This window comes from Plecotus auritus (assembly GCF_963455305.1).
Source record: "Plecotus auritus genome assembly, chromosome: 3".
Lineage (NCBI taxonomy): Eukaryota > Metazoa > Chordata > Mammalia > Chiroptera > Vespertilionidae > Plecotus > Plecotus auritus.
Genome location: NC_137772.1, coordinates 192,982,043 through 193,126,221, shown reverse-complemented (window position 1 = coordinate 193,126,221; position 144,179 = coordinate 192,982,043). Strand labels below are relative to the sequence as shown.

The window sequence follows — 144,179 nt, the reverse complement described above, 5'->3', positions numbered from 1 at the left end:
TGAAGATGAGAATGTAGAAGGGACATGGGTGAAGCTACATTGCTAACAGACAATCCAGCGTCCCCATGTTGATTTCCCATGTTTCAATGCTTTCTGACTCTGCTCACTCACCCACCATGTTCTCTCCTGCTCCTGGCACTACCTGCCAGGCTGGTAAGAGTCCAGAATTTGCCATAGCCAAATGTTGGTACGTTGCTGACCATGAATATGAATGCCACAGAAATCTGGCAAGAATATATGTGAAAAGCAAGAAATACCATACTAACTTTATAAGGGCTTACTACATGATTTCTGTGAAGGTGACCTGATTTCTCTCAGGGCTCCTGGCACATAGTAATTTCCTCACCTAACTGATATTAAATTCTTTTTATCTTCTCAGACAAAGAGAAGTCCATTTTGAGAAAATTTCATAGCAACACTGACTTAGGCCACTTGAAATACATAAGTCAATGGTTCCTTGACCATGTGTAATTGGTACTAACTTAACTCACTCCTCTATGCCCTTCCCACCCTGCCCCAGCATTATGCAAATACACATCCAAACAGTAATGTTGAGAAATGAGAAAGACGTTATTATACCATAAGATTTTTATAGGTAAGTCCAGATCCTCATCTTCCTTGAGGCCGTGTTCTAAAATAGAATTAAATTGACATCACATCCCTTTTGGAAGAAGGCTGATGCACTTACTGATATAGAGTACTATATAGAGAAATATCCAGGAACTCGCAAATCCATGTTAGAGTTCTACTTAGATCCGTGGTCGGCAAACTGCAGCTCGTGAGCCACATGCGGCTCTTTGGCTCCTTGAGTGTGGCTTTTCCACAAAATACCTCGGCCTGGGCGAGTCTATTTTGAAGAAGTGGCGTTAGAAGAAGTTTAAGTTTAAAAAATTTGGCTCTCAAAAGAAATTTCAATCGTTGTACTGTTGATATTTGGCTCTGTTGACTAAGGAGTTTGCCGACCACTGACTTAATTAGTTGGCAATTAAGTCCTCCTGGGAAATAAAAAAAATCCCCCATAAATCAGAGTATAGACAAAAAAATAAAACCATAAGAAATGATAAACCAAGCCATGTCCATATTAGAAAGAAATTCAAATATACTAAGGAACCTAAAGGCACAAAGTGTCTATATAAAAAACTTCCAAGATATGTTTCTTTCTAAATTTTTTCACAAAATATTTTAGAAATAGAAGACATTTCTAGAGACATGCACACACATGAGCCTGGGCACTGAAACCACCAAAACAAATTTTAATGTCATATGAGATTTTTTTTCAAATTGCTACATCTAATTAAAAACATTTAATTTTTAAAATGACTTAAATAATCCTATATAATAAAAGCCTAATATGCAAATCGACCAAACAGCAGAACGACCGGTTGCTATGATGTGCACTGACCACCAGGGGGCAGACACTCAACGCAGGAGCTGCCCCCAGCCCGCAGGCCCCAGGCCAACCAAGGCGGGTGCCCCCCCGATCGTCCCACCAGTCACCCCACAGATCAGCCCTGATCGCCGCCAGGCCTAGGGACCCTACCCATGCATGAATTTCGTGCACTGGGCCCCTAGTACATAATAATACAACAAGGAAAGCACACTATCTTAAAAACCAGCTAGTGAGAAAAGGATTCAGAGGGTATAATTCTTATTTGTGAGCAACAGAAAGTATATGTTAATTTTTAAATGTTTAACCTTTGGAACAAGAAGAATGGCAGCATTCTTCAATCAAACTCAAAAAATGCTGCTCCTTTGCCTTTAATCATTGCTTGCTACAAAAAAGATTAGTGATGACATTTCTTTGGTTAAGTTGTCCTTGTTTCATTATTAAACTACCTCCAGAAATTAATCAATGCTTCTGGTTTATACTTAAAATATTTCTAAAATTCCCTCATGAACCAATTAAGTCATTTTTAAAAATTAAGGCAAAATTAAGAGAATTTAAAGAAAGAGATAATACATTGATAAGTCTTGGACTTGTTCAATATCTGGTTTGCAAAAGTGAATCAAGAAAATAGTATAGGCCTTAGAAGATGCAATGAGAGAAGAACGCTAAAGAGAAAATATTTTAATTTCCATAAGTTGACCCCTATATTTCTCAACTACTCTCAACCATCCTCTCAACCCATTAGAGAAAATACTTTCTTTTTGAAATATTTATCCACAAAACCTGTGATTAATGGACATTAGCAAACATTCTGTTCAAGAACTTACTCTAGCCTGGCTGGTGTGGTTCAGTGGTTGAGTGTCGACCTATGAATCAGGAAGTCCTGGTCAGGGCACATGCCTGGGTTGTGGGCTTGATCCCCAGTGTGAGGTGTGCAGAAGGCAGTTGATCAATGATTCTCTCTCATCATTGATGTTTCTATTTCTCTATCCCTCTCCTTTTCTTCCTGAAACCAATAAAAATATATATTTTTTAAAAAAATAACTTACTCTCTTATTTTCCATGGAAGTAAACAGTAATTAGGTTAACACATAAACTAAGAAAAAAATAACACTTTCTCTTCCAAATTTATCAAAAATCTTTCTTTTCTCACACTTGGCCCTCCCTCTTTACTGCTATTATTTCATTCTCCTCTGCCTACTCTATTATCCATTTATTCTTTCACACCACCTATTCCTGTTGTATGTGATACCTTCTTGTGCTTCTTGGTTTACTGCTGACAATTTCATGGGGAACATCTGTTGCTCAGATGTTCAATTCCTTCCCATCTTAATCACTTCTCATTCAACCAAAGAATGAAGGGAGTTAGATGAGATTACTCATCTAAATGAAATTACAAAATTACATCGATAAAACTAGATTGTCTGAACTTTTCTGTATTTACCAAAGGATGAAAAAAAAATCTAAAATGATAATATGCTAATTAGAGCGGACGTCATTCCAGACATCCTTCCTGATGAAGCCAGGGCCAGAGGGAAGCCAGCTGGGGTCCCCAGTGCCTGCTGGCGGCCGGAGGAGGAAAGCCTGGGTCCTGGGTGCTGGAGGGAAGCCACTTCCAGCAGCCAGGGGAAGGAAGGCCTACTCTAGCACAAATTTTCATGCATTGGGCCTCTAGTGCATCTATATTTAACTAGAAAGTTCCTATATCCAACCTACAAAACTACCATCATATCAGTTTATCTTCAGTTCCCTATCAGGGTTGCAAAGTCAACATTGATACATATAGGAAATAGGCTAAACAAATCTTCCAATATTCTGAGGAAGTGAGGAATCTCTAGGAAGTTATAAATCCAGCTATACTTCTAAACTATAGCTGTAAATTTACATGGTCTAAGAAGCATTCCCAAATTAATCCTACCCATTTTTTAAAAATGTATTTTTTTACTGATTTCAGAAAGAAAGGGAGAGATAGAAACAATCAATGATGAGCGAGAATCATTGATCCGCTGACTCTTGCATGCCCCACCTCCCCTCCCCCCGACCTCCTACCCGCTGGGGACTGAGCCTGCAAGCCAGGCATATGCCCCAACCAGGAACAGAACTGAAATTGAACCAGAATCGAACCGGTGGCCTCCTGGTTCCTGGGTTGAAGATCAATTGCTGCGCCACACCCAGCTGGGCAATCCTCCCAGTCTTAACAAGCTCAGGTATTATGTGACTTCCCCTACCAATCTTCCCCATATAAAATCCTAAGTTTCTTTAGAAAATGACTCATTTTCTGTTTACTAGGCTGTAAGAATTCTCAGGCACTTGCTGTCAATGAATAAAATTTAAAGATAGAAAAGGGGGCACTGAGGGAAGTCACTGATGAGGATGAGTGAGAACAGACAGCAGGAGTAATATTCCTTTGTATTAAGTAGAAACAAATCAGAACTCACAGCTAATTTAAGACAGGAAGAAGAGGCCTACATGGCTTTTTGAAAGTGAAAAAGTAATTGTGTCTCCCTCAAAAAAAAAAACAAAACCTATGCAAAGTCTGATGTAAAGAAAAATCCAGAGTGTTTCTGGCAGCCAAAATCAATGAGGACCTCTCTAATCACTGGAGACAAGTTTAAAACGTTAAGTGAAATGAGTAAGAGTTGAAAAGTGCATTTTATCAGGAAATGTATGTTCAAGCTACTCAAGCAATGAAAATTAGATTATTTTAGAAAAGCCAAAATAAGGAGAAGATAAAAGTGAAAGTAATGGGTTGCCTGGAAAGGCTGCAGAATAAAACATTAATTTAAACTCTATGGAAGAAGGTACAGAAACTATAATCTAAAAATATTCATCATCTTCTGCACATTTTAAAGAATGCAGATTTCTCTACTACAGTACTGATTTTTATGAGAGCACATTTCGCTCTCTTAAGAGAACAAAATTACTCTTTTACCTTTAAAAAGCCCAAAATATCAAGCTGTGAGGTAAGCTATAGTATTAGTAAATATAGTACTTTTTAGTACCGTGTTAAAAGTTCAAGCATTTAGGAGCGTAACATCCAAAACCAAACCAAACTAATCTGGTAAGAATGACAATGCTACAAACACCTAGGAATCCACAGGTAAGACTGCCATACAGCTGTAACAAGTAAAGGAGAAATGAGAACAAGGGGTTCAACCCAAAGCCATGAGAGGGTCAATATTAAACACAGAGAGGAAAATTGATCCATATTGTTAGAACTATAAATGACACTATACTAGGTTCTATCTATCTATCCATCCATCTATCTCTATATCTCTGTATCTATCTATCTATCTATCTATCCATCTATACATTATGATCCAGGTATTTGCTTAGTTAATAAGTAATACTAAAGAAGGTGTGTGTGTATGTGTAGGGAAGGCACTCAGATTAAATGCCCTATATAAGAGTATCTAAGAGAAAACTATAGAATGATTCCCCTAACTTTCAACTTCCAAAGGTAAGAGATTTACTTCAAAGAAGCTTATTTTTCTTAGCATAACTAATGCTGATATTATCATTTGGCAATTTATCAAAAGCGTTTTTGCCTTAATATAGTCGTAAATTCCACCTTTTTCATCTCTCAGAGTAAAGTTTCATGTCCATTTACTCATAAGAAAAAAAGATCTGTTATATAATTAAAAAGAAAATAACTGACTTTAAGCTTCAATGGGTTTCAAGGCAAAGTAAGCTAAGATTTACCAAAATAGCTTTAACCTTTGTGCCAGGAAAAATTTAAATCTGGGAAAAACTAAACCAACTGGGACATTGCAAGTTGAAAAGAATAGTTGGGAAGATAGAAATTATCATATTTAAAGTGATATTAGATGTCAATAGTTTTCTGGGTATTCTTCTCAACTAACAACCAGTTGATTAATAGAATGTGGAATCTGAAGAGGACCTGGAGATTATTTGTTAAGACCCCCACCTCCTTTTTTTTTTCCAAGAGGAGAATTTGGGACAATTCTCTGGGAGAGGGGGAGGACCACTGCAATGTAAGACACAATATTTTCAATAAGAACAAATGAGAAGTAATCCAGAATATATGGGTAAGGCTGCTGAAAGAAGCAATACTAACCAGGAGAAAAACTAAATTCAGTGGCTTGTGTTACTTTCATATGATTTAATGACTTAATGTCCTATTTAGTGTATTAAAAATATTCCACAAGCGTTCAGAGCTACCACCATGGGGAGAGTGTGAATGGTACCCATCATAAATACCTGATCTGTAAAGCATACATTTAAAAACACAATTTATCATTTTAAGAGTAAGAATAGAAATTTATGTATTTACTAGAGGCCTGTTGCATGATATTCGTGCAAGAATAGGCCTTCCTTCCCCTGGCTTCACTCCCGGTTGCCAGGGAGCCTGCAAGTCCTTGCTCCCAGCTTCCCAAGAGCCTGCAAGTCCTCACTCCCAGCCAGAGCACTGTTCCTGTAGTCCCTCCACTGCCCCCCTCCTCCCTCTCATAGCAGGTGTCCTGCCCCTCCCAGCAGCTCCTTGACTGTATATACAAATTAACCCTCCATCTTTATCAGGTTAATTTGCATACTCACTCCTGATTGGCTGTGGGCATAGCGGAAGTACGGGCAATTTACATGTTTGTCTATTATTAGGTAAGATACTCAGTAAAAATTCCCTGCAGGAGCTTATTCTCATATTTGAATTCAAAGAACTTCTAAAATTTTGGTTTAACATACCAGTTCCGGGAACACCACAAGCATGCTCATGCTGGCAATTTTCTATCATAAGTGATTAAGGAGAGAGGAGCCTGGTTAACAAAAGCCCTTTAGAAGAAAAACAAAACATACGTTATTTCAATTCTTTGAAGCTGAAAGAGAGCAGTTTTTATCTAAAACTTCTAAGCAATGTGAATATCTTCAACAGGTGAAAAGGCATTCCCCAACTGTTCCTAGATGGAAATGCACTCATCAGTTGTAAGAATTAGAAAGTTGGACAATAAGGAAATTCCCAAGATACAGCTGTTTATGGGAACAAAGTGTTTTACAAACAGGGTATGAAATGCCTCTGCTAAAGTGGAGTTGAAAGGAAGTTGCCTAATACATACAGGCCACCACTGTGTGGAGCAATAATGACTCATTCATTTTTCTTGCTGCAAATACATCTGTGGCATTTAAATTCAACGAAGCCAAATCCTCAGTAGAGCCTGTTGTTCTGTTTTAGATCTGGATAGTTCATTTTGGGAGTGAGACTGCCCATGATGTATGATTAATAATCTCTTGTTGGGAATGTGTCTTGTAGAGCTGGTGACCCTCTCATCAAAAGGCGTTTTGTTTGCTGTCTCGAAAGGCTTAGGTCTTGGGCAAAATAATGGCCTGCTGTGGCTTACTGAAATGTCTCTTCTGGAAATTTTGAGCAGACATGGAGAGTGTGGTGATGGTGATAACCCTAAAGTGAAAAATTATGATAGGAGGTTTCCTAATAACCAGCTTGTCACAGACTTGAAGCTTCAGGCCATGAAGCATTGAGGCACTCAATTCATTTCTTTCTCCTTCTATAACCACAACACCTGGACCACTCCTAACAAAACTAAGGAAGAAAGTTCTCTGAGAACATTTAAGTCTCATTCCATATTGAAATTTCCCCAAAGGCCTTGACCACCAATGTGGGTTCCCAGCCAGGGTGTGATCTATGAGCCCGCGTCGCTGCTGCTCCGTCTCCCACGGCCTTGTAAATCTTAACGACCTCTGTAAACGGCCTCCGCCTTCACTCTCATCGTTTTAAATTGAAATTGTTATGAAGATCATTGAAGATTCACAGGCTACATGTAAGCGATAATGCAGGGGCCCCCACACATGGCGAGCTCCCAAGGGGACGGAGGAAGGCTCACCTGGCACGTGTAGCTTCGGGAACAGCTGGTTGGCCACGTTTCACCTAGGATGCCATGGACAGCCACGACAGAAGCTTCCAGAAGTTGGACGTGGTTTCATAGAGTTCCCGTCCAGCCGACCTACGGGAGCTGCTGAAGGAATGGGCGCTGAACAGAGGTCCTTGGAGCCCAAGCAGCGCACAGGCATCTGCTCGTGCACTTCCCACTTCTGCCCGCGCACTTGCTTCGGGGCCGTGGGGAAAAGGCAGGAACCTGAAACACCACCTGCGCCCACGGAGTTGCCTCCGGGGCGCCAGGCAGCTGTTGGGGGAGGACACAGACCCCAGGTGTTAGGGCTGATCATCACTGGACACCCCCGCTCCTGGGAACTGACCTCAGGCCACTTCACAATGGACAGTCCCTCCCGCTTAGACCATAGTCCACTTGCTAAGACCATTATCCTTCCCCTCCTGCCCGGGATCCGGACCCACCTGGAGAATGCTCCGCCCAGAGAAAGCCGCCATTTGGGGGCTCAGGCCGCCTGGTCTCCAGATGGCCTAATACAGTGGTCAGCAAACTGCAGCTTGCCAGCGCGGTTTGCCGCTCTGTTGACTAATGAGTTTGCCGACCACTGACCTAGACTCTGGATTCCAATAATTACATGCTGTTGTTGTTCCTTGTGATTAAGCCCATATCGGATAGACCCAAATATATTTATAATCCCTTACCACTTTGACCTCCTGCGTTCCTCCTTCGGGGACCCTAACTGCGGAAATCCCACCCCACCCCCCACCCCCCACCCCCCACCATGGCGACCGGAAGCAAGGCCCCCCCCCCCCCCAGGCCCCACAGCCACCTGGCCACAGCCGCGCCCTTTGGGACTTAGCTGCGACGGGAATATTCTATTTCATCCTTACCACAAAAACAAACAAACAAACAAAAAAACTCTGTGTGACCCTTGAAGGAAAAGGAAAAGCTCCCCAAGCGCTTGAAGGCCCAGAGGCTGGTGATAGGGAGGGTGCACCGCAGCCTGCGAGCCCACAGACGGGGCGGCCGGCCGGGCAGGGCCACAGCCAGAGCAGCAGAGCTGAGCGCTGTTCAGAGTTCTTTTCATGCCTAATCTCAATTAATGCTCATGTTAAGTCCTATTCTTACCCCCACTTTGCAGTTGAGAGAGGCTAAATGACTTGGCAATGGCAAAGCCAGGCCAGTTCGCTTACCTGCCCGCCACACGTGTCTCGTTCTTTCAGAGCACCTCTCAGTACACAACCACAGCCTTACAGAGCTGCACTGTGTGCCGAGGGGAGTGCGGCTGGGAACACACTTTTAAAATAGCTACAAAAGTCATGGTCTCGCCCTGACCGGTTTGGCTCAGTGGTTAGAGCGTTGGCCTGCGGACTCAAGGGTCCCAGGTTCGATTCCGGTCAGGGGCATGTACTTTGGTTGCGGGCACATCCCCGGTAGGGAGTGTGCAGGAGGCAGCTGATCAATGTTTCTCATTGATGTTTCTGACTCTCTGTCCCTCTCCCTTCCTCTCTGTAAAAAAAAAAAAAAAAAAAAAAAGTCATGGTCTCTTCTAGGGGGTTTTTAGGGCAGTGATAAAGTCTAATAAAGTCTATTAATTAAAAAAAAAAATTAAGTCAATGACTCTTTCAGATGGACCCAACTAACAAAGTAACTGAAAATACTTTTCTCTTTAGAAATTTCCAAAATGTGGTCACTGAGCATTTGTACTTCACCAGCTGCCTCACATTATCTGAAGTGGCAGGAAAATGGTGACAAAAACTCAGGCACTTACCCGGTGCTCTGGGGACATATGTGGCTTTTTCCCCTTCCACGCCGACCACCTCCGCAGCTGAGCAGGGTGAGGGCAAACAGAGGAAAGTGTCTGTAATTCCCATCCAGGCCTGGGCCCTGTGGAATTTGAACATAAGCTTGCTGCCTTGTCACTTGAACATTAAATCTTACATGTGAAGATACTCTTCAAGGCAGAGGACTTCAACACGGTATCCCAAAATCTCTTTTCCATACTTTTTGGCAGCTCTAAAAGAAAATTTTGCTACTGCTTTCAAAAATATTGTTTTCCAGTTCTTGCAGAAATTTGCAACGGGAATATTATGTTTCATCTTTACCACAAGCAGAAATACTTCTAATGGAATAATGTTAGACAGGAATATCGTGGAAAATATGATCTTCGCTTTCATATCGTATAAGAATTTCATCCTGCATCTAAAGAGCCTTGCACACCAAGGGCAATCAGGAAAATGGCCCATTGCGGAACTTGCCCCTTTGACAAACATGCTATGCTCCCAGACAAACTGTACCGCCACACATTATCACACAAAACCAGACAGACAAACAAATCTTAACAGCTATGTGGAGGAAGACATCTGAACACGCCTCACCCTTCTCCGCCCCAAATCACAATCCAATATTAACTCATAATCTTTTTCATCGGCTTTGGTAATTGTACCCTTTGAAGACAATCTATGAATATGCATATGGCCTTTAGGCACTTTAATTGCCATCTCATCCAATTAATGGATAATTAAAAAGGCTCTGTCTGAGTATCTTTTCCCCTTTCCTTTTATCGCCAAAGAGTGAGCAGTGTCTGTGAGGAGGAAGAGCAGGAAGCAGTCCACATCAGTGACTTGTCAGGTGTATCAAAGGCAAATACAGCCAACTTCCTTCCTTCTCCAAATCCTTAGGTTTGGTGATTGCTATTCCCCAAGGTGTAGTGTGTTCAAAGAGTTATTTTCATGTAGAGTCTCATGGGCAGATCATTTTTAGAGCAAACAGGAAGCAAATCAAACTTATGACTAAATTAGAGGCCTGGTGCATGAATTCGTGCACAGGTGGGGTCCCTCAGACTGGCCAGTGATCGGGGCCAATTGGGGCTGGCCAGGGGGAGGGACCACGGAGGGTTGGCTGTCCATGGGAGGTTGGCTGTGGGAGTGCACTGACCACCAGGGGGCAGCTCCTGCATTGAGCATCTGCCCCCTGGTGGTCAGTGCATGTCATAGCAACCGGTCAACTGGTCATTCAGTTAACTGGACATAACGGTCGCTTAGGCTTTTATATATATAGATTGGTAGTGAGATCCATTTATAGATAGTGTAACCAGCTTTTTACACACTCATCAATGGGAGGAAATGGTATATCTAAGCTCAAGAAGTAGAACTTGATAGAATAATCAAATAAATATATTTCATGTGGTTTTTTATAACAATCAAGATGGGCTATGTTATGAATTAGCATATCATAATGAAATAACCCTCAAATCTCAATAACTCCATCCAGTGTTATTTCTCATTCATGCAACATGTCCAAAATGGGTCAGCAGGGGTCGCTGCTTAATTTAGTCTCTCAGGGACCCAGGATGACAGAGGCCTCATGCTAACTCATGATTCCATGATCACTGCAGCAGGAAAAAAGGAAGTTTGCAGTGAGCACCACCGATTAAATGTTTCCACATGGAAGTGACACAGGTCACTTCCAGTCACAGCTTACTGGCTGGAGCAAGTCACTGGCTAAGCTTAACTTCAAAGGGTCAGGAAATTGCATTCTTAACCAGGCCTCCACAAGAGGAAAACCAGAATATTTGGGAATAGCTCTAATTATTACCATGCTGCCTATTCCCTGTGATTGACCCAGAGGAGATTAATGATTCAGTGCAGTTCGGTGAAGTTTGAGAATTTAGCATTGAGTGTTTCAACTAGATGTGAGTGACCCCAAAAGTCTCTAATAATGTCAAGTGGGAGGTAGGTAGTTAGTTTTGTGGTTCTCTACCTGTTTTCACATTTGCTGCAATTTAAGGAAGTGATAAAAACTGTATCTCTTTAAAGCATACTTAGTTGCCCCTTATAAAAACTTTTTATTGTTTTATCTACTAAAAAAAGTCTTTGTCTCCCTCTGAAGGGTTTGTTTTTTTCCCCTTATAAATAATTAGAATCTGTTGAATTGTAGAGAACCAGGTTATAAACTTTGAAATAGCCCTGATTAACATATTTTCTTAGTGCTTTTAACCTCATTTTCTCCTTTGTAATTAATTTTAAAATAATGATATATACTCATTCTCTTTGTGGAAGAGATGGAGAATAAATAAAGAATATGAATTGGGAAAAAAAATCTGTCACTGTTAAAAAAAACAATAGTTTTCCTGGTTATGATATACTATGGTAATGCAAGATGTTACCACTGCAGGAAATGGGTGAGGGATATAAAGGATTCCTGTGAATTATTTCTTACAAGTGCATGTGAACCTATAATTATCTCAAAGGAAAAAAAAAATAAAATAAAATAAAAAATAAAAATTAATCTACAATTAAAAAAACAACAACTACAACAGACCCCAAAGATGGTTGACTGCTAGTACTAGTGCTTCAAGTCTTTTAAAAAGACTTGAAAATGACCAGATTCTCTTTCAAACCAATAATTTAATGAAGAAATGCCCAATTTACCAAGCAATAGAAATCATATGGCACAGACTTGCAACCACAGTCAATGAGTTAGTAAAAATAAAATATGGCAAAAAAATGAATACATAAAGTGCATGCTCTTTCATTCCCTCCCTTCCTTTCTCCATGTCTCCCTTCCTTCCTTCCTCTCTTCCTTCCCTTTCCTTCCTTTCTTCCTTCCTTTCTTCCTTCCTTCCTTCCTTCCTTCCTTTCTTTCTCCCTGTTTCCCTTTTTCTTTCTTTTTTTCCTTTTTTATTTTCTTTTAAAAGATACAATTAAGTCCCTCCTGTTGCTAAGGCCTATGGTAAGTAATTGATAAATAACCCTGAAAAAGTGTCTGCCCACCTAGTGCTTATATTTTAATGGAAGAGACCATAATTCTGCAATTGTGATGCCTGCTTTGAAGAAAACAGAGTGCTAAGATGAGAATAATGGGGGTGAAGAGCCACTCTAGATAAAGTGTATATCTGAGGAGACAAAGGAGAAGAAATGTGCTGTAAAGGGCAGGATGGGAGTATTCCCAGCAGAAGGAACAGCATGTGCAAAAGGTCTTGGAAGAAGGTGGATCTGCAGTATTTGAGAACCTAGAAGTTGGCCAGTATGGCTGACAAGTGGTAAACAAGGACAAGTCAAGAGGTGATATTGAAAACATTGTGGGCAGAACACCAGTCTAATAATTCCAAATGTGTTACAGGTAACTGTCAGGTAGGAATGACATAATTACTGATGTTTGTTTTAAATTAAACAAATTCATTATTAAACTAATGGAACCTAAAGTTGTTCTTCTTTGTCTCTCTGCTGTATAAATCATTATTATTCCCCATATTCTTCCATATTCAATTTCTAATGAGAAAGCTAATGAACAGGGAAGCTAAGCAAATGCAAAATGGTAAAGTCAGAATCATAACTGTTGCTAAATCCCTGCATATGCAAATAAAGTACCAGTGACAGGGAAAATCGATTTGATGATATACGTAAGATAAAATATAATTATATTGTGATTCTCAGGGCCAGCTATTACCACTGGGAAGGATACTCCACTCCCTACATCTTTTCTATTTGTCAAAAGTTCTGTGAAAGACTTATGCAATCTATTTTATTATTAGAGATTAGGCTTGAATTACAGTATCCCTTGCAGGGTTAATACTATGACATAAATTTATATTAAAGATTAAATGACTATTCTGAAGAGTGTTTATCTCCTAAAGGTGGAAAGGCAATTGCAATAGATGAGAGGATAGCCAGAGGATTAAAATTTATGGTAATACCTGGTTAAAGTTGTGAGGTGGATACATGGATGGTGAAGGTATTAATGTTGATAATATTTTGGATTTTATATATATTTCTTAATAGTTTATTCTTTTTAAGTAGAGTATTACTCTCAGATTCTCTCCTGAATAGTTTGTAAGCAAATTATCTACGTATATCATATCCTACTTATATCAACAAATTGATTTTCCCTGTCACTGGTGCTTTATTTTTATATGTAGGGCTTTAGCAACAGTTCTAATTCTGACTTTTCCATTTTGTATTTGCTTAGCTTCCCTGTTCATTAGCTTTCTCATTGGAAATTGAATATGGAAGAATATGGAAATAATAATGATATAAACAGGACAATTAAGGAGAGGGGTGGGATGGAAAGAATCATGGAAAAGACTGAGTACAGTAAGGACAGGTTCTCAGAGGTGAGGAAGACTAGAATGAGAAGGGACCTTTGGGGTCAAGTGATTGAATCCCTGTTTTCAGAGGAATCCATCTGTTCAAGGTTATATAGTCAGGGGCAGAGCTGGTGGAAGAGGTAGGGGTCAGAGTCTCAAGTCCAGCACTCCTGACTTCAGTCTGTTGCTCATTATTGCACTAAAGCTTTCTTGAGCTTCCTTTGTGTTTTGGCACTGGAGACACCAAATTTCATTTAAGTGATAAAAGGAACATCTAGGGGTAGAAGTAGACCTCAAAATGACATTTGTTGGCAAGCTGGAGAAAGTATCTTCAACAAGGATGATGAAGGGTAGTAAGGACAACCACCATGGCTGAAAAGAAAATGGCACTGAAGAAATCACTGTAGTTGGTTAATCAGAAAGAGTAAAGTGATGCCACAAATGAGCATCACATGAGGAAGTATAAAAGAATGCCACTTAAAGGGACTGTGTCCTCGCCATTGACCAGAATGTTGCTGAAGCTCATTGTCCAGGCCCGAAATCTGAAGAGTGAGAGTAGCATAGAGCTTTAAGAAGCTGAAAAGAATAGGAACAAAACTTAAAGGAAAAAAAAAAAGAGAGAGAGACATAGAAAGGAGAATTGGAATTTCAGCTAGGGAAGTGAGAATTATTGATAACATTCTATCATATTACATTGGGCAAAATTAGATTTTTCTTCTGTTTGTAGATGTCTGTCCATAGATAGAATACAAAAATATTTGTGATAACAAAAAGCTTTTAGACTTTAGAGAAAAACATTTTCTAACACTTTAAACATTAGAATGATCTCCTAAAAGGGCCAGGTGCTTCGCCTATTCTGGTGATAGTTGAAAAGGAAAAAATTCCTATATCTCTGCTGGTTTAGAGGCAATCCAGACCAATGTAAGAATTGCTTCCGGTCTACAATACAACAAGAACCACGTTTCTGGTGGAAGCTAAATCCAACTGACTTGACTCTCCAATTCCTAATTTCAGGTTCTAGAAAACTTACTACATCAGAGCTGGAGAAGGATAACTCCTTGGAATCACTGGGGCCCATCACCACACCTGAAGTACCTCCTGAGAATACTCAAGTACCACAGATTGTCAGCCAACCAAGTGTCATTGGCACAAAACTTACTTTAATGTAAAAGGAAGCACTTATCTAAGTTCATATTCCAAGAAACTGATAACAGCTGCAACTTGGCAGGGAATCTTGTTTATCTTTTTTATTGTATGTATATGCCCAGGGGCTCTCTAACAGTTCTAAATATAAAGAATAAATAGTGTGCAGGAATTCAGTAATTAAGAGTCTCCTGTTGTTTCCTGTGTGGCAATGTTCACAGAGACCACCATGATGGTGGTCTTATACAAGGCAGAGACAGAAAGGAAGTGCCAGGAGAAACCTCGGAAGAAATTAGCAATTTAGGAGGCAAATTTCATAATCAAACTTGCATATGTTAGGTTTTGAGCAAACTCAAGCCTACTAGTATCTTGAGTTCCACAATGTAAAGTCACTTCAACTTTGCAACAAATGGCTTCATTTATAAAATTGAACCTGCCTTTCAAAGCACTTGTTTCTAACCTCACCAAAGCTTCTTGGTACTACCTCCATTTTATGTGGCTCTGTTCAGGTGAGAAGTGTTTAGAGCGGCGCTTTCACATTTGAAAGTGCAGATGAGTTACCTTGTTAAAATGTGGATTTCTGATTCAGTGGTTGAGCATCAACCTATGAACCAGGAGGTCATGGTTCGATTCCCGGTCAGGGCACATGCCCGGGTTGTGGGCTCGATCCCCAGTAGGGGGCGTGCAGGAGGCAGCAGATCAATGATCCTCTCTCATTATTGATGTTTCTATATCTCTCTGCTTCTCCCTTCCTCTCTGAAATCAATAAAAATATATTTTTTAAATATATACTCTCTGAAAATAACTAGGCAACAGGAAGCTAGGGTGATTTTCATTGTCAAATGGTTATGCCTCAAGAGCAAGCTGGCAGACAAAAGCAGTGCCAAGCAAGCCTCCAGCCTGTGGAGGAGGTAGAAATCAGCCCAAATCACCATGTCCAAGAGGGTATGGCAAACAGGTCTAATCAAGGCCATTTCAAAAAGGAAGAGTTGCAGTCTGGTTGAAAGGGTCCAGAAATAACCATAATGAACAAGAGGCAATGATTTGTTCCAAAGGTGTCAATCTAAGTTGAAACTGGCTCCATCTATGTATGGGTGACCAGAGACAAAATCCAGGCTTGAGGTGTCTGGTCCCCCATCAAAAGGACTGAGACAGTGAGCAGGGTAAGTACTAAATTGAAGAATTGTACCCGGGCAGAAATCCAGTAAATTAGGATGGATGGACACACAGGTTGAGGGTTGGGGAGAAAGCTCAGTGGGGTCCCAACAGCTCATCCAAGAGACACTAGATGCTGGGATTAGGACAGCAAAGCTAATTTCATGCCCCTGAACCTCAGCTGTTAATGCACTATCAGAGCTGTTTCCAATTAACTCATGAATTCAGTGAGATTGAGCCTGAAGAAGAGAATTATTCAACATTTGGAATTAAGTGGTACTTTGAGAAAGAAAGGTATGGAGCTGCCAAATATTGTGTACCTACTAGATGCTAGGCACGCTGCTGGGTGCTTAATGATACTGTACTTCTTATACATGATTAAAGTAGGTTTCTCTGGGAAAACAGAATGAATAAAATGCAATCCTTTGAAGAGTTACTAGTGTGGGAGAGTCAGCCATTGACATAATTACAAGTTCTCACAGTCACCTAGATGAAAGGGGAAGTATAAAAGCAAAACTGTCTGTGGCCATCGTCTGCTTGACTGAATACAAGTCATTCAAATCAATGATTAGCAAGAAGAGTAACTGTTGAACAGTATTGGGTGGAGGATTATTGCCATTAAAGAAAATTTGCATTAAACTGCGGGAAACACCCTTGCAGGAAATGCAAGCATTAACCTCGTGATCATGACAAAAGCAAGCCCAAGAAAAATACTCTTTCTTCTCAGAGGAAGTATGAAATTACCTTCTTCTCTCCAGAGAACAACTAAACTGGTGAGCACCTATTTTGGATGATCTCTGTCCCCATCATCTCATTTGGCTTCTTATTACCTTTTATATTCCCTTGTCAAATCTCATTGGAGAAGCAGGCCAATTTATTATCTTTATTTAGGAGTTAAAAATATATATATATACCTTGCAAAATATAACTTTAATATATGGGGGAGATAAATAAAAGTCCAAATGATTGCAAAGATGATTCCTAAATTGAGCATGATAATAAGTATGGATTTGAACCTAGTTGTCAGGCAGTGTGAAGTCAGTCCTACATTTAGTAAATCTATGAAACTGAATTTTATCAGGATGGCTGCTTACCTGACTAAATTACCCACCCCTCAAGTACACCAAAAAGGGAGTTCTTTCCACCTACTGTGGTCACATAGTATTTTCAAGGCATGCTTCAGGCCACAAACACTAGGCTAATGATATTTTATGGAGTGTAGTGGCCCAACACTCAGAAATATTTTTCTCACCAATGCCTGAAATTTCACTGGTGATGTCTGCATTCATTTAGTTAGTGTGGGTTGTACAACTTTACCAGTCCTGGAATTCTTATTTTCTCTTAAGTACTATGTTTATAATTAGAGCAAATTATTGCTGGTACCTTATATGATTAACCATTTTCTGAACACTAGGTGTGCCTCAAGTTAAATATTTGATTCAAAAGGGAACAAGATTGCACATGATTTTCTTTCTTAGGAAGCCATAAGTAAGAATATTGTTGTATTAGGCTTCTATAAAGAAACAGGACCAATATATATAGAACTCATATATGTTACATAATATGTTATATATTTTATGTATATAATGTAGACCTTCCTTATATATCATAGACAGTGTGGCAAAAGTAGGTTTACAGTTGTGAGTATGTGAGAGTTTATTCTTGAATTTTTATTTATAATTATATTATTTTCCAGGTGAACAACTGTAAATCTTTTGCTCCAACCTGTATGACAAAGACCTTTGAAGAGCATAATCATGGGTTTCAATATAATAATTAATTAATTTAAATTATCTATACATATAAAAGCCTAATATGCAAAGTGTCCCCTTGGGAGTTTGACCAACCAGGAGTTCGATTGCTCACTATGACATGTGCTGACCACCAGGGAGCAGTGCAGAACGAAAGGAGGCCCCAGCCAGCAGCAGGTAGCCGGCAGCCGGCAGCCACTAGGGACCCTACCCATGCACAAATTTTGTGCACTGGGCCTCTAGTATTAATATAACGTATATATATCCAACAGACAGAAAAAACTGGTTCATGGAATTATGGGAGCTGGCAAATCCATAATTCACAAGGCAGGTTGACAGGCTGGAAATTAGATAAGATGTTTTAGTCTTGAGTCTGAAATCTACACCACAAGCCAAGAAGGCTGGTGACTCAGGCAAGGTTTCTATGTTACAATCTTAAGTCTGAATTCCTCCTTCTTTGGGAAGTCTGTTTGTCTTAAGGCCCTCAACTGATTGAATGAGGCCCACCCTCATTATGGAGCGCAATCTGATTCACTCAAATTCTATCAATTTAATTAATCATATCTGAAAAAATAGCTTCCAGTCCTGGCCTGATGGCTCAGTTGGTTGCAGTGCCATTCTGTACAACAAAAGGTTTTGGGTTCAATTCCGGTCACAGCACACACCTATGTTGTGCATTCCATCCCTGGGCTGGGCACTTATGGGAGGCAACTGATCAATGTTTCTCTCTCTCTCTCTCTCTCTTAAAATCAATTAAAACACACACACATATCCTTGGATGAGGATTTTAAAAAAATACCTTCTGCACAGCAACATCTAGGCTAGTGTTTGGTTGAAAACTGGGCACCATGGCCTAATCATAAAATTAACCATTACAGTTATATTCATGTGGTATATGAAACTTAACTCATATTTGTAAAAACTAAAAACATCTAATTACTTCTTAATAATTTTATCAATCATCGTTTAATCTAGGCCTGGCTTTTACACCTGGGCTTGAGCTTCAGTAGATCACACATTTCTAGTTCTCCCTCCTCCCTACCTCCCCCATACCTCCCCCACCCCACCCAAGCACTTTGGGGAAGCTAGATTATTCCACTTGTCCTGTGGCAAATATTTGTGCTCTGGATGTAGGAACATTCACCATCTCCACCTGGCACAGAGGAAGGGGCTGATCACCACAGCATCTATTTGTGATATTTGTGAAGTACCTATTTGCCCTGACTTTGGGTTCATTCACTTATCCTATATAATAAAAGCCTACTATGCAAATCGACCGAACGGCGGGAATGACTGGTCGGCGGGGGGCAAGGCTGGCGAGCGGGTGGTGCCAGGCCAGCCAAGGCAGGTGCCAATGGGAAGAGGGAGGGGACGGCAATCAGGGGGCAGTGGAGACCAGTGGTGGCAGAAGGGCAATTGGGGGGCAGGGCTGAGTGGCCATCCCTGCCCCCCGATCACCCCTCCAGTGGCTTCCCGCAGAGGGAGACCACCAGTGGCTGCGGCAGGGCGATGGGGGATGGGGCCAGAGCTGCCCCCTGGTGGTCAGTGCGTTCCCACTTGGGGAGCGCCAGTCATTCACAAGCTGGGCTAACAGCTGGTGAGCACAGTGACAGTGGCGGGAGCCTCTCCCACCTCCACAGCAGCACTAGTGCATGATTTTTGTGCACCAGGCCTCTAGTTTTGAATAAAATTCCATCAGTTTACACTTTACACATAAACTGTTATAATTTTCTTTATAATATTAACTCATTAATCTTTATCACCCATGAGATTGGTACTATTATGATCTCCAGTACAAGTAATTAATTCAAGATCACAGTGTCAATTGATGGTTCTTAACCATTCTCTTAATTATTAGACAACCTGCATGGCATCAGCTTAGCAGAAAAAAAATTTAAAGGTTAAAAATTCACCCTTGCCCCCAGCCTCCCCCTCCCCACTTTTTTGCTTGTTGGTAAACCAATGTAGAAGAGACACATTCTACCATGAAGGAGACTGCTGTCTCATCTGATAAATCAGAGAAGCTCCAGTGAACATATGTCATCACCCTCAGGAATGACAAGTCTATCTTTGTCACTCTTGTGGGATTTGGGAGTTGACACTGTAAGAAACTTGACTAACAACCTTTTCCTGGGCCTTCCAAACTCTGCATGCAACTTCTTGACAAAGATCTTCATAAAGGCCAATATTTTCAGTTTGACAGGGTTTGGAGAAGGTCTTTGAGCACTTTTACACTTTTACATCATTGATAGTAACTCCTTGAAAAACATTAGGCTTTGCTGCACTTGCAATTACTGAGCCAAATCATTAAAAAAAATGAATATGAAATATGTGACCCTCAAATATACTGCTCTTGGCTTTATTCTCTCAAAGATATATGCATATGAGGGCAATTTACACATACATGGTTTGAATAAAAGGGCACATAATTGATGTTCACTAAGTTTAGATCAAATACCTTTTACTTTATAGTGTCTTTTATTCTAAAGTTGGCTAGTTTTTTCAACGAAGTAGATTAATTATAACAGTGAATGGGAAGAAGTGATCTATTCCCCTATTCTGTGCAAAATTACAAAGACAAAACTAAACTTTACTAAATTCAGATTCACACCTAAAAGAAAGGACAGGCCTAGCTGGTTTGGCTCAATAGATACAGCATCGGCCTATGGACTGAAGGGTCCCAGGTTCCATTTCAGTCAAGGGCACAATCCCCGGTAGGGGTCATGCAGTAGGCAGCTGATCAGTGATTCTCTCTCATCATTGATGTTTCTATCTCTCTCTCCCTCTTCCTTCCTCCTTGAAATCAATAAAAAATACATAAAAAAGGGACAATCTCCAATGCACATTGTATTTCTTATCCAAATGTTTGAAAATATGAGACACATTAATACTCTGCCCTGTTGTATGGTTTCAAGTCTTCCTGGTGTACTTAATTCTTTTCATTCCCTCAATGTCATTTTGGTTTTAAAAACACCACACTACATTTACATCCCATCACCAAAAACCTTGGAACAGCATGAAAATGATAAGTAAGCATTATTATTTCATGTATGTAACACTGCCAATTTCAAGGGACTACACAAACAAGATTCCTTTAGGTTGTTTTATTTATGACAGAAGCAATGCATAATTAAAGATCTGAAGAGGAACCTGCAAACAATGAAGAATGTGTCTGTTGCCAGCAAAATACAATTATTCCAGGTCCTTTAGACATTACAAAGTTCTTTCACACCAGATGGTTCCTATGCAACAAAGCCATTTTGTAAGGTTTAATTGTGCTTCTACAAAACCTTCAAAGAATGAGGTTGTTTCCTTTACCCACTACATTTTCCACAATCCCGTCATTACACTTTTAGTGAGCTTAAGTCCTTTTAATATAACCTATAAACAATTTTTCATGAAAGCCAACTCTTATTTACAAAGTGTTTATTTCTTTTTACTTGTTTTTTTCTTAAAGAGAATTTCAAGAATCACTACACTAGAGAAATTTGAGACTAGCAATGGCTATGGTTTTACATTACAATCAAATTTAGATGTGAGAACATGTTCTAAAAATTCCATAGTTAAGCTGAGATTCTCCTCCTCTATCTTTAAATTCTGATTTTAAAACTACTTCCTCAAACAACTTATTTTCTCTCAGCCTCCGTAACAAATAAGCACAAATTCTTCAGAACAGAGGGTTGAGCTCCATGTATTAGCTAGTTGAGTGCACTGCAGGGTCATTCACTCTCATAGATCAACATGGAAATAATTTATAGATGCAAATAGAGTAGTCCGCTTATTTTTAAGATAATCCAAAATCTACTTGCAGCCATACTCTTAAGAGAATCCCTGCACTCTAAAAACTCATCAATGAAGGAGAAATTGAAGCAGGTATCTAAATTCCTTTCTTAACCCTGAGAATGACTTTCATGACTACATGAAGTTAGCTTAAGGAAACTGCATGTTGTTGCACATTTTAGTTAAAAACTAAATGATAAGCAATTAATTTCTAAATCGGTAATATTCACCAAGGAAAAGGAATAGTGGTAAATACTATTTCTAAGGAGGAAAAATAGTCAGTCACAATCTACTCCTGTCACTTACTTTTTTTTTCAGCCTCAAGAAGTTTCACAGATCTTTGAATAAAATGATTGAAGAATGACACAACAGATCTTGTAGAATAGCCTATCTAATAAAGAGGGAATATGCTAATTGACTGCCATGCCTTCAAAGATGACGGCGCCCACAGCCACAAGATGGTAATGCCCAGTCCCCTCAGCTCTGCCAGGGTGGCAGGCGTGGGGTGGCTCCACATGCCTGCCTCTGGAGTCCCCCAGTCCCCTCAGCCCCCCAGCAGTCCAGGGCCGCCTGAGGCTCAGGTAACCAGGGCCAGCTGAGGCTTGTGCTGCCGGCAGTGGCAGCAGCAGAGGTGTGATGGGGCATCGCCTTCCCCTGACCGCTGGGTCTCCTCCCGCCCCTGAGGGCTCCTGGACTGGGAAAGGGGGCAGGCCAGGCTGAGGCCTCCCCCACCCCCCGCATCCAGTGCATGAATTTTCATGCACCGGGCCTCTAGTGCAATTATAAAATGAATTGTTATTCAAATAGGTAATCTAAAGTGGTTTCCATGTAACAGAACTCTCATCTTATTACCTGATGGCAATGGCCTAATTCTAATATCTGTAATATCTTATGAACTGCCACTATATTTGGTTACTTCCCAATTGGCACTATTTATATTTGTCACCTGTTGAAAGCTGAAGATCCCTATGGCTGGCAGAATAAGAAAAAAAGCTCCTTTGGAGAATGCAGAAGCAAGCCTGGTTCTTTTTTTCTCCTATCATTCTTTTCTTTCTCTACCTCCAGTTGTTCTTCCTCTGACATTTCTCTAGATAAATGTTTCTCCATCATTCAATAATGGGTAATGAAGAACCTAGCCATTGTGATAGTGGATATGCAGGGAAATCTGTCAATGAAACTACTTTTTAATTTATTCCCATACCACAACTAAGAGTTTTTTCTTACCATCCCAACAGCAGATTCCATAAGTCAAACTCTAGTTTTAGGCCCTACTAACTGGATCTACACTGTGGTGAAAAATATACTTTCAGACAGAATAAGATTACTTAAAACTTCAATACTTGTACCCAACAGATTTTAAAGACCACTTCATTTTCTAAGATTAAATTATATGCCTTTATCATTCATTAAATCAAATGTTTACATATATCTGATCCCAAGAAATTATTTAACTACAAACATTACTATTTCCTGTTGCTATGTTTCTTTACCAACCGCCACCTCCCCACCTCAAAAAAAAAAATATGAGAAGTCTCTTAATGTATGCTGAAGATGAAAAATAAATCACTTTCTTCTAACTTTGTAGATTTAAAAGAGCTTTTTGGCAAGGATAAAAATGAATCTCTTCGCAATAGTTTAAGTGCCCTTTCTTTTAAACCTCAAACTGTGAAAAATCATTATTAAAGTTAGTTTCCCACCTGCTTTTTTCTGAGTAGCTGAACCCACTATTTTCAAGCTAACTTTCTAAACACTTTGATTCATAATAGACATTTTAAAAAAATCACTGCAAGAACATTTTATTTGAGTATTATCTGACTTTAAGATCAGCAAAGATGCTGTAATTTGAAGTATTCCCTTGTTAGATGTACCATGACAACTCAACAGTGCTCCAAAAGAATGCAGTTAACAAGTGGACTAGAGGTTGGCAGTAAGTAGTAAACCAGGAGGAGGTAATCCACATCTCACAGGCAGTGGCTGAATGACCCCTAACTACCAACTAGACTGAGTAGTTCTGACTAGAGGAAAGAGAGGAATGGAGAAAACGATAATTATCCTTTAAAAATGAGATGAAAATATTTGTGATTTCTTGTTAACAGATGTGCTCTGGCTTTTGACCCCTTGTTATCTAGCTGCATTAAATGCTACATTTATACCTAAATTTTTGTTAAGTAGTGTATAAATAGCATGAGAGTAATATATGTATATATACCATTTATTTTCTAAAAGTAACTTTCTAATCCCTATTGCAAGGTTTGTTAGATGTACATTTGTGAGAACTCAATCAACATTTATCAAATTAACTGATCAGATTAGCTGTAATCTCCATGATCCTTGTCAATGAATAGGTTATTATTATTGGAAAGCTGGTACCCTTTGTCTCCTTTTTGGGGAAGATATCTGGAAAAGAAATAGCTGAACAAATTCTACTAGCAAAGCAAATTACTTGCCAGCAGTACTATATGTAACTTAGTTTTTTTGCAAATCCACATTATAAGGAAGAATTTTTTGATCATATTTAGAATTAGGACATGAAATAAGGGATCCTTAAACTGTTCCTCTAACCCCTAAGCCTTTCACTTTAAGACATCCAATGAATATTTACAGCCCTAATATTTTCAATATCAGTCATTAAAAGTGAACAAATGCTATCATTTTCTGTTTAAAACACATTTTCCCCAATCATAAGGATAAACTGAACATATATTTTTAAAAAGAAACTTTTTTAAGAAATAAAGAATGGAGTGATTGCACAGAGTGGGAAAATAAATAAGCTTATTTGGCAGCTGATTTCACAGCACAAAGCCTTAAAGCAGAATCCAAACTGCAGCTTCAATAAAGGGTTCCTACAATTCTTTTGACTAAGATACTTATCAATTGCCTTCAAGTGCCCCAAACTGGTCTGATTTGAGAAAAGCAAGACTCCTTGCTTAGATACAACTATATCAAGCAACACAGCTGATATGGTGAAGAACTTTAACCAGGGTGTATAATGTAGGCTGCCCGTATCTTCAAGGCGTGCTGACATGACATGTCATATAGTTGATGTTATACTGCACTTTCTTGCTGCTACCTCTGACCTTTTCGTTTTCTTACAAAAATAAAACCTATAAATATATATATATAAAACCCTAATATGCAAATAGACAGGATGGCAGAACAAGCAAACAACCGGTCACTATGATGTGCGCTGACAACCAGGGGGTGTGCATGGAACATGGTAGGCGTTGGCTGCAGCAGGATGGCGGAACAGGCGAGCAGGGGTGCCAGACCAAGGCAGGACACTGGTCACTGTCATCGGGGTGAGCCTTTGGTGGTTACTGAAAATTCTTTGCTCCAGCATGCTGCAGTCCCACCCGGCGCTCACACCTGCTGCCGGGGCCTGGCACCAGTGCCGTCAGCAGGTGTGAGCTGCGGCTGCCAGCCCTGATCACTCCTGAGGGCTTCTCCATCTCCCCCTGCTTCTGAGGGGCGATTGGAGCAACAGCCATCGCTCACACCCGCTGCTGGTGCTGGCCCCAATGGCTCTGCGCTATCAGCGGGTGCAAGTGGTGGTGGCAGGAACAGGGCTGCTGGCAGAGAGGGGACAGGGGGCCTCAGCAGGAGGAGCCGGGCGGGGACGTGGAGGATGGGCTGAGACCTGCCCCAGTGTTCACCGCAGCCTTGCGGCCCACAGTTCCTTTCAAGATGCACGAATTCATGCACTGGGCCCCTAGTAAAAAATAAAAAAACCTTTAGAGAAAAGAATAAAGGCAGTTTACCAGGGAGGAAAAACTTGATTCTTTAACAAATCTTCTTGGTCACTTTGCTTTTTGGAAGTGACCAAGAAACTTTGTTAGAGAATCATGTTTTTCCTTTGTGCTTTTGAAAGCAAAGGGTAAAGCAGGTATTATTAATTTATCCATTCTGGCCACCTGCATGGTCCCTGATGTGGACTCTTGCTTTGGTGGACCACGAGTTAATCCCTAATGAATCACTATAACTTAGGACATTTCTAATAGCAACTATTTTTAGGAAACGCTCATGTTGTGTCTATGTTGGAATGCTTCCTTTTAAAATCTTGGTTTCTACTGATGTGCTTTGGAAAAAGCTTACAAACTTGGTCTGAAATGAAAAAAGAACCTGAGAAAATGTGGGAGGAAGAGAACATGCAAAATAAGTTAATCATTATCATTTCAAGTGCCACCAGTTCTGTTTATATTCATGTTCATGTGGATTGCTGAATCTCATTTGATCAACCAATTAAACATTAAATAGTTGCAGCCAATTATGCAAATATGAGCAACAATATTAATTTGTTGATCTTTTTGAGCAACTAGCCTTACATGTTCCTATGCTAGACTATCTTACGCCTTAAATGATCAATTAGTGTTACAATAACTAAGTCTTAAAGAATGGATAATTACCTAGTTCTAATGTGCCACTCTTGTTGTATTAATCCACTGCAATTAAATAAAATAGTACACAAGGAAAAAGGATGTGCAGATGTTCCCTTTAAATCTATTTCACAAATTAGCATCAAGGTCAATTTCTCGTCTTATTACTTAAAGAGGAATGGCAGATTGTGTTTTCCGTTATATGAGACCTTCAGTTTCTTTAAATATATATTCTCAAACATCACGAGTCTGATGGGAAGGACTTAAAATGCTCTTAAATTTTGAGAAATCATACAGACGTAATGTCAAAACATTGTTCTCTAGCTTTTGTAATGGACATGTCTTGCCATACTAAATTTAGGGATGCAAAGTATAAAAAGCATTTATAGCAAACATTTTCCATTTCTCTTAGGAATGTGAGTCTGGTCATTTATGTGCTCCTTGACAGGTTAAAATTACTGGGAAGTCTTTTCTAGAATACTGTATTAAAAATGAGGTCCCAGGCTAAATCCTTAGAGTGCTACGTGAGGAAGGAGTGTAGAGGACAGAGAAAACTCCTGAGGGCTTAAAAGAACACCCTCCCAAGACTTCAGATCAACAATTAAAAGCCCCCTAAAAGATATTTTTACCATTCTTTTTCATCTTATACTTCCCTAATTTTCATTTTACTATTCCTATCTAAAAAGACCCCATGGCCAAAAGTCTTGGGAAAGAATCAAAGCCCCATTTGCTATGTGCTGCTAAATGCCTTAAGGAAAAATTTTCAGTGCATCAAACTTTTAGAATGTTATTTTTCCTTGCTTTGAAAAGAGAATAAAATATGATCAGCAAGATGAAAAGTTATTAGTACCGAAGGAAATCAAAATAGAATGTCTGAGAGCTGACCTTCCAAGGGTAAATGTTTGCTATTTTACTTTTACTTTCCTAACCAGGATACAATTTTAACTCAGATCTCCTAAACAAGGAAAATATCATCTATAATTGCTCTCCCTGTGCCCTAACCACGTGCTCATCCAATCTGCATTCAACCAAAAAGATCAACTGTAAGACCAAATGTATAAAAACCAGAGCATACCTCTCTTTGCTTCCCACTAAAAACAAACAAACAAACAAACAAAAAAACTCATTATGATGATTTATTTTTTATTTAACACATAACATTTGTCATTTCCATTTGGCAGGAATGATATCATGACTTCTCTGTGGAGTTATACTTTCAATTCCAAGACAGTCTTTACACATGAAGTAATTCCTCCAAGGAACTGTGCCTCTGAGTATCTCTAACAACTTAGCAGTCCATGGAAAACAATTGGCAATAAGAGGTAAATATACACAATGTCAGGATCAATCACCATTCTAATAAAGAGGTTTCATAATATAGAAACAAAGAAGGTTCACTTCTATAGAAGGTAATATTCACTTATTCATTATTTACTGAGTACCTACTGTTTGCCAGGCATTGGGGATACAACAATCTCTAAGGCACAAGGTCCTCAGTGTTGTTGTGGAGCCTAACAAGCAGCCAATTACAATACAGTGTGGAAAGGGCAGTGGTGGAAATGTGCACGGATCTTGCTGATGCACAAAGAGGGCTTAGAGCAGACTGCGACGTCAGGAAGAAGGGAGACATTGACTTAAGATGGACTTGGGGGCCTGCAGAAAAAATGAGACATGAGGAAATCCAGTTTTTCAAAGTTTTTGATTAAAAAAACAAAACAAAACACATTCTGAGGATGAAAACACGTCAGAGTAAGTGTGACCTATAAAATGTACTCAGACCAGCTTTTAAACACACACAAAAAAATTCATTTGGTTGAGGAGAATATAACCTATGCTAAAGAATAAACGAACATTATTGTATCTGAGTGACATACGAAGGGAGACACTAAATTATTGAGGGAATGCTATGCTATATGGCTTCCTAAGGGAAGGTCAGATAAGCTTCTACTACCAAGTTTACAAAACGCCATTGGATGGTTGCAATTCATTTTCTCTGGCATAAGGAAACAATCACCCTGCTAACACTGATAATATATACTACGTTATGCACAACTAAAAACAGTTAGCCAAAGAATCTACCATAATTCAAAAACAACAGTCTGTCCCATTAGCACACAGAAAATATCCTGTGTTTTCTATTCAGGATAGGATGATTGTCCAGTCGCTCTCTTCTCTTCCATACTGCAACAAAAACAAGAAAAGATGTTTGTTTATAAGCTAACAATGCTGGAATAGTTTATAAATAAACTCAAAATAAACAACATTGTACGAAAGGTTCACTTCTGTTTTGAACATAAAAAATATATTCACATGAAAAGTAAGATTAGACAGCCCTAGATGGTTTGGCTCAGTGGATAGAGCATTGGCCTGTGAATGGAAGGGTCCCAGGTTCAATTCTGGTCGAGGGCACAGGCCTGGGTTGCGGGATCGATCCCTAGTAGGGAGCATGCAGGAGGCAGCCAATCAGTGACTCTCTCATCATTGATGTTTCTATCTCTCTCTCCCTCTCCCTTCCTCTCTGAAATCAATAAAAATATATTAAAAAAATAAGATTAGACAGAAACAACCAAATTATCTGGAAAGAATCACAAATCTTATAATTGTTGTTGAACTCAAATTTACAGTTGATGTAGGTCCCTTATATGCTTACGTGCATGCCGTTTCATTACCATTCTGTATTTAGCTTCTGCTCTCCAAATGGCATAACTGGGTTTAACTATGTCATCTTTACTCGGAAGAAGTATATTCCCCAGATCAGTAGCATCGGTGTCACCTGGCAACATGTTAGAAATGCAAAATCTCAAGCACCACCTCAGTCTTCCTGAATCAGAAACTGGGCAGGTGTGTCCCAGCAGCCTGTGTTTCAGCAAGCACTTGGAGTGATTCTGATGGAAGCTATGGTTTGAGAATGACTGCTCTAGCATCCCCCTTCTCAAGAGCCTTTTATGTTCATGGACAAAAATATTACATTGAGAAGCCCAGTGGGTCTGAACAATGCCTTTGTTTTCTAAATGAAAGTTGTTTGTGTTATGTTAGTATCCCAATTTTTCTTATCCCTTCGAAAATCATGGACCTGCATCATAATCACAATTAGATTATCTGCATCAGCAAGTTAGCTTTCACAGACCTAAATTTTCATATTTGAAACGGAATTAAATGAAACATTAAGATACTCCAGATGTCAGAAACAGGAATCCAATCCCATATTCATGTGTTCATTCATTTGTTCAACAAACATGTGTTTAAATGAGTGTTCACCCTTTGAGCAAGTACTGCATGCCAGTACCCCTGTGCCAAGAGCCTTACAGGCTTACTACCTCAGTTATTCATTCCCACAGTAACCCCAGATAGTAGGTGCTATTGTCAATCCCATTTTATGAATGAGAAAACTGTATATCAGGGAGATTAAATAACTTTCTTGAGGGTGTGGTTAGTAAATGGTAGAGTCCAGACTCCAGCCAAGGTCTCTCTCACACCAAAGACCAGGTTATTGACCACCATCTGGATTTCCCTGCACATGTTCACATAGTCATGTGTGGAGACAGACCTGGAACAGACCCTCCCTACCCAAGTAGCATGCCATGAAGTCTGCCACTAGGATTTGCCTACATCAGAGGATGCCCCCTTTTCACATGAATTGGCTCTAATCCTATTATCACTCAGCTGAAATTAATACAAAACATCTGAAGATTCTGAATTGGACAGAACCTTAATAATCTTCTTATTTGGATGAACCCAATAAGTGGGGCTCTGGTTTTTACTTCTTCACTTCAGAATAATTCCACTTTGATTGGTATTGTGTACTGGGATTCCAGAAAAGATTCCTTTTGCAGAAAGTACTGCTGCTTAAAAATCAACTGTGAACTCATAAGCCAAGCTTCTCATTGTATATATGAGGACACTGAGGCTCTAGGAGACTTGTAATCGCAAGCTCAGTTCTCCTATGTCACATTGTCCATGTGCTGTGTTCAAGACCTCAGTGAGCAGAAACTACCGAATTGGAAAAATGACTGGGAGCCAAGAAAGGGCCTACCTGCAACCTTCTGGTTTACACGAAAAGGAGAGTGAAGGAAGCCCAGTGACTATACTGACCTGCTTAAACCACATCAGAAATGGATACCTAAAGAGTGTGGCCTCCACTATTGACTCTTGATTCATGGTGAATGCTGGATAAAACATTCCCAGATTCTGCCTGATTTATGTATGGTGTCAACATGATGTAAGGTAAGAGCAAAATATATGTTTTATTTTTCTTATTTGCAATCCCATTAATATATTAGACACCTTTCCCATTAATAACACTTGGATGTCAGCATATTGACATTTTAGCAGATCTGTAGAACTGTGATTCATGACCACTATAATTTCATCTTCAATCTCATCAGTTAAAGTAAATTTGCGTTCAATTAGTTGTCTTAGTTTTAGAACCAGTGGACAATCAATTTTGGTTACAATAATAGTCATAGGCCATATTGCTCTGTAAACCTACATAATATGTATTAAGTTTTACCCCTCTCATCCTGCAATTTATGCTCTTATATAAAATCATAGCATTCTGAGATGTATCCCAGAGATAGGATAATATGGGTAATTCATAACATCTAGACTTAGGCAGTTAGCAATCAAACTTTTCATGTGCGTGATGGATAATTCAATTTAAATTTGCAAGAAAAAAATAATTCAAAGTAGAGATGGCAGATTTTAGCAGAGATAACAAATTACATGTTTTCCCCAAGAGTAGGTGTCCCGAGGAAGAGGGGAAAGAGAACACGTGCCTGCCTGGGTTAGGCTGTCCTGATACCATTGTCAGTGTCATTACAAACCACAGCAGCAGGCCCACCCCTTCAGCATGGGGCAGGCCTTCTGTAAGTCACATTTACTGGATTTTGTTCATTGGAATCAAAGATGGGGCTTTGGGATGGTACTTTGAGACAATGTGGAAAACTATCTGTGTGATATGCAGAATTTTCATCTTTCACGAATGCCAGTTAGAACCCTCAACCAAAACATGACTAATGTCAAGTTCATTACTTCATAATTAATGTATGATGGCAAATAATTTTACAGGGCCCTTGCTAAAATTTATTTATATTCAGCAGAAAAATTCTTAATTCTTAGCAACATAAAAGGATAACCTGTATACCATGTACTTACTTTCTACAATGCCATAAAAATATAATAAGTGCTGCCTACCAGGTAATAATCTGTCATTCTTCTTCAAATCCTACTCAATGGCCTTGCAAAGTTCTGTAATGCCATAGCATGCGGAGAAGTGTGCATTATGAAACAAGGAGAGGCTGAGAAGCTGGTCACAGGGCTGCATCATTAAAGCAACCTGGAAATGTTCACTTAGAATGAACACACTCTGAAGGACAGCTCAGGACATCTGCAGGGAAAAGGGGTGGAGCTCTACCTTCTTACTGAAAACTGAACCGCATCAAGCTGTTCCACTGAAAACAAGAAAAATTCCATAACCACAAAGGGTCTTTCTGTAGCTTCTAGTGAGAAAATATATTTAATTCTGTCAAGCTTTTCCTTTTAATTTTTTAAACAGACTATCTTTTTTTATTAATCCTCACCTGAGGCTATGTTTGTTTTGTTGTTGATTTTTAGAAAGAGGGGAAGGGAGAGAGAGAGAAAGAGAGAAACTTTGATATGAGAGAGAAACATCAATCAGTTGCCTCCCAAAACCCAGGTATGTTGTGCCCTGACTGATAATCAAACCCACAACCTGTTGATGTACGGGACAATGCTCCAATCACCTGAGCCACCTGGTCAGGGCTAAACAGACCATCTTGAAGTTAATTTATCTATTTTTCAAATTCAATTTATCGGGGTGACATAGGTTTCAAGTGCACATTTCTATGTTACATCATCTGTACATTACATTGTGTTTTTCTGAACTACTTAGGACATCCACCTCTTGGTCTTTGCACTCACTACTTCCTACCTCCGGAAACCTCAGAAGCAGCACTGCTAGTTACTCAGGCATGCTACCACCCCTCATAGTTAAGACCTGAGTTCCAGCTTCTAGCTAATTCCAACACTAGTCTTGATATGTATGTCATTTTGCAAAATTCTAAACCAGATTCTCTGAAATTTTTTTGAAGAATAATTTGACATTATTCAAGACCTCTCTCACCTCCTCTCAGGATGTGTTAATATACAAAAGCAACCTGTTTTTGCTCTTTGGTATGTGCTTGGTCTATTCCTCACCATTTATCTCTTGATTCATTTAATCAGGAAACATTCTTACTATGGCCCAAACTTTGTGCTGATGACTGGAGTTACAAAAAGAGAATTAATCCCTACATTCAAACAAGCCCAGCTCATAATTTAAAGGCCATAATGTGATAATCATAGGTAATATGGAAGCTGGAGAAAGAAGCAGCATTGAAGTGGGTGAATGTATGTTTGTACTGAAGGAAAGAGACATTGTTCAGGAGAGATTTCAAAGCTTCCTAAAGAACATGTGTCTTAAGGACAACCAATACCTTACCAAGTGGGCACATTGGAGAAGGTAAGAGGCAGGAGGAAGCAGCAGACAGCAGAGCATATTGGAAAACAGAGAAGACCCCAAATGGTCAGAGCAGGTGAATAGGATGGTGAGTAACTGGAGTAGCCAAGAGTAATGGGAGGGAAAGGGATCATGGGCAACATGGAGAATGTTGACCAAGTTTAAGTTTGGTTAAGTGTGAACACAGAAGTGTTTTTCTTTGTTGTTTAAAAAGAGAAAAATAGAAAACAAGAAAAAAGAAAATGCCATTTGAAATGTTCCCCTCTAAAGAGGTATTGGTAGTGTGAGCTAAGACCCAGGAAACTCTCTGAATGATTAGCCAAATGGGATGAATATTTAGCTTCAGAGATTCTTACTCATATAAAAAAGTACACAGGTTAAACGACAATCAGATCTGTAGTTAAGAAGGAATTCCCACCCCACTCCACCTCCAATTGACTTGGAAAGAATCTGAAGGGGTTTTTTTGGCTGGTGCTACTCTCCTTCAGTTTATCGGAGCCTTTCGTAGCTAATGCCCATGTTTCCATGTAATGTCAAAGAGGTCAAATGTGAAACGTGATTCAATTCTATGCTTTTTCCTCAATAGTTACTTAAATTATTTCTTTTGGAGAGAAATAGACAACCTAGTAGCTGGGCTGACAGCACTAATTTGCCATCTTGAAAGAATAATTGGGAAATTTTGGGTTTGTGTCCACAAACAAAATATTTGAAGAGGAAAGATGCAGTCTCAGATATCGCATGATGGCCCTTTGTTACTTAACAGTTTGGTGCAGTGTTGGTGCTTTTGGTTTGTGATTGAATTCCGAATCATTTGTATTATCTCATGTGTTCTCTGTCTCCTTTTGTTTCTTTGTTCAGTCTGAGCTCTGAATGTATCATTAGTTTTTAGTGTTACTACCATTATCCATTATCCATTACTACGTAGGGCAAAAAGCGAAATTATTAACTTCTTCTTAGACACAGACACCAAAGTATATAGAGAAAATAGAGGTAAAAAGAAAATACGTTTCTTCTCTGCTCTTTATATTTATCTATTTTTAAACCTTTTTACATGGTGTTGCATGAAAATTGAATATTAATTTTGTTCTTCTATATCAGTGTGCTGTGACTGCATAATTATTTGTCCCTTTTTTAAACTACTATCACTATCACTTGAACACCCTGTTTGTGCTTAATACATGTATTTGTTGAATGAATGAATTAATTAATTAAAAAAATCACGTTTGTAACTCCTTCTTGGAGTCCATAATTTTACTCTAAAAAATGCTCTTTCTAAGAATTTTTGCAATGGCTTCCCATCTTGTCCCAAAATTATGTCTTTGGGTTTCTCTTTTACTCATACTTTAGGGCTCTGATGCATTACTTTTTGACCATCTCAATGATGATACACATTTCTGCTCTTTGCCCTCCTTAGCCAAATCTTCATGATTATATTTGTTGAACACTTCTACTTAGAACTTTCTTTCAATTCAAATTTAACCTGATTTTTCCCTCAGCCTAATTGACTACTTTTTCTTTCCATCCTTTATAACCAAATCAAGTCAGTTCAAAATTTCTTATGTCATATAATCTCCAAGAGGTAACACTGATATCTCATTGTGTATTAACTGCTATAAAATATAACATTCTTTCTGTACAATTTGTTCAAGAAAGTTTTCCAAATTAGTTTTTGTTTCTTATCACTATAATGCACTTCCTCCCCTCTTAAAAATTTCTCAACTTCTGTTTTGGATAAAGGTTTTTATAATCTAGCAAATTATATATTTTAGTTGTGTTTATATTTTTTATTTGAGCAAATCTCTAATAAAATTACTTCCATCAGATTTACTCAGACAACTCTAAAAAATATAGTGTGTCCTCCCAAAAAGGTATACATATACGTTGAGTAAGTATAAAAGCAGTGTTTATTAAAATACATTTTATTTTCAAAATTGAGCTATCAGCTGTTAAAGTGTGCATATATTTGGGGGGGACACCAAAATATAAACACCTGAAACACCCATAAAGAAAGTTTCATTATATTTCTTCAAATTACTTCTAATTGTTTCTATGTCCAAATGTAGAAAACAACTCTGAATAGATTTTATGTCTTCAAAATTAAGATATTCCTTTATTTGATTTGCAGAAAATTCCTATAGAAAATGATTGTTAAAGGGTGGAATATAGCTCATTGATTAAAAAACACTATTATTCTTTCCTTTTATAAATACTATGAATTTTACATAAAAGTTGCTAAGTATTCAAAAATACCATTTTTATCACTATCCGAGGACCTCAATTGCTCTGTAGGATCTGTTGCTTTCCCAACCAACTGAATCTCTGCTTAGTTTTAAGACCCAGCACCACCTGATGTCACCCAAACTATCAAACTTCATTTTATGTTTCAGTATCTCAGTTCCCCTTGGTTATTTTCACCGACTGGTGATCATGGGCTCAACAAAATCTTCAAATAATTTTTGAAGTATTTACAAATTATAGAACAGTCTTGTATTTCCTGGTATTTGATATGCCTGCCTAGAAAGATGCTTAAGTATCTTGTGAGATGTTGAATTGCTGCTTCAATAAAATAAAATAAAAAAGGCGAAACAAAGGTAGCCTATAAAAAAAAATAGGTGTGCATACCCTTTGACCCAACAATTACAATTCCAGGAATTTATCCAAGGAAATAATAAAAAATGTACTGTTTATAATAGTAAAAGAAGCACTAACAAAATCAATGTACAATAGGTTTCTTTAAAACTTACGGTACATAGGCATAATAGAATTCAATTTAACTTCATGTATGGAATTAAAATTATTTTGAAAAAGCAAATGACTTATTAAATGAAGAAAGCAGATAAAAATTATGTATAATTCCATTTTGTTAGAAAACAAATTTCTCTAAAAATATATAAATGCTTACAAAATATTAAAAATTAATAGTAGTTATAACTCAGTGTTGGAGTCACAGATGATATTAATTTTCTTCTGTGCTTTCTTCTACTTTCAATACTTATAAAAGTATTATACATTTTAATGAGATTTATCAAAATTTATATATATATTTTAATTTTTTAATTAAATTTTTTATAGAGAGAGAGACAAAGAGAAACATCGATTTTGCTGTTCCACCTACCCATGCCTCCATTGGTTGCCCCTTGCATGTGCCAAGACTGGGAATCAAACCCCCAACACTGGACAATCTTGGTGCAATTCTGGTGCATCAGGACAATGCTGCAACCAATTAAGCTACCTGGCCAGGGCTCTCTCTCTATTTTTTCTAATGTTAAGTAATTTAGATTCCCTAACAATTATTTTCTTTCTTTCTTTTTTTTTAAAAATATGTCTTTTCTTTTCCATTTCTGTATTGCTTATGCCCATACATACTATCAGGAACATCTTCCTTAAACTTAATTTGTTGACCCCAAATGGCATTTACTCTCTTCTTGCCATTGAAATATGATTTGGTTCTAAGTGCTGATTAAAATAAGATGACAAAAAACACCTTACCTGAATATCAGTCAATTTGTCCAATATCCGTGTTGCAAGCTTAGTCCCATTCTCCACAGATGGAATGTGTAGGGTCTATAAAGAAAATCAGATATGAGATAATGAGGATATTCATGTATACTGCGCCACAAGTAAGACACTCAGTGATGCCACTGTATGAAGGCACCTCCTGGAAAGAAGAAATGGCTCTATTATAATCTGACTAGAGGCCCAGTGCATGAAATTTGTGCATGGGGGCGGGGGCGTCCCCTCAGCCCAACCTGCACCCTCTCCAATCCAGGACCCCTCGGGGCAGTCGGACATCTCTCTCACAATCTGGGACCACTGGCTTCTAACTGCTCACCTGTCTGCCTGCCTGATTGCCCCTAACTGCCCCCACAGCTTGCCTGGTCACCCTCAGCTGCCACCCCTGCCAGCCTAGTCTCCCCCAACTGCCCCCCCCCCCCCACTGGCTTGGTCACCCCTAACTGCCCCCCCCACTGGCCTGGTTGCCCCTAACTGCCCCCCGCCAGCCTAGTCACCCCTTACTGACCCCCCTGCCAGCCTGGTCACCCCCAACTGCCCCCCCACTGACCTGGTCGCCCTACACAGCCTGCTGCTCAGTTGTTTGGTTGCCCCTCACTAACCCCCCTGCTGGCCGGGTTGCCCCACGCAGCCTGTTCGGTCGTCTGTTCGGTTGCAATGGTTGCTTAGGCTTTTATATAGATAGATTATTTTAGCTCCAAAGCCTATTTTCTATTCTAAATTGGAATAAAAAGTAATTAGCCAATGATAGGTTGTCCATTGCCTACCAACTGATTTTAGGGCACAACTTGTTTATATGCCAGTCTTCATGATAACTTGAGAAACTAATGAGAAGCTATGGGTGGCTAAAACAGTGGCTAAACTTAAGAGAACCCTACCTCTTCCAGCATTCCTCAAATCAACAAAGATAAATGATTGGCTTCCATATCTAACCCTCTCAGCAAGAAATAAGAACTCAAAGATATTTTGCATTATAGTAAATCATTTGGGGACATAAATTAAAGCAAGTCTATGCCTTCGCAAAAGGGGCTTCTAAACCTATATCTGTTACAAGCCAAACTTCCAGGGGCCACAACCTCCATAATCTTGGATCGCATGGTTAAATTCAGGGCTGAAAAGATTTAATGACCCTAATTTATATTTCAGTCATGTCCATTCATGCCTCGCTGGCTTGCAGGCATGATAGTCTGATTTTAGTATATAGTCCATGTTCTCACCTTTCTTATTATGCCCTTTAGGATAATAGGATAATTAGATGTGCCTTTTGGCTCCAAATGCCCTCTAACACAAGACCATTAAAAACATGTTAAATTTTATAAACTTCTTATTTTTATAGGTGAAATAATAATTGGACTTAAAGATATCTGGCCTAATGACAACCACAGTTCATTAAAAAAGTAACCAATGTCTAGATACTACCATAATAAAATATGAAACAGTAGCTTTATAATCAGTACAAGCATTGAATGATAATAGAGTCATTCTTCTCTCTTGAAAGTCTGTAGATGGAATTAGGTCAGGAGCCATTCCCTAAAAGCAAGTTTAAAATTCTCAAGCAATGAAGCAGCCACCATTAAAATCAACAGAGAAAAAATAAATCTTCCAGCTGAGAAAAAAATATTATGGTGTTGAATATTAAATTTCTAGAATTTATATTTAATATAAGTGATTTAAGCCATCTGACATTTTAAGAATAATACTCAAATGACTTTAAGTTACAAAGTTAGCTGTTGATGTTAATCATAAGTATTGGATCTTTGTTATAAAGGGGAAAGCAGAAAAACTAACCAAAAAATGGAAATACAGAACATATAAAATCAGACTGGTTTACTGGGGGGAGAAAATGTCTTCCAACTAAATGGTTGAATTTTTTTCTGGAAGATTTTAGTAAGTGTACCAGGTTTGCCAAATAAAAAAAAATTGTTATAAAATGGTCTAAATAAAAACAACATCAATAATATTAAGGGTAATAAATGTAGGAATTGATCATTCAAATGAATTTCCCATAACTATTTGCCATTCCTACTCCAGGAGATGGGACTACTTTTGGCAACCAGAAATTGAAATCAAACTACTTGTAGAACCTTCTGTACAAAGCCAGTAGAAAGTAATGAGTGGAAGTCTAGTGACACATCTCAAAACCCGAAATTGACAAAAGGCAGATATCCTTGTCCAAGGACAAAACTGACCTCCCATCTTGTTGGAGCTTACACAAACTCACCGAGAAGATAAGAGTGTTGTATCATAAATCAGCAGGTGAGATACAAGATGCCTTATACTTTTCGAGCCTCTTTGTTTACAGATATTACAAAGAACTCTGTGTGAGTTATTGTTACAGACAGTTGTAACCTTGAATACATAATGAGTTAGTACTTGGCATAAGAATATGGGAATTGTTATCAGCATCCTATCTAATAAAAAAGTAATATGCAAACTGACCATACCTCCGCTACACCCACAAGCCACGCCCACCAGCCAATCAGGAGTGAGTATGCAAATTAACCCAACCAAGATGGCTGCAGCCACAGAGCGAGCAGGAGGCTTGGGTTTCCCCGGCAATGGAGGAAGCCAAGCTTTCCGCACACCCTGTCCGGCCCTGGACTCCACTCAAGGCTACAAAGTCTCAATTATAGGAGATAAATAAATCCCAACAAAAATGGTGGCAGCCACGGAGCTGGAGAGAGCAGGAGGCTTGAGTTGCCCCCGGCGATGGAGGAAGCCAAGCTTCCGCAGCCCTGGCCTGCCTTGGCCTCCGCTCAAGGCTCCAAAGTTTCAATTATAGAAGATAATAAATCCCAACAAAAATGGCTGTGGCCAGGAGGCTTGGCTCCGTTCAAGGCTTACAAAGTTTCAATTATAGAAGATAAACAAATCCCAGATACCAGGGCCTCTGCTTGGGTCAATGGGGGGCATGGCCGGCCTGCAAACCACCACAGGCCCCTCGCCCAGGCTGCCCCACGGGAACCCCCACCCTGATCCGGGACATCCTTCAGGGCAAACCAGCTGGCCCCCACCCGTGCACCAAGCCTCTATCCTATCTAATAAAGGAGTAACATGCAAATTGACCATCACTACAACACACAAGATGGCTACCCCCATGTGGTCAAAGATGGCTCCCCCATGTGGATACAAGATGGCCACCACAAGATGGCCACCACAAGTTGGGAGGGACCAGGCCTGCAAGGGAGGGCAGTTGTGGGTGATCAGGCTAGCAGGTGAGGGCAGTTAGGGGTGACCAGGCTGGCAGAGGAGGGAAGTTGGGGGCGACCGGGCCTGCAGGGAAGGGCAGTTGGGGGGGACCCAGGCCTGCAGGGGAAGGCAGTTAGGGGGCCAACAGGCTGGCAGGGGAGCAGTTAGGCATCAATCAGGCTGGCAGGGGAGTGGTTAGGGGTGATCAGGCTGGCAGGCAGAAGCAGTTAGAGGCAATTAGGAAGGCAGGCAGGCGAGCAGTTGGGAGCCAGCAGTCCTGGATTGTGAGAGGGATGTCTGACTGCCCGTTTAGGTCCTACCAGGATCGGGCCTAAACGGGCAGTTGGACATCCCTCGAGGGGTCCCAGATTGGAGAGGGTGCAGGCTGGGCTGAGGGACACACCCCCCCCCCCCCCCGTGTGCACGAATTTCGTGCACCAGGCCTCTAGTTAGTCTATATTAGTCTATTACATTGGATGGCTAGCTTGCAAGGACAGTTAAGTTTATCTTTTTCTATTATTTGAACTAAAAACAAAGTCATTTTATAGAATAAGAGACTGTCTTAAAGTGACAGAATTTACAATGACAGAGTTTATAAGACTAAGGACTATCTAACAATTGCAGAGAGTTTCAAACAGCAGTTTTTTATACAAGATGGAGGTTACTATGCTTCAAGAGTAAGTAATTTGCTAATAATACAGGTTCATGAGGACAATCTGCCCCAGTTAATGAAATGCCAAGCTACCAAAAAAAAAAAAAAAAAAAAAAAATCCTTTGCATTCTGGGTCCAACTAGTAATTTGTTCAGACATTAAAAAATTAAATTATAGACAAATGCTTAGAAATGGCAGGCTGTCTTACCTCACCCTTGTACAGGATATCAGAAACTGGGCAAATAATGCAGGCGGTGCCAGAGCCAAACATCTCCTTCACTCGGTTCTGCTCCAAGGCTATTGTCAAGTCACCCATGGTGAGGTATCTCTCCGACACCTTAAATTCACCCTGTTTGCAATATATATAAAAAAAAAGTGATACATATTTTTAAGGAAAAGGCATGGGGGAAAAATACCCTGTAGTACTACCTTTCTATTTTACATTCTTAGAGGGGAAAGCTGTAGAAAGCAACACCATCTTACTGGTAAAACACAGTGAGATGTTAAGCCACCTACTCCAAGGTCACAGGCTCTCTAAATGAGAGGATCAGAATATAAAATATAAAATTATCAGCATAAAATGCATGGCATATTTTTAAGACATGTGTGCTCTTTTTTGGGCCTTTTATTTGTTGTCATGGCTAAAGCCAAACAGGTTGACGTACACTGATGCTACTTAATGTGTACTCTAAGCTGACAGTGTTTTAAGTGCTATTTACCATAAAAGAGAATACATTATCATAACATTAATAATTATAGCTACCATTTATTGAGCATCCATTGCATGCCAACTTCTCTGATTTTTAAGGTGGGTATTATCATCCCCGTTTTATAGATGAAGAAATAAAGGTTCAAGGAAGTTGAGTGACTCCCCCCTAAGGCCACACAGATAGTAAATGGCAGAAAGTGGACCTGAATTCAGGTTTAATCCAACTTTCTCCAAATTTGGTCCTTTTTCTATTGTGTCTTTTATGGAATAAAAACATAGACTGAGTTTAAACATCTGGAAGATTTCATTACTTTAAAACAGTGAAAGTATATTTGGACTTTATTTGAGAAATTGCATTGCATATTTTTTTCTTCCTAAATTAAACTCACTGATTCAGTTGACTTTACCGCAGTAATCCTCTCCCTTACTCTTAGAATCATATTAGATTTTCATCACAGAATTATGGATATAACCTCATAGACTTCTGCTGAACTATTGGAACATTTTATTTGCTCCAGGATAGGAAATAAAAACAAACATATTCTGATTTTTTTAAAAGCTATCTGGTTAAACTATCTATTTAGTACACATTCTTTCATCTGTTTAATTCTCAGTCTTTTATGTTAGTGGTTAAAGCTCTAAGTTTGTGAACAAGCTATTTGAATTAAGGACAACAAAAAATGGATAGATTTTTTTAAATAAAATGAGAGTATTTTTTAAAACCTGCAAATCTACAATAGATAAAAATGGAAATCACAGCTCTTGGCAAGATTAAAAACATTAGAAGAATGCATCATACTGTAAGCATATATTTGGAAGGGTAGGAAAATATGCCTGTGATAGAAATATGGCTTTTTGCAAGTTTCAATTTATCTCAGTCTGTAATTGCAATTATGTTGTTCAAAGGTAAATAAATTCCAGAAAATCAGCCAAGTTAACTGAAAACAAGCTGAGCTCTGTGTTCTGGAAAAGGAAAAAAAAAATCTTGTAAATAAACAGAATTGTTTTTACTCTGCTCACCCTTACTTATCTTTGGACAATTTCCCCTGTCTGGCAAGTAATGGTAACCCCCCACATAGCTCTTGGCATTTAGGTCTCACTGTTTTAGAATAGCTTTTAAAATAAATTACAGCTAAGGAGTCAAGAAAAAACTTCCTCCATAATAACCTATTTTCATGCTAGCAAATCATTAGTGTGGGAAAGCATTTCCACTTACAACTTGTCATCAACCCTTCTGTACATGGTTGAATTTTTTCTCTAATAAAACAAAAATTACTGAGCTTTGAAAATACATCTTTGCAACTGCAAACATATTTAGGACAGGGCAAGCTGTTTGAAATTATACAAACAGTTTGTAAATGCCATGCCCAATGTGCCAGCCAGCATGTGGCAGCTGTGCTATAAATAATTCTACAAAACCCCAAAGTAGACAAGGCCCATTTCCTCTATTTCCAAAGTCTTTTTCCAGAGGAAATGTACTAGTACTCTCCTAGATAATGTGTGTTTCTAAACGTTTGCCTTATTAGTACTTTAGTACTGTTTGACCACAGAATGCTCACAGCCTTTTCATGTCCCTTGGACATCAGTTAAACACATGGGTCAAAAGTTCCATCCAAAAACCTTTGCCAGATAACCAACTCATTCAACATTCACCTTAAGTATGTTATAATGTCATTTCCAATACTAAATAGTTTAGCATGCTTGCCTGCGTCACATGAGTCAGAAAGTCTACTGAAAATAATTTTACACTTGCTTGAGTGTTTTGATTTTAAAATAAGCATGTATGGGAATTTGGAAGGACAGGGAGCATGCAGGAAGCGGGGAAAGGCAAAGGCAGCCAAACTAATCATGTTATGTTAGTAAACACTTATGCCAGTAGAATTCTTTAATTTCTATGATAAGCATGGCTATGCTGGAATAAACAGAGGAAGGAGAGAACTACAAATCATTGCCATGTAGAAACAATAGACTTGGACGTGAAAAGTTAAGGACTGGCTAAACAGAAGCACACAAATTATAAACCAGGTGAGTTGGTGGGAGACACCTGACAGAGAGCTTGAGACTAGTACTAGAATACTTCTTCACCAAGACAACTTGACAAACTGGTTTCTCTCTGCCCTCTCTATAAACAATGCTTATTTGATAGTCTTGCCAAGACAGTTCTAGAAGAGTTCTTTTCACTCAAGTTAAGATTAAAGATTAGATAACATTGGTTGCAACTTCAGGATATTATTTCAACACAAAGCTGAGCTTATTTTGATTACTTTTGTTTCATGCTGAGAAAAGTTGTTCGTGTCAAAAACCCACCCACTTGCGTGCCAGGTCCAGAATGCTCTGCCTTGTCACTCCCGGAAGAATGATGCCATCTAGTGGAGGAGTTGCCAGTTCTTCTTCTGTCAATTAGAAATTGGAATATTTTCAAACTTTAACTATATTAGCAATGCCTTATACTAATAGCCATTAAAAACAAACAAACAAACAAAAAAACCACCTGTGTCTTGCAACTTGGCTAGTAATAAACATGAAGATGTTACTGTTCTGCATTGTCAAATTTCTCAACTCAATTCACACTTCAGGTAGATCTCTATTCGAAGAAAAAGATGAAGATGAAGAAGAAGGAGGAGGAGGAGGGAAAAGAAAGAGAAAGAAAGTAAGTAAGAAAGAGAGAGAGAGGGAGGGAGGAAGGGAGGGAGGAAGGAAGGAAGGAAGGAAGGAAGGAAGGAAGGAAGGAAGGAAGGAAGGAAGGAAGGGATACCACTCATCTATTCATCTTCAATGTACCCTTAACCAGTAAAAAATGAGATGATTTTCCACTAACAAACAGCAAGAGTTATAGACTACCCTTAGGAGGAACATTGTGAAGTCAAAATTTAGTGGGTTAAAGCTGGTTAGTAATTAGAATAATGTAGATAGGATCATACTTGGGAACGCTGGTCATTAGCAAACCTTTTAAGAATACTGTGGAGGAGCCCACCCCCAAGAAGAGTGAGTGCCTATTCAGGCCAGCCACTGCTCCCACACTACCCCTTGATAAATCTCTCTAGAGTGATTTTCAAACTGTAAAGTGAATATCCACATCATATATAGAATTGTTGACCTCACCCTCTGAGTTTTAAATGTAATAGGCTCAGGATGGGCTCAAGCACGTATTGGCTAACAAAAAAGAAAGAAGAAAAAAATAAAGCCAAAACACAAAACAAAATTCTACAGGTGACTCATAGAGAGCCAAGGCTGAGACACTGGTCTACTTCAGCATGATCCCAGGCACTCCAAACCACCGTTCGGTCTGGCATGACTATCCGTCTGCAAGAGCCAGTGTGGCCCATGATCCACAAACATCCCTTACATAAGGAAATCTCTGGTACTCAGCATCCCCTTCTCCTCCCCACCTCTGGCACCCAGGGATCTGCATCTTGTGAGAAATTCAATCCTTAAATCATTGCTTTATAAAGATGTTGAAGCTTGTAACAGATCATATGTTGCCCAGCATGCGTTTTTAGAGGAATTCACAAGGTATGCTTGAAAGAATCACTAGGTATCAAAGGCTGTGCAGAAATCACACCGGTGACTTTGAGCTCCCCAAGTCATGTTATGCAGCTAAAGGGACTTTGGAAATCACCTAGTGCAATCCTTACTTTACAGAAGAAACTGAGGCCCTACAAACATAAGTGACTTGCAAGGTTGGTGACAGTGGAGGACAGTCAGGACCAGACCTTCAGGGTCCCAACACTGGGGTCTTTCCCTTTCTGATAGGATACTGGGGTCTGGGCTCACCTGTCGCACTGTGGGTACCTCACACATCCCCAACAAACAAGCTGTCTGGAAGACCAAAACTCTATATTCATTCCTGTGTCCCCAAAACTCAGCATTCTGCCTGGCTCAGAATGGATGTAATAAGTGTTTCTGAATAAAAAAATAAATGAATAATCTCTTTGCTAGGATATAGCAGTATGATTTTTTTAAAAAAAAAAAAATGTGTCTAAAAATCATCTCATAGATGCTTTCGGGAAAAAGGGAAACTTGGTTTTGGCAATGTCTTTGGGGCTACTTTGAAATGTTGCTCTCAAAATAAACCTGTGTTTTGCAATAGCTAGCTAGCTAGACACATAAATGTATGGATCTACATGTGTGTGTATATATACGCACACACTCCACACATAGAGACAAACATACTTCCAGTGCCCCCAAACTGGACCTTTTCCTAGAGCTTGCTGAGCTCTAAGATTCCATCAAGTTAAATGAAAACAGCGGCCCCGCCTGTGCAAACGCAGTTTTGTGAAATATATTTAACACCCAAACTGTAACCACTAGCCTGAGGTCAAGGAACAGAACATCTGTTTCTCTGGTTGCCAGACAGAGATGATGACATGACAACATTTGGGTGAGAAATATTCATTTTCCTCTGCAACCACAAACATGCTTATGAGAGCCAGAACCAGCTCCAGATGGCCCAACATGAGGAAAACAGAGCCTACAAATGCAGCTTGTTTTTGACAGAGGAGTCATTTTTAGAAGCTGAAGGATTTAGAAGCAACAACAGCAGGATTTATCTGTGACATCCCAAAGTCAAGCACTAATGGGAACCAGGAATGTGGGTTTGCGTAAGAGCCCTAAACATCATCCGCACAATTATTCATTTATTCAACAAATATACAGACAGGCCTGGCCTAACAATGCTTTGACATGATTTTTTCACTTTTAAGATGGTGTGAAAGTGATACTTAGTCAGGAAAAACCAAACTCTGAATTTTGAGCTTCTCCCAGGCTACAGATGTTCAGTCCGGTGCTCTCATGGATGCTGGGCAGTGGCAGCGAATTGCAGCTCCCAGTCAGCCTCGCGATCTCGAGGGTAAACAACTGATAGATACTCTGTGTACTGTGTTGCCAGTGTTTTTGGATATTATGTTTAAAGCACAATTAAGGTAGGCTAGGCCCGTGGTCGGCAAACTGCGGCTAGCGAGCCACGTGCGGCTCTTTGGCCCCTTGAGTGTGGCTCTTCCACAAAATACCACGGGCTGGGCGAGTCTATTTTGAAGAAGTGGAGTTAGAAGAAGTTTAAGTTTAAAAAATTTGGCTCTCAAAAGAAATTTCAATTGTTGTACTGTTGATATTTGGCTCTGTTGACTAATGAGTTTGCCGACCACTGGGCTAGGCTAAGCCATGATGGTTGGTAGGTCAGGTGTATTAAATACATTTCGATTTGTGACATTTTCAATTTAACGATGGGTTTATCAGGCTGCAACTCCATCATAACGAGCATCTGTGTATTGAGTGCCCACCCTATGCAGTTGGCTTATCTCTGTACCCAGGATAAAGCAGTGAACAGAATTGACATAACTCCCTGCTTACTTTCTAATAGGCAGAGGCAGACAATTGTTATGTTAAATAGTGTATTAGACCATGAAAGGAAAAAAAGGGGAAGGTGATAAATGCTGGGAAGTGGAGAGAGGAGTTTGCAAATGTTTTTAAGTATATTTTTATTGATTTCAGAGAAAGAGGGAGAGGGGGAGAAAGAGAGAGAACCATCAATGACGAAAGAGAATCATTGATTGGCTGCCTCCTGCACACCCCCTATTAGGGATTGAGCCTGCAACTCAGGCATGTGCCCTGACTGGGAATCAAACAGTGACCTCCTAATTCATAGATTGATGCTCAACCACTGAACCACACCAGATGGGCGAGTTTGCAATTTTTAGTAAGGTGCTCAGGAAAGCCTTACTGAGAATGGGATATGTGGGCAAAGACTGGAAGGCGGGATAGGAGCACGCCAACAGACATGGGAGGGAGGAGGGCTCCAAGCAAAGTTGGTGTAAATGCCTGCTGTCCAAGAAGGCTCCGAGGGCCTGAGCAGCATCAACACTCATTGCCATGATCATTCTCCCAAACCATCTGTGAACTCAACCACGGGAACTGGGTCCAATTCTCAGGGTGGCTCCAGTGTCCAGTAGAAGATAAAAATTGTTCCAACAATCGTATTAGTCTCTGCAACTGTAAGTGTTAAATTACTCATGCACTGAGTAAAAAGGAGAATCGAGGCTGTGTGATCTTACCACTAGCATTGCTGTTACTGGAATCAAAATCCACATGAGTTATGGGACAAGTGCCACAAACAGTCATCATGCAAGGCATGGTGCTGTGAACAGATTATCCACTTTAGTGACCTTTCAAAAGCGGCAGAGAGAGTGGGTGCTCACGACAGGCGGCAGGTTATTACTAAAAGAACTCTGCATATACCTGCTGTTGGTAACGTTTGTGAAAATCAAAATTTGCTGATTTCCAACTTATTATTCTTTATATTTTCTTTTTCTTTTTCTAATACTCACCTGAGGATGTTTTTCCATTGATTTTTAGAGAATGGAAGGGAGAGGGAGAGACAGAGAGAAACATCCATGTGAGAAAGACACATCGATGGGTTGCCTCATGCACGCACTCCGACCAGGGCCAGGATGGAGCCTACAACAAGGTACATGCCCTTGACAGAATCGAATGTGGGACCCTTCAGTCCTCGGGCTGATGCTCTATCCACTGAGCCAAACTGGCTAGGGCTCTTTATATTTTCTTAAAGCCACATGGTATAAATCAAAGTTACTATGGAGTTGCCTCAATGTCTTCTTCTAGTTTTAGTCCAAAGGTTATTCCTGGTATTCTACTGCATTTTCTCATAGTACTACCCAAACATTTATTCCATTTCCTTTCTCCTTACTTTAATTTGTATTTAATCTGTTAGATGAACACCCTCAAACTGAAGGGGTACATTCACATTAAAACTAAAGTGATCTCAGGCAACCATAATCTGAATAATAACTCTTAAGGTCTTGTATATTTTGTAAGAGTCAGAAGACAAATTCACTCATTTCTATTCTGACCTTTAAAAGCCATAGTGGAAATGGTCCATGACAATGGTTTGGATAAGGCATAATTTTTCTCCAGGACTGTTTCTGGTTAAATCATGTAGCTCTGATTTAGACTGTGCTTAAATCCTGACATCTCCCATCCTTAAATGATGATGTTGACACTTCTGACTGATGTAATTGTTTTTGTTTGGAGTTGTGTGGGTTTTTGGGGAGATGATGGTGGGAGTGGGCCAGTGGGAAGAATGAGTTGAATCAATCTATTATCTCCTAAGTGCAGAGTTCAACACTGGCTGTCATCTTTCAAGCACAGCTTGTCATATGCAAAAAACTCAAATTTAGAAATCACAAATATTCCAGTAAAATTTTTGTTTTTAAATAGTGCCAAGTACAAACAGCAGGGATGGAAGAATGAGCATGATCTGTATCTGCCTTTTCATGTGCCAAAGATTACCAATGGCCAATCCCAGGATAAGTGTCCTCACCACACCTACTATTCTACCTCTCACTGGAATGTAAGGCTCAATCTTATTAGTCTCTGCCACTAATGCTCAAATCAGTGTATAGCTCTAATGTCAGCCACAAGTCACTATGTTCCTCTATTTGTAGCCAAATGACAAAAGAGCTACTTTAAAATAAACATTTCATTTAAAATTTTAAGTAAAACCAATAGAGACTTCTTAAGTATTTGGAAACTTAATATTTTACATTTCTACACTCAGTAATATGAAATGAAAACCCTAAGAATGCAAACAAGCCTAAAAATGTCTTAAAATTTTTATGACTATTAAAATTCTAGTAGAAATAAATGCATACACCTGCATTATTGGGCATTTAATTCAATACTACAGACATTGAACTTCAATGAACTCCTATGGTCTCTGACAACTAAGAACAACAACAACAAAAGCAAGTTGCAGGGGAGGTGGAAGAGGGCATAGAAAGGATAAATCGTTATGAAAAAAATAAAAATTTTAAAAAAATAAAAAGAAAAAGTAGCAAAGAGAAATAATGAGCATTCAGGATATTAAAGGTAGTATAGAAGTACTGATTTTTATAGTAGACATACTATATAATAAAGAGGTAATATGCAAATTAACCCTCATACTCTCACAAGATGGCTGCCTACAGCCAGGCCAGCAGGGGGATTAGTGAGGGACAACCAAACAACTGAACAGCAGGCTGTGTAGGGTGACCAGGCCGGCAGGGGGGCTGTGAGAGGCAACCAGGCCAGCAGTGGGGGGGCAGTTGGGGATGACCAGGCCAGCAGGGGGGGCAGTCAGCGGTGACCAGGCCGGCGGGGGATGCATTTGGGGGCAACCAGGCCAGCAGTGGGGGGCAGTTAGGGGTGACCAGGACAGCAGGAGGGGCATTTAGGGGTGACCAGGCAGGCAGGCAGGTGAGTTAGGAGCCAGCAGTCCAGGATTGTGAGAGGCATGTCCGATTGCCAGTTTAGGCCCAATTCCCGGGATCGAGCCTAAACTGGCAGTCAGACAGCCCCAAGGTGTCCTGGATTGGAGAGGGTGCAGGCTGGGCTGAGCGGAGCCCCTCCCCCCCATGCACAAATTTCATGCACCGGGCCTCTAGAATATTAGTAAACTTGAATGAACCGGGATCTAAGTACAATTCCAAGATAGAGCAGTATGTTCTTAAAATTACTATGTTCCAGTTAAAGTGAGCTCTAGAGTAAACCTGGAAGGCTTTTGATATATTATCAAAATATGTATAAAGTACAACAATTTTTGAAATTATAGCGAGGGAATATACTAAATTTCATATCAGTAAAATCAGTAGGTTGTGTTTATTACTATAGCATTTTATACATACTATACGGTGTATGACTATTGAATTGATCTGAGACCTAACTCCAAATGCAAGGGATTTCCGATAAGAAAAATGTTAGGAATAAGGTAGCAAATCTTCAAATTGTGGAGATTCAAATTCCTTAAGTTGACATCTTAATAATACATACATATAGAGCCAAAAAACAAAACCTTTAGAAATTCTGTAAACTTGAACTCACATCTACTTGGACAGCAAAAGCACAGTATGTACTTAGACATTGGAATTGTGCTACTTATTTCTTTGTTCTAAGGTCCTAGTTATTTTCTTTCCAATCCCACTGAAAATGATTGAAGGAAAAGAAGAAAAAAAAAAAGGCAAGGAGCTGAAATCTGAGTGGATTACCTCCATCTTCATTAATCCAGTAAAGGAAAAGATTCATAGTTCCAACTTCCGTTATCTGATTATCCTCTCCATAGAGCCACAGAACCTGCTGACACCCATTATCCACTGCTTCACATTGGGCAAAAAGAGAGGAGCCATAATTCCTTTTAAGAAACAGGAAACATACTGATTATAAATATACATTTAACCCATCTTCCACACCAAAATACTCAAGTCTTTAATTCACATGTGCATGTAATCAATGTATTATGTTCTTAATATGTTAACTTTCTAGTTAACAGCATAACATTAAATTAGAACCTAAATGATCTAATTGCACTCATCTAAGAGAAAGAAACACACAAAGCAAAATGGTGGAATTCTAACTTGAAAAGTAGTGATAGAAGAACACAGATAAATAACCAAGTTAATAACAGTTAAAAGTTACTGAATTTTTTTTTTTCACTTTCCAAGCAATTTTACATGAATTATTTCATTTAAACCTCACACCAGTATTGAATTAGCCCCCAGGATCATTTCCATTATTGAGATGAGAAACTGAGGCTTAGAGAAGTGACTTGTATCAAGCTATAGCAATTAAGTAGCAGAACACCAAGTCTGTACTCTCTTAACTGGGACCTTTCAATATATCCAAAAAATGTCTGAATTTCCCCCAAATGTGGGGCAAGATGTTTAAAATCCTGATTTTAACCAAAAAGTATTCTGAAAGCCCATTTTTCCCAATCTGCACTCTTCATCTTGGGGTATTCAAAATCAAAGGAACATAGGACATCTTCCTAAAATGACAAGATACTTTGGGAATATTTTTAAATTTATTTTTTGTTCAACTTAAATGACATATATTTACAAGGTATGAATGAATGTTTAAAACAAAAAATGTGATGCTTGCTTGCCTCCCTCAGCCCCTAGTTGTAGAATTCATTTTCCTTGACTTTCAGAGGACATTAGCAAACAAGTTTGAAAAGCACAACCATATTACAATCAAGGCTAGGAAATAAGTCCTAGACCCACTGCTAGACTATGAAGCCCCCAAAAGTACACAGAAACAAGCAACCGATCAAATATACAATAACTACTGCAAAGTATCAATGTTATCTTCCACAAAACACACTCCTAGGCCTTTTAAGTGTTCACTTTTACATCTGGGCAAAATTAAAATATAGTGATGTCTAAGTAAGAGTACCAATTAAACACAAGAGCCATATAGTACAGCGGCTACCTGCCATTCTCATCTGCACAGCTTCCCTTCCCTTTGTATTCTCCGTGGCTCTTCCGATGTAGCCAAGTCATTCTGCCTGGGTTAATGGTCACAGCATCTTGCCCCGTGCAATTGAATTAAACGGTGGGTGTGTAAACCAACCTGCTCATGTAAATCCTTCTTTGAGTTCATTTTAATCTATGGAATGTGAAAGATGTATTTTCTCATTTCGAGGGTAGTGGCAGGTAGTTTGCTAAGATGTCGCCAGGGGTCTATTGTATTCATGATCACTAGACTTCACAGGGGAAGACATCTGAAATTGGAGACGCTAGGCTAACACACAGCCAGAAACTATGACAAGAGATGGTGAGTGGGGGTGGGGGTGAGGGTAGGGGTGAGAAGTAGGGCCCATGCAGGGGCATAAGAAACTTGGCAACAACAATTTGAGACCCCAAAAGATCCACTGTTACCACCCTACTTACAATCAATCCCTTTACTACTTAAGATGGCTTGAGTTGGTTTTCCGACTTGCAACTGAAAGAATATTGACTCATAACTAAAATATTCTAGAAAGCTATGAGAAATAGGCATTAGACTTCATGGCTACAGCAGTCTGGGCAATGATGAGGTTTACTCACATGGAGGTAATGTAAGAATCATTAAAAGACCTTCAAAACACAGATAATAAGATATAAATTATCGGTTAATCTAAAGACAATACAATCCTGGTATGTGAGGCTTTTATTTAATAAAAAGTCAGATAATCTTTATTCAGAATTTATGTTGTATAGGCAATAACTGAGTTAAATTATGAATATTTTTAAATAATGAGTATTAACCCAACTTTAGGGGGCAGTCCAGTAGAAAGGGCATGGGTTTGGGTTTGGGGCCAGCAGGCTAAGGGAAGCTCCTGCACTTCTACTATTTGGCTCTATGTGAACTTCAGTCAGTTCACATTATTGCCTCACCCAATTCATCAGCAAATAAAAACTCTTGTTATATACTGCATAGTGTTGTGTAGAAAAAATAAAATGATAACAATAAGAGCTAAGAAACAGGTTATATAAGCCTCTTATATGCCAGTGAAATTCATTTAAAAAATAACTATGATATGCCTAGCTGGGGCTCAGTGGTTGAGCATCAACCTATGGACCAGGAGGTCATGGTTCGATTCCTAGTCAGGACACATGCCCAGATTGAGGGTTTGATCCCCAGTAGGGCATGCAGGAGGCAGCTGATCAATGATTCTCTCTCATCATTGATGTTTCTATCTCTCTCCCTTCCTCTCTGAAATCAATAAAAATATATTGAAAAAATAAAATTATAAAAAAAAACTTATTATAATTGACTTTTCTCTAGTTCACAGACACAGCTGTTGAGATTTTTTTCATATCTGACAATAGAGAAATGATTTATCTCATAAGAGAAATTCCCTTTACTCTATTAAAAAATATACAAAATTTTCACAATATGAAAACAAACAGACACACACTTTTGAGATTGTGGAAGAATTAAAACTATGATTCCTTAGCAACATCAAGCTACTTGGGCAGGAAAGAGAATTAAAGCTGACTGTTTCAGGCATTGAAAGGAAAAGGGGTTTTATTTGTTTGGTTTGTTTAATTATCATATTCCATCAGTGGATTTTTTCCTCAAAATTCTCTCAGGCGTAAGCTATATTATTAATGTCCACAGGGTAAGTGATACCATAGAAATTTATTTGGTTCATTCCCATATGCTGCTAATATTCAGAAGAGAAACACATTTCCTTGGAGGAAAGAGAAAAATGGGGGAAAAAAGGGAAAACTGTCTACATAGAAATGTTTTAATATAATTTTAAATGGAATAAATATCTGAGAAAAGATATATTAAGTACACCTCTCCAAAAGTAAATTCCGTTGTATAAAATCCAATTTATTGCTCCTAAGATAGAGTCAAGGTGATGAACAAGAAAGCGCCTCATAATATCAACTATTGTCTGTTGAGAGACTCCTACCTGCCAGACAGGGTACTAGGTACTTAATTCTCTATTAGAGATCAAGCCCGCAACCTGGACATGTGCCCTGACCCAAAATCAAACTGTGACCTCCTGGTTCACAGATCGATGCTCAACCACTGAGCCACACCAGCCAGACCCCACTATTTCCCAATGTACCCATGTTATCTTTTCCCTAGGCAGGTCGGGGAGCTAGAAAGCAAGATATAAAGAAGATAAACTATTTTAAATTATTACCTCTTTATCAAGATTGTTGATTTACTGCAATGTGCACTCTAAGAGAAGTTTTAACAAAGTAATATAGATGGTGTGCAGTGCATATGAAGAAATCTCAATGAGTAAATTAGAAATCAGGAGAGTAAACAGAAGCAATTTCAGCCTGGCTGGCCTAGGACACATTCAGGAAGGAGTGCGCTCAACCAGAAGGAAAAGAAAGGGACTTCTTATTTTAACAAACTGCGCTAGGATTTCTCTATCCATTGACAGAATGCAGTTGCTGAGACTACAAGCAGGGATGACAGGTCATAAACTTTTATAACCTTTTTTTTTCTGTGTAGAAATAGAGAAAGACTACCCGAGGGTCAAAGCCAGCTTCAATGTCTCTCTCACATCCCAGCAGCACATCATTCGATTCTCCCATGATTTCCTGACTCTGCATTTTGTACGAGGGCCCAGAAGACTGCCATTGAGCCACCTTCCAGGGCTGCTACTGCCCGGATATGTGACCACATCAGCACTTGGTATTCATAAAGGAAGAGCCCATGCTGGTTAACGAAGCTATTCTCGCTCGCCCACAGGGGAATTCCCCATTCACGGCCAAGTCCACCCCTGAAATTGTCTAACACTTCTCAAATGCTCTTTTCTTTCCAGCCAGCTACATATGGCCTATGAGACTGGCCTGCCAGAGCCAAAGCAGGGCTGTCCTTCAGCCAATTGGCAGCAGGTATGGATGGCTACAATCTGTAGCAATGAAGACAGCACTTCAATGAAGCAGGCACCTTCCCCAGACAGGACCCCTTGGAGCCATCGGAGGGCCTTGGCCCCAGCACCAGACACTCTTTAATGCCAGCCGACAGCCTGCAGCCAGAGGGCCAGCGTCCAAGGGCAGTTCATTCAAATCACTGATTTGATTCCTCTTTTGATTACTTATTTCAATTCATGGCTATGCATAATATCCAGTGTTTCTCCCAATAGGGGGTGACAGGTTATTACTTTAAACAACGAGATCAGTGAAAACATGAAAACTAAACCCAAAACAAAAACGAGCATTATGATTGGAATATTCATATATGCACAGGTATAGAGGTGAAATGGCAACTCGATGGTGAGGAACTCTTTCCTTTAGACAGAAACACAGATTTACTTACCCTCCCATCTTGCAGTCCCCAGTCCCACCTTTCCAGGCTCTTACAAATTTCGGATTGGCCCACAGGGACACGGGATTTAAGCCTTCCTTCGAAAAGTAAGATCCCACTGGGCTCAAGATCACAAAGATCATGGCTTTGGTAGGCTTCTTGACTCCAAGAGAAGGCTGCAATAAATTAAACGTACATATAACTGTTCAATTAAAATGTACACACCAGCCTTAAAGTCTGGAGTAAAGCTGTAACTGTCTCCCAAAGGGGCCAGCAAAGGACAGGAACTGTTACTTCTAACAGTGAGTGACACAAAGTCCAATGGTCTTCTAAGAAGAAAACACAGAGAATGGAGTACGTACGCTTCATTATGCTTTGCTTTCTGAGTTGTTTCGCTTTTTAGAGGAAAAGCAAGTATGTCCCTTTTTGGTTAGTAGGGTTTTTAGTGAAGTGTATTTTTAACAACCAGCTATATAACACCCTTCAATGTTGCATTGATTGGAAATGGAAAAAGGGAAGAACTCAGACATAATTTTAGTCTTTGGGGGTGAGAAATATAATATTTGCTTCTTCTTTTCTTTTGTTTATTAATCCTCAGCAGAGGATATTTTTCCATTGATTTTTTTTTTCTTTTTTTAGAGAGAGTAGAGGGAGAGAGAGAGACAGAGAGGAAAACATTGATCAGAGCTGGGGATTGAGCCTGCAACCGAGGTACATGCCCTTGACTAGAATTGAACCTGGGACCCTTCAGTCCAAAAGCCAACGCTCTATCCAATGAGCCAAACCAGCTAGGGCTAATATTTGGTTCTTTAACCTCCCCTTCTGTTTTCCTAGACATGCCAGGGGCTCCAGCAGCAGGGAGATATAGGAAACTGTGCATTACCAGGCCTTACTGTGACAGGTACAGACAGCAAGGGTGTAGCGACGCTATAGGCAAACACAAGACAAGATAAATGTAACTCCCCAAAAGGCAGAGGATGACAAAGACAGAAGATGGCCTTTCCCTCCAACATTCACCATAAGCCAACAGTGCAAAATCATATGCATTCCTTCAGCACAATGGCAGTTATAAGCAATTAGTGTCAATTATTTATTAAGGAGAAAAATTGAGAGGCTGGAAGTTTTGAAAGCTACCTATCATTTAGGCAACAGAGGTCACAGAGCCATTCTGTGCCACTCAGGAAGTAAGAAAACAAGTCAGGACTCTTCCATAGAGAGTCCTGGGATATAAAATGCTTGTGTCGAGTCTTCACTAGAGCCTGGTTGGCTGGATGGGGGTAGAAATCTGCCAGGGAAAGAATGAGAGGAAATTCAATTCCAGTGGATTCTGTGGCTTTTGTCTTGTTTGATGAAAAAGGCTGAAAGTGGATCTGGTGATATACTTTTTTTCTGAGTTTTAATTATATTTCCCACTCCCCTACCTAGGCCTTGTTCCCCCTACTTATGCACACATCATCAAGAATCAAGTAGGTAGTCCTGGCCAGGTAGCTCAGTTGGTTGGAGCATTGTCCCCTGCACCAAAAGGTTGCAGGTTTTTTTTTGTTTTTCAAATATTTTTATTGATTTTAGAGAGAGAAGGGAAGAGAGATAGAGCGAGAGAAACATTGCTGAGAAACATCCAGCAGCTGCCTCCTGCACACCCCTTACTGGAGATTGAGCCTGCAACCCAGGCATGTGCTCTGACCAGGAATTGAACTGGTGACCTCTTGGTTCATGAGTCGATGCTCAACCACTGAGCACACCAGCTGGGCAAAAGGTTGCAGATTTGATCCCCAGTCAGGGCACATACAAGAGGCAACTGATCAGTTTCTCACATTGATGTCTCTCTCTCTCTCTTTCTCTCCCTTCCTCTCTCTCCAAAATCAATAAAAACATATCTTGGGTATTATTTTTTAAAAAAAAGAATCAGATAAGCAAAATATTCATAAGCATAAAAAATGTGTCTGTATCTGGTCACAATGATGCCATCTGAAAGGCATGCCCCCCTCAGGAAAAGGGAAGATGATTCTACTCACATTCCATGTAAACATGAGGACCACGCCTGGTGGCCACAGAGGAAATGACACTGTGACGGGTAGCCAAGTTAAAGAAATTAGTCAATAAATAACAGATTTTTGGTTTTTGCTCGCTTGTGTTTGTTCTTTAACAGAGGCTGAACAGAGCTCCCTCACCAATACAGAGTGAAGAGCCTTAAAGCTTCATTTGCCTTTTTGTTTGTTTGTTTCATTGTTTGGGAGAGAACACCTTAGAATACAGGCATCTGCCTTTCTTCCCAGCTTGGATAAAAATTGACTATCTTATCTCTGCATTTTTACTTACCTATCAGTTTAAGTACAATGATCCCTTCCTAGCAAAGGAGCTTTGAAGCTTAATATTTTAAATTTTTATGGAGCCTCATCTTGAGAAATTAAGAGAAGCCTTTGAACATAATTTAGAAGTACAATAGGCAAGACAGTCTCTGTGATTTATCCAGCTTTTAAGTTTCTGAATAAAATAGCTTTATTTGTGGATAAGCATTTTATTAGATATCACATGAATTCCTGGGCTTTCTTCACTCTGAACTCATGTATTTTTTTGCAACCTGCATTATTACTAAAAAAGTAACAATAACTCATCATCATAGAAAATTTTTTCCAAGATAAATTTCATCTTATTCTTTTCCTTCTCCCATTGTTAACCCACACGCAAAGTTCATATATTCCACTAGGTGGTAGTAAAGAGAGCACCAATGGGAAATGGAGTAAATCTACTTCTGGGGGAAAATATCCCAGTAAATCTTTTTTTTTTTTTTTAAATAAATCTTTATTGTTCAGATTATTACAGGTGTTCCTCTTTTTTTCCCCCTAGCTCCCCTCCACCTGATTCCCCACCCCACCCCATGCCCTTACCCCCCCGCCACTGTCTTCATCCATAGGTGTAAGCTTTTTGTCCAATCTCTTCCCGCACCCCTCACACCCCCTCCCCCTTGAGAATTGTCAGTCCACTCCCTTTCTATGTCCCTGATTCTATTATATTCACCAGTCCATTCTGTTCTTCAGATTTTTTATTCACTTGATTTTTAGATTCACTTGTTGGTAGGTATGTATTTGATGTCATTTTGTTCTTCATAATTTTTATCTTTACCTTTTTCTTCTTCTTCCTCTTCTTAAAGAACACCCTTCAGCATTTCATGTAATCCTGGTTTGGTGGTGATGAACTCCTTTAGCTTTTTCTTGTCTGTGAAGCTCTTTATCTGACCTTCAACTCTGAATGATAGCTTTGCTGGGTAGAGTAATCTTGGTTGTAGGTTCTTGCTGTTCATCACTTTGAATATTTCCTGCCACTCCCTTCTGGCCTGCATAGTTTCTGCCAAGAAATCAGCTGACAGTCGTATGGGTGCTCCCTTGTAGGTAACTAACCGTTTTTCTCTTGCTGCTTTCAAGATTCTCTCTTTGTCTTTTGCCCTTGGCATTTTAATTATGATGTGTCTTGGTGTGGTCCTCTTTGGATTCCTCTTGTATGGGGTTCTGTGTGCTTCCTGAACTTGTAAGTCTATTTCTTTCACCAGGTAGGGAAAGTTTTCTGTCATTATTTCTTCTAATAGGTTTTCAATATTTTGCTCTTTCTCTTCTTCTGGCACCCCAAAAATTCGGATGTTGGTATGCTTAAAGTTGTCCCAGAGGCTCCTTACTCTATCTTCATATTTTTGGATTTTTTCTTTTTGTTTTTCTGGTTGTGTGTTTTTTGTTTCCTCATATTTCAGATCTTTGGTTTGATTCTTGGGGTACGTTGATCTACAGTTGAGTTTCTGTATATTCTTTATTTCAGACAGTGTATGCTTAATTTCTGACTGGTCCTTTTCCATTTTTTTGGCATTCTCATTAAGGTCCTTGAAGGTCTCACTAAGCTCCTCGGAGGTCTCAACAAGTTTCTCGGCAGTTTTTAGAAGATTCTTGAGTAACCTTATAAATGTGGTTCTGAACTCTATGTCGTCCATTAGTTTGCTTTCCTCCATTTCTCTCATTTGTGACATGTTTCTTTGTCTCCGCATTTTGCTGCTTCCTTATGTTGATGGAGTGGCTTTGTGTGGTAGGTGACCTATAGGGGCCAGTAGCTCAGCCTCCCCAATCACCTGAGGTGGACGCCTTTGGTACACCCCTTTGTGGGCTGAGTGCAAAGTCTTGGTGTAGTTAAGCCTTGATTGCTGTTGGTACACTGGGAGGAATTGACCTCCAGGCCAATTGGCTGTGAGGACCCGCTGTGTCTATAATGGAAGAACTGCTGCGCTGGAGACACGCTTATGGTGCAGGACTTGTTTCAGTGGGGCTTTGGTGCTCACTGAGTCTGCCTCTTGAATGTGTCACTTATGGATGTGAGGAGTTGAAATCTGGTGTCTCACACTGACCACTAGGTACACTGGCTTCTGGATCTCCAATGGGGTGCAGGTCAGCTACTGTCTGAGGCCACCCAGCAGGAGCTACAGCAAGAACTACAGTTTTCTCCTTTTTGCTTGGGGTTTGGAGGTTTTGGAGCTGTCTGACCCGGGCTGCAAGTTTGCTAGGTTAAGCTGCTATAGGGCAGGCCATTCATATGCTAAAGCTGCTGCTTGGAGCTTGTGTGGGTTCGTAGATTGTGCAGGGCGGGGTCTCAGGGCGTGACTAGGCTAGGGCGTGGCAAACAGCGATGGCTGCCAGTAAGCCGGCTCTGCGACTCTGCGTCTCCGACCGTGTCCCCGCGTCCAGCTGCACAATAAACAATTGTTCCTGCTCGCAGCCCTGCAAGCAAGCCTACCTCACTTTCCGACCCCACGGCAGACAGTCCAGCTTCTCCCCGTAGGAGTTTGGGTCCCCCGCGTCTCCCTAGAAACAAGTTCGGAGTAATCGGGAGCTTATCTCCCTTCGGGTTGAAAACAGCAGCGCTCCCAGTCACCCATCGCCAGCCCGATTCGCATGTCTCCGTACCTCAGCTTTTCAGCGCTTGTGCACCCCTCAATGCTGTTTGCTCTTTCCTTCTAGTTGTAGAACTTCCACTCAGCCAGCTTTCCCATGGTTCTGGGTGATAGACGTTTTGTCTTTTAGTTGTAGTTTTGAAATTGTTGTGCGAGGCAGCAGTTTAGGTGTTTACCTACGCCGCCATCTTGGATCTCCCCAGTAAATCTTTAAGCAATACTTCTATTCTTAGCAAGCAAGTAAATTATAGACTAGAACTCTTCAATGCTGAGAGAAAATGTGTGTATGTGTACTGACATTTTATTTTTTGAAATTTAGGCAAGGTCAACTGATGTTTTACAAGTACAACTGAGTTGCCTTCATCCTCAAATGATAACGCATATTGACTGTCTTTCTAAGAAAAGAACTCTGTGGCTTTACTGAAAAAGGTCACAGTGCTTTAAGAGTGGAAATAAATAAAATGTAACTCCATTAGGAAGGGAGCTTGCTGGTTGGGTTCCTAGCCTCAGGAACCATTCTTTGTCTTAATTCTCCCTTTTATCCTTGAAGGCAATTTAAATTCTGTGCAACAGCTACAACTAAGAGAAGTTTGTTATATAATATAAGTCAAACAGCATCAACATAATTTCATAATGACAAGGTCAGGCTTCTGATCAAATAAAGCAAAAGCCATGAAAATAGAGAGAAGTAATGAAAGACAACAGCTGATAAGTTGTGTACATCAGTTTCAATGTCTTATTTCCATATGAGGACTTTGATTTTTTCATTCTTCTCTACTAGTTTCTTTTGATTATTTTCATACATAATTAATTGAAGAGGGCATTTAAAAAAAACACCCCATCATCCAGTTGGTGTGTCTCAGTGGTTGAGTGTCTACTGATGAACCAGGAGGTCCCGGTTCAATTTCCAGTCAGGGCACATGCCCGGGTTGTGAGCTCTATCCCCAGTAGGGGACATATAGGAGGCAGCCAATTGATGATTCCCTCTCATCATTGATGTTTGTATCCCTCTCTCCCTCTTCATTCCTCTCTCTGACATCAATAAAAACATATTAATATAAAAAATTTAAAAAAACACATGGAAAATGAGAAATATAAATCTCAGATGCAGAGTCTATAACTTCTCAAGGGACCACAATGGATTTGAAATTGAAATTCTGATGTGTACAAAACAAGAAAGACTTTTCTTACTTTATATTACACCTCACAAATACATATAAAAGGCTATTAAATACATACATGTTTTACACAGAATAACAAGGCACTTGGGAGTGATGAAAAATAAAGAGAACTGTCACAGTGAAAATTACCACTCTGTCTGAGTCAGTCAGAAAATTAGCTTCTAAAAAGGCAGGATTTCAGAGATACTCTGAACCACGGCAGAAAGAGCTTAGTGAGCTGAGGAAAGCATAACAGTCACACGTTTTTGCCTGGAGGACAGAAAAGCACAGTGGCAGTGAGGCTTGAGAATAATTCCGTCTAGCAATGCACATAGGACAGGAGAAATACGATAATTGGGAATAACAAAAACATTTTTTCAGAAAGGGCAGCATGACTTTTTTTTTTTTTTAATCCAAAGAACAACCTGTCTTTGCTTTCGTTTTTTTCAATTTTGCCAGTTCTTTTGAAAGATAAAGAAAACAGTAAAGAATATTGGACTCTGGGGTGGTCCATGCAGGGCCTTGAGAGTGTATCAAGAAAAGAAGGATAACAAATCCACCCACGCAGTGTTTTTGTAGAGAAAACTAGTTGGTTTTGTGAAAGGTTTTTAAAAAAAATCCTCAGTAATTATACAGCACTTTTTTGTTCCTAAGACATTTCACAGTCATTATCTCCTCTCAGCCAACAATCCAGAAAGTTAAGGGTTATAGCATGACTATTTTTAAATTGGAGAAACTGAGGTTCAAAACAAATGATTTCCCCAAGGTTTCAGAGTTATTAAACTCTAGATCTTCTCCTGTTAATTCAGAGCTCTTTTTACAATGTAAAATTTTAAGGGGGGAAAAAATCAGTGGGGTACTTAAGATTTCCTAACCTGAAGAGTTCAACCTGGGACTCGCTTCCCTGCATCCCCAGCCTTCACCATAGCGCTCACACTCTAAGCATCTTAAGATCCAACCACAGGGAACCCTTTTCCCTTTGGATTCCTCCTTACCTTCCTACCTCTGGATATTTTCCTGTCCTACCCCCTTTACCTGGAATACTCTCCTTCTATTCTCTCCCCATTATGAACTGAAATGTATCTCCCCCCCCAATTTATGTTGCCGCTCTAACCACCAACCCACAGCACTAGGAGATAAAGCCTTTAACAAGGTAATGAAGGTTAAATGAAGTCAAAAGAGTGGAGCCCTCATCCAACAGGGCTGGGATCTCTCTTTAGAAGAAGAGACACAGAATGATGAGACTCAGCTCCCTGCCCTCCCCACCCCCTTTTCTTCTCCTCACACACAGAAGGCCCTGTAAGGACACAGTGAGAAGGTGGACATCTACAGGGAGGCCTCACCAGACACCATCCCTGTTGGCACTTTGATCTTGGACTTCCAGGCTCCAGAATTATAAGAAAATAAATTCTGGTGTTTAAGATACCCAGTCCGTGGTATTCAGTCGTGGCAGCCAGAGCAGACTAAGACATCCTCTCTCTCTCTCCTAAGTAATACAAACACTTCCATCTCCATTTAAGTGTCATTGAAATATTATTTCAGGAAATGAGACCTCTAGACAAGGTTAAGTACTTGTGATATGTCCTGTTACAGCATCCTGCACTTCCTTAGATTTAGATAAAATGCCTACCACACTTTCTTACAACTGTTTAATGTTCTGCCTCTTGCTAATCGATACACTTCATACAGTGCAAGACCATCTTTGTCCCCTATACATAGCATCGCACATTGTTATATCAAGTTAACTAAATATTTGCTAAAGGACTGTACATTTTATAGAAAAGGGCTATGAAAACAACCTAGATGACTATTTACCATACTTGAATTATTTTGATTCTTTTTTATTTCATACAAAACCTAATATATTACATTGACACCAGAGAAAAAATTATCTTTTGTCTCTTGCCTGGTTTCCTTTAGTGCACCTCTAGACAGACTAACAGATGATTAATATGTAGACAGTGAAAGAATTACAAGGGAAGCTAAAGTCCAGACTCTCCTGAGACTTGTTCTAAGATGGGTAAGGGACAGTGCTGAGTTTATTTCTCAGTCTGTTCAAAGAGAAAGATAGTGTAAATTTAACTGAGCACTCAACTCTCTTTTAGTTTTTAAATAAGAATGATCTTAAAATTTATTTTTACAAAGGCGTAAGTTTTTAGGGAAATTAAGGATAAGGTGAAATAGACAAAAAGAATGTTTACCTTTCTTACCTAACATGTGAAGGCAGTGATGCCTGCTCAAAGGGTCAGGATAAGGATTGCATTAAATAATCTGTGGGAAACACGCAGGGCCTGATCTTTTTCTAATTATTTAAGAAAGAGCAATTGTTATTTTTGTTTTTATAAATAATTATTGATAGTAGTAACAATGGTGAGTCCATGCCAATACACAGAGAGTTAAGATGACTGCCGATGTGATCACAGAACTATATTCCGCACTTAATGCTGGAACTGTGGAGAATAAGTATTTGGGAAAAAGACAAGAAATATTATACAGATGACCTGGGAAATACAGGCTGGTAAATTTGAAATCAACAGAAATGTTAGCCTGGGTGATTACACAAGTCCTCAAGACTACTCGATGGAGAAGCACTCAGGAAGAGCCAGAATGAGTCAACCTCGGAAAAGCCATGCTTCACTTCCCTTTCTGAAAGGACTCCAGATCAGGGCCAGAACTTCAGCCTATTGCCCATTTGTTAAAAAGTTGTATTGGAATGTGCGTCTTCGTTCACGTGTTGCCTGTTGCTGTGTTTGTGATACAAAGGCAGCGCTGAGAGTTGAGCGGCTACCTAGCCCTTCACAGACAGGTTTGCCAGCCCCTTCTCTAGATGAGAGGAAATTCCTTGTACCATCATTGAGCCTCCAAACCAGAATCTCCTCACGGACCTAGCCTCAGCACTCAGACCGACTTTGTGATTCCATCCAGCTTGGTTCCATGCGCTGGGCCAAGCACAGCGCTGAGCCTGAAATCCAGACCGATAAGACCAACACGGGGAGCTGACAACTACAATTGATAGACAAGTCTCACGCCAGGCAACCATGTGAGGAAGAGGGTCCTGCGTGGGCTGCTGAAGGGGAAAGGATGTTACCTAATTCCCTGGGTTGTATATTTTCAAACTGTTCGTTGCTGTATTACATGAAGTAACGGAAATGAAATCCCAGTAAAGGAACTGGGGCAAAGTGTGGTAGATGTCCAGCATTAAATACCATGCAGCAGTGAAAAGTAATGGACTGCAAATACACACATTAAACTGGAGAGAAAGAAAAAACCGTGCTGAGGGAAAAAGTTAAGAAACACAGTGAGATCTACAGGACAAAATCCTTAATATAAACTAAAATTTCAGACATACAAAGGAATAAGAGATACTTAAAAACACATACAAACCACAAGAATATTCACTCAATGCAGGAGAATAATTTCCAATGAGGGACGAGGAGAGGAGTGGGAAATGAAGACAAAGGGGAATAAAACAACAACGAGAGGGTCTTTATACAACCTGTGACAACAAGTGCCATGAACTGAGGGATGTCATTAGTAACCAGGTGCACCATGCCTCCAAAAAATAAAATTAAAGATAATAACAGTCATCCCCAAGTTGAAATGGACAGGAATAGACTCCAAAGGGTTTCCATTGGTAGGAATGGCCTGATAATAAGAAACTGATTATCACAGGCTTTAATCAATGCAAATAAGCTGATCTCTAAAAACAGACCCAAGGCCTGAAGATTCTAGAATAGGGCTATTAATATGCGCAAATGACAATTTAATGTTGTTTATAAGCACTCAAACGAATATATATCTTTTTCTTTTCAAATTTTTATTAAGGTATTATATGTGTACATATCTTACCATTGCCCCCCACCCCCACCCCACTCCCATACCTGCCCTCACCCCCCCAATGTTTTGCATCCGTTGGTTACTCTTATATGCATGCATACAAGTCCTTCAGTTGATCTCTTATTCCCCCCACCTCTCCCTAACCTTACCGCTGTAATTAGACACTCTGTTTGATGCTTTACTGCCTCTGTAACTATCTTTTGGTTCATCAGTTTATAATGTTTTTCATTATCCCTAAATGTATATATATATATCTTAAATAAGGTTACAGAAGAATACATTAAAAGTGTGAGCAAAACCCAAGTTAATGATTACAAATTGCTGCTGTAACACCTAGTTTGCAAATCTATTCTGCTTCTTTAGTGAAATAGAGGCTAATTGTGAAAAGATAAGATATAAATAAACAAAGGCTATGAATAAAGACAATTCTTTCCATGGAACTGTTTGATTATTGATTAAATTATATGCGAAATGATTTTACAAGGCGATAAAAGGAAAAGGAAGGCATGTCTATAAAATGTATAAGCCCTTAAACTCCCTGTGGAGCGAACCAGAAATCAAGGAGTGGACCATTTGGCAGCAAGATTTTTAATGTGAGCTCTCATGAAAATTTCATCCAGAAAGATTTCCAATGGAGTCGTGAATGGGGAAACTGTTTATATGAAGTGACTTAAAATGTTTCTGCATTATTCAGATTGTATTCTGTGCATCTAAGGCTAGTGTTCACCAAAAGCAAACTGCTTCTCTAGTTGAGCTCAACTCCAGAAGTGTGTTTAGGGGCACTCCAATGTGGGAGCAAACGAGTTAACTGAGTATGAGGAATTAATCAACTTCCACGAGAGCCAAGGGCAGTTTGTCTGTGAGGGCAGCTGAAAAGTCGAATATGCTGGTAGCTTGCAGATCTGTGGCGACAGCCTGAGATCTGGTCAAAGGGGCAGAGTGAGCTGACTCCTGACAGCCTGGAGGGTTGTCCCTACCATCAGACTCAACCCCTCTAATGACACGTATTCTCAGCCCTGATATTATTTAGTATTGTCTCCCTCCACCACCTCTCTAATGGAGAGAGTGATGAAATCCGACTGATTGAAAAAGTAAAAGGCTAGGAGCAATGATCAAAGGAATTTCAGAAGTTATGATTGTGCATAGTTTGCTGTTGACTATGGTCAAAGCACCTGTACACTGATAAGGAATCACTGAAAAAATAAAAGTGTGCATGCATGCGTGTGTGTGTGTGTGTGTTTGTATGTGTGTGTGTATGACCTGCCTGGAGTTACTAAATAGGGTGAAGTTGGATAAAACAGGTGACGAAATCAGCAAACGCTGGCTTTTTTAGATGTAGGGGTATAAGGTATCCAGTATTGAACCTAACCATCTGACAATCATCTAATTTTAGCTTCTTGTCTGATAAAGAAAAAATTTAGAAACTATTTGTGTAGATGCTCTTTATTAAAATATTTTCATTTCAGATTTTACCTTAATTTGCAATTAAAGCACTCAAGCTTTTAGTTTCACATAAAGTTATTAACTACCTATAAAGAAGTGTTTCAGAAGATATTGATTAAAATGATACTGAAATTCTTTTATTACAAGAAATATTTTGGTAATATAGATGATTTTGCCCTTTAAGTGTTTACAGGAGGTTATTGCATTGATGTTTAGTATTTTGTTTAATGATGTGAACTTTATAGAGCAATTGTTTTTCAAATTTTCACCCACTGAAAATGTAGTATTTTTATTAACAACTAGAGGCCTGGTGCATGAAAATTCATGTACTCGGGGAGCTGGGGGTCCCTTAGCCTGGCCTGCATGCACCCTCTCGCAGTCTGGTACCCCTCAGGGCAGCAGTCGCCAACTGGTGGTCCGCAGACCACTGGTGGTCCATGAGGTCTGAAAGGTCAGCGACCACTGGTTTAAGGAAACCTTTGGAGCAGCGGTCGCCAACCGGTGGTCCGTGGACCACTGGTGGTCCTTGAAGTCCGAAAGGTTGGCGACCGCTGCCTAGGGGTTGTCCACCTGCCAGCTGAGGCCCACTCCCTGGACATCCTTAGTACTGCTAAGGAGGAGAGAGAGGCTCCCACCACCGCCGCTGCGCTCGCTGCCATCAGCCCGGCTTGTGGCTGAGCAGAGCTCCCCCTGTGGGAGTGCACTGACCACCAGGGGTCAGCTCCTGTGTTGAGCATCGGCCCCCTGGTGGTCAGTGTGCATCATAGCGACTGGTCTTTCCCCGACATTCTGCTGTTAGGGTCAATTTGCATATTACCCTTTTATTAGATAGGATTCCTAGTTACTGATTATAGGGGAAGAGGGCCCTTCACTCCCATTCCTTACCCAAGGAGCAATCCCAAGACTTCAGGAAAATGAAAATAAAAAGTAGCAGCTCTCCTTCCTTTAAATTTCAAAATCATTTCTAGTTCTAGACCTGAAGAAGTGCATCAGGAGCAGAGGCATTACACTGGTAAACTGAGGAAATAATGGTTAGTCTTGATTATAGGAAGGCGACAACCTCATTCCTTTACTCATTTACGTTCATATCCATGGCTACTTTTGTGCTATAATGGATGAGTTGAGCAGTTGTGACTGAAATTAGATGGCCCACAAAGCCTAAGCTATTTACTCTCTGGCCCTTTAAAGAAAATGTTTGCTGCCCTAATCGGTTTGGCTCAGTGGATACAATGTCAACCTGCGGACTGAAAGGTCCCAGGTTCGATTCCAGTCAAGGGCATGTACCTTGGTTGCAGGCACATCCCCAGTAGGGAGTGTGCAGGAGGCAGCTGATCAATGTTTCTCTCTCATTAATGTTTCTAACTCTCTATCCCTCTCCCTTCTTCTCTGTAAAAAAATCAATAAAATGTATTTTTAAAGAAAATGTTTGCTGACACCTGGTCTTGATTATCAGAAGAAAGGAGTCATTAGTGATGCTATAGGGAACGATTTCACACCCCACACTAGAAGTTTCACACAAGAATAAACAATGATAATTTCCCCACCAAAGTATCCCAAAACAGGGAGTCAGTTGGTACCTCAGTTCCAATGAGTGTAGGACGGATATATAGACTAGCAGATGTTGAATATGGAACCCATTCTTGATCCAGTTTCACAAGCTGTTTAATACACTCCATAAGCTCTTCTTTGTCAAATCCCTGAAGAAATGAAAAACATAATGAATAATGGAATTTTCTTCATTTGTAGCAATAGAATAAAATCCTCAAGAAAGCTTCAGACTCTTAAAAAAGTAATAAAACCAAATAAAAAAAATTTAGTGGTATTTCCTCCCCAATTATGATAGGATAATGGACTATCCATATGGGGAAAATATAAAATTGGATCCCTACCTCTTACCACACCCCAAATATCAACCATAATTGGATCATACACTTAAATGTGTAAAACATAAGACTTTTATTTAAAAAAAATACAAAATTTAGTGTCACCTTAAGGTAGAAAAGAACTCTTAAATAAGAGACATAAAGCACAAATCATAAAGGAAAATATGAATAAAATTTGACTACTTAAAACATAAGGATTTCTATTCTTCAAAAGATGTAAGAAGCAGGAAACTGGGTGAAGTTATTTGTAACATAACCAATAAGGATCGTACTGGAATATGTTACAATATTCTGAAAATTAGTAAGAAAAAGACAGATTACCCAGTAGGAAAATGGACAAAAGCTACAAACAGTTTATTTCTAAGGAGGAACAGATTCTCATATACTAAATGAGTGACAATCTATAATAATAAAAGGGTAATATGCTTATTAGATCGGACGTCCTTTCAGATGTCCAAAATGAAGCCGGGGCCAGAGCGAAGCTGCCTGGGTCCCAGGTGCCTACCGGCGGCCGGAGGGAAGCCTCCCGGGTCCTGGGTGCTGGAGGGAAGCCAGTGCCGGCAGCTGGGGGAAGGCCTACTCTTGCATGAATTTTTCGTGCATCGGGCCTCTAGTTTGTAAAATAAGTAGTTCCTACTCACTTGGAAGGATAGAGAAACATGCTTTCAGAAATGTGGTAGGTTATCCAAAGTAGAAATAAGTCAGAAATATGCATCTGAATAGAGCTCATAACATCAGGATTTGGCTATTTAAATACTAATTTTTAACAGCAGTCACAGTGTAATAATATTGCAGAAATTGAGAGTGCCAATCATATAGGACATAAAACCCCCCTGTAACACCTGCTTGGGTCTCTGGTACTGCTGTCTTGACATAACGTTTAGTGGAAAGGGAACCTGACTAGGACTTCAAAAACGTGCACCCACTTTCTCACCCTTCATGCTGTGTGACTTTAGGCAAGTCACCTAACCTCTCTAGGCTCGAGTGTTCCTCTCTGTACACAGGTGCTACTAAAATTTACAATACATACACCTTCTTGACAGTGCCTTACTGTTATGATTAACCAGGTGAAGAATGTAAAACCACATAACAGTTTGTGGCATAGTTGCTATCCAATAAATATTACTGCCCTTTCCTTCTGTCCCATTTTAAAGTTTTCCCCAGTGATCCATCTGTAATGGTAGAAGAATGAAACTAGGACCAAGTCCAAAGAATTTACCTTAATTTCCCTTCTGCTATCATATTATGGCCTTAGAAGGAGGAAGCATGGGTCACAAAAACAGAAAGAAGAAGGAAGAGCCTAGCTAATAAGGAGTAGTTACTTGGGTTTAGCTATTCTGGGGTTCTTTTTTTTTCTTTTTTTTTTTTTTTAAATATATTTTATTGATTTTTTTACAGAGAGGAAGAGAGAGAGATAGAGAGTTAGAAACATCGATGAGAGAGAAACATCGATCAGCTGCCTGCTGCACACCTCCTACTGGGGATGTGCCCACAACCAAGGTACGTGCCCTTGACCGGAATCGAACCTGGGACCTTTCAGTCCACAGGCTGACGCTCTATCCACTGAGCCAAATCGGTTTTGGCTATTCTGGGGTTCTTAAATGCACAGCTTGGGGTAGGTTGCTGGAGGCTAAGTACTCAGAGTATAGAAATGGCAGCTGGTCACATCTCAGGGAATGAAAGTAATCAACATCATTTCCACCTACATGTGAAGTTTAGCATCTAAATCTAACCCATCTTATAATGAATTCTACTCCATAACAAAGTCATAGCCAGGATCCAATGGCCATGAAAAACCGTTTTTATATCATTGTGCATCTTTTTAAAATAAAACTTGGGGTAAAATATCAAAATAATGACTTAAATAACTGTATACTTGAGAATGTCTAAGGCAATTAGGCAAAATATCCCCCAAATACCTGTGTGGTACACCCTGTTTTCCTTTTTCAATGTTATAATTTTATATAGACTTTAAATTTTATTTCCTTTTGTTGGAGGCATGTTTTTATTCCTTATCCTTTTATGTCCCACATACACGTTAATCCCCCACAGACACTCTAAGAAATAGATTGAGACATTGCCAAATGGTATTGGTTACTTCCTTACATTTTTACCTCACTAATTACAAAGTAAATCAGATATAACTTCAGTGTTCATATGGTTTGTACTGAATATGTAAGTATGCTGAAGTTATTTCTTTGGTGGTAAACTCACAGTGAATCATTATGTCAAGAAAAACACAAAAGAAATCCCTAAATTTACCTACCGGCAAAGTTGCCCTCAGAGCAGATCGGTGCATTCTATCCATGTTGAGGTCTGGCCGGAAGAGTCGAATTTTATTATCCACATCTCGAAATGCCTTCATTCCTTCAAATAACTGAAGATGAAAGAGAGATCAATCTTAGAGGTTAAGTAAATGAAAACAATCCCTGTGTTCAAAGGAATGACTTGTCTGTGGGTGCTCATCTCCTTCATCCTGTAAAGCTGTTGACCCCGACCTCACCCAGAGATCCCTAAATCTAGAAATGCAAACTGACAGATTGGTAACAGTAATCACGATAAAAAGAAGTCATTTTATTACCAAAATCTGGTGGGGATGCAGTTATCCTGTGCTTAGATAGAGCCATATTGCTAAATAATATATTTATGGGGATTAAAAGAAAACCATCCCCAATCCCACAACATGGACCAACTGCCTAGACAACAGAGGCAGAGACCAAAGGCCCCAGGGGAGCCCCTCAAAATAGCCATGTATCTTTTCATTGAATCTGGCTCATTCGGACTCCAGATAGTAGATAATCTAGATGTGACCAGAGCTGGCTAAGTTCCAAGAACCATAAAAACCAAGCAGGTCAAGACATACTATGTTGGGGCTCTGTCACCTTTCTAAACGTGCTGCCCCAGACAAATCACTACGCAGAGATGTGAAAAGACTGAGAAGCAGGTATGTACTGGCAAATACAAAAGAAAGGGGGAAATCAGTCATGTTAGCGGGAAATTTTAACACAGGTTCTCTGGGTAACCAGCAGAAAAACAGGCTAAACTCAACAAAGGTATGAAAGACTTGAAAAAGAATAGCAAACTAACCCACAGGACAAAGCCCAGCCCACACCACCTGCACAATGCATGGCGTTTTCACATGTTTTCCACCAGAAAATAAGCCACAAATCAACAAGAGAAATATACCTAGAAAATGTCCATAGTTTGGAAAAGAAGAAACCCATTACAAAACAAAGCTTGAGATAAAGAAGAAAAATAATAGAAATGAGAAAATAAGTTGAACTGAATGGTAATGAAAAGTAGGGCTGTTAAGAGGCTCCTAGCCTTAAAGCTTACATGGGAAAAGAGAAGAAATATAAATCATGTGGCACAATTAAAAAGCACAAAATTCAATGTTGCAAGGGCAAATATAGGAGTAATTTATTAAATATAATCAGAGTAAAGTTTCAGTTAAAAGATAAGGCTATCAAATTGGACTCACTAAAAAACATCTGAAACAAAAAGATATAGAGAGCAATATATCATACAAATACTTTCTAAAATAGAGCTGGCAGGTGCAAATAGTAGATAATTATGCCTTAGATATTTAATGGACAGCATAGTGATCATAAATAATACTGTACTATAAACTGCAAACGGCTAAAAAAAAACTGGATCTTAACTGTTCCCACCACAACAAAGAAATGATAATTATGTGACATGATAGAGAAATTAGCTAAGGCTACAGTGGCAATTGTATTGCAAATATACACAATGCACACCTTAAGCTTATAGAATGTTATATGTCAATTATATATTTTTAAAAAACTGGTGGGTTATATTACTAAATACAAAATAAAATAGGTAACAGATCTTATTTACTTCACAATTCTTAAATTGTATGCATTTGATATGGGTTCAAAAAGATGTAAAGATTATATAATAATATTGAGTAAAATAGATGCAAAATATACAAAAGAATAACACAGTATGATTAATTGGGAATTATCCCAGGAAGAGAGATTGGAAAATCAACTAATGAGATTTATTATATTAAGTGTATGTGGGAAACAAGGGGGTGGAAATACATGGTCTTCTCATTAGATGTGGTAAATGCATCTGATAAAATCAAACATTCATTTATGATTTTTTAAAATTTCCCAGATAATTAAGAGGAAAAGGGAGCTTTCTTACATGACAAAGGATATCTAAAATAAACTTGCAGAAAACATTATACTTAATGGTAAAACTTAAAGCTTGCCTTTTTGGATGGGGAACATCATAAATTGTCTGCTGTGACTACTTAAGTTCAATACTCTATAGCCAGTATAATACGGCAGGAATAATAAAATAAAATGCATTCAATTTAAAGAAGGAAAAAATAAAACTGTCCTAGAGCATGAAATATAGAAAAGATTAAATATCTAGAGAATCCAGAAAAACTGACACAACCTCTTGAAATAATTTGTTTAGGCAAGGTAACCAGAAGCAAAATTATACTTCTATGGAACAGCAGCAGTTCAAAGATAAAAACTATCTATATATATAAAGAGGTAATGTGCAAATTAAGCCAGGACATCGTAACGGTCACGACCAGCTCAGGAGGAGGGGCCTGGCGCAGGCCCAGAGTCTGAGAGAACAACAGACAGGGTGGCCCCAGAGCCAGAGAGAACAACAGAACAGCGACACAAACCCACAGGGGGGCTGGGTTCAATTCTGATCAAGGGCATGTATCTAGATTGCAGGCTCCTCCCTAGCCGGGGCCCAGGTCAGGGCTCATGCAGGAGGCAACCAATCAAAGTGTGCCTCTCACATTGATGTTTCTCTCTGTCTTTCCCTCTCTCTTCCACGCTCTCTAAAAATCAATGGGAAAATATCCTCATGTGAGAATAAAAAAGAAAGAAAGAAAGAAATGTCATATCCTATGAAAGACATATCTTGAAAATGCCTAAAGAAAGTTGTCATTTTTTCGTGGTGAAGGGACTGGAGTCTCTGTTGATGAAAACATATTGGCAGCAGCAGCAAGGTGTTGGGGGTGGCACCTTCCCCTGATCAGCCCGGTTGCCTCCCACAGAGGGAGGCCAGACTGCGGCTTAGGCCTGCTCCCTGAGGGCTCCCGGACTGTGAGAGGGGGCAGGCTGGGCTGAGGGACCCCGCCCTCCCAGTGCACGAATTTCGTGCACCAGGCCTCTAGTTTATGATAAAATTAAAAGGAATACTAAGGTGGGAAAAAATCTAACAAAAGAAGTGAAAGGCCCATAAGGAAAATACAAAATTTTCCCAAGTCTTTAAATATCTAGCTAAATGCAAAAAGCAATCTCATGCTCATGGATGGAAAGACTTAATATGATATGATGCCAATTCTTCCCAAATTAATTTATATATTCAGTGCAACCCAAATGAAAATCATGTCAGGGCATTTTATTTTCTCTTTACAAACTGAATTATGAAAGTTGACTGACTTGATAAACAGAATCTCAAAGTTATATGGAAAAGCAACTGACCACAGAGATCTAGGGCACTACTGAAGAGCAAAACAGAAAGACTTGTCCTGGCAGACATCAAGACTTATTGTAATGATTTAGAGATTAAGACAGTGGCATTTGTGCAGGTAGACAAGTAACAAACTGAAACAGAATAGAGACCAGATGGACAAGACAATGGAACAAACGTGGAGATACCGGAGTAGACCTATGCATACACAACAGAGGTGCTATGACATATCAGAGGGAAAAGGACAGTCTTTTTAAACAGTGCTGGAACAACTGGGTATCTGTAGCAAAAATAAATAAAAAGAAGGAGGAGGAGGAGGAGGAGAAGGAGGAGAAGGAGAAGAAGGAGAAGAAGGAGAAGAAAAGGGGAAAAAACAGAACCTATTTCATATACAAACCAATCTAGGATTAAAGACCTAACTGTGAAAGACAAAAACCAATAATATACCAGTAGGAGGATATCTTCATAATCTAGGGGTAGAAGAATCTTTAAACAAGATACAAAAGTATCAAATATAAAGCAAAGATTGATAAATTCAAATTTTAAAAAACAATGTATTTCTCATCATCAAAATATTATATACAGATGCAGGAGAAAAGTGTCCTTGCCCTTTCTGTCTGTCTGATTGTGGCAGACAAGACTGAATGGGGGAATACAAGAGAAAAAAAATTATATAGAGTAAAAAGAGTGAAGATATGTAAAACTCATATAACTGACAAAGAACCCATATCCAAAATACTTCTACAAATCCAAAAGAAAGACAACATGATAGAAAAGTGAACAAAAGATTCAAACAAGCAGGCCCTTCAAATAAAAAGATATCCAATTGACCATTAAACATATGAAAAAGTGTGCATAAATTAATATCACAATAAGATGCCATTACACTAAATTGGTTAAGCTTTTAAAATCTGACTTTACTAAGATGTAAAAAAGTTGATAAAACAATAGAAACATTTATTCATGGCTAGTGGGTATAAAAATGGTCAAAACCACTATGGAAAATAATTTCCCTATGCCTGTAAAATGGAAGATATATCCTATGACCAGTAGCACCATTCCTAGGTATATCCTTAAGCAGCATTTCTCAATTTTTTTTTGGTCAGGATGGCTTAAAACTTATATTCTTAAAAGTTATGAAGATCCCAAAGAGCTTTTACTTATGATGTTTTTCTGTCAATACCATATTAAAAATCAGAAGTAAGAAATTTACTTATTTATAATTCTAAATCATGACATGTTAAAATATTTTAATGAAAAATACCTCAATTTTCCCAAAAGAATTAGTATGAAGCGTGGTACTATTTTCAATTATTACAGATCTTTAATGTTTGACTTAACAGAAGACAACTGGATTCTCATATCTGTTTCTGCATTCAATATTTTTGCAGGGTATTATTTTAATTGAAGTACATACACAAAAGAAAACCCAATCTCACACAGATATGTAGTTGAAGCAGGGAGAGGTATTTCTGGTAGCCTCTTTCAGAGAATTATGGATATTCTTCTCTGTTATCATTCCTAAACTTGTCAAGGGATGGTTCCTTAAAGGTTAGTTGTAATATAGAATCTGAAACCATATCAATGAAGTATTCATACTTTTGTTAATTTATTAAAATCCAATTGTCTACCAGACAGGGTTCAACTAGAGAAGCAGAACCAGTAGAAAATATATGTAATATTAACAGACTTATTAGAAGAAATTGGCCAATGCAATTGGACTCACTGACTAGGTGAGTCCAAAATCTGAAGGGTAGGCAGCCAGATAAAGGTCACAAGCAGGCTGGACCCTCAGGTGTGAGCTCACCCACAGCTCACCCACATGGGGCAGTCAGGACGGGACACATGGGGTGGTCAGGAAGGGAGGGGCAGAGGAAAAGAGGGCACATGCAGGTCTAGCTAATGTGTGGGGTCTCTGACCTCATGAAATCCTAAGGTCAGGCTCACTCAGAATTCTCTCCCTTCTGATTTACTGTAAATCAAACAATTAGGGACTTAAGTCACATCTGACAAATTCCTTCAGAACAGCACCTACACTAGTGATTGATGGCAGGTGTGTGTATGCAATAAAAGAACCACTGCTTCCCTCTGTACACAAGAGACTGTCTTATAGTCCATTCTTACCAAAAGGAAGCTAAAAATGGAATTCTAGGGACTGTAGTTCAGACAAGCCAAATTGACATATCAAAAGCCATCATGTGTTAACTAAAGTTATTGTAGTAATTATCTTGCAATTAATAGGTGTATCAAATCATTACATTTTCTATCTTAAATATGGTCATATGTCAATTATATCTCAAAAATAAAAAAAAGCCATCAGAGCCTATCTTGCACTTTGAATCTTAACTTGTGCAAAAACCTGTCATGTCATGCAATGGCCATTTAGAAAAAGTTGGTTCAATGAGCTATGCAGATCTTCCCAAAGCTAACATCTCTTTCATGTCTTTTTTAAAACCTATTAACATCACCACTAATATCACCAGAAAATTACAGGGTGTATCAAAAGTAGGTGTAGAGCTGAAACCGGTTTGGCTCAATGGATAGAGCGTCAGCCTGCGGACTGAAGGGTCCCGGGTTCAATTCCGGTCAAGGGCATGTACCTTGGTTGCGGGCACATCCCCAGTGGGAGGTGTGCAGGAGGCAGCTGATCGATATTTCTCTCTCATCGATGTTTCTAGCTCTCTATCCCTCTCCCTTCCTCTCTGTAAAAAATCAATAAAATATATTAAAAAAAAAAAAGTAGGTGTAGAGTTGTTCATATGGAAAATACAATATACAATACAACAAAATACAAAACAATGAAAATATAGTAATAAATAATCATACAAGAATAAACTGTGCTTCACATGTTCACAACTGTAAACCTACGTTTGCCCACCCTGGATTTAACAGCAGAAAGGGTTAAGTTCACAGTGGTAAATCCAAGTTTTCTAAAATTCTAATTTTTACTTGAGGGCTAAAATGCTAGCATTGGCACCAAACAGAGTCCTTTGTTTCACTTGAAATCACAGGTTCACTTTGTTCATTTTTCAAGAAAACACACACAATACAATCCCATTTTACAAAAAGTTCATACAAGGTTAATAGAAAAGTGAGGATAACCGTTGCCAAAAGACACAGGATTTGTGATGTGAAAGGAACACTTGAAAGCTTCAGGGGTGCTTAAGTGGTCTCTTTCTTTACCTAGATGAGCATTCATTTGTAAGTATTCATTAAATAGTGTATATATATATATTGGTCATTTTTTTCAAATTATATTTTATTTCACTAAATATTTATTTCAACCAGAAAAAGAAGTGCCAGTTATCATTTCATTTTATTTTATCCATATCCCCTACTCATAGTTTACATTTCTCTCCTTCACTATTTGAAACTTGCACTTATTTATCTATGAAAAATTTGCAGTATTAAAAAAAAAACTACATGTAGTTGTAGATCTTGAAGTAAAATGGATTCTAAAATCAATAGGGCTGATGAGTGGAAGAGGCAGATGGTCAAGAAAATCACTCTTATATTTACTTTTGTATTAAAAAATACAATTATTGAACTTAAAAATCATGTTGGCATACAATAACAGAAGTGTGTCAGTAAAAGAGAAAATGTTTCGCATAACATTTGGGAAGGAAACATTTGAAATAAAGTATCTGCCTAACTTTCTCAGTGGGTGTTTTAAAAAAAGAAAAGAGTTCTGAATTCTGAGGGCAAGATCATGTCTAGTTTGTTTACCATCCTATCCAGAGCACTTTGCACAGTCCCAAGCACACAGTAGGCACTCAACAGCCATTGAATGAGTGAACAGGAAATGGAACTAATATGCCTCGTGAGAAAATTCAGGGACCCTGAGGTTCTCCGCACATGGCCATCACACTTCCTAAAGTCCTATGATACTCTCCTAGTATCTTTCCTGTTAACTCAATGCCAATCATATGAAGAGGTAACCAAACACATCGCTTTATCTCCCCATTTATCACTGATACATGTTGCAGATTATATTTTCCAAAAATAGCCACGCAATCTTTCCAGTCCCTCATGATCTTCTAGAACTTTGACATTCCTCTTCAGGAGGTGAAGGGTATATATTCCCTCCTGTTGAATTGGGGCAGGCCTTTGTGATCACCATGACAACAGAGTATGGCAGAAGTAATGCTGTGATTTTGATTCTAGGTCATAAAAAGCACAGAGCTTCTATCAGGGCTCAGTTGCTTGTGACAAAAAGCTTTGGAGCTCAAGTCACAGAGGACAAAGTTTAGCTATTCTCAGAACACCATATTTGGCACACCACATGGACAAAGAGTGATGCCAAGAAAGCCCCAGCATTTCAGCCACCACCTCTTTGAGTTTCATCAGATATATGTGTCAGGAAGCTTTTGAGCCAACTCCAATCCCAGCCACTATCTGACAGCAACCACATAAGAGACAACAAACCAAGAGGTACCAGCCATCCTAGTCAACTCCCAGAATCATGCAAGAAATAAAACGATAGTGGCTGTTCCAAGCTATTAGTTTTGTTATGTCGCAATAGATAACTAATGTAAAACACAGTCCCGTTCTTAATGCAAAACAGCCCCTGTGTTTATATTATTCATGGAAGACTAATAACACAGATTTCAGTTTTTATTTAACAAAGGATAACAGCAATTAAAGGTTTTCTAAAAAACTATCCTGGTCACAAAAATCTACATTGGCAAAACTAATCAACTCATTTAAATAGATTTCCAGTGAGTTTTGAAAACCAATGGCCATCAAAATATTTTTTAACTTTCAAAATGACCTTAATTCTTTCTTGTTTATTTCCCACAAGCCAGTAATTCACAAAAATGTAGTTCCGAGGGTATTAAGATGACATGGGAACTTAGAAATCAGAGCCTCGGGGGTGGAACCCGGTGATTCTAACGAAAGCTGTGTGAGAATCACTGCCAAATTCCTTCTTTCAAGTTCATAAGCATTTTATTTCATTTGTTCGTCACTGTACATAATGACATAGGCAAGGGCAGCTATCATTCTTATTTTATAATTAAAGAAACTGAGGCTTGGACTAAATAATGTAAGAACTCATCGAAGTTGGTACAGTTAAAACACAAAGATGGGAATGGAAGCTTAGACTTCTAAATTCAACATTTAGTGTATACATTGGGGCAGCTAATATATTTCCAATGATTTGAATTTATAATTTTGAACAAGTTAACTGGATAGGCCTTTTTGTAATTTTAGTGTATATGTTTGGAGAAAACATCACAGGGAGTATGAGCTTGCCATTTGAACCCTGACTCCTCCCTAATTGCTATACAATTTTGAACAAGAAACTTAACTTTTCTGAACCTGCTTCTATAATAGGTGATAATAATGCTTCAAGAGATAGTAATAATAGCTAATAACAAGGCTCTCATTATTCATTAGGTATGGCTCTTTATGCTTAAATGAACCACCTTACCTTCTTCTTACAATAACACTATGAGGTAGGTATTATCACCACCTCAATTTCACCAGTAAAAAAATTGGAAGCATACAGTCATTAAATAAGTTTCCCAAGTCACAGTGTACCCTTTAGAGCAACAGAGACAGAATTTGAGCCCAGAAAGTCTGAATCCAGAAATATATGCTTTCTCACTTAAAATAATAACATGAGATGACCCATTATAAAGTACCTAGTGCAGGGCTCATTGCAAGAATTCAATTTAAAAAATTCATTATTGTTATGAATATTTACTATCTTTTAGTCCTTTAACAGGTAGACTGTTGCTTATTTTAAGCATCCCAATATTCTGAGTATGTCTAACACATTACAAGTAAGCAAAGTAAAATCAGGGTCTCCCTAGCCAGCTTGGCTCAGTGGATAGAGCATAAGCCTGAGGACTGAAGAGTCCCAAGTTCAATTCTAGCCAAGGCACATGCCTAGGTAGCAGGCTCGATCCCCAGTGGGGTCGTGCAGGAAGCAGCCGATCAGTGATTGTCTCTCATCACTGATATTTCCATCTCTCTCTCATTCTCCCTTCCTCTCTGAAATCAATAAAGAAATATATATTTAAAAAAAAATCAGGGTCAAGGGAAAGGGGAGTGTATTGTATATCTGGCTAAGTGTGAATCCTATGAAGGACCAGAGAAAGCATCTCTAAATATTTAATGCTTATGATTATTCCACTCATGCCTGAAGGATGACCTTTAATTACATGTCCCTCAACATGCATAACTACACATTGCTGGTCATAAAAACATGAAGTTAGCATTATAATCTAACCAAATTATTGTACTCAATGGCCTCTTCTCAATCATTAGAAGATCTGAGAAGACAGGTGCCTTTGTAAAATATTAAAAGTACATTCTTTTTTATTGCAAATTTTCTTACCAACTGTCCTTCCTATTTGCTAAATGATTTTTATTGACATTATAAAAAACTCAAGAATATCTAAAAAATTAGTTAAGACTTACCTGCAATGAGACTGTATAGGAAAAGTTTCAAAGACATTTATGAGTTCCTGTAGTAAATATGATCAAGTCCACGCTGCCCAAAAGCTATTTTAGGAGAGGGAGCTACTTGGGTGCCCCCAATGAAGAGCAAGCATGTTACCATCCCTCAGTGCAGTGTGCTTACCTCCACTGCATAGTGCAGAGCCGACGAGGCAGGGTGCAAGGACAGGTTTTGAAAAGGCTTGATGTGTGGTTTCTCCCATCCAAACTCTGAGGACCACTCGATTGTCAACATGTGGTCTGTGAAAACGGTTCCAAAAACCACAGTATTTGGGTCAGGTTTCTCCTTTAAAATGGTGGCTGGTGTGATTATTAGATCTTTAGCCTAGGGGGAAAAAATCAGCCCCATTAAAGAAGACTAATGGAACATCTACTAGCTACAAATAAAGAGGGTTAAAAAAAAACAAACACATAAAATTTAAGTGATTAGCCATTGAAAATTGAAATGAAATCGCTTGAGTCTTTTTTTTCTATCCCCCAAATTTACTTATCTTATAACTAGAGGCCTGGTGCACGAAATTCGTGCACGGGGGAGGGGGGTGTCCCTCAGCCCAGCCTGCACCCTCTCCAATCTGGGACCCCTCGAGGGATGTCCGACTGCCCGTTTAAGCCCAATCCCGGTGGGATCGGGCCTAAACGGGCAGTCGGACATCCCTCTCACAATTCAGGACTGCTGGCTCCCAACTGCTCGCCTGCCTGCCTTCCTGATTGCTCCTAACCGCTTCTGCCTGCCAGCCTGATCACCCCTAACCACTCCCCTGCCAGCCTGTTTGATGCCTAACTGCTCTCCTGCCAGCCTGTTTTCCCCTAACTGCCCTCCCCTGCAGGCCTGGTCACCCCTAACTGCCCTCCCCTGCAGGCCTGGTCCCCCCAACTGCTCTCCCCTGCAGGCCTGGTCCCCCCCAACTGCCTTTCCCTGCATGCCCGATCGCCCCTAACTGCCCTCCCCTGCAGGCCTGGTCACCCCTAACTGCCCTCCCTTGCAGGCCTGGTTCCTCCCAACTGCCCTCCCCTGCAGGCCTGGGTCCCCCCCAACTGTCCTCCCTTGTTGGCCATCTTGTGTCCACATGGGGGCAGGATCTTTGACCACATGTGTGTTGGAGTGATGGTCAATCTGCATATTACTCTTTTATTAGATAGGATAGAGGCCTGGTGCATGGGTGGGGGCCAGCTGGTTTGCCCTGAAGGGTGTCCCGGATCAGGGTGGGGGTTCACTTGGGGTGTGAGGCGCCTGTGGTGGTTTGCAGGTCAGCCACGCCCCCTGGTGACCCAAGCAGAGGCCCTGGTATCTGGGGTATATTTATCTTCTATAATTGAAACTTTGTAGCCTGGTGCAGAGCCAAGCCTTCTGCTTGCTCTGTGGTGGCAGCCATTTTTTTTGGATTTATGTATCTTCTATAATTGAAACTTTGTAGCCTTAAGCGGAAGCCTGGGCTGGCCAGGGTGTGTGGAAAGCTTGGCTTCCTCCATCGCCGCGGGCAACCCTAGCCTCCTGCTCTTTCCAGCTCCATGGCTGCCGCCATTTCTGTTTGGGTTTATGTATCTTCTATCATTGAAACTTTAGCCTTGAGTGGAGGCCTAGGCCGGCAAGGGCAGGTGGAAAGCTTGGCTTCCTCCATTGCCGGGGAAACCCAAGCCTCCCTCCTGCTCTCTGTGGCCGTAGCCATCTTGGTTGGGTTTATTTGCTTATTTGCTCCTGATTGGCTGGTGGGCGTGGCAGAGTGATGGTTAATTTGCATATTACTCTTTTATTAGATAGGATTGGAAGTGTACCTTTTGATCACCTTCACCCATTTCCCCTATCCCCACTTGATTTTTATTTTATTTTTTATTGATTTGAGAGAGAGAGAGAGAGAGAGAGAGAGAGAAATTTATTGTTCCACTTATTTATGCATTGATTGCCTGACTCTTGTATGTGCCCTGACTGGGGACCAAACCCAAAACCTTGGTATATTAACTAACTGAGCTACCCGGCCACAGACACCACTTCTATTTTATTTTATTTTATTTTATTTTATTTTATTTTATTTTATTTTATTTATTTTATTTTATTTTATTTTATTTTATTTTATTTATTTTATTTTATTTTATTTTATTTTATTTTATTTTATTTATTTTATTTTATTTTATTTTATTTTATTTTATTTTATTTTATGTATGTGTGTATTTATTCCTAAAGAAAGACAGGCTGCCACATATAGTGCCTCATATGTGTTTTTATTTTTTTAAATGTGTTTTCTATTTATTTGAGAGAGGGATAGAAATATCAATGATGAGAGAGAATCATTGATTGGCTGCCTCCTGCATTCCCCCAATGGGAATCAAGCTAGCATGTGCCCTGACTAGGAATCTAACCATGACTTCCTGGCTCATAGGTAGACACTCAGCTACTGAGCCACACCAGCCGGGTGCAGCGCCTTATTGGGATGTGTCTTTAGTCTGGGAAGCTTGACTGCCCTCTATTCTCCTCAAATGGACCTGAGAGCGTGTGTGAGGGTCTAGCAGAGGAGCACAGCTACTGTATACTCTGATCGAAGACCAGTCCTCTCCTCTGGGGAAAAGCTCGTCCACTTGATTAAGCGTGCAACTTTGGGAGGAAAGCACCTGGACTGCACATGGATCAGTGAGGGAGGGAGGAAGGGGACACCCATCTAGCCAGCCAGATCAGTTGAATCAGCCCTGGTGGTCAAAGAGGTGACAGATGTTGCAGCCAGATTGCCCTCACATCCCCCACTTGACTTTTAAATGTTGGCAACTGACTCAGAAATTTAACAGTATGTGAGCCAAACAAATCATGCCTGCATTCAGAATCCGGCCTGTTGTTTGAAATCTCAGCGATGTATACTGCCTAATAAGGATCAGAACCAAAATCCAGTGATATATAGAAACAGGGACAAAAATAGCAGATGGAGTAAAATGATGAAAAAGGAGAACACACCCCCTCTTTGTTATCATCATAGGGCTCATGTTTAGCACTTGGCAAAGAAGAAAGGGAGATCATCTCTAATAAATATGGCAACACCAGCAATAACTTGTTAAACTAAAATGAATGTCATTAAGAACTGAACATCTTGATGATGGTTATACTTCCAACTCCCCCAAAGAAGTCTTGGATAAGCCTTCCCCGCCACCCCCCGGGGGGAACTGTAGAAGCAATGAGCAGAACGAAGCAACTGTGTTCCTCTTTAAACACAGAGAAGGAGAAAATAAAAAACAACATATTAATGCTCTGTTCTGTACTGAGGAAACAATGAACAAAGGGAGCTCTGACGAAGAGAAAGATAAATGAGAGTAATAGGAAATAATCTCACACATCAGTATTTCACCAACGTGCCACATAGCCAGCTTGTTCATTACAAATGACCAAACACAAAAACATGCGAGTCACAGACAACACCATCAGTAACTTTTCAATAGCTAAAGAATACTGATAAAAACCATGGGTGAAGGAAGGTTTTGACCAGTTATAAAACAATATTAACGAGGCACAGGTTCAACCTGTTCACAAGCTGTAAGGAAGGTCAAACTCCACTTATGTAAACACAAAATGTACTTATCCATCCCCCCACACCTCAAAATCAAATATAGGTCTTCACTTTATATCATCAGCTCTTATCATTATTTTTAAATGATCTACTTACTTTTGATTAATTCACTGCCTTACAGCTGCATTAATCATTTGGTTATATTATACACTAGAGGCCCAGTGCACGAAATTCATGCACGGGGTGGGGGGGGGGGGGCCCTCAGCCCAGCATGCATCCTCTCCAATCTGGGACCCACTGGGATCGGGCCTAAACGGGCAGTCAGACATCCCTCTCACAATCCAGGACTGCTGGCTCCCAACTGCTCGCCTGCCTGCCTTCCTGATTGCCCCTAACTGCTTCTGCCTGCCAGCCTGATCACCCCCTAACCACACCCCTGCCAGCCTGATTGATGCCTAACTGCTCCCCTGCCAGCCTGTTTGCCCCCTAACTGCCTTCCCCTGCAGGCCTGGGTCCCTCCCAACTGTCCTTCCCTGCAGACCCAGTCACCCCCAACTTCCCTCCCCTGCCGGCCTGGTCACCCCTAACTGCCCTCCCCAGTAGGCTTGATTGCCCCCAACTGCCCCCCCTTGCAGGCCTGGTCCCTCCCAACTGCCCTCCCCTGCTGGCCATCTTGTGGTGCCCATCCTGTGTCCACATGGGGGCAGGATCTTTGACCACATGGGGGCAGCCATCTTGTGTGTCGGAGTGATGGTCAATCTGCATATTACTCTTTTATTAGATAGGGTAGAGGCCTGGTGCATGGGTGGGGGCCAGCTGGTTTGCCCTGAAGGGTGTCCTGGATCAGGGTGGGGGTTCCCTTGGGGTGTGGGGCAGCCTGGGTGAGGGGCCTGTGGTGGTTTGCAGGCCGGCCACGCCCGCCCCCCCTCCCCCGGTGACCCAAGCAGAGGCCCTGGGATCTGGGATTTATTTATCTTCTACAGTTGAAACTTTGTAGCCTGGAGTGGAGCCAAGCCTTCTGCTCGCTCCATGGCGGCAGCCATTTCTGTTGGGATTTATGTATCTTCTATAATTGAAACTTTGTAGCCTTAAGCGGAGGCCAAAGCAGGCCAGAGCTGCAGAAGCTTGGCTTCCTCCTTTGCCGCGGACAACCCTAGCCTCCTGCTCTCTCCAGCTCCGTGGCTGCCGCCAATTCTGTTGGGCTTTATTTATCTTCTATAATTGAAACTTTGTAGCATTGAGTGGAGGCCTAGGCCGGCAAGGGCAGGCAGAAAGCTTGGCTTCCTCCATTGCCAGGGAAACCCAAGCCTCCCTCCTGCTTTCTGTGGCTGCAGCCATCTTGGTTGGGTTTATTTGTATATTCCCTCCTGATTGGCTGGTGGGTGTGGCTGGTGGGTGTAGTGGAGGTACGATCAATTTGCATATTACTCTTTTATTAGATAGGATAATAACCAGTTTTTTTTTTAGAATAATATTCAGGCTGAAATGTATTATAAAACAAAAGCTCATTACAAATCTAAAATGGAACATAATATTTCCTCCAAAACTGGTCTCTATTTCCAACATTCATATTATTTTCTACTTCTTTTCTTTTTACCCCTTAATATGTTGAATAAGGGCAATGCATGTTTATTATTTTACTTAAAAACTTGACTTTAAAGAAGGGAAGAAAAATGAAAAGTATAAAATCCCCAACTACTTTCCAGGCCACCGTATTCCCACTCCCCAGAGATGACCTTCACTAACAAATTGCTTTGTGTATTTTTCTGTATTTTCTGTGCACCGTTGTTACTTCCAAGGTCATTTATCATTCTCATCTTCTCACAACCCTTGGTTTCCCACATCAGTCACTGAACCAAGACACTTGTCCTTTCCAGTATTTCTTTAGTAGGTCTGACTCCTCAGTTGCTACTACCCCCTCAGTAGCAAATACTCTGTATCTTTTTCCTGTTCAATGCCCAAGAACAGTTAAATGGCTACAGATTCAAGTCCAAATAATTTAGCCCAACTCCCTTTTTCAAGTCTACCTCTCTCTAATTAATGTACAAGTCTTTTACTTATCATTTATTAATGCATTCAGCGGCACATAAATCAAAAACTAATAGGAGTTGGTTTTCTCACATAACAAGTCTGGAAGGAGCCAGGCCTGGCAGTGTTCTGGAACCCCATGGTTCTGTGATGTTTCTTGGCTTCTCCTCAGGGTTAAAAAAGGCTTCTGCAGCGGTAGCTTCAGTTTTAATGATCTAACCAAATACTAGAGCAGTGGTCGGCAAACTCATTAGTCAACAGAGCCAAATATCAACAGTGCAACAATTGAAATTCCTTTTGAGAGCCAAAAACCGACTTCTGCGCATGGGCCACAAAGTTTCAATCGCACTGTATGTGTGCACCCGCACGTGGTATTTTGTGGAAGAGCCACACTCAAGGGGCCAAAGAGCCGCAGTTTGCTGACCACTGGTCTAGAGGAAGAGTGGAGAGGACGATGGCAGACTTTTCTGTTCCCTTTAATCACAAAAGCAAAATTTTGCCAGAATATCCCTTATGCCTTATTGAATAGAAATGTGTCACATGGATCTCTCTAGTTGCAAGGAAGGCAAGGTTGTCACCTAGGGCCAGTCAGTGAACTGCAAACAAAATCAAGTTTCTGTAACAAGGGACAAGAGGCTGGTGGGACTGTATTTTGGGTACATATCAGCCCAGTGCCAGAAAACAGTACCAGTCCTTAAGAATTCTGGTTTGCATACCTTTTTCTAACATGGAAGGAAAGACAGAAGGACTAAAACATGGCTACAGAAGCCCTCTCCTCCACCCCTTTTTTCTACCATTTCCTCCACTTGTAGCACGGGACATGAGATCTCCCCAGTTTATCCAAACTCTCTTCTTTCTTGCTCCAGCAGTGAGTGTGGAAACTGGCACCCCAGTCTGGCTCAGTAACCTGTTGCAGTATCCTCAGCTTTCAAACTCCCTAGCACTTGCTTTACTTACTGTTCAAACATCATCTCTCTATAGACAGCTTACCCTGCGAAAGGCTTGGTTTGGCTTCATTAAATCCTTTTAATTGATATGAACAATTGGGAAATGGGAGTCATGTTTCTTTCTTGTATTGGCCTAACTCTCATTTAGCACAGTAACTGTTATACATATCACTTACGTCTGATTAATTCAGTTCTAAACTTCACAGAACTTGGATTGATCTTCATGGTTTGGATACTGACAATAGACTGGTACAGTTTTGTTTTTCTTTAAATGTACTTACTATCTATAATAATAAAAGTGTAATATGCTAATTAGACTGGACAGCTGATCGACTTCCAGATATCATTCCAGATGTCCTTCCGGACGAAGCCGTGGTGGCTGGGGTCGAGGCAGAGGCAGTTAGGGACGATCAGGCAGGCAGGCGAGCAGTTAGGGGCAATGAGGCAGGCAGGCAGAGTGGTTAGGGGTGATGAGGCAGGCAGGCGAGTAGTTAGGGGTAATGAGGCAGGTAGGCAGAGTGGTTAGGTGTGATCAGGCAGGCCAGTGGTTAGGAGCCAGTGGACCCAGATTGTGAGAGGGATGTCTGACTGCCAGTTTAGGCCCGATCAGGCCTAAACCAGCAGTTGGATATCCCCTGAGGGTTCCTGGATTGCAAAAGGATGCAGGCCAGGCTGAGGGACCTTCCCCGCCTGCATGAATTTCATGTACCAGGCCTTCCTAAAGTATGAACTACTAAGTTCATAAAAGACCTTTTGTTGTTACAAACCCTTAAAGAATCAATGCCCATTATATAATTTTTACTTTTCTAAAAACTCTTCTTTTTTAATATATTTTTATTGATTTTTAGAGAGAAAGGGAGAGAGATAGAAACATCAATGATGACAGAGAATCATTGACTGGCTACCTCCTGCATGCCCCCCACTGGGGATCTAGCCCCGAAACCTGGGCATGTGCCCTGACTGGGAACTGAACCATGACCTCCTGGTTCATAGGTTGATGCTCAACCACTGAGCCACACCCATTTGGGCTGAAAACTCTTAAAATACCTCTGGACCACCCATGATGAGCCATTGGCTCAGAGAGATCTTAGTTAATGACCAAAACAGAGATATTGAAGAAGGTGTTTTTATGCTCAACTTAGTACTCTTATAGTAAGAACTTGCTAATCCTCGTTAAGTTTCCAGAAATTGAATATAAAAAATTACATTACCAGGTAAACCACTACATTCTTTTGTAAGACATGCAATTTCTTATGATGTGAGTAGGAGCCCTCTAACTTTCTGCACAAGGATTGTCCTCCATGCAGTTTTTCAAAGCAATGCACTATTTGGTGACTTTAGAATTTCATCAACCATTCCAATTGTCTTTTATTTGAGAAAATTACTACAATTCTGGAAACTGAAAATAACAGATGTTAACCTGAGTTAAAAAAGAAATTACCCAAGAATACTAAATTTAAAAAATTAGGTGATACAGTTGAATGAAGTTGAAAAGTAAACAATATTAACTAAAGGTGTGTGATAGGTTTTGAGTAGGTATGAAATGAAGTTCTAAGGTAAAAAAAAATCAATGACATGAAAAAAAAAACAAATTTCATAAACAATTTTTACCTGTGTTCTTTAAAAACCAATTTCTTTTTCTACATTTCCTTTCTGAAGGTGGATAAACATTAGCTGTTTGTAAAATGATACTTTCTCCTGCATAATTAATCTGTCTGTTTCTGATGCCCCTTGACTCCTGATGACTTCCAGTCAGGATGCTTCATACCATATGCTTGTGAAAAAATCTGGAAGGCCACCATGACTGGATTGTGACAAGACAGAAATACTGGCAAAAACAGAGCATGTTAAAAAACAACAATTTCCTAACTCAAAACATGTACTTGGGTAACCCTGTCCTCTAACTTGGGGAAGCCTCCAGCAGGCTACTGCGATTTGGCTGAGAGCTCTGAGGACTGTGTTAGCCAGCACTCCTCTGCTTCTGCTCGCCACTTACCGCTGCATCTGCAAGTCTCTGCATTGGCCACAACACTGCAACTATCAAAGACTATCTCCACATTACAACTGTATCAGAAATTGCATGGTTTTGTTCTACAATAAGTGCATTTTTTTTTTCTCTGTTGGGAAAGTGTTAGGTGTTCTGTTCATTATCTTTTAGAGACCCTCAGAAGCCAATAAGGAGGAATGCAGAGGACAATTACAGACTTGGAGGGTCACATTCTGGAATCTGTAAAGCAGGGGAATGGCAAGAAAAAGACAGCTGACCTTTTGGAAACAAAGAAGACTCTGGGGTCCACAAAAAGATTCCCTAGGATGCCCCTGTATAAGGCATTTCACAGCTGGACCCTGCTGAAAAACTGCATTTTCACTGTAAAATGGCCACTTCAAAATGGGGGAGAGGATGCAATATGAAAACTATCCACAAGAGACCCAATAGCAACTTAGAAGTCATAAATGGAGTTAATCGAGAAAGAGAGCCCTAGCAAGTTTGGCTTAGTGAATAGAGCATTGGGCCACAGACTGAAGGGTCCCGGGTTCGAGTCTGATTAAAGGGCATGTACCTCTGTTGCAGGCTCAATGCCCAGCCCTGGTCAGGGCGTGTCGGGGAGGCAACCAATTGATGTGTCTCTGACATTGATATTTCTCTCTCTCTCTCTCTTTCTCCCCCCCTCTTTCTCCCCCTCTCTCCCCACTTCCTCCCTTCCACTCTCTCTATAAATCAATGTAAAAATATTCTTGGATGAGATTTAAAAAGAGAGAGAGAGATTAAAAAATAGGTCAAAAGCAAAGATGGTCCTATAAAATCCACCATTTCCTCCCCCAAATTATCCATTTCATTTACAAGCACCATTAGAACACATGTTTTGATAGGTAAATACATGAATGTAGAATGTCAATATGCACTCCCCCCCAACTAAAATCTAATACGTGGAAGTCTAAATTAACAAATAAAGACATAATTTACTTTGTGAATTCTTTTTTTTTTTAAATATATTTTATTGATATTTTACAGAGAGGAAGGGAGAGGGACAGAGAGCTAGAAACATCGATGAGAGAGAAACATCGATCAGCCGCCTCCTGCACACCTCCCACTGGGGATGTGCCCGCAACCAAGGTACATGCCCTTGACCAGAATCGAACCCGGGACCCTTCAGTCCGCAGGCCGACGCTCTATCCACTGAGCCAAACCGGCTCCGGCTGTGAATTCTTTAATTTGCAAAAAAATAATTATTCTATGTTTAAAGTTTAAAGAGTGTGTTCCACTTCCCAGGAGCATGCTCATGCCTTTCCCTTCCCTCTCTTCTTCCCCCACAGGCATGCATCTCTAAACACTAAGGGTCCTAGGAGACTAGCAACCAGGAGAGTAATGGGCAGTGGCAGCAAGTCCTGGGCTAACCCCTACACTTGTCTCCAAGGCCCACTTTTCATTTTCTGTGACTTCTCAGTGAGCCAAAGCAGCCCCACCTAGACTCTCTCCTGTTGCTTCTTCTACCCTCAGCCCTTCCTTGTTTCACTGTCCCCAACTTTAAAAAAACATACTCTCAAAAAAAAAAAAAATGTATAATGAACTTTTGGGGAAAGTTGTATTTATCTATACCCTTTGTAGAATTTATTTACTGTATAAGATAACCCTTAGAGATGATCAAGTATGATTCCCCTTTATCTTACTCTCAAAAACCCATCTCAATATCTAAGTTCCCAAAATGTATTAGAAGCAGATTGGCTACAAGGTTGCAGGGGATATTATCTCTAAAGGACCAGGAATAATACGGACAATTAAAATTCACAAACTTATTTTAATGAAGAAATGATTATATTCTAACGTTTTAGTTTTTAAATAAAACCTGAGAGCAGAGACTTTATCTTGACTGTATTTCTGGATATCCACTGTCCAGCACAGTGCCTGGTACACAGTATGAGTTGGGTGTGTGTGTAAAATTGATGAGTCAAGGTTCACTCCCTCTCTGAATCCTGCCAGGATGTGAGGTCATGAGGACACGCTGTGCTATGGTTGACAATGTGACTGAAACAGGCAGCAGGAGGCAGAACCAGCCTGAAGAGAAGAAGCAAAACCCTCCAGGGTTGGGGAGGGAATATAGTGATTTATAGAGAAAGTAATACTTCACATTTGTATTTTACTGATTTTCAAAGTACTTTAATAAGGTTCTTTCTCAGTTGCTCCTCGCTATTCCTCTGTGAAGAATGAGATTTAATACATAAACCCATAATTCAGAGAGGAAAGAAGAAAATACAACACTTTTAATATAAAATATTAGGCGCTGCTTAAAAAAAATAATTATGAGTTTAAATCTTTCCAGAAGTGGAATAAGGGTCACACTTATTATACAATGAGATAAACCTTTAGGTGAATAGTCATGAACTGATTACTTGCCAAGAAGAAAAAGTTATGATTTATGAAATACTGTAAGTAGTGAACTGCCCTGTAGTTTTAGATGTGATGAATGTACTCCTGCTCCCGCAATCATTTTCCCCCTAAGAGTGGAATTTAAAATGCATAGCAGCATATCAAACTACTGTATAACCCGCACAGTGAAAATTGCCCCAAAATGTCAGCAAGCAATGAACTTATTCAGTGGAATTGTTGTTTCACTGAATCTCAGGCACATGACTTACCTTCAAAGTTCCCATGACCGGATTTGATCCTGCTTCTCTGTTACACTCTTCCAAGCATCCATTATCGCAGTCCTTAAAGAAGAATTACATCCATTAAGCAAAGCCAGGTGGGTCACTGGGGCCTGGGGTATTCAATATCACTCACCATTACAAGGTGGGCTCCGCAGCGGTACCCAAACAACCAGGAAACGGAGGATGGAACACCCAGGCACAGCCCCCCAAGGGGAGCGCTGCCCTTCACCTCCCACCCTGCCCGAGGTCGCGGCTGTTTTTGTCCTCCGCCGCCGCTGGCTTAGAGCAGGCAGCTTCAAATCCAGGTTCGCCCCGCAGAGCCAAGGTTCACCAGCAACGAACAGGAAGGTAATTGTGTCCCTTATATCCATTAGGGTTTTAAGCCATTTATAGAAAAATCTCCCGGGCGCGCCAGCCTCGCGGTCTTGTCAATCACAGGCGCACAATAGCCAGCCTGGAAAAGGGACAGGGAGGAGAGTGAGCCCTTCTCTCCCGGGCTGGGTGCTCCGAGGCAGGCGCATACACACACCAAACCCACACGCCAAGGACAAAACCTCCTGGAGTTGGGAGTCATTTGAAAGACCCTTAGGGACACCATGGAAGAAGGGCGAATTGAGAAAAGATGCAGACCTTTAAAAAATAAATGCAATAAAATAGATACAGCCTAATCTGCTAAGTAACTACGGCGAAAGGGAAGAAAGGGATTCAAAGAGGCAGAAGGCTGCGGGCAAGATATTCTGGGGTGGCGAAGGCACGCAGGATGTGGCTGTCAGTTCTGGCAGCCCAGAAATCCTGCTCCCGCCTCCTTCCCCAAAGCGGCTTCCATGGCGACCCTCCCTTCCCCCCGCGGCTGTGGGCGCTGCGCTCCCGGCGGGTCACTGTGCGGCTTTAGACTAGGTTGGCGGGGGGCCTCTCCGAGGCGCAGTTCACCCGCTGGGACCCCAGATGGCTGCGGCTGCGGGAAAAGGAGATGCCTCGGTGGAGGCGGAAGAGCGATGCAAGGTGAAGCAGGATGTTGCAGGCAAGGGCAGCAATGAGCCAGCCAGGCCCGCGCGCGCTTCCGAGACCGAGTCTAATCTGTCCCCCTTCCTCAAACCCCCCTTTCCTCAAACGCCCAGGATCGAGGTACCTGGGGCAGGCTGGCCATGGGGAGCCTCCAGGAGCGCAGGGCAGCAAGGAGCGGCTGTGGCGGCGCGCAGGGCGCAGCTGGATGTGCAAGCGGGCGGCGCGACCCAGCTCTGGCGCACGGACCGCGTGGCACCGGCTGCCACCGGGGCTGCCACCGCCAGGAGCCTCGCGCAAGGGCAAGACGCAAGGAGCCACACAGCCGCTCCAGCATCCCTGGAAAAGGAGCCTCCACCCGTCTGGTCCCTCTTCAGGAGGGAAAACCAAAGCTCTAATCCCTGCCACTGAGTCTCTGGTAGGGGCACAAGAGTTCGTGCCAGCAGGGAGCGCCTTATTTATTAAACTACCCCTGGGTGAGCGGCCCGAACGCCCCTCGGCTATGGCAAAGGCAACCTCGAGGAAACATGTTTACACAGGGCAAATTTTCCTTTGGCAAACAGACAAAAGGCAGTCCTGTCCCATCCCTGACCCCAACCCCCTCCCCTCGCCCGCACGAGAGTTTGTGCCAGGTTCGGGCAGTTTGCATGAGCTCTTGTCTGCCACCGACCTCCTTGTGCAAACTAGTCGGGTTCATAACTCGGGGTGTGGCGGGGCTACCAGGCTCATGTTCCCTGAGAGCTGTTTCTACCCAGAGACCTCGATGCCACTTGGATCCACACATCCATCATTTTCAGGCAAAACGGACTATCAAGGGCTCCCAATGAAACTGTTTTGACAGTTTTCCGATATAGGCCTGGGAGAGCCATATTTACAAAGAGGGCTGAGAAAGGGATGCTTGAACTACTACTGGGATAGAAAGAGAAAAAAAAAATTGTAATACCTATTGTCTCCTCTGGTGTGTTCCCCGGGCAATAGGGTAATGTCACCCTAAATTATGAGCCTTCAAAAAGGATTTTAAAGTAATAGGAAGTGATGACTTGGGCTGACTTGAACTAGGGAAGGGAGGAGGGCAGTTTATTTTGGGTAAAAGCAATTAAACCCGGTCTGGTTTTAGAACTGACTATACAGCCCTAAGGATAATACAGCTGTAATCTTACAAAAAAACATTCCCTTCTTCCTCTCCCCCTCCCCCCACCCCCTCACCCCCTATTTACACAAGGCACAGAAAAGCCTCTTTTACTGGGGTGGAGTCCCAAGCTCCAAGGACCATAGATCCCAGGCAAGTCACGTCATCAAAATGTGTCACTGGAAACCTGGAGTCTCTTCTTAAAGAAATTTAAGATCAAATCTCTCTATATAAAAGCCTAAGCCTGTGGTCAGCAAACCACGGCTTGCGAACCACATGCGGCTCTTTGGCCCCTTGAGTGTGGCTCTTCCACAAAATACCACAGCCTGGGCGAGTCTATTTTGAAGAAGTGGCGTTAGAAGGAGTTTAAGTTTAAAAAATTTGGCTCTCAAAAGAAATTTCAATCGTTGTACTGTTGATATTTGGCTCTGTTGACTAATGAGTTTGCCAACCACTGACCTAAGCCACCCGCCAACTGGCGGACCGTCTGGTAGCTATGGCGCGCAGTGACCACCAGGGGGCAGATAGATGTTCAACACAGGAGCTACCCAGCGATGGCAACTTTGCAGAGTGCCCTCTTACACTCCAGGACCCCTCAGGGGATATCAAACTACTGGTTTCAGGCCAATCCCCACAGGCCAGACGGAGGGACCCCACCGGTGCATGAATCTGTGCACTGGGCCTCTAGTTTTAAAATAAAAAAATAAAGACTATGTAAACACTAGAGCTGCCAGTTTGAGACTCCTGCCCAAAGCTTAAGAATAAGAAATTCTTGCCCTGCCCATGTGTTCAATGGCTAGAGCGTGGGCCCACATACTACCTGGTTAGATTCCAGGTCAATGACAGGTACCTGGGATGCATGTTCATCCCCAGCCCCATCAGTGTACTTGTGTGCAGGAGGCAACCAACCCATGTGTATCTCTCATATGATTCTCTCTCTCCCCCCACTCTCTTTCTCTCTTCCCCCTCTCTCTCCCACTCTTTCTAAAAAATAAAGATCAATGGAAAAAACATCCTTGGGTGAGGATTAACAACAACAAAAAAAGGAAAGAAAAGAAAGAAACCTTTGGTTGAATAATTATAAACAACTTATTTGCATTCAGAAAGTTGATTTAAATGTCTACATCAGACATTAATTCAGAGCCTGTGATTGTTTTAAAGGTAGACACTACACAACTTCATTTTTTTCATTTTTATTGCTATTTTAAATATATTTTTTATTTATTTCAGAAAGGAAATGAAAAAAAAAAAAAAAAACATCAATGATGAGAGAGACTCATTGATTGGCTGCCTCCCGCATGCCCTCTACTGGGGATTGAGCCTGAGACCTGGGCATGTGCCCTGACCAGAATCAAACAGTGACCTCCCAGTTCATAGGTTCAACCATTGAGCAACACGAGCAGGACAATTTTCTTGCTATTTTAATAAAAGTTACCTATAAATCCACCCTTTTCAGTCAAGAAAGCATACATAATACAAGACTGGTGTTATGAAAGAATAAGCACAGTGCCACATCTACCTTTCCTCCCTTTCAGAGCCAAAATCTTTGAAAATGCCACCTGTATTAACTGCTCCTACTTCTTCACCCTTCAAGTGACTATAGTTTGACGTTTGTCCAATGATTCCACCTAAACAAGGTTCCTAATAGCCTTCATTTTGCTCAACCCAATGGCATTGCTTCCTGTGCATTTTCATGGTTGTATCAATACATTGATGACTCCTAAATACAGTATATACTTTTTCATTCTACCTCTTTCCTGAGCAGTAAGTACTTAACAGTAAAAACATCTATCTAACATATTTTGATATATGTAACATGTGTGAAGGCCCTGGCCTAGGTACTGGGGATACTATGTGAGTCCACATCCATCCCATTATCACGAATTGCCTCCAGCCAGGTAGAAAAATGTTACTGATGTAACTAATCTCACAAAGGTAAAATTGTAAATGTAAAGTGCCACTTATGCTTTCAGAGCCTCTAATAATGAAATGTAACACACTTAGAAAGGCCTGGAAAGGCTTTCCATCAAGAGATTCTTAAGCAAAGATCTGGAGGATAAAATTTATATTATATTATATTATATTATATTATATTATATTATATTATAGGCCTGATGCACAAAATTCGTGCACTCGGGGGGGGGGGGGGGGGCAGTCCCTAAGCCTGGCCAGTGCCCTCTTGTAGTCCAGGAGCCCTCGGGGGATATCTGACTGCCATGGAGGCAGGAGAGGCTCCCGCCACCACTGCTGCACTCACCAGCTCTGAGCCCAGCTTCTGGCTGAGTGGCGCTCCCCTTGTGGGAGCTCACTGACCACCAGGGGGCAGCTCCTGTGATGAGCATCTGCCCCCTGGTGATCAGTGCACATCATAGTGACCAGTCATTCTGCTGTTTGGTCAATTTGCATATTACCCTTTTATTATATAGGATTACATTATATCATATCATATTATATCATATAATACTAGTGGCCTGGTGCATGAATTCATGCACATTGAAAGGAAATTAATTAAAATATTTTAATATCACTATTCACCCTTTCTCTATAATAAAAGTGTCAACCAAATTCACAATCGACAATGACAGATCAAAACACTCACATGCGATTGGCACCAGCGAGAGCTTTATATGTATCATGCATGCGCAAGTCAACTTAGCCTTTTATTTGTAAAGAATAAACTTGCTTAATTAGACCTGCTCTCTGATCCTGCTTTCTGATTTAGCTAAACTTTTTTGAGCCCAGTGAAGCATCCCAACTTTTCTTTCAGGTAATTGTCAGCAACACAGCAGTAAATATCAACATGAAGTCATTTTCAAGGTCCACCATTTCTTACTTATTTTCAGTTGGGTCAAGTTTCTAAGCTTTCTAAATCTCCATTTCCCAGCTAATGAAAAGAAAATAGGATTCCACTGAGTCTGCTATCTACCTACTCCAGGACTTCTGTGAGGATCAAATGAGATGAGGCATGGGAAAACGCTTCACAGACATTTGGTTAAAGTGTGAAATGTTTGCACCTGGCTATAAAGCAAGTCATGTTCCTGGGCTGAATAAACTGCAAGGAGGCTAGTTGCTAGGGAGAGGAAGACGGGTGTTGCTACATGATGTCATTACCCGGCGCCCACAGCCACCGTTTCCAGGCTGGGATGGGCTGTGGCCGCATTTTGCACTATAGGGTCTCGGCAGCAATGGCTGTGATTTGGTGGGCTGTCACTCCAGGGTGGTGGCGGGGCCTGTGTCCCACTTGGGGGAAGCCAAGTGTTGCTTTGTGGGCGCCAGGTCCGCGGCACTGTTTCTCTGTAAATGGCCAGTGTGCATCTCAGCAGCCCCTGCATTGAGCACCTGACCCCTGGTGGTCAGTGCACGCCATAGCAACCGGTCAGACACTTAGCATATTAGCCTTTTATATGTATAGATAAAGAAGGGATGAAGAACGGATTGCAAAGGCCCAAAAGAGAGCCAGGGCTGGGGTAGAGACAAGCACAGGGTGCTCAGTCTAGGGTGAGAATAGGAGGGTAGACAAGGGGCCAGTCTTGTAGTACCTTATCCAGAGAGTTAAAGCAAAAGGATTCCCCACAAAAAGTAAAAACATGACTGTCATGTAAGACTTGACTTTGGGTGGTGAGCACATGATGCAGCATGCAGATGATGTTTTACTGAGTTGTACACTTGAAACCTGTATGGTTTTATTAATGTCACCCTAATAAATTCAATTTTTAAAAATAAGCTTGTATTATAGAGTTGTTTTTAAAACTCGTTTAGTGAAGTTATTACCAGGCAGATGTTAAAACTGATTCAAAGAACAGACACATTTCTTGGTCAGGAATAATTAAATGAACTTTTTCCTTTTTTCTTCTTTTTTGTTTTTCCCTCTATACCCTCCTCACTTCCAGCAATCACCATACTGTTGTCCCTGTCCATGAGATTTTTTATCTTTTTTTTTTCTGTTTTGCTCAATTTTTCCACCCTCACCCCAACCCCTTTGCTAATGGACTTAAAACTGCCTTATTCCACAGTAGGGGAGAGAAGTTAATTGAACTTCAGAATTTTTTTAGCATATCTGTGACAAGAATTATTTTGTTCTTATCAGTTATCTGTAAAATTATTTCCAAACAATTAAACAATGTAAATATACAATGAAGAGGCCCATGGAATCTTAAAAACAAACAAACAAACAAACAAACAAAACATTGAGAAACAAACTCATAGATACAGAGAACAAATTGGTTGCCAGAGGGGAGCAGGTGAAATAGTAACACAGGGAATATGATTAATAACCTATATATATAAAAAGCCAGAGACCGGAATGCCGGAATGATCAGAACAACCGGTCACTATTATGTCCACTGTGGCCAGCAAACTGGCCCGATCAGGGGGTAGGGCCAGCTGGCCAACCTCCTGCAGCCCCTCCCCCCAGCCAGCCACGCCCCTGATCGGAATCTCCCACCCCAATCGAGAGCTGGGTGGCAGGCCTAACCCCGCTCCCCACAGCCCTTCCCCCCTGGCTGGCCCAGCCCCCGATTGGCCCGCAGCCCCTCCCTCTGGCTGACACTGCCTCTCATTGCCCCCCACCCCAATAGGAGGCGGGGCCAGCCAGCCAACCTCCTGCAGCCCCTCCCCCTGGACAGCTCCGGCCCCAATGAGCCTCCACCACCCCAATCGGTCTGCAGCCCCTCCCCCTAGACAGCTCCACCCCCAATCGCCCCCCCACCCCAATTGGGGGCAGGGCCCACCAGCCAATCACCCACAGCCCCTCCCCCCAGCTGGCCCAGCCCTGATCAGGCCCCAAATGGGGTGGGCCAGCCAGGCAACCTCCCGCCATCTCCTCCTCCTGACAGGCCCAGCCCCGATCTACCCCTATTGTGGCAGGTCGGCCAGACCCCATCCGTGCACAAATTTGTGCACTGGGCCTCTAGTAGTATAATAACAATATATGGTGTCAGGTGGGTGCAAGACTTATCAGGGTGATTCACTATCACTTTGTAAGGTATATAAATGTCTAATCATTATGTTGTACACCTGAAACTAATATTGTATGTGAACTGTAATTGAAAAATAAATTTAAAATGGAAAACCATTGAAAAGTTAGGGTTAGGTAGGGAATGGAGGTGGGAGGTTGACAGGATTGAAGTGCACTCTGATTACAATTTGGAGATTGGAGGTTGGAGGGGGGCCAGAGTGGAAAGAAATGGGTTTATGAGGAAGCAATTACAAAACCCACATGAGATGATCCTAGTGGATGGACTTGATAGGTGGTAGGTGACACAGATGTAGAGAAGCAGTCAGATTTCAGTAATCTTTAGAAAAATGGATGTGAGAAGGAATATGGGAGAAGGAGGTGCCAAGGAGGGCTCCTTGGATTCTGGCTTGCTCCACTGGTTGGCAATATTAACTGAGAAAAAAAAATGGAACACTATAAAATAATGAAAGGATGAGCAAGAGTCTGACTGGGGGCACACTGAGTTTTGAGGTGCCTCTGAGACTGGCTATTAGTTCAAATTAGAGGCCTGGATCTGATGAGTCACTAGGATGTAGGGAGAAACTGAAGCTATGGGTGTGGATGAGAATGTCTTACCCATGCCTCAGTTTTCTCACCTATAAAATGGGACAACAGGAACACTCCGTGTTTGCCAGTTGGGAGAGATTATCATAGTGTATGTCAATTACTTAGCACCTCGTCTGGTGAGTCTTGCTCCCTCAGTAAATGTAGGTAATGATTATCTACCGCAGTTGGCTCACATTTTCATAAAGAGCCAAATACTAAATATTTTAGGTGTTGAGGACCATATGGTCTCTGCTGCAACTATTCAATTCTGTTCCTATATCACAAAAGCAGTCATCAACAATATGTAAAAGCATGGGCATGGCTGTGTATATATAAATGGGACATAGTGGGGTTAGCCCTGTGGCTTTTAGGTGCTGACCCCTACTCTATGCAGTCGCCCTAGTGAGAAACATAAGGAGCATCCATTTCTCCAGCCATATTACCACTATCCTGGTACCAAATCTCTTCAAATAGCCTCTCTGCCCTCCAGCCTTGCTTCTTTTTAAGCCACTCTTAGCATGGAGACCAGATAAGTCATGTCAAAATGGAAACTGAATATACCTCTTTCTTAGCTGAAAAATCTTCAAGGCTTTACATCACCCTGACAAAATATTTTCACAAGCTTCCTTACCCTCCCAAGTTCTGGCTCCTAACCCCTGACTCTCCGTTTTAGCTTTTGCTATTCTCTCTCTTCAACTACACATTTTTTAGAGAAGAAGGGAGCAGGAGAGAGAGAAACTTCAATATGAGAGCATAACATGGATCTGCTGCCTCCTGCATGCTCCCTACTGAGGATTGGGCATGTACACAGACCAGGAATCGAACTGGCAACTTTTCAGTCCACTGCATGACGCCCAACCAGGATGATGCCCATCCAACTAAGCCACACTGGCCAGGGCCAATTTGGCCTCATTTTAACTTGATTACATCTGTAAAGACCCTATTTCCAAGTAAGATCACATTCACAGGTACTGGGGTCTAGGCCTTCAAATTATCTCTTTGTGGGGGATACAATTTGATCCATAAAAGTTAACTGAGTTTAAATGTAATGATTATGATAGCTGTCTTGTTTTCTACTTTGAACAATACCTTTTACCAATAAAATTAATTGATTTACAAAATATGTGACTTTCACACAACTTTTCATTAAGATTTTATGATTACCTGGGAATAGGTTCTTAATAAAATTTATTCATAATCTACAAAAGATTGATCACAAAAACATGACTCTAGATTTTCCCTTTTCCTTTTCCACTCCATTCGGTAAGTCACCAAGTCACACTAGGTTTCTGCCTGCATGCTTCTCTTCTCTACTACCCACTTCTCTCCTTCACAGCTGCTCCTCTCTCTCCCAGGTGGTCCCCCAGCTCCCTTCCTCATCTTCCACCTCTTCTCCTAGCTGATATATCCCCCATGCTGTCATCTAAGTGTTCATTTTAAAAACTTTTTTCTAAGCCAGTTACTTCCCAACTCAAAGCCAGAATAATACCTGCCAGTGGCTCAGCCAGTTATGATATTCTGGGCACTTTGGGTACACATTTCTTATCCAATACTCCAAAGAGCCCCCCTCCATCACCACCACCACACCATAGGTTCTACTTCATACATTTCCAGAGAGGTCGGCTACATTTCCCAAGATCAAACAGCTGTAGTTCAAGTCAGTTTGACCACAAGGTTGGTCATCTTGCCTACAGTTCCAATGACTCCCAATTTTATGTTTCTGCACCCCTATCAATAATAATTTGAGCATGTGTGGCATATTCTATTTTCCAAAGATCAGAATGCATTTTCCAAAGATAGCTCCAACCTTTTATCTTTCATTGCATATGCTCTTCTGCTCAACCCCATCATGAGGTGGTTTATTTCCCCCACCCTTCTGAATCTAGTGGGCCCTGTGACTCTCTGACGAATAGAATATAGTGGAAGTGTAGAAGTGATGCTGTACCAAGTCTAGACGTACACTTTAACTAACCAGGGAGCTTTTTTGCTTTCTTCCTCTTGAAGGCTCTTGAGACTTCCCCATTTGGAACCCAGCCACCAGGCGGTAAGAAGCCCAAGCCCCATGGAGAGCCATGTGCAGGCTCACTAGTCACCAGTCCCAGATAAGCTCTCCCAGCCAACATCCAGCATCAACTGCCAACCATGTGAAATGTCTGTCTTGAACATTCAGTGCACTTAAGCCTTCAGATGACTGAAACCACATGGTAGACCCCAGACTAAAACTACTCAGCTGAGCCCAGACAATCCAGCAGATCGATTTTATAGCAATGTTAAGCAGAACAGCATGCAAGCCTAACATGTTTATTCTGTTCTTTAATAACTGAATACATGTCATACACAAAAATAAGAATAAAAAAGATGAGAGAAACATGAAATGATTAGCATTTTAAAATATCTTCCTAATTCTGATTGTTTTCTGGTACCATCCTTGGCTAAAGGCACAGGACCAAGGCATTATAAATGATACTAAATATACCTTTTAAATAGTCTTATTGATGATACCAATATCTTGTGGCCCACTGTTTGTCAGTTCTGACCATATCACTGCTATTTTTATCTCAGAACATGGATAATGAAGAACTTATATTAAAGAAATGGAAAAATTTTAGCTGTCTTATTTTTGTTTTTTGTTTTCTGGTTTTTATATGACTAATATTTTATTCTGGTTTTCTGCTGTTACTTTTTGTTTGTTTTGTTTTCAGCAATTTTTTAAGGCCAGTTTGTCCCTTTTGTAAGGATTATCAATGAACACCGGCTGACATAATCTGTAAATCTCCTTAACCAGGCTCCCATAATCACAATCACAACCTGCTAAAAGAGGGTGACCGAACAGGCTGCACAGGGACCTCTCAGAGCAGTGACACAGCCCCCGCCCCCCCCCCCCCAGCCCCCGCACACAGCTCGGAGTGTGTGACAGTGTGATAACCTGACAGACTGCGCAGAGGGTGCCCATGTCAGCCATTGTGAGTTAAACTGTAAGTACCATTTAATTTTTTCCTACATGTTGGAGAAAACATAGACATATATAATGAATGCGTCTGACACCCTACTGGTCTCTGTTACACATCCCAGGTGCACGCACTCCACTTTGAAACCACTGTCTCAAAGTGCAACCTCCTGAGCTCATTCTGTGGGGTTCTACATGCTCTGCAGCTGCCTGTCTGTCAGAATTTTCTCTTGCTTTATCTGTCCCTGCCTGACCTTCGCCTTGTCCTCATTTGCACTCCCCGTGCCCTTTGTACACAGAAGAAACCCTTACCCGTACAAGTGCCTAGGTCATCTCCAAGTACCCTGAAAAGGAGTGACGGTGGACAGAGAAACAGACAACCAAGGGTTCTAGACAGAAAGATTAGAAATTTCATTTCATGTTCAGAAACAATTCAGCTTATGTTTTTTTTTTGTTTTTTGGGTTTTTTTGTTTTGTTTTGTTTACAGAAATATAATCACACAATTTCTTTGAGGGAGAAATTAATCCTAATTAAATGAGACTTAACATCCAGGGTATTATATCCTGGATTACTTTGGAGAACATTTTGTTCTACACCAGAACATAAGTAGCTGCTCTGCTTTTAAGAGTGCAGGTTAATTTACTTTGAGGAAATTATTTGTAGTAGAATCCACAACATATTCCTATTAAGAAAAACTAAAAGGTATGAACCAATGGAAAATTAGATATTTTGGAATGCTGTAATCTTCTGGGAAATTTAATGGAAATGATTTTCCTGCCCTAGCTGGTTGCTCAGTGGTTAGAGCGTTGGCCCACGGACTGAAGGGTCCTGGGTTCAATTCCGGTCAAGGGCATGTACCTCAGTTGCAGGCTCGATCCCTGACACTGGTTGAGGCGCATGCCAGAGGCAACCAATCGACGTGTCTCTCTCACATTGATGTTTTTTCTCTCTGTCTCTCCACTTCCCTCCCACTTTCTCTAAAAAAAAAAAATCAATGGAAAGGAAAATATCTTCCGGTGAGGATTTAACAAAGAAATAAAAACAAAAAAAACAAAACAAACAAACAAACAAAAAAAAACGCTTTTCCTGTGAGTGTCATATATGTCAAGAAACTATAAAATACCAACTTCTCTGTGTCCCTTTTGCTCCATCAGAAGTAAACAGGGACCTTATCACCTCTTTCTCTTTGAGATCATTTCAAGTGTGCAACAGAGAGACACAGATGGATGAGGCAGTCCATCAAGCTTTCTCATGGTGAAAGTGCCAAGGGCACACCTCAGATGTTTGTCATCCCTGGCATGCCTTTTAGAAACCTCAAATACTCAATTATTGATATGGAACAATAGTTCTGGAGCCATACCATAGACCTGTCACCTGGATGAAATAAGGGCCTGTCATCATCACTGCTCTGGTGATTTGCAGACCACAGTCAAGGGCATGGAAGGAGGCTGGGGCTGTAAAAATGTGCCCTTGCTCCTGCTGCTTCTGAATGGGGAGTATCCCACGCACACCAAAACTTTCCATTTCTATTGTGTACTCCACCTGCCAGGGAGTGTGAAACAGCAACAAGACAAAGACAGGAAGTCTGATAACGGGTTTGTGGTGACTTGAATAGAAGAGGTCTTACTGATACAGTAATCTGACCCACCCCTTTCTTTAGCCCTGGTGGTTTTGCAGCGTGCTGGACAATTTAGAGGGGATGAAAGAAAAGCATTTATTTTGTAGAGTGTGAGAGATGGGTGTTATGAAAAGGGAGGTGGGAAAAGACTACTGGCAAGATGCTTCCTGCTGCAGGCAAGACTTGGGAAAGACGTAGACGAAGGTTGGCAGCCTGGAAGCTGATTGGCTTCCTAACACTTGCCTGTCCTGTGTGCCGCTTTGGAAAGTTTTCCTGTATGAGTTCTGCAGGTCGGAGACACTACTTTAACCCGCCATTTACTGAATCAGCTATGACACTTGAGGGTTGCCCTGCTGGTTGGTGTGCCAGTCCCCTCCTGTCTGGGCAATAAGTTTATTCTCTTTTGGATATCCAGTGCTTAGTACAGTCAGGCAAATGTGAACCTGAAAAGTTTTTTTAAATAAATTGATTGAATGTATAAATTCACCATGTTTTTGATTAAATTAAAAACTGATTGCCCTGGCTGGTGTGGCTCAGTTGGTAGAGCATCATCCCATGCACCAAAAGGTTACCAGTTCAATTCCTGGTCAAGGCACATGCCCAGGTTTCGGGCTTGATCCCCAGTAAGGGATGTATAGGAGGCAGCTGATCAATGTTCCTCTCCCTCTCCCTCCCCTTTCCTCTCTCTCTCTAAAAATCAATAAAATAAAATTGGTAGAGGAGCTGATATGTTTTACACACATACACATACATACATACATACATATGTGAGAGAGAGCAGAAAACAGATACCTATATAAAGTCATTATGTTAGGAATAAACAAATCAAAACTAGCTTTTCAATATGGCCATTTGTTCAGGCTCTGTGTCTGAGATATATTGAATCTTACTAAAAATGCCTTCATTTATTCACAACATATTTTGCCTATCTCCTCTAACTTCCACATACCTCTGGATAGACATTGAAATGCCCCTTAGAATTTTTCCTAAATCTTATTAAACTGTGAGTTCTGGTTTCACTGCAAGATTTGTTTCAAGCTCTACCCCCATTATCTAGTAGATATATGACCTTGGGCAAATCACCTAATGTCTCCAAACCTTACATTACTGACTCTGAACCTCAGCTGCCTTCGCTATAAAGGTAAAAAGGAAATGTGTAAGCCAGAGTATTTTACAAACTACTGAACGAAATATGTCTCAATTGTTTCTTTTTTCTAACATACAGTTATGAAGCTGATAGGCAAACCCTGTAATGCAGCAGTGAAGCATCTCTAGCTTCTAGAGTGACATTGCCAGATTCAATGGCTTTGCAAGCTTGGTCTAATTACTTAATCTCTCTGTGTCTTGATTTCTCCATTTGTGAAAAGCTATGAATAATAGAGTTTTTGTGAGTACTAAATGAGAAAATTCACATAACGCCTGTGCTAGTACCTAGCGAACTCTTAATCTATATTAGCTATAATTATTACAGTGTAGATTTATATTAGATCTGAAGGATTTTTGCTTTGAGAAAATTGGGCATCTATTAAACTTAAATTATTTATGATTTTAGTGAGAAGAAAGGATTCAGATACTTCACCTCTCTATAAATTTGTGCTATGGCTTCCTTACAACCCTGCTGCCCAACTGGGTTCCAAGTGGTAGTTTGACCTTAGATGCTCCAAAAAATCCTCTTGGTAATCTGACCACCCCAGATGGCCAGCACTTCTACCCGTGTACTAGGAGGTCCACTAGCTTTGCAGCCTTTCCTCAGATTACTGGAGCAACATACAGAAAAAGCCATCTTCCACTGGGGTTCTTTCAACATTTGGATTTGGTGCAGTCCTCAAGTGAGTTATAACCCGCTTCCTCAAAGAGTCTGGTTAATGTATATCTCTATTTTAAAAAAATTGGTTTGGAAGCTCTTTCTCACTTGATGGCATCCATTCTCCTCCCCGCCCCCCTCCCCACTGCCGCCCCACTATAAGCAAGCCCAATATATCACAGTCCTAATTTACAAAACAGATATATCACAGGATTTCTAATATGCAAATGTATTGCCACTGCCGGAAACCGATCATTGTCTCATTAATTAGAAAGGTGTGGACAAGGAACCTTGGAAGGCTGGTCAACCTTGAAGCTCTGAAAGGTCAGAGCCAACCACTCCCTATCTAATTGAGACAATGGTAATTGAGGCAACTTCCCCATCCTGTAATCATGTAAATCCTTACTGATATGATAATCTGCTTATTACCTGCTTAAGGGCTAGCTTAAGGGCTATAGGTGTTTCCCAAAGCTGCTTAAGGGTAATGGGTGTATCCCATAGCCTCAATAAAAGGGATAGCAAGTCCAGAGCCTAGCGGTAGTCCTCCCACTAGAGGTGGGCTCCCGCCTGGCCCCCCATTTTCCCAAATTAACTCTCTTCCAAGTCTCTTTTCATTTGTGTGCGGCCTTCTCCAGAACCTGAACCCTGAACTGGAACCCTGAACCACGCGGGACGTGAAAGGGGTTCCCACATCTGGCGCCCAACGTGTTAAGGGATCACACATGCCACAAATGGCTTTTAAATAGTAAATTCACTTTGTGCATGAGTGTAATCACTTTACAAAGTAAAAAATAAATCTGGTAAATTTATAATAATGCAATCACCAATTATATAAAAATAGGCTCAACAGTAAAGAACTATGTTTCTCCCTACCAGTCTATCTTCTGCTAGAGAAAAAGAAAGTTTTGCCTGGCCGGCATGACTCAGTGGTTGAGTATCAACCTATGAACCAGGAGGATATGTTTGGATTCCAATTCCCAGTCAGGGCACATGCCTGGGTTGTGGGTTTGATCCCCAGTGTACAGAGTGCAGGAGGCAGCCAACCAAACATCATTGATGTTTCTATCTTTCTCTCCCTCTCCCTTCCCCTCTGAAATCAATAAAACTATATTTTTTTTAAAAGAAAAAGGTTTTAGAATTGTGAACATATGTATGTGTGTTTTATGTTTACATGTTTTATCCCCAGTGATTCCAGCTACTTCAGTCTATCAGGATAATACCCTATTTGGTCATTAATTATGATGAAATAAAAGATCCTATGACAGGTCTAAATTGCAATGCATCGTCCTATGACTCTTTAAAGCAGGTAGCGGTAAACAGTAAGTAAGGTTTAGAAATAGAAAGTTTGGGGTGCCCTTGGCAGTCCCAGATCTGTCTGTTGCTTCAACAGTGTTTGGACGGAACAGCCCCAGGGATGTCCCTTCCAGCCTCCGGCCACTCTCCTGATCTTATCCAGTCACCGCCTTCAGAACCACCTCCAGGACCAGCCAACACACTGTTTTTTTTTTTCTACCTTAACTCCTTATTGCCGAACAACCATGAGCTCCCAAATTCTTCAGAATTATTCCACCGAGGTGGAGGCTGCAGTCACCCGCCCGGTCAGGCTGCACCTGCGGGCCCCCCACACCCCTACCCCACCCCGCACCTACCTCTCTCTGGGCTTCTATTTCCACCTGATGATGTGGCTCTCGAGGGCGGGGGCCGCTTCTTCCGCCAGTTGGCGGAGAAGAAGTGCCAGGGCGCTGAGTGTCTCCTAAAGTTGCAAAACTAGCACGTGGCCGCCTTCTCTTCCAGGACGCGCTGAGGCCTCCCAGGACGAGTGGGCAAAACTCAGGGCCATGGAAGCCGCCTGCCTTGGAGAGGGGCCTGAACCAGGCCCTTTGGGAGCTGCAGGCCCTCATCCTGTGACTCCTGCAGAACCGCTTCCGGGGTGAGGGGGTGAAACTCATCTAGAAGATGGGCGACACCTGGCTCACCTCCACAGGCTGGCCGGCCCCCAGGCTGGGCTGGGCGAGTATCTCTTCCAAAGACTCACACTCAAGCACGACTAGGAGCCTTTGGAGCCCAGAGGCCTTTGAGGGCCCCCTCTGCATCCCCTGGTGTCTGGCTTTTACCTGAGCCTCTCCCCAAAACTGCTAGCCATTCTTTTAAGCACCCTGAGCCCTCTCCCATGCATCGGACCAAATGAAACAATAAAGCTTTTTGCAGCAAAAAAGAAATAGGAAGTTTGGGAAATATAAGATAAAGGAGACTAATGAGAACTAATTTAGGGAGGTACTATGAGGATTATTAAGGAAATTGTATGCCAATAATTTATTCTATAGGCAATGAAAAACTTTTGATTCAAGAAATTCTATGTGATATCATTCTCCCAACAATACACAGAATGGGTCGAAGCAGGAGGAAGTGGAAAAGGGAGTGTGTGTCAATGTCCTGGTGCCTAACCCAGAAACTAGGAGCAGACAATGAAGGGCCCTCATTTGGGTTGCAGACTTCTCATCATGTCCTCCGTGGTGGAAGGGGCAAGGGATCTCTTCAACACCCCATTCTTCCCTCATCATGTCTTAAATATGCAAGCATTAATGGACAGTTCCGAAGGATGAATAACTCTTTCAGTGTGAAACTGTTCTGAACCTGGAGCCACAGAGCCATGAGCCAGTATGGCCTTGGACTTTTGCCTTGAATGGGTGTGAGCTATACTTTTCTTGTAAGCCAGCTTTCATGCAATACATTGCTTGCGGTGTTCAGGCATGTTACCTACCAACTGGTATGTATTCTCAGTGGTTTGCTGTGTTGATCACAAGAGAGATCACATACCTTGGAGATTTTTATATCTTTAGTAAGGCATTCAGCAACATTCCTCCACCTCAAGCAGCCAAAGGACAAACTTTGTAAAGAAAATAGTTGTAGAGGGAGCAAAGTTTTATGTGATGTGTCTTTGGTGCATTTTGTTTTAATAGCTTCCACTAGTCGCAACTTAATAAACTACCGTCAAGTTCCTCTTTAATTCCACTCCATGCCCCTTCCTCACTTCTGCAACTTTCAGCCATTAGAATAGGTCATGCGTACTATTTTACAGGCTTCCAGGCACACATCAAAGGATAGCATGAAGAAAAGGCAAGGGAAACAATCTTAGTTTGTTCAGGCTACTATAACAAAACGGGCAAGGCACCATTTAGACAGCAAACATTTATTTCTCACAGTTCTGCAGGCTGGATCATGGTGCCGGCATGCCTAACGGGGGTCCTCTTCTGGGCTGCAGACGTTTTGTTACGTCCTCAGTGAAAGAAGGGTGAATTATCCCTCTGGAGCCTCTTTTATGAGGCACTAATCCTAGTCCTGAGGGACTAGTCACTCCCAAAGGCCCCACCTCCTCAAACCATCACATTTGGGGATTAGGATTCAACATGTGAATTTTGACCAAACAAACAAAAATAATTTGTGTAATGTCTGTTAAGTGAAGAAACTAACACACACACACACACACACACACACACACACATATGCACTTTAGTGAAAGAACCAGGGGTCTTTATAAGCTGGCATGTGAACCTGTTTTCATCAAATGTGTCATCCAAGATTTGAGAGTTAATTTACTTGAGCGGATATGTCAGTATTACTCTGACAAAAAGACAGGAGCATGGACACACAAACACAAGATGTTCTTTATATGAACATACTCCACAATAACAATCACCCTCTATCAGATGCATCCTACATTAGGCCCTTCATTCCACACATGTTTCATACTCATCACACCACTTATAAGGTAGATATTATTATCATAAACCCCATCTGACAGATTAGAAAATTGGCCACAGTGCTCACAGCTGAGATTTATTTGAGGCGAGGCAAACCAGGAAAAAGGTAAATGGGACGAAGTCCAGAGGAAACCAGATACAAACTTCCAGGAGTCCTCTCCCTGAAGTCACACAGGATGCTTTTCATTCCTCCACCAACAAGTTAAAACAACACATGCAAAATGTTGTCTACCATAGAAGCTCATTAGAGATTCATTGCTCAGGTTTTTATTGGGGCGGGGGTGGGGGGTGGGGGCTGGGAGGGGCTGGTCCTGAAGGCACCCTATACTTAGCACATACCAAAATTTCTGACTCCTAGAACAGAAGCAGATGTTCAACAGAAACCACATTGTTTGTGTAAATAGTTTAGGCTCAGTGAGCCACTCTTATCAGGGAATTGTGGGAACCTCCTAGAAACCCAAATTCCCAGACACCAACCAAGGGCCAGCCTTGAAGCAGACCTTTGCAAGTCTAGCAGGCTCAGGCGTACTAGGTTAACTGTTCTGCACAGGAGCAGACTGTGAGGATGTGTTGTGCTGGTCTCAGTCTATCAAAAGGAAACAACCAGAGGAGCAAAGCGTATGTACAGTTTCCTATAGGCTTCTTAGTGGCCCATTCTCAGATATAATGGATTGACGTATAGTACAGAACAGGAAACACAGCAATATTTAATAACTATGTATGGTGCCAGGTGGGTACTGGAAACATCAGGGGGGTCATTTTGTAGAGTGTATGATTGTCTACCACTATGCTGTACACCTGCAACTACTACAAAATAATACAGAATGTAAACTGAAATTGAAAATTAAAATTTAAAAAACACATCCCATCTAATAAAAGCATAATGTGCAAATTGACCATCACTCCAACACACAAGATGGCCGCCCCCATGTGGACACAAGATGGCTGCCACAAGATGGCCGGCAGGGGAGGGCAGTTGTGGGCAATCAGGCCAGCAGGTGTGGGCAGTTGGGAGGGATCAGGCCTGCAAGGGAAGGTAGTTGGGGGCAACCAGGCCTGCAGGGCAGGGTAGTTTTGAGGGAGCAGGCCTGCAGGGGAGGGCAGTTGTGGGGAACCAGGCCAGCAGGGGAGAGCTGTTAGGGGCAACCAGGCTGGCAGGGGAGGGCAGTTAGGGGTGACTGGGCTGGCAAGGGAGGGCAGTTAGGGGTGACCAGGCCAGCAGGGGAGGGCAGTTGGGGGTGACCAGGCCAGCAGGGGAGGGCAGTTGGGGGTGACCAGGCCAGCAGGGGAGGGCAGTTGGGGGTGACCAGGCCTTCAGGGGAGGACAGTTAGGGGTGACCAGGCTAGCAGGGGAGGGCAGTTAGGGGTGACCAGGCCTGCAGGGGAGGGCAGTTAGGGGCAATCAGGCCAGCAGGGGAGCAGTTAGGCATCAATCAGGCTGGCAGGGGAGTGGTTAGGGGTGATCAGGCTGGCAGGCAGAAGCAGTTAGGGGCAATCAGGCAGGCAGCCAGGTGAGTGGTTGGGAGCCAGCATCCTGGATTGTGAGAGGGATGTCCAACTGGGGATCAGGCCTAAACAGGCAGTTGGACATCCCTTGAGGGGTCCCAGATTGGAGAGGGTGCAGGCTGGGCTGAGGGACACACACACCCCATGCATGAATTTCATGCACCGGGCCTCTATTGTGTGTGTGTGTGTGTGTGTATGTGTATATATATATATATATATATATATATATATATATATCTCAACACAAGTCACCAGATAGTTGGGGAAAGCCTACAACATGAAATGTACCACCTCCCAAAAGAAACAGAAACAAAGAGATGTGGGGGAGGGACAACACAAAGAAGAGAAGAAAACGGTTTTAGTTGTAATTGTTTTCCTCAGAAATATAGGTTTTAGTTATAATTAATGTGTTCAGAAATATAGGGAAGTTACTTCATCCATGAAACAAGAACATGATCATTTTAAAAAGAGAATTTTAAAAGCTCTTAGAAATATGGAGGCTAACATTTCAAATGAAAGAAAAAAAGGTTGGAATACAACAAAGGTAAAATCTTCCCCCTGAGACAGGCAAGCAAACCAGGACAAATGAAACAGGGAACCCGAGACAGTTCAATGGCCAAGCAGTTTATAGCCATCTACTAAATTGCAGAATCTTATCTTCCCTAACCAAGGACACTCAGGAGTAAATGGTTCACACTTCTTCCCAACCAGAGGATAAATAGCTTAAATTACCCTACTCAGGGAGATAGATAGCAGAAATCCAATTAGCATCATTTGTTCCAACCGCACCAAAGGGTGGATGAAGTCAGGGGAATAAATCTCATTTTAAATAATCAGCATAAAGCTGATGACTATTCTATTGAGATCCTCCCATAAGACCTCCCCTACCACCCAGCCTTTAAAACCCTCAAGAGGAAGGACCCAAGATATGTTCTCTAGGGAGCAAGTCAGAGCCTTTCCCTTCCCCCTCATCGCCCCTTCCCCCCACCCCCTCACCCAGGGGTGTTACCTTTGCCTTTCTCCTAAGCTCCAGGGGCACTTCTTTAGCTTCTGTAACTTGTTTCCTGAGCATACACAGCTCAGATGGCTCATTGTACTACCTCTGTAACTTTCTAAATAAATTTCTCATAATTTGAGTTCTTGGCTCAGAATTATTTCATTGCCAAACTCAAGAACTGAGGTCCAGTTTCACTGCCATCACCACCAGTAACACCCCGACCCAGAAAATTGAACACAAGGAGAGAAAAATGTTTTAAATTATAGGATCAGTCAAGGAGATCTAACATCAAGCAAACAGGAGTTTAAGAAAAACAACAACACCAAGGAAACATAAGAAGAAAATATCAAAGATATATGACCAGAAAATTTCCTAGGATGAATGACTAAGGACTCATGTTACCATCAAACTTTCAAACTCTAGCTTAAAAAGGTATGCTGAATATATCAAGAAAGAACAGAAAACAGGTCACAGGTAAAAAGGATGTGAAATAAGAGTGTTCTTGGACTTCTCATTAGTGACGCACAGGAAACTAGAAAACAATAAAGCATTTCCTTTAAAATTCAGATGAAAATCATTTCTAACCTAGAAGGCCATTCACAAATATCAAACTAGTGTAATAGTAGAACAAAAGTATTTCAGGCATGCAAGAATCAAAATATTTACCTCTCATGCACTCTTTATTTGGTGACTATTGCAGGAAATGCTCCACATGAAGGAGGAAGTAAACTAAGGAAGAGGAAGCCACGAGACTCAGAAATCTGGAGACCTAATAAAGAGAGAGGATAATGGGTAGCAAGGAGAAGTCTTAGAAAGACAATTCTGCAGCTGGCCTGGAGAGAAACCAGGACAGATGGGAGCAAGAACAAGAAAAGTAGCAGGAAAAAGAGTACAGAAGAAAAAAAAAAAGAACTAACAGATAAGTGGACATACTAGTATTTGACCTATGCAAAATTATATTGAGGCTACTAGATATTTGAGAATTCACAATAAATACATAGTAAAGTAAGCAAATGGAAGAAAAGAATGCAATAATTAACTAAGAAAAACTAAATGTTGCGCAAGAAAAGAAATGTAACCATTGTGTACTACTTGACTCAGCAGTGAATTTTAAAATTTTCCATCTGCTTCTCCAAACTCTCCAGCGACATCCCTCTACACTTGGAATAAAAGCTATACTCCTTAGCATGGTCTACAGGGGATTTTAGGATGTGGCCCACTCCTGCAATTTTTCCCTTTACTCACTAAACCCCTAGAAGTCTCATTTGCTGCTTCCTATACCAGGGACACTACCTCCAGATCACCCTGTGGGGTTTTGGTTTTCTTTGTATTTTTTTGGTGGTACTCAGGTCTTAGTTTACCTTTCTGTGAAGCTTTCCCTGACCGGCCAGTATGAATTAGTACCAGCTTTCCCTCAATTCTGCCCCTGTTATATATATTATATCATTTTATTTTCAATATTTTCTTTTCTTCCTGTTGCATCACTAATTGGAATATTTTGTTACTACAGTCATGCATCATTTAACAACAGGGATATATTCTGAGAAATGCACCGATAGGCAATTTCATTGGTCTGCGAATCTCACAGAGTGCACTTACACACAGCCTGATGGTTTAGCCGACTACACAATGGATTTTCCTCTACCCTTTTGGGTTCTTGAATGACACATCCTGCAGTGCAATGTGACCAGAATGTCATTATGCAACACATGAGTGTATATAAGAGTACATTGTGGCAATATTAGTTAATATTTATGTAGTACTTATTTGGACCAGGAATTGGTCTTTACATTTGTTATTTTACGTAATCCTCACAGCATTACTATGAGGTAGGTATTATTATTACCAACAACCTAGCCTATATAATAAAGAGATAATATGCAAATTGACCATCACGCCCTCACACGAGATGGCCGCCCCCATGTGGTCACAAGATGGCCTCCACAAGATAGCTGGCAAGAGAGGGCAGTTGGGGGGGACCAGGCCTGCAGAGAAGGGCAGTTAGGGGCAACCAGGCCAGCAGGGTAAGGCAGTTCGGGGCAACCAGGCCAGCAGGGGAGGGCAGTTGGGGGGGACCAGGCCTGCAGGGGAGGGCAGTTAGGGATGACCAGGCCAGCAGGGGAGTGGTCAGGGGTGATCAGGATGGCAAGCAGAAGCAGTTAGGGGCAATCAGGCAGGCAGACAGGCAAGTGGTTGGGAGCCAGTAGTCCCAGATTGTGAGAAGGATAGCCGACTGCTGGTTTAGGCCCGATTCCTAGGATTGGGCCTAAACCAGCAGTCGGACATTCCCCAAGGGGTCCCAGATTGGATAGGGTGCAGGCTGGGCTGAGGGACCTCCCCACCCAGTGCACAAATTTCATGCACCGGGCCTCTAGTGGTATATATAAAAGGCTAATATGCAAAGTGTCCCTCAGGAGTTCAACAGGGAGACCAGGAGTTCGATCGCTTGTTATGACATGCACTGACCACCAGGGGGTGACGTGGAATGAAGGAAGGCCCCATCCAGCAGCTGGCAGCCAGGAAAGGAAGGCCCCAGCTGGCAGCCAGAAGGCCCCAATCGCTGGCCAGGCATAGGCACCCTATCTATGCATGAATTTCGTGCACTGGGCCTCTAGTTTATAGATAAGAAAACTGAGCAAAGCTGGGATTCACACCCTGCAGTCTGGCCCCAGTTTGTGCTGAAACCACATGGACTTTCCTTGCAAATGTCATGAGAATAGAGACTTCACCTCCTCTTCATCCTTGTAGCCTCAAGATCTTATGCAAATATTTGCTCAGTAAATGCATTACAGTAATCAGAGGTCATTATCCCAAGGGAAATGAAAAGAAGGGGAGACTATTTATCCTCCTTTGCTATTAGATGTACCAGTGAACACGTCTCAGCTTTGTCTGCCTTTCAGTACCAGCTACTCTGATTCTTCTGGATTTACAGTCTCCTGACCAAGTTATTTCTGTCTTTATAGGCTTCAGGTCATTTGGCTGCTTTAGCACTTATCCACTACCCAGTGACTGGAGGACATGATGGTCCCACTCTCTGGGTTGTCCCCGAGGCGCAATAAGTATAATGGTGATTTTCCCATGGACCTAGTGGATCCAGTAAGTTTCCTAAAGAATACCAGAAGACTCATTGGGGAGTCTTGGAAAGAGCAGAAAGCTAAAAACTACTCCTCAATGGATCCTTAGCCAACCATAAATTGTTGCTGATGTATATAAGCAAAAGAAAAGGGAAATAAGTTAATTACCAGAAAACTTTTAAATAGTGAACATAGTAGGTGGCAGAATTTTCAACAGAAGATTTGGAAAATCTTAGTTCCTAAGGAATAGAATTGAAAGTTAGAAAAATAAGGTCAAAAGAACAATCCTTCTTTGGCAGAATTAAATGCCTAAAATGACCTAATAGATTTTTCCTTTCAAAATTTCATTATTCAATGAACAGTGCCTCTGAGTGCCTCTTTTGTTGGATTTGTTTGTCAGTGTATGCATTAATTAGTTTGCTTAAAAACAGCATTGTTTGCAACAAAAGAAAACCATGTTAACCAGTATTGGAATTGGTTAACATCCCCAGACACATGACTGTTCTATAGTATAAGTCAGTTCCTTGGGCTATAACATGGCTATTTCCTTTACCTATTGCCTAATCTAAAAATGGTGATGATTTAGCAGATTGGCATTACTGGGTTTGTTTATTGTAATCTTCATGGTATTCAGTTCATATTGCTATGATGCAGTTTTTTGTATGAACTTTCCCAGAAATATTTACAATTTATGCTAACAGTAGTTATACAGTTTCACCACTGACATTCTTTAAAAATCAATGAGAAAATAGCAGCTCTATAAGATGAGTTTGGCAATAGGCATCATAATTTACTGTTCTATTTTTTATAAGCCTCTATCTTTTAGTAGTCAATTGGAATCCAAACAAATCCAGACATGGAAAAATGTACCTGCTGTTCAAAAACAAGTATAAAATTGAAAATAATTAGCTTCCCAGACAAGAAAAAACTGAAGGAGTTCATCACCACCAAACCTATATTACAAGAAATATTAAAGGGACTTCTTTAAGAAGAAAATTTAAAAATATGAGTAAGAAAACAGCACAAAGAAAAAAATTCTCACTGACAAAGGCAAACACATAATAAAAACAGTGGGTCAACCAATACTAAAGCTAGTACAAAAGTCACAAGGCAAAAGTAGGAAGATCATGTTAATTATAATTATCTCTTTTTAAGAGATACACACAAAAACATACAAGTAAAAAAATAATAATGACAAAAACATAAACACAAAGGGAATCAGTAAAAATGGTAGTGTTTTTAGAATGTTTGAATTTAAGTGACCATCAACTTAAAATAGACTGTTATAAACATAGCTTGATATATATGAAACACACGTTAACCACAAACCAAAAATCTACAAGAAATAAAAAGAAAGGAATCCAAACACAACTCTACAAAAAGTCATCAACATACAAGAAAAGAGAGCAAGAGAATAAGAGAGAACTATAAAAACAATAGGAAACAATTAATAATATGACAATAACTACATACCTATTAATAATTACTTTAAATGTAAATGAAGTAAATGTTTCAATCAAAATACAAATGGATAAAAAAGTTGTACATATATACAATGAAATATTACTTGGCCATAAAAAAGAATGAATTTTTACCATTTATGACAACATGGATGTACCTAGAGGGTTTTATGCTGAGTGAAGTAAGTCAGACAGAGAAAGACAAATACTGAATGATTTCACTTATATGTAGAATATAAAATAAATGAACAGAACAGAAACAGACCCATAAATACAGAAAACAAACTGATGGTTGCCAGAGGGGAGGGAAGTTGGGGGTGCTGGGTGGAAAAGGTGAAGGGACTAAGAAGAACAAATTGGTAGTCACAAAACAGTCACGGGTGTAAAATACAACATAGGGAATGTAGTCAACAATATTATAATGACTATGTGTGGTGTCAGGTAGGTGCAAAAAAATATCAGTTATATAAATGTCTAAGCACTATGATGTATACCTGAAACTAATATAATATTGAATGTCAACTGTAATTGAGAAATAAAACTTTAATGAAAAGAAAAAATCTATATCGAGAAATATGGAATAGGTAGTTGATGTAGCTCAATTAATACTGTAAAGCACCATTAAAAGTGTAAGATTCGTGCAGAGGAACTATAATTATAGAGAGATTGCAAGATGTGATCAATATCTTATTTCCTGACTTCAAAAGTTTACCCTACTCTGACCTTCCCACCTTCCACCCATATTCATTCCATTGTAAAATATAGTCACTGTTCTCAAAAAAATACCTGGGAATGAGTGAGCCTCATGGTGAGTGGCATGATGGAGGGTATAGATGGAGAAGAGGTGAAACAGGGAGGAAGGAGTTAGAAACATACATATGGAAATGTGAGAGCTCATTTTTAGTAATAGTAAATCCTCCATTAAGGCCATACAGGAATGCATGCACACAGAAGAACAGTAGGAGAATAGATTAGAAAAATGCCTCATATAGTAAGCTAAATTCAGTAGACATGGGGGGAAGCCACAGAGGTATTTTGAGTGGGGGAATGAAATAATCAAAATAGTACCTTAGGAAAACTAAGAAAAATTAAGCTTCAGATCAGTTAAGAGAAATTTGAAATAATTCAAGCAAGAAGTGCTCTAGCCAGTTTGGCTCAGTGGATAAAGCCTCAGCCTGCAGACTGAAGGGTCCTGGGTTTGATTCCCGGTCAAGGGCACATACTTTGGTTGCAGGCTCAATCCCAGGCCCTGGTCAGGGCATGTGCAGGAGGCAACCAATTGCTGTGTCTCTCTCACATCAATGTTTCTCTCTCTCTCTGTCTCTCCCTCTCCCCCAACTCTCCCTAAAAATCAAGGGGAAAATATCCTTGGGTGAGGATTAACAAATAAAAAAAAAGAAGTAATGAGAGCATAAATTAGTACTCTAGCAATGGAAATGAGAGCACATATAGATATAGAGAAAATGGAATCCATAGGATATGATACTAATTAAATGTGGGGGCAAGAGAGTAAGGAAGAAGTAAAAGATGGCTGCACTTTGGTCAAATATGCACCCTTGCTACAATCAGCTGTGGCTGAGGTGGGGTAACCTGTCAGGAACATAGATAGCCATGTAGGCCTGTCCCTTTGACAGGAACAACACGTAGGGACATTATCTAAGAAATGGGAAGGCTAGTCACCCCAAAGTACTAAACTCAGTACTATATTATGCCTGTTTAACAAAACAACCAGGCACACACTTCAAAACAAAGTTAAAATGAAAAAATGAGAGTGCAGATTCTGTGAATCAACTCCCAGAGCTGATTCTGTGACTATTGCAGGGGATCAAAATGTTCCACTTTGGCATAAGAATCAGTTAGAGCTGAAGGTACTTAAGATCCAACAGATGCAGAATGAAACCTTCATGTAGCATCCTTCTCTGACTAAAAGCAGAAACCTCAGAAATGAGGACTGCCATATATGTTCTCTCCTGGGAAAGGTTTATGGCTGAAGAAGGCGGAAAGTCAGCAATGAGTTGGATCTTCACTAACAAACCTTGTTTTTCCCATATATTTACCCTCCCCTAGTTTGCCACCCTTCAAAGCCTAAAGCCTTTACCTTCATCTTGTCTCTTCTCCACAAATTTATTAAGAAGCTATGTAACCCCAAGTTCTATCACCCCTTTGCATTACTCATCACTGAATTTCTCCCATGTATATGCATGCTGCGCACATTAATAACCTCTTGTTTTTCTCTTGTTAATCTGTCTTTTTCAGTCTAATTCGCAGGGTACCAGGCAATGAACCTAAGAGGGTTGAGAAAAAAGGTTGTTCCTTCCCCAGACTATCCTATATAATAAAAGGCTAATATGCAAATTGACTGAACGGTGGAATGACCGGTCGCTATGATGCACACTGACCACTAGGGGGCAGACGCTCAATGCAAGAGCTGCCCCTTGATGGTCAGTGCGCTCCCAGGGGCGGAGGGCTGCTCAGCCAGAACCCGGGCTCACGGCTGGTGAACGCAGTGGTGATGGTGGGAGCCTCTCCGCCTCCGCAGCAGCGCTAAGGATGTCCAGCTGCTAGCAGTCAGACATCCCCCGATGGCTCCTGGACTGCGAGAGGGGGACACCGCCCCCCCCCCCCCCCAGTGCAAGAATTTCATGCACCGGGCCTCTAGTTAAAACATAAAGAAGAAAGTGATAATTCATATGCTGATAAAACAACAACAACAAAAAACTGTTGGTTGCCTTTCTGTTTGAACTAAAGGCAGATGAGTGGACTTTTCACTATTCAAAGGGCAGTGTGGATCTCTTGCTTATATTTTTACATTTTCAGCTGACCGCATAGTCAAGAGACAATGGCTCTTTGCTGCTCTAAATAACTAGATCACTTCAGTATTTTCTAACAGTCTTCCATGGATTCCATTGTTTTGATTTTAGTAACACATAATTTAGATATAAAATATTGTGCCTATGTATGTTTGTACATTTTTCTGGGGAGATTTTCCTACTTTTCATAAGATTTACAAAGTGATGTCATATCCAAGAGTGTCTAGAATCCCTAGTGAGGTGGAAAGCAGACTGGACTAGGAGTCTCTAGTGTCTCACTATGCTTTGCTATTTTTAATCTTAAGCAATTCTAGTAAGTTTTTAATTTTCATTTTTCCTCATGCATAAAATGGGGCTAATCATAGCTGCAATGCTTTCCTCATACAAATGTTTTGAGGTTACAATTCAATGTTATGTAATTTACATAGAATTTAAACATAGAAAGCATCATTATCTTAGTTAAGCCAAGAAGTCTTTCCTCAAGCCTGGATGTGTTCTCTTATAAACACCAGAGTTACTAACCTTGCAAGCATACAGAACATTCACCAACACTGACAACCATGGAATCCCCAGGTAATGCATTATGCTTGCCCATGTAGACTTTATAACTCTACCTTTTGTCTTCAATGTTCAAAGAAACAGTTATTGTGATACCAGATTCCTGAACCAACATTTAGTAAGTACCAAAATCAAAACAATTTAACTTTGAATCTGAATCTGAAAAAAGGAAGTGAAATGTACATGGCAAAAATTACCATAAAATGTATGTGGCAAAACTACCCTTTAATGTGGTGTGGAATTCTAACAAATGCTAAGTGACCATCCTGTGCAAATCCACCCTGGGCCTCAGGCCCAAACTGTGTTGTCTTTGTTAGAGACATCTGTGGAATGTTTGGCCTAGAACATCCCAATAGGTGCTCCTCCTGTCTAGATTTATAAGGAGTCAGACATAATTTGAACTCTCAAATTACACCCTAAGCTTCTTAGGGGTTCCTAAGGCAAATAACCAACTACTACGGTCAAAAGAGTCAAAAACGGCCCTGGCCGGTTTGGCTCAATGGATAGAGCGTCAGCCTGCAGACTGAAGGGTCCCCGGTTCGATTCCGGTCAAGGGCATGTACCTTGGTTGTGGGCAAATCCCCAGTGGGAGGTGTGCAGGAGGCAGCTGATCAATGTCTCTCTCTCATCGATGTTTCTAACTCTCTATCCCTCTCCCTTCCTCTCTGTAAAAAATCAATAAACTATATTTAAAAAAGAAAAAAAGAGTCAAAAACATTTCTCAAACTAAGGGATAAACTGTAAATGCAACTGGTCGAATATTTAGATCTACATATCAAAATAAAGAACTAATACGTTGGTTCTTTTTAGATGAAATACAATATTCTTACTAATGGAATTAACTAATTTTACAAATGTTTCACAATTTTTCAATCACAAAGAAGCATGTGTCTTTTAGTATGATTTCTCTGGATGATTGCTTTCTGTAGTGTTATTTCTTCTATTTGTTAAACATTTTTCTCCTTTCCTCTTGACTTTTTTCTACATGTTTGGAGCATGATAATCTCTTTAAGATTTTCTTTCTCTCATTAACCACTGAACATAAGAAAAATGTTTTGCAAAATTAATTTTTCCCACAAAAAGGCATGGCCTATATGACAATAGGAAAATGTTTATGTAATGTGCTATCCTGTATTAATGTGGTGATCTAATTCCTAAGTTATTTTAAGGGCATAGGTACTCAGTTTCTAGAGGTAATATTATCAGCTTGTGAATTTAAGGGGGCTAATTGGAAGCACAGGTGTTCCAGAAAAGACCAATTCTGCTTTGGCTTTGCATTCACCATTGACATTATGAATCACAGACTACAATGGCAGGCGTCCTCAAACTACGGCCCGCGGGCCACATGCGGCCCACCGAGGACATTTATCCGGCCCGCCGGTGCTGCTGCCTGTCCTGCTTAGCAGCTGACTTGTCCTGGGCCCGCAGTGCGCATAGGAATTTGTTCATAGTTTTTTTTTTAAAACTATAATCCAGCCCTCCAACGGTCTGAGGGACAGTGAACTGGCCCCCTGTTTAAAAAGTTTGAGGACCCCTGGACTACAGCTTATGATAAAAATGTTTGCACGTATTTGCAAAGTTATGTTTACGAATCAGAGCATTCCTAGTCCTTAATGTTGCAACATTTCAAAACTTTCAGTCGCACCTCACCTTTATGTCTCCATTGATTTCTATAGAATCCAACTTTAGAGGCCTTAGTTGAGGGCACTGACATTTATTATCAAACCAGAGGCCCGATGCATGAAATTCCTGCAAGGGGCTCGGCCCCTGCCGCCCAGGAGGCTGCCTCTGCCTCGGCGCTGCCCACAACAGCTTCCTCCGGAAGGACATCCGGTCTAATTAGCATATTACACTTTTAGTATTATAGATGGGCTACAGAGGCTCAGGAAAGCCCATCAGCAGGAATGTTTACCATAAGTCACATCAAATATTTAGCACTTTGGGGCAGCTGTTGAGGGGATAAAGTTACAACACAAAGGCTGCTCACATTTACAACTGTAACGTGAGCAGACTAGTCAGTTTCCTTCTGTGCTCAAAAAGAATGATAGTATCACACAGGAAGTAGAGGATGCCTGGGATAATCATTTCTATCGCGAAAAGTCCCAGATCCTCACTCTGATATGGTAACGAAATCCCCTTGGGCAGCGTAAGGCTGTGCATGCAGTGGGTTTTCATAGAGTGGTGGTTGCCAAGCCTAAAGAGAAACAGAGAAAGCTCTTCTCTTTTCCATCTTCCTACTCCCAATAAGATGCATTCAAAGAAGCAGACAACATAAAGTCCCAAAAGATATAACCAATCCAAACCCTCAGGATGTCCACAGTTTAGAAACAAGCCTTCATTGATACACAGAAATAGTTTACTAATAAGCCCAGACCTCCCTGGCCTATATCTTGATATTAGAAATAAAGAACTAAAGGGGAGCAGCATAAGCCAGCCAAACAATGTCTGAGTGGCTGCAGATGCAGGAGAATCTCTGAAAACAGAAGTTGCCCTTCTCTTACACTTACAAGGGAAATCTCCATTTGTAAGGGTGTCTCCCTCTCTGTGCCAGAAAGAGGAAGACAGCAAAATCTCTAGAAACTCTTATCAATAGAGAAGGCACCTACTTAAATCTGAATAACAACCTTACTCTTGTTTACTGTGCTTTCCCTGATAACATCCCATAACTTTCCCCCCAACATTGGTGTTTTTTTTTTTTTCTTTAGCTGAAGATGTAAAGGGGTAGCTTGGGCCATTTCAGGGAGTCCCTCTGTTTTTCTGGGTATCACCCGTGTATGGTGGAGGTATACATGCTATTAAATTTCTGTTGTTTTTCTCTTGTTAATCTGTGTTTTATAACAGAGAAATGTCAGCCAAGAACCTAGAGGGGTAGAATTATTTTTCTTCCCCTGTAGAACTAAAAGTCTGGGCCTGAACTAAGGGACAATATCTAAAATTATGGCCCTGGCCGGTTTTGCTCAGTGGATAGAGCATTGGCCTGCGGACTAAAGGGTCTCAGGTCCGATTCCGGTCAAGGGCACATGCCAGGTTGCAGGCTCGATTCCCAGTGGAGGGGCGGGGCCGGGGGTGGGGTGGGAGGATGTAGGAGGCAACCAATTAATGGTTCTCTGTCATTATTGATGTTTCTATCTCTCTCTCTCTTTCCCTTCATCTCTGAAATCAATAAAAATATATTTTAAAAGATCTAAAATTATGAAAACAATTGAGATGAGATACACAGCTATTGAATAAAATCATAATTTGGTTTCAATTCTGAGCACAAACCTCTGTAATAACCAAATGACTGTTTTCAACTTTCTTTCATTAACGTTTTAAACCCATTTCACATAATTAGACCTTCTCAGTTTCCATGAGCTGACAGGCAAGAGAAATTCTTACCTACAAATGGAAAATTTTCTTAACTCTTCTTCCTTTCTCTCCATAGTTCTAAAGTCAAATGAAGTTATTCATTACAGAAGCTCACTAGATGAAAGATTAGCAAAATTAAATTGTCTTTCCCCCACCCCCCCCTCTTTTCCTTTTTTCTCGCCACCACATGTTCCATCAATGCCCTTTACTTAGGTCAACTCAACTAGTTCTGTATCTCTGAGCCTTGCCTGTGTCTGGAATGGGAACCCCTCTCACAGTCAGGCCTCAAGTCCTGCCCCTGTCCTTCACTTACCCAGACAATGAGTTGTCTTATCTGTCCCTTTAGGGTATGTGTCTCTTTAAAATCTCCACCTTAAATATCTAGCAAAACATAGTATGTACATATCATTTTTATACACATGCTATTCAATATATGTACCCATTCTGTGTGTGTCTATATTAAAATATAAACTCCCAGGCCAGACCATGTCTTGAGAATCTGCAGAGGACAGAACTTATCATGGTGCCATGTATAAAGAATATTTTAGAAAATAAATTGTGATGATGATAGCAATACTTAGGTAAAAGTAGGAAGGCTTTTGAGATAATAAAAACAAACTTAAAGAAACATCATGTACTCCTTAGATCACACCTAGAGTACAATCCTTTCTTTCCAGATCTTAGTAATGTTTCAGAAAACAGAACTGAGACTACCTGAAGATATCCTCTAGTTTGCTGCATATAAAATTACCTTGTAAAAGAGACAGTGGTTTTTGAACCCATGTTAAAGGCCCCATGAACTTAGAAAAATGCATAATCAACCACAACTCTGTGTAAGAGAGAGAAAATCTGGAAAAGCAAGGCTGTTTATTCTCATAATTTTCCCCTTTTACTCATTAACACTATACTCATTGAAGTGTATTTTCCAGCTGCAATTAAACAGACATCAGCAAACCAGAAATAGAATATCTAACCATAGAAAAAAAGGATTGCTGCATGTTTTCACTGTGGCACATTTGCATGATCTCTTTTTAAAACAAAACAGTGTTTCCATTCAGTTCTGCTTAATCTTAGTGGGCATTTTTGTTTGATTTAAAAAAAAAAAAAAAGGGGCACCATTTACTTATTTCTTGTAGGTGAGATTGTGGCTAAGCACAGTTGAGCTTTATTTCTCCTAAAAGTTCAGACTGCATGAAGGAATCTCTTATTCCTAGATGTTAGATGGAAGACGAGGGACCCTACCCGTGCATGAATTCGTGCACCAGGCTTCTAGTATATATAATATATATAAAATTTGCTTTTATTATTTGAAACCTTCATTTTATCCATTCTGTACTATCTATGCTTTATCAGTTTTGGATGCCCCCCTTTTTTTCAGTTGTATTTAAGAGTGGATGGAAGATCAACTCCTCTAAACTCTGTGAAGCAGAAATGCCACCACAGCTTTTTGAACTGTAAAGAGTTTATTAAGTCCAAGAATATTTCCTCAGCTTTGAGTTGCTGTGCAAATGGATTCAACACAGCTGCTCTTCAGTTTCCAGGAGCTAATTACCCTTGATTAGCATAAGAATGACAGCTATTAGGGGGCTCCGTTTCTTAAAGATGCCCTCCGGTTATATGATTTGTAACTCCTAGAAGCTTTAATTTTCACAAGGTACAAAATAAGAGACTTCTGCTTTTCCTGGCGATGAGACGGTGTTACGTCCCCCAGCCCCCATCGTCACCTAGTGGTCCACCCCTCCTTCATTAGGTACCCCCAGCCGAAAACTCCTGTCTACAGCCAGGGGCAGCCCCAGGCCTCTTCTCCAAAGTCCCCACCTCCCGCGCATCTTAGTCATTGAGAAAAGCTTCCTCTTCCTTTGCAAACTTCGTAACAGGCAGGGAAGGAGCCGCCAGCAGCCTTTTATCTCCGCTCACAAATGCAGCTGTGAAAACGCCTGAAGAGGCACATCCTGTGAGCCGGGGCCAGACAGAAGTCTGAAAAGCATGCAAGGTCCCGTCCAGCCGCGATTGACAAAGAAGATATCTCAACACAGACCACGGCGCTGCATCGTCCGTCCCCTTTCTGCCCACCGTGTCTTTGAGGAATCGCAGGCTCCATCCATACACACACTTTCTGTAAAACAGAGTCAAAATCATAAGCAGTTACCTTCATTGTCCCGGCGGCTGTGGGGATGGCTGGAGCTGAGCGGAGCATCAACCCGAAGTGTCCCAACCTCGGTGCCTGCTGGGTCGTGGGCGGCGGAGCGTCTGGGGAAGCAGCCGGGGTGGTGGCTGCTACACGTGGCGGCGGGACTGCGGTCCGGCCTCTCGCAGAGAGATGCTGGCTCTCGGGCTGATTACATCAGCAGGAAGAGCGGTGAGGGTGTGTTTCCCCCAGACCGCCCCCTGAGGGTAGCTCGTTCCCAGCACGAAACTCCTGATCCCCGGCCCCGCTCTGAGCCTCGCCCACCCACCGCTCACCGCTGGGACTTTGCCATTTCCAGAGCAGAGCGCGTTGTAGTCGCGACCACCAAGCACTGCAACGTGTACAGGGCCCCTTCCTGGCTTTACAATTTCCAGTTCACTTCGGTTCATGCTACCTACGTTCCATGTCCCATTGCATGTGCGGTGCAGCGTCGTTATCTTCCTTTCGCCTTTGGGTACAGCAGCCGCTGGACATCCTTTTGGCTTTGGTCTAGTTGCATCAGGAGCAACAATGCTTTGGGTATTTACTTGTTCTCGGTTCTTCCCTCGGAAGTGAGTGCTTTCCAACCTGGGAGTCTTCTCTTTCAGCAATACAGTCACCGCCAGCCACGGGCGCCCACGTAGCAGTTGAAATGTGGCTAGTGTGACTGAGGAACTGAATAGTATTTTATTTTATTTCACTTAAATTTATGTTTTAAAATATACTTTTATTGATTTCGGAGAGGAAGGGAGAGGGAAGAGAAAAAAAACATTCATGATGAGAGAGAATCCTCAGTGGGCTGCCTCCTGCACGCCCCCTACTGGGGATGGAGCCCACAATCCAGGCTTGTGCCCTGATGTAGAATAAAACAGTGACCTCATGGTTCATAGGTCAAATATCAACCACTAAACCATGCAGCCAGGCTAATTTAAATAGCCACTGGTGGGCAGCATAGATAATTATATAAGTTCAAATTCTTACAAAACCGCTGGTGTGGCTCCAGAAAATGGGTGCTGTACAGCCTGGTCAGTGGAGGTCTCAGTGATCACAGCTTTGTGGGTCCATGGATAGCAGTTAGGATGTGCATTCAGACTGGCTTATTTCCTCAGGTTTAGGAAATAGAAAGCTGGATCCATATACATGGGATTGTATTTAAATCCACTTGGGGAAACATTTTTAAAAAATAAGCAACATTTCATTTTTTTTCTCTCTCTCTCTCTCTAAAATAGGCAACATTTCAGACATTATGGATCCCCAGGAGATTTAGAAACCAATCCCACACCTGGAAAAGTTAGATTCTTAGGGGTCTTGGACTGTGGATTCTGAGAGAGATTAGATTGCTGCAGTGTTTATTCTGGAACAAAGCAGGCTGTATCTTAAATACTGTGAAGGAAGTTTCTAGGTTTGAATGTTAATCTCTTAGATTATTTAAAGATAGCTGAATTTCAACTTGTTGGCTTTCTAAATGGATTTTAACTGACCATGGATATTCAAAGGCCACTATGGAAAAGCTCTCATATATTTAAAGTGTGCATGTGCACAAATACACACACACACACACACACACACACAGAGCATGTGTTACAGGATGGCTTTATTTTGAAAATATTGAAAGTGGAAGAAAAGCAAAATTTCACTATTCAGAACTTTCATTGTTAACAATTTAGATATTTTCTGGCTCTTTTCCTTTTCTCTATATTTGAGACCATCTATATCCTATCTAATAAAAGAGTAATATGCAGATTGACCATCACTCCAACACACAAGATGACTGCCCCTACGTGGTCAAAGATCCTGCCCCCATGTGGACACAAGATGGCCACCACAAGATGGCCAGCAGGGGAGGGCAGTTGGGAGGGACCAGGCCTGCAAGGGAGGGCAGTTGGGGGCAATCAAGACTGCAGGGGAGGGCAGTTATGGGTGACCAGGCCTGCAGGGGAGGGCAGTTAGGGGCAAACAGGTTGGCAGGGGAGCAGTTAGGCATCAATCAGGCTGTCAGGGGAGTGGTTAGGGGGTGATCAGGCTGGCAGGCAGAAGCAGTTAGGGGCAATCTGGAAGGCAGGCAGGCGAGCAGTTGGGAGCCAGCAGTCCTGGATCGTGAGAGGGATGTCCCAGATTGGAGAGGGTGCAGGCTGGGCTGAGGGACACCCCCTCCCCCATGCACGAATTTCGTGCACCGGGCCTCTAGTATATATATAAAAGCCTAAGCAACCATTTCAACAGAACAACTGATTGACCAGTCGCTATGATGCACACTGACCACCAGGGTGCAGACGCTCAATGCAGGAGCTAACCCCTGGTGGTCAGTGTGCTCCCACAGACAACTTCTCATGGCCCCTTCCCCCTGCCAGCCACCTCCTCCATAGGCTCTGATGGGGGCCGGCTGGCCAACCTCCACGGTCCCTCCCCCTGGCCAGCCGCCCCCCCCCCCCCATAGGCCTCAATCACCAGCCAGGCCGAGGGACCCTACCCATGCATGAATTTGTGCACTGGGCTTCTAGTATATATAATATATATATAAAATTTGCTTTTATTATTTGAAACCTTCATTTTATCCATTCTATACTATTTATGCTTTATCAGTTTTGGATGTCCCCCTTTTTTTCAGTTGTATTTGAGAGTGGATGGAAGATCAACTCCTCTAAACTCTGTGAAGCAGAAATACCACCACAGCTTTTTGAACTATAAAGAGTTTATTAAGTCCAAGAATATTTCCTCAGCTTTGGATTCAACACAGACATTCTACTTGTCTGGACTTCCCATTTTGAGACTCATGTAAGCTAGAAAAATATGAGTTTTCTATCATTTTATTATTTCCTTATTTGTTTATGCTTTTATTTGTAGCCTTCTTTTTTAATAAGAGGTTTTCATAGATGTAGGAATTTGGTAGAACTTACAGAAAACCTTAGGGGAAGGTGTTATAAAAGTCTACTAGGGGCCCGCTGCATGAAATTTGTGCACTGGGTGGGGGGGGGGTCCCTCAGCCTAGCCTGCCCCCCCTCACATACTGGGAGCCCTCAGGGGATGTCCTACTGAGGCGACCGGGCTGATCAGGGGAAATCACTAGCCCCATCACCCCGTTGCTGCAGCCACTGCCAGTCACCGCAGCCACCAAGGTGTTTTCATCAACACAGACTCCAGTCCCTTCACCATGAAAAAATGACAACTTTCTTTAGGCATTTTCAAGATGTGTCTTTCATAGGATATGACATTCCTTTCTTTATTTTTTTTTCATCCTCACCTGAGGATATGTTTCGATTGATTTTTAGAGAATGTGGAAGAGAAAGGGAAAGACAGAGAGAAACATCAAAGTGAGAGGAACACTTTGATTGGTTGCCTCCTGCATGAGCCCTGACCTGGGCCCCAGCCAGTGAGGAGCCTGCAACCTAGGTATATGCCCTTGATCAGAATTGAACCGGACCCTGCGGTCGGCAAGCCTAGGCATTATCCACTGAGCCAAACTGGCTAGGGTAGGATATGATATTTCTTAGCCCTCCAGCAGCAGACCTTCCTTTTTTTCTCCAGGAGTGTGGTGGAAAAACCCTAGAACACCTTTTTGGATTCTTATACCCAAGTTACTAAGAATATTACCAGTGGCAAACAGGGAGCTTAGCCAATGAGTGGTCAGAAAAGGTATTTCCTCTGTAGTTCACACTGATTGCCTCCGATCTCTGGCTCCACCCTTGCCAAGGCCTAAAGCCTCCAGGCCTGGGCAGGAGCCCCCCCAGCTCCTTCCCATCTCCTGATCACTCGGCTCCGCCCCTGCCCAGGCCCCAAGCCTCTGGTAGGGGCTTGGGGCCTGGGCAGGGGACCCCCAGCTCCCTCCAATCGCCCGGCTCCACCCCTGCCCAGGAGCCCCCTGGCTCAGGTCCTTCCCAGGTTGCTCAGGACCCACGGGGGGCCTACCTCGGAGTGACCTGGGTGCTGAGAAAGTTCCCAGGACCCAGGCTGCTGAGCACCTACATATGCAAATTAACCTCCATCTTTGTTGGGTTAATTTGCATACTCACTCTGATTGGCTGTGGGCGTGGTGGAGGTACGGTCAATTTACATGTTGGTCTATTATTAGGTATGATGATAATTTAAAAAATTTCAGTGTAGTTGGCAGAATACTACATCCATGGCATTCGTTTAAGGGGACCTGCTCTTCAGCATGTGTTACAGAATCGTCATCTAGCACTGTCCAGGAAGGCCAGGCTCTCTGCTAGTCTGTCTCCTCCATCAGTCAGGCCTCTCGAATTAGCATATTAGATATTAAATATGGATTTCTATTGGCAAAACTAATGTCTGTATATTAAGAGGGTAGATGTTAGATATTAGTTCTCATTGTTGAAAATAATATCCTTTCTATAAATATGTATAGGCAAAATAAGTTAGGGACATTCTCTAAAGCAATTCACAGTTGTTGGTATGGTAGGCCTTCCCCCTTGACCCCTGCCTTTGTGTAATCCCTTACCCTAAAATGGGCTAGATTGAGTGACTTGATTGTAATGAATAGTTTATGGCAGAAGCAATGGGATATTACTTCCAGGATTAGGTTTAAAAAGACTTGCTATTTTGATGTGTGTGTGTGTATGTGTGTGTGTGTGGTTCTTCTCTCTCTCTCTCCGTCTCTTTCTCTTGGATTGCTCATCCTGAGGGAAGCCAATGCCAAGTTGTGAGGCAAGCCTGCTGAGAGGCCCATGTGGAGAGGAGCTGAGGGCTGCCAATGATCATGGGAGTGATCTTGGAAGTAGAACGACCTAGCTTCCTAGATCACTCACATGATTTATTGGCAGGCCTATATTCCTAACCCACAGAAACTCTGACATCACAAATGTTTATTGATCTGGGCCTCTAAATCTTGAGATGATTTTCCTTTCAGAAATAGATAATTAATAAGGATGGGAAAAACACAGAGAAGCTGAGAGAAATGACTTGGTGTCTGGAATATATTTGGCCATATGAGCTAACACTCAGAGTGCCTATGATGTGCTAGGCAACGTTCTATGTATGTTACATCTGGCAGTTCATGTAGTCCTCATTTGACACTGCTTTCTTTGCCATTTTAGAGATAAGAAAATTGCTGTGCCATATTCCTGCTCCTTTTGTGGTTGATTAAAGCAGAAGAGTGAATCAAATTCCATCAGAAGGCCCTGATAGGCAGGGGTGAATGAGCAAAGAGGAGAATTTGGAAATGCTTACTAAATGCTAAGTTTGAGTTTATTAAGCATAATCTACATGAAACAAATTACCCACCCCTTTCTCCCACTAACAACAACCAGCAGAGTAAGAGAAAATCCTTCTTTGTTGGCAGGAGGGGCATTTTTCAAGGGAGTCAGAATAACCAGGTCATAGATGTGACAGATACGGCCATCCCTGCTTGTTTGTGATACTGTCTGTTTTTTCAAATAAATTAACATTTCTCTCCCACTGATTCCTTCAGAAGAAATAAATTCATCAACAGATTGACTCATAAAATTTCCTCTAAGATAAAGCAAAACATATTATTGTGACTCTTCACAAATAATGAAAGTCACAGGCTATTTTGATTTCTCTTCCTTTTCAGAGTGGCCTCTGTGCACCTGCATCTGGCATTTAGAATAGTGTGAAGGGAGGAGGCATCTGGGGGTCCCAAGCCTCAGATCCGCTTCACACTGGGTCTTGTCTTTGCAGAGGACATCAAGAAATCCCTGCTGCCCTAACCGGTTTGGCTCAGTGGATTGAGCGATGGCCTGCGGACTGAAGGGTCCCAGGTTTGATTCCAGTCAAGGGCATGTACCTTGGTTGCAGGCACATCCCCAGTGGGGGGTGTGCAGGAGGCAGCTGATTGATGTTTCTCTCTCATCGATATTTCTAACTATCTATCCCACTCCCTTCCTCTCTGTAAAAGATCAATAAAATATATTTTTTAAAAAAAGAAAGAAATCCCTGCTGTCGCACTGTGAACACTGCCTGACCTCACTGGTGAAAACAATAAATCCCCAGCACCCTTTGGTTATTGCTGATACAAATGCTATGTCAAGCCTGTCTGGTGTGCCTCAGTGGTTGAGCATTAACCTCTCAACCAGGAGGTCACAGTTCAATTCCTGGTTAGGGCACATGCCCAGGTTGCAGACTCAATCTCCGATGTGGGGCATGCAGGAGGCAGCCAATCAATGATTCTCTCTCATCACTGATGTTTCTATCTCTCTCTCCCTCTCCCTTGCCCTTCTATTCTGAAATCAATAAAATATATATATTTTAAAAATGCTTTGTTGAGTTTCAGGAAATTAATTCCAGTTTAGTTGTCCCAGCAAGATATTGTAGGCAATGGATAAGCACATATTGGAAAAAAATTTTCATGAAGCTATATATACGGATGTCTCCCACTTATGACCTACATGGTGCTGCTATGAGTTAGTCATCAGGATCATTGTGCCCTTATAACAGTTTCACACTCAGCTGCTGGTTTTCAGTAGAAGTTCTCGTCTGAAGAACTTTCTGTCTCCTGTAACATGACAAAGCTCAGACTGTTGATCTGGGTGTATAGAGAAGCCTTGACTTTATATGGTGTTTGATTTATTATTCAACTCCCTGTGCTAGTTACTTTGTGAGTAGTTTTATAGGGGAAAAGTCCTGGTGAATAAGTGATTCAATTTTGTGTATCATAAAAACAAGAAAGTGAATGCAATGTTTATGTAATACAACCTTAACACTAATTCTTATCTGCCAAGAATAATAAATACATGTTCGTATTGTAAATTTAATAGGGCTGTATTTCAAAGTATTTATGACTGCACATTTGGGAAGAATGAAATACCTCTTCTATTTAAAAAACACTGGTATGTGTTATTTTAGTGTGTAATATGGAAACATGAACCACTCAAGGTTTTGTATGTGTGGTTCTTTTTACTTGTTTTTGGTTTGTATTTTGTTTTTTATTGATTTCAGAGAAGAAGGGAGAGGGAGAGAGAGAGAGAAACATCAATGATGAGAGAGACTCATTGATCAACTGCCTCCTGCATGCCCCTTACTGGGGATTGAGCCCTCAACCCGGGCATGTGCCCTTGACTGGAATCAGACCCAGGACCCTTTAGTCGGCAGGCCGATGTTCTATCCACTGAGCCAAACCAGCTAGGACTCAAGGTTTTGTTTTTTTCCACAAGTACACCCGAGGCAGATATAAAACAGAGCACCTACGACAAATAGCTCAGTTGCTAGATGCCATATGAGGCCTCCTCTTGATGACAGAACATACACTTTGGGCTTCCATAGTGACTGGCACACCACACAGCCAGTCACTCCAGGCCACACCCTTGATCTTGCCATTACCAATAGCTGCAGCCCTGTCATATCTCAAATTCTGCATTCCTCTCTGGCTGCCATCTCCTATTCCATCTTTACTATTCTTGACTCTACTGGGATCTTCCACCCACTGATCCTATGACTGCGGCGCTATTCCTGATCCTTACACTTACGTCCTGTGTTTTCTCCCTACCTGACTTAATCCCATGTCCACCAGTAGAGTCTCTGCTTTGCATACTCTCTCAGCTCTATTGACTCCTTCTCACGTCTCACATAGACCCTGCTTGGATAAATCACAACCCTAGTTACCTCCAGTTCTGCACCTACTCTGTGTCTGCATCAATACAGCTGGGAAAGCATGCAATCATGCTCGCTGGTCTCATGTGAAATTTGGGTCTACGGATCTTCATGCTGTCTCTCGTGCTGTCTGCAATAGTGCTGTGCTTTCCTAATTCAGTCTTTCTTATGCTCCCTCCTGGGTTATTTTATACTAGAGGCCCGGTACATGAAAATTCATGCACTGGAGGGGGGTCCCTCAGCCAGGCCTGCCCCCTTTCACAGTCCGGGAGCCCTCAGGGGTAGGAGGCGATCTGGCAATCAGGGAAAGGCAACGCCTGCATCACACCTCTTGCTGCTGCCACTGCCAGCAGCACAAGCCTTGGCTGGCCCTGGTTACCTGAGCCTTAGGCAGCCCTGGGTGGCTGGGCAGCCACCATCCGAGGCTTGCCTGAACCTCCGGCCGGCCCTGGGTGGCTGGGGGGCTGAGGGGACTGGGGGACTCCAGAGGCAGGCGTGGAGTGGCCGGACCTGCCTGGGGGCAGGCCCGGCTGTGCAGCTTGCCTGCAGCCCCAGTGGGGCTGAGGGGACTGGGTGCCGCCATCTTGTGGCTGTGGGCTCTGCCATCTTTGAGGGTGTGGCAGTCAATTAGCGTATTCCCTCTTTATTAGATAGGATGTTCTCCTCACTCCTCAAACCTTCAGCACTGTTTCCCTCTTGGCTTTGCTGAGATCATTAAAGCAGTTGGAAGAAAACGTTCACCACCCCATCCCAGTGCCTACCTAACTGCACCTGTGCCCACACTTGGTACCTTCCCCGTCCTGTGGATGGGCTGTCTCTGTGGCTAGCAAAGCCTGAGCCATCACCGGCACTCGGCTTCCTCCTCTGGCACATACTCAGTGACAAGGTCCACCATTCCCATTGCTCTCTCCTGCAGTCACAGTTTTGCCTTTCAAATCAGCTCATTTTCATAAACACAAAAACATGTTATTTTTCCCAACTAAAAGAAACCCCAAGCTAAAAAACCAAGATGGCGGCATAGGTAAGCACCTAAACTGCTGCCTTGCACAACAATTTCAAAACTACAACTAAAAGACAAAACGGACATCATCCAGAACCACAGGAAAGCTGGCTGAGTGAAAATTCTACAACGAGAAGGAAAGAGAAAAGCTCACAGAGAATTGGAGGTATGGCAAAGGGTCTTTGTGCGTGCAAAGAGGAAGGGTGGCTGAGAGCCTGGCTGACTTTCTCTGGTGGAAGGGAGAAGGAAGCCCCCGACTGCACTGAACCCCAGTTCTGACTGCACTGAACCCCAGTTCCTGGCGAAATCCCGTGGACCCAGGCTCATACAGGGGGAGTCTGGACTGTCAGGTAGAGAGAAAGGCATCTAAGACTCAGAGACCCGGGGGAGACCCGGGGGAGCACCAGCGGGCAGGGTTCTGGAGGCACGCGCGCCAGTGTGCACAAAGGCTGCAGAGGTTGCCACAGGCTTTCCCTAGCAGAAGGGAGTCCGAAGCTCCTGACTGCACTGAACACCAATTCTGACTGCACTGAACCCCAGTTCCAGACGAGCCCCTGGGGACCCGCACTCTTACGGGGGGGGAATCTGGACTCTCGGGCAGAGACTCGGGAGCTGGGGAAGGCAGAGGTCTGAAGGTGCACACGTGCGTGCAAGGGCAAGGCTGACGGGAAGCCAAGACTGTCTGCTCCGCCCTGAGACTCCACCCCATCCAAGCTGAGCACAGAGGCTATTGCAATTTGGCAAGTCTAATCCTATAAGGCTGTCTCCAGCACTGAACTTCTCCCAGCGTAGACACAGCTGATCCTTACAGCCAACTGGCCTGGAGGTCAATTCCTCCCAGTGATACCAACAACAATCAAGACTTAATTACAACAAGGCTGTACACACAGTCCACAAAGGGATGCACCAAGAGTGTCCACCTCAGGTAACTGGGGAGGCCGACCCACTGGGCCATATAGGAAACCTAGCACACAAATCTACCCTACCAACTCAGGGAAGCAGTGAAAATTCAGCGTCAAAGAAACAGATCACAAACGAAAGAAATGGAGGAAAACAAATGACTGGATATAGAATTCAAAACCACGGTTATAAGGCTTTTCAAGAATATCCTAGAAAAGGCCGATAAATATAACGAGACCCTCGAAGATATGAAAAAGGACCAACTAGAAATTAAACATACACTCACTGAAATAAAAAATATTATACAGAGACCCAAAAACAGACTAGAGGAACACAAGAATCAAGTTAAAGAATTGAAATACAAAGAAGCAAAAAACACTCAACCGAAAAAGCAAAAAGCAAAAAAAAATTCAAAAAATTGAAGATAGTGTAAGAAGACTTTGGGACAACTTCAAGCGTACCAACATCAGAATTATGGGGGTGCCAGAAGAGAGAGAGCAAGATACTGAAAACCTATTGGAAGAAATAATGACAGAAAACTTCCCCCACCTGGTGAAAGAAATAGACTTACAAGTCCAGGAAGCGCACAGAACCCCAAACAAAAGGAACCCAAAGAGGACCACACCAAGACACATCATAATTAAAATGCCAAGAGCAAAAGACAAAGAGAGAATATTAAAAGCAGCAAGAGAAAAACAGTTAATTACCTACAAGGGAGCACCCATACGACTGTCAGCTGATTTCTCAACAGAAACTATGCAGACCAGACGGGAGTGGCAAGAAATCTTCAATGTGATGAATAGCAAGAACCTACAACCAAGATTACTCTACCCAGCAAAGCTATCATTCAGAATTGAAGGGCAGATAAAGAACTTCACAGATAAGAAAAAGCTAAAGGAGTTTATCACCACCAAAACAGTATTATATGAAATGCTGAAAGGTATTCTTAAAGAAGAGGAAGAAGAAAAAAGTAAAGAGAAAAATTATGAACAACAAATACATATCTATCAACAAGTGAACCTAAAAATCAAGTGAATTAAAAACCTGAGGAACAGAATAATCTGGTGAATATAATAGAATCAGGGGCATAGAAAGGGAGTGGACTGATAATTCTCAGGGGGAAAGAGGGATGGGGGGTTCAGGAAGAGACTGGACAAAAATCATACACCTATGGATGAGGACAGTGGGGGGGAGGTAAGGGCAGAAGGTGGGGTGGGAACCAGGTAGAGGGGAGCTATGGGGGGAAAAGGAGAAACAATTGTAATAATCTGAATAAAGATATATTAAAAAAAAAAGAAACCCCCAAACCAAAACACTAAATACCCTTGACTCCATTTCTATCTGCTTTTGTCCATTTCTTTCCTTCCTTTCACAGCAAACTTCTATTTTTTTACAGCTTTATTAAGGTAATATACAAAAACTGCACAATTTGATGTGTTTGGACATATGTATACACCAGTGATACCATCACCATAATTAAGTTAATAAATATATCCATTACCTCCAGAAGTTTTCTTATGTCATTTTGCTTTTGTTGTGTGTGTGTGTGTGTGTGTGTGTGTGTGTGTATAGTCACAATACTTAACATGAAATCAATTCTCTTAAACCTTTATGTGCACACCACCATTTTATTAACTATAGGCACATGATTTTTAAGCAACACAGCAAACTCTTTTCTTTGTTTTTAAAATATATTTTTATTGATTTCAGAGAGGAAGGGAGAGAGCGAGAGAGAAACATCAATGATGAGAGAGAATCATTGATTGGCTGCCTCCTGCACACCCCCTACTGGGAATCGAACCCCCAACCCAGGCATGTGCTTTGACCAGGGATCGAACTGTGACTTTCTGGTTCATAGGTTGACACTCAACCACTGACCCATGCCGGCCAGGCCACAGCAAACTCTTAGAAAGCAGCATCCATGCGCACAGTCTCTAATTTCTCTCCTCTCTTCAGTTTTGAACACATCAGAATGAAATTGCCCTCCTCAAGGTCACATATCACCTGTTCCTTTACTGCTAGGGTCATTCCCTAGTCCTCATTTTACTTTACTGTCAGCAGTTGATCACCTTGTCTTCCTTGTAACTTGGCTCCTAGGACACATCACTCACCGAATTTTCTACCTTCATCCACCTTTGACCTTCATGCTGATCATTTTCAGTCTCTTTTGCTAGTTCCTCGTCACCTCATCACCCAGGCTGATGTGCCATAGGGCTCATGCCTTGGCCTTTCCCTCCCTGTCTACCTTCACTTCCTGGGTAGTTTCAATAGGTTTACCAGCCTCACATGCCACCTTTATGCTGAGGACTCCCAGATTTATGTCTCCAAGCCAAACCACTCTGCTGAATCCAGACCATATATCCAACTGCCTATTGGATAACCTCCACTTGAATATTTAATAAGATCTCAAACTCAGCTATCTAAAACAGTCACCCCTTCCTCTAAACAATCTCAATTAATGGCAGCTACATTCCTCCAGTTGCTCAGGCTAAAATCTTGAAGTAATTCTTGATTCTTCTGTTAGTCTCATAGCCTACATTTGGTCTGTCAGCATGTACCATCTTATCTAACAGTATCTATCTATTTACTTATTTTTTTATCTATCTACTAGAGGCCCGGTGCACAGATTTGTGCACCAGTGGGGTCCCTCAGCATGGCCTGTGGGGGTTGAGCTAAAACTGGCTCTCTGACATCCCCCGAGGGGTCCCAGATTTCAAGAAGGCACAGGCCAGGCTGAGGGACCCCACTGGTGCATGATCAGGGCTGAGGAGGGACTGCAGGAGGGCTCCAGGGCATGTCCTGCCCATCTCGCCCAATCCCGATTAGCCGGACCCCAGCAGCAAGCTAACCTACCTGTCAGAGTGGAGCATCTGCTCCCTGGTGGTCAGTGCATGTCATAGTGACTGGTTGAATGGTCTAATGAGAGGTCAGACACTTAGCATATTAGGCTTTTATTATATAGGACTAGGGGCCCGGTGCATGAAATTCGTGCACGGGGTGGGGGGTGTTCCCTCAGCTCAGCCTGCACCCTCTCCAATTGGACATCCCTCTTGCAATCTGGGACTGCTGGCTTCTAACTGCTCACCTGCCTGCCTGCCTGATTGCTCCTAACTGCCTCTGCCTGCCTGCCTGATCACCCCTAACTGCCCTTCCCTGCCAGCCTGATCTCGCCCCAACTGCCCTCTCCTGCTGGCCTGATCTCACCCCCCACTGCCTCTGCCTGCCTGATCACCCCTAACTGCCCTCCCCTGCTGCCTGATCTTGCCCCCAAGTGCCCTCCCCTGCCAGCCTGATCTTGCCCCCAGTGGCTCTCCTCTGCTGGCCTGATCGCCCCTAACTGCCTCTGCCTGCCTCATCACCCTTAACTGCCCTCCCCTGCTGGTCTTATCTTGCTCCAAACTGCCCTCCCCTACTGGCCTGGTTGCCCCCAACTGCCCTCCCCTGCCAGCCTGATCACCCCTAACTGCCTCTGCCTCAGCCCCCACCACCCTGGCTTTGTCTGGAAGGAAGTTGGACAGCCAGAAGATGGCCGGTTGACCCGGTCTAATTAGCATATTACCCTTTTAGTAGTATAGATAGATTATATAGGATAGAATTGCTTAAATGAAGTTGGCGGGGGGGAGCCTTTTTCAGCAGGAGGAGATGCTCTTGGCAGACAAAAACACATAATCCCTATATCTGGACTGATAGCCAGTCATATGCACTTTTTAACTACCAAACTGGTCATGAAAAATATTGGACCGCTTTCTTACACCTTATACCAAACAGCTGTTGCCCTTAAAACCCCTCCTCAGCCCCCACCTTAGGTTCTGCCTTCACAGTTCACCCAGATTAGGTGATGATTGGTCGGTTTCTATGTCAGTCAGCGTCAAAAGCTCCGCCTCCTAGGCAGCCATTGGCTCCTGGCATTCACCTAGATTTAGTCCTGATTGGTTGGTTTCTATGCCAGTCAGCGTCTCCAGGCCTATCTCTGGGCCTGATCAAAGAGGCGGGGCTGATCAGCAGCCCCCAAGGAGGCCTGGAGAGAAACAGAGGTGCGGCTGCTGGCAAAGCCGGGAGAAAAAGAGAGAGGCAACGGCTGATCAACAGCTGCCACGGAGGCTGGAAATCAGACCCTGCCTCTCTCTCTGCAGGCCTCTCTCTGTGCCTGATCTGCAGCCCCCTCGGCAGTCAGTGCTGGGTCGCTGTGCCGGCACAGGCTGCAGTCAGTGCTGGGTTGCCACAGCACCCAGCACTTCCGGTGTTCAGTCGAGCCTTAGTTGTTACGGACCTTGGCTCTTTATATATATAGATTATTGATCCATCTATTATCTACGTACCTGTCTATCTATAACTTTTTGTCATCATTTCTTCTCCTGGATTATTACTATAAACATCTAACTAATCTCACTGTTTCTATCCTTGACTCCTTCAGTTTATTCATTTATTCAGCGCTTGTATCTGCTCTCCTTAAAGTCATCCAATAGCTTCCCATCTCACTCAGAGTAAAAGCCAATGTCCTTTTATAACCCTAAGATCCTACATAGTTACTTATCCCCCATTAATGCTCTGACTTTATTTCCTACTACTTGCCCCTATCTGTTCACTCCAGCCACACTAACCTCCTTGCTGTTTCTCAAATATGTCAGGTAAACTTGTACCTCAGGACCTTTGTACTTGCTCTTCTGCCTTGATATATTTTCACAGTGTCCCCTGGATAGTCCTTTCCCTTTCTTCAGGTCTATATTCAAATTTACCTTCTGGTGATCCCTTCATTGGCTACCCCATCTACAATTGCAACCCTCCCCCCAAGCTCATTTTTACATTCTTTTTATTTTTCTTTCTCAAGCATTTATAAGACTGTAACATAATATATTTACAGTCAATTATGTTAATTTTATGTCTCCTTAGGTAGGAAGTAAATTCTATGAGAGCAAGAAATTTATCTAATTTGTTCCCAGTGTATCCCCAGCACTAGGATATACCTGACACACACCAAATACTCAGTAATTGTTGAATGAATGAAAGAATTATAATAATGATAAACATAATGAAAAATATAGACTGATAAGACAAACAGGTACAGTGTATTGCTTACTTTTATACAACTTGGTGATAACGATTGTTAAAAATAGTTATTACTTTATTCTCAATATTTTCACATCATCAAAAGAAGAGAGTTCTGTACACAGACCACAGATAAAATACTAGAATTGTGGACTTCTACAAAAATGGTGATTAAAAAAAAAAAAAAAAAAAATATATATATATATATATATATATATATATATATATGTGTGTGTGTGTGTATATATATATATATATATATATATATATATGTGTGTGTGTGTATATATATATATATATATATATATATATATATATATTTCAGAGAGAAAGGAAGAGGGAGTGAGGGATAGAAACATCAACGATAAGAGAGAATCATCAATCGGCTGCTTCCTGCATACCCCACACTGGGGATTGAGCCAGCAACCTAGGCATATGCCCTGACCAGGAATCAAACTGTGACCTCCTAGTTCACGAGTGGATGCTCAACCACTGAGACATGCCGGCCAGGCAAAAATTGGTGATTTTTTAACTGTAGAAATTTCCCAGTGACTTTTCAAATTTATGATATGAAATATTACTCATGATATACTATTTGAGTACATGGTAAGTACAAACCACAGGTTTATTAATGATTTCTGGGTCATCAAATTTCAATCTGCTACCAGCAGAGGGTGCTACTGATCCACATTTTCATACCTATGTGTAAAAGTTGTTTTGCTGAACTAAGGGGTAGATTTCAATGCTGTAAATGACATTATCTTACAAATCTACATTATATAGTACTAAACCACCAAAAACATAATTACTTGAGTTTTTAATACCTCTTATTTTTTCTCTTTTATTTATTCATTTGTTTAAATTGATAATATTGTACATTAATACAGTACAAAAATATAGACAGAAATAAATAAATCTCTCTTCTTTTCCCTAGTCCCCCAGTTTCTCTCTTCCAGGTTACCATTGTCTCTACTTTCCTCTGTATTTATATGTGTGTTTGTTTTGCTTTGGTTTGTACTACATCTTTTTAAAAAATATTTAAAAATTGATTTCTAGAGAAAGAGGAAGGGAGAGAGAGAGAGAGAGACATTGATGTGAAAGCTTCCTCCTGCATGCCTCCTATCAGGGATCAAGCCTGAAACTGAACCAGCAACCTTTCCATGCACGGGACTACACCCAGCCAAAGGAGCCACACCAGCCAGGGCTATACTAATGTTTTTAAATCAGAAATGGTATAAGCACTGTTCTTCACCTTAGGGTTGATTTATAACTTGACCACATAATTTTGGAATTCCACATTAGCCTTAAAGAACCTTCCTTTGAAACAGCTGTATTTTATTCCAGTGTGTGAATGAACTGTAATTTATATAACCAGTTCCCTATTGAAGGATGCAAAGGTTGTTTTTCATATTTTTCCATTCCAAGCATAATATAATAAATATATTTTTACATGCATCTTTGTAAATATGTGCACGTATATCTGTAGAGTAATTTCCTAGAGAAAAACAGGTAGCCATCAGGAAAATAATAAAAGTAGAGTACTATCTCCCTATATCTATACTAATAAAAGGGTAATATGCAAATTGGTCAGGACGCCCTCACAGTAATGACCGAACAGCAGCCTGCGTGGGGCAACAAGGCCAGCAGGGGGGGTTAGTGAGGGATGACCAAACAACTGGACAGCAGGCTGCGTGGGGCGACCAGGCCAGCAGGGTGAGCAGTGAGGGGCAACCAGGCTGGCAGAGGGGGGCAGTGAGGGGTGACCAGGCTGGCAAGGGGGTGCAGTTGGGGGCAACCAGGCCAGCTGAGGGGGGCAGTGAGGAATGACCAGGCCAGTGGGGGGGGCAGTTGGGGGTGGCCAGGCTGGTGGGGGGGGCAGTTGAGGGCGACCAGGCCAGTGGGGGGGGCAATCAGGCCGACAAAGGAGGGCAAGGGGGGTGACCAAGCCGGCAGGGGGGGGCAGTGATGGGCGACCAGGCTGGTGGGGGGGGGGTTAGTTGGGGGTGACCAGGCCAGCAGGGAGGGCAGTTAGGGGCAATCAGGCAGGCAGGTGAGCAGTGAGGAGCCAGTGGTCCCGGATTGGGATCGGGCCTAAACTGGCAGTCGGACATCCCCTGAGGGGTCCCGGATTGGAGAGGGTACAGGCTGAACTGGGGGGACCTCCCGCCCATGCACGGATTTCGTGCACTGGGCCTCTAGTGCCAAATAAGTATCAAGTCATAAAAATACTAGAAAGTAACATGGGAGAATGTTTTTAAATATATTTTATTGATTTTTTACAAAGAGGAAGGGAGAGGAAGAGAGAGTTAGAAACATCGATGAGAGAGAAACATCAATCAGCTGCCTCCTGCACACTCCCTACTGGGGATGTGCCTGAAACCAAGGTACATGCCCTTGACCGGAATCAAACCTGGGACCCTTGAGTCTGCAGGCCGACGCTCTAGCCACTGAGCCAAACCAGTTAGGGCTGGGAGAATGTTTTTATAATTTTGGAGTCAGGGAAGCCTTTCTATGCCTATCACAAACTCAGAGGTCCCACAAACTCAGAGGTCACACAGAGAAAATTCAAATTTGACTGTATTTTTTGAAAGTCTGCATGAAAAACAAATATCAACAAAAAATAGAAATGACAAACTGTACAAATGCATATTTAACACATGAAATACAAAAAAACCCTAAATTTCTTAATAAAGAGCTTTTGTAAATTGATAAAATCAAATTCCTATTAAAAAACTGACCAAGAATCCAACCAAATGGAACATAGAAGTGGAAATACAAATAGCTTTAAACATATGAAACCATATTCATAAGAAACGTAAATTAAAATGATGAGATGCTATCCATACTTCACCTATCAGATTGGCAAAGATCAACACATTGTGTTGATGGGAGTGTGGGGAGCCAAGCCGTCTCCCGGATTGTTGGTGAGATGGTAAATTGATACAAACTGTATGGAAACCAAGTTGGCAATAGCTATCCAAAGTTTTAAAGGAAATCTTGTGGAGTTGTGTTTTTGTTGTTGTTGTTGTTGTTTTACTTTTAGTCAAATCTCTCTTGGCCTTAGCTGTACATATTCATCTAGAAGTAAAGGCTACACAGAGGTTAAAAATAATAAAATAATTTAAGGGCAATATTGTACCCTTTGAGTAATGTAGATGACAACTATATTGAGCTATGGAAATTAACATGACAACTGAAAGAATCTCTGAGATCAGGGTCCCTTAGGAAATGTGTGGCACATATTTTTAAAAGGGGGACTGAAAAGAATTTCATTCATGAGGGTGTGGGCAGGGTTATAGGAAACAATAAAAAGTGGGGAGCAAGCATCATGGCTTTCAGGTGACATTACCATCCCAGCAAGGGCCAAGGGAGGGAAGAAGTGCAGAACCAAGTGAGGGCTGTCACGCGACAGGAGCTGAGGAAAAGCCTGAACCACTGTCAGACAGGCCTGGCAGGGTGAGAGCCAGGAGAATGAACAGCCCAGGCCCTGTCTCCTCCTGCCCACCTATTCTCTGTTGGTGCCTCTTCCTGGCCAAGTTCAATGGGAAATCAAAGGGCAGGAGGGGAGGAGCAGATTGGAGCTGTCAGTGGGGGTCAGTAGACCTTGCTTTATTTCCAGAGGGTAGATCTGGAAGGGCAACAGATGATTTTCATTCAGAGATACATACCTTGGTGATATCTTCAGAGCCTTGCTTTATTTTAAACTCCCTCCAAAACCATGTTGCCAATTTTCCTTCCACAGCATTCACTTCTGTGTTCTTCCTTTTCAGAATAAAATCCATAGATCACTAGAATTCCCAATCCCTTTCTTTCTGGGACAGTATCTTTATGAAATTGGCTTCCTGAAGATACTACCTTTGCTTATTAAAGGTTGATCAACAGAACGCAATTTAAAGGCAACGGTTTCTAGAATATAAGGGCACTAGAAAGTACCTTATAAGAAATACTGCTTCTTACACAGAGCGGATTTGAAAAAAACAAAATGTGTTATGCTTGGGCCCGCCTATACTAAAGGAGAGTTCCACCATCTGGTTTCCTTCTCATAGTGCTCCTCTCCCCCTCCAATCCACTCTTGGTTAGATGAAATAGTCTCTTGGATCAACCAGAGATTAATCCCAGAGATCTAGCTACTGGCTAATGTCTAACGACATCACAGATTGCATTAAGAGAAGGGGCTGTGTCATACATATACTGTATATGCTATTTACATGGCACGATTTAATTTCCTTGAAAGGTTATTTTGAAGACTGGGGAGGGAGTTTCTCAGAGGCTCTGTGATTATAACAAGACAGACAGCTGCTTTCAGGTCTGGCAACATAAGTGGATCCTTCTGGTCAATGTGCCTTAAAGGGAAAGGACTTGCCAAGTGAATATGCTGTTATCATCTCTACCTATAGTATATCCAAAAGCCAAAGCCCCATCTTGGGTTTCTTTTAGTGAAGTCTGCATGTTATTCCACATTAACAAAGCCTTAAGAGAGCCTGTGTTGGGGTGGAGAAACTGTTTCAGTGGAGACTGAACCTTTCTGGCTTACGTACTTTATTTTATTAACTAGAGGCCCGGTGAATGAAAATTCATGCACTGGAAGGGGGGTCCCTCAGCCCAGCCTGCACCCTATCACAGTCCAGGAGCCCTCAGGGGCAGAAGGCGACCTGGCAATCAGGGTAAGGTAATGCCCTATCACACCTCTGCTGCTGCCACTGCCAGCAGTGCAAGCCTCGGCCGGCCCTGGTTACCTGAGCCTTGGGTGGCCCTGGGTGGCTGGGCAGCTGCCATTCGAGGTTGCCTGTGCCTCAGGCCGGCCGGGGGCGGCTGGGGGGCTGCGGGGACTGGGGGACTCTGGAGGCAAACCCCGGAAGGGCTGAGGGGACTGGGCACTGCCATCTTGTGGCTGTGGGTGCCACCATCTTTGAGGGTGGGGCAGTCAATTAGCATATTCCCTCCTTATTGGCTGTGGGCACTGCTATCTTTGAGGGCGAGGCAGCAATTAGCATATTCCCTCCTTATTGGCTGTGGGTGCTGCCATCTTTGCAATGGTGTAAGGGTCAATTAGCATATTCCCTCTTTATTAGATAGGATTACTAGAGGCCGGGTGCATGAATTCATGCATGGGTGGGGTTCCTTGGCCCGGCCGGTGATTAGGGCCAAGGGTCCAATCAGGGCTGGCCAGCTGGGGGAAGGGACCACGGGAGGTTGGCTGTGGGAGTGCACTGACCACCAGGGGGCAGCTCCTGCATTGAGTGTCTGCCCCCTGGTAGTCAGTATGTCATCATAGCAACCGGTCGACTGGTTGTAATGGTCGCTTAGGCTTTTATATACATAGATTATTATTTATATTGCTGTTGTTAATTCTCACCTGGGGATATTTTTTCCATTGCTTTTAGAGAGAGTGGAAGAGAAGGAGGGAGAGTGAGAGAGAGAAACATGGATGTAAGAGAGACACATCTATCAGCTGCCTCCCACACTTGCCCCCAGCACTTCCCAGGAGAGGTGCAAGGAGTGGGGATATGTGCCTTTGACTGGGAATCAAACCCAAGACCCTTTGGTGCACAGTCCAATGCACCAACCACTGAGAAACACCAGCCAGGGTGAGACTGAACCTTTCTGGCTGCCTGCCTGGGGCAGGTACCAGAGGAACCCACACTTGCGAGTGCTGTTCCCAGCAGAGAAGCTGAGGAAGGTGTTCTGTCAGAACAGCGATTTTCAACCTTTTTCATCTCATGGCACACAAACTAATTACTAAAATCCTGCAGCACACCAGAAGATATATTTTTTGTCGATCTGACAAAAAAAAGGTAATTTTGATTCATTCACACAATATAGCTATTGTTGTGTTGGCTGTTGTCTTTTATTTTATTTGACAACCTAAGGAAGAAAAGGTCAGTGCCCCTGACCAAATAGTCAGGTATTGCATGTTTTACATTTTTTTGTGGCACACCCTAGTGTGGCA

General features: G+C 41.4%; 1 protein-coding gene across 3 annotated transcripts; it reads right to left on the bottom strand.

Moving 5' to 3' along the window:
• Window positions 1-26,661: 26,661 nt before the first annotated feature.
• Window positions 26,662-123,949, bottom strand: BCAT1 (branched chain amino acid transaminase 1). Of its 3 annotated transcripts, none has more exons than XM_080662070.1 (11): window positions 123,703-123,949; window positions 89,985-90,056; window positions 79,014-79,214; window positions 69,219-69,329; window positions 66,647-66,766; window positions 53,715-53,878; window positions 49,154-49,296; window positions 42,423-42,508; window positions 39,615-39,755; window positions 35,542-35,616; window positions 26,662-27,716 (listed from the first exon to the last, which is right to left on the bottom strand). In XM_080662070.1, exons 1-11 carry the CDS (start codon window positions 123,748-123,750, stop codon window positions 27,675-27,677), a joined length of 1,203 nt encoding a protein of 400 aa, XP_080518196.1. In that variant the 5' UTR covers window positions 123,751-123,949; the 3' UTR covers window positions 26,662-27,674. The 3 variants fall into 3 exon arrangements, with proteins under 3 accessions (XP_080518196.1, XP_080518195.1, XP_080518197.1); XM_080662069.1 differs by lacking the exon at window positions 123,703-123,949 and adding an exon at window positions 91,126-91,505; XM_080662071.1 differs by lacking the exon at window positions 123,703-123,949 and adding an exon at window positions 90,130-90,939.
• Between the last annotated feature and the right edge of the window lie 20,230 nt (window positions 123,950-144,179).

What these genes read in the sequence shown, in the direction of transcription:
- BCAT1 (XM_080662069.1), bottom strand. Translation starts at nt 91,335, where the DNA reads ATGCTGGAGCGGCTGTGTGGCTCCTTGCGTCTTGCCCTTGCGCGAGGC. An exon ending in CTCTGCACTATGCAGTGGAG is followed by an intron (nt 69,330 to 79,013) that starts GTAAGCACACTG and finishes TTTCATCTTCAG; the next exon opens with TTATTTGAAGGAATGAAGGC. An exon ending in CTACACTCATTGGAACTGAG is followed by an intron (nt 53,879 to 66,646) that starts GTACCAACTGAC and finishes AATTTATTGCAG; the next exon opens with CCTTCTCTTGGAGTCAAGAA.